This window comes from Erpetoichthys calabaricus, chromosome 8, assembly GCF_900747795.2.
Source record: "Erpetoichthys calabaricus chromosome 8, fErpCal1.3, whole genome shotgun sequence".
Classification (NCBI taxonomy): Eukaryota; Metazoa; Chordata; class Cladistia; order Polypteriformes; family Polypteridae; genus Erpetoichthys; species Erpetoichthys calabaricus.
Window position 1 is genome coordinate 101393721 of NC_041401.2, and position 144179 is coordinate 101537899.

The 144179-nt window shown below is 39.5% G+C and overlaps 3 protein-coding genes across 6 annotated transcripts in view; all 3 read right to left on the reverse strand.

Moving 5' to 3' along the window:
• Nucleotides 1–2029, reverse strand: part of LOC114655887 (high affinity immunoglobulin gamma Fc receptor I-like) — a 23626-nt gene extending 21597 nt beyond the window's left edge. The window contains exon 1 of the mRNA XM_028807175.2: nucleotides 1862–2029. Coding sequence (XP_028663008.2) covers nucleotides 1862–1898 — 37 coding nt within the window. The 5' untranslated portion in view covers nucleotides 1899–2029. The remainder of the gene's footprint in view (nucleotides 1–1861) is intronic.
• Nucleotides 2030–11733: 9704 nt separating this feature from the next.
• Nucleotides 11734–97241, reverse strand: rabgef1 (RAB guanine nucleotide exchange factor (GEF) 1). 4 transcript variants are annotated; one of them, XM_028807178.2, is made up of 9 exons: nucleotides 97140–97241; nucleotides 69417–69602; nucleotides 61761–61930; nucleotides 38076–38242; nucleotides 35165–35246; nucleotides 29908–30040; nucleotides 25522–25613; nucleotides 24658–24914; nucleotides 11734–13897 (listed from the first exon to the last, which is right to left on the reverse strand). In XM_028807178.2, the coding sequence occupies exons 2-9, from the start codon at nucleotides 69593–69595 to the stop codon at nucleotides 13502–13504; spliced, it is 1476 nt and encodes a 491-aa protein (XP_028663011.1). In that variant the 5' UTR covers nucleotides 69596–69602; nucleotides 97140–97241; the 3' UTR covers nucleotides 11734–13501. The 4 variants fall into 4 exon arrangements, with proteins under 4 accessions (XP_028663011.1, XP_051787287.1, XP_028663010.1 ...); XM_051931327.1 differs by having other exon boundaries at nucleotides 69417–69599; nucleotides 97140–97219; XM_028807177.2 differs by lacking the exon at nucleotides 97140–97241 and adding an exon at nucleotides 81641–82000 and having other exon boundaries at nucleotides 69417–69599.
• Nucleotides 97242–99910: 2669 nt separating this feature from the next.
• kctd7 (potassium channel tetramerization domain containing 7) lies at nucleotides 99911–139650 on the reverse strand. The gene is made up of 4 exons (XM_028807180.2): nucleotides 139179–139650; nucleotides 132511–132680; nucleotides 108147–108325; nucleotides 99911–102024 (listed from the first exon to the last, which is right to left on the reverse strand). Exons 1-4 carry the CDS (start codon nucleotides 139329–139331, stop codon nucleotides 101648–101650), a joined length of 879 nt encoding a protein of 292 aa, XP_028663013.1. The 5' UTR covers nucleotides 139332–139650; the 3' UTR covers nucleotides 99911–101647.
• Nucleotides 139651–144179: the final 4529 nt, after the last annotated feature.

Here is a 144179-nt window from a genome sequence, read left to right on the forward strand (position 1 = left end):
CTTCACTTCATCTAGTGCTGCGAAGCAACAGCGCCAAATCCGCGCCGTCAGGCGCCTTGCTGTGTGGATTTGGATGGTCACTTTCAGCCATCAGCCACAGTTTTCCCATCTAACACACAGCTGGTCATTTGTTAGCTTGTTCTGCCGTTCATTATTTTTTGACTTGTAGTTAACAAATAAAAGAAACCATTAAGGGGGTTGAGTCTTAAATAGCAAGTCAATTAAAATTACAAGAAAAGTAATTAATTAGCAGCAAAAACAGGTCACTAAGAAAATTGTTAGAATGAAAACCTGCAGCCACAGCGGCCGTCCAGGACTGGAGATGGACACCCCCGCCATAGGGGAACCAATTTTGGTTCCAAAATGACATGAAAGTTCCACAAGGAACCTTAATTTATTCAGATCCATAACAAGAAATAACCATGAATTGATGGTAACAGATTTGTAAAATGCCAATGGCGCACGATTTAAAAAAAATGACTCTTGAAGCACACAATACCACAGGCTAAGTCCAGGTGTTCTTAAACTGTTAATGTCCTGCTAGATAGCCTACTGTGCATTAAAGATTTCAGCTCTTTTCCCTACATATTAGAAAGATTTTCAAAGCAGGAAGAACCAACTTCATATGCAAAGAACCCTTCCCAGAATGAAATTGTGCTTTGCTAAGCAATAATTACTGAAGGAACCACACAGCCCAGTAAAGATCTATAAAATGCCATTAAAGAACCAATGGCGCCCGCCTGTATCGACTAACGGACTGACCGGCTCGGACTCCACATACGCCTCTTCTTATTATTATTATTTGGCTGACGCCTTTATCCAGGGAGGCTTTCAACATGTGACATTCAACGGGTTACCTTTCTTTAGTTTTTCCAATTGGAGCACAGCAGAGTGAAGTGACTTGCTCAGGGTCACAAAGTGTCAGCGGGGAAATTTGAGTCCGCAGCCTCAGGGTTTAGAGTGCTTATTAGGAAAGCCGTGTTCGCCTTTCGTCTGTTTCGTGTAGCTAGCTTGTCAGCTTATTCTCTACGTGGATATCAAGCTCGTATTGGTTTGAGATGCCAGTGTCTGCTTTAGTCGTAAAACATCACTAGTAGCAAAAAACGAAGTCGGTGCTGCCTACCATCTGATTTTGTTTTCTTAAATGAATAGCTTTTGTCATTATTATTATTATTATTATTATTATTGAGTAGTAGTAGCAGCAGCAGCAGTATTTAACTAAGCCATGGGGGCTCTCTGACAAACTACTATTAATTCAGTCACAGTAGATACGATTAAGTGAACCAACTGTTAAAGTGAACACCAGCAGAGGGCAGCAGACAGAGTTCGTTTGATTCGAGATGCAGAAGGTTGCGTTTTGAAAAGATCTATAAACTGATTTGTGTAAAATTCAGGGAAAATACGGAAATTGATGCTTCATTCTGCGTTTATTCACTATTTTTCAGATTTACTGAAAGCTGTAGATTTCATTTACTGAAAAGATATACTGTACGTTTTTAAAATGTTGAGAGTCAACAGCACTCTTACTGACTCCGTACATTTAACCCGCTTTAAATGAAAACATTACTTATATAGTTTTTAATCCGATACTTTATATCTTTACACAAGCTCATTTTTGGTCGACTACGTTTACTATAATTATTTATTTATATTTTTTGAGCATTGATTTGGGCTACATCTCCTAACACTGCCATCCGCTCTTCCCAAACCGACGACACAAACACGCGATGAGAACAGTTACGTTAGCTCACAATTCCGCGTCCCATCCGTTTAATTAAAAAGCCTCACCACTCAGCCGAGACGGACAGACGAACCGACTTTGATCAGGTGGGCTTCTCGCCCTGCTAGTACGCATACTTACGCAGCACCAGGCTGCCGCAGAATCCGGGTGCCCTCATTCCGAAATTCAGCTGCAGAAGGTGCCGCTTAATACCCTCAAACTGCAAAATAAAACGAATAAAAGGGAAACGACCACTTTCTGTTTCGATTCAGGAGAAGAAGCTGTGACTGGGGTCGGTGTTGTAATGGAGTGGCGTGCAGCAAATGCAAATTGTGAAATAATAACACCCGTGGCACGTGATGGAAAATGTGGTGCTAGTATGGTGGGTGCGCGCAGAGCTTGTCCTGCCGCTAGCTTTATCTAATTATCTGTGTGTTGTTTGCTCATTTGAATAATCGGCTTAACCCAATAAGTAAGAGGTTGACGTGCATTCAGCATTCGGAGCTAGAAAACATAATAATAATAATAATAATAATAATAATAATAATAATAATAATAATTGTAATAATAATATACCATTTCGGTGGGTTGGCACCCTGCCCAGGATTGGTTCCTGCCTTGTGCCCTGTGTTGGCTGGGATTGGCTCCAACAGACCCCCGTGACCCTGTGTTCAGATTCAGAGGGTTAGAAAATGGATGGATGGATGGATATACCATTCACAAACCTCATTAGCCCGCTGAAGTGTCACGGTGAACCAAAGCCTATTCTGTCAGTGCTGGGCGCCAGACAGATGACAACCCTGGAGGAGCACCAGACCACCACAGTTTCACTCACCGACACACCCACATTGACAAAAAGCCAGTTTGGGAAGCCCATTGAACCTAACTAGCATATCACTAGGGACGCCTGGAAAATCTGGAGTACCTGGTGGAAACCCACAAGTAGATGAGAAATATGCAAACTCCATACAGAGAGTGTGTGCAGCAAGCAGGGACCATTGACTCCACAGATGGATGAGGATGACTGCTGATAAATGCACTGAGGAAAGGTCCTCACTCACACAGTACCACATCAAAGCCATAATGGTACAACAAGAACAAAAACCAACCATGAAACGAATGGTCACTTCTCAATGATCCTGTATTAAGGAATCTTTCAGAATACAACTCGTTGTAAGGGTCTGCTAAAGGTCGACAGAGATGAATGAAGCAGTTAGCAAAGTTCTGCCTAATACTCCAGCTGTAATCAGCTCCAGATACTGCTGAAGGGTGCAGAAGTTTGGAGAGTGGCAGGTCAAGGAGGGCTGAGCAGGTTAGCACCAATGGAGCTCTAGCATATCTGAGGTTCATGACATCTCAACTGCCAGAGTGTGCAAACTCTTTCAGCATAATAATTTTTGGTGCAATAAACCAGTCAGTGTCTAACTAGGAGGTTAACCACCTCTTTTGCTGTAAATCTATACAAGCAAAGTACCTTCTTGGCATTTGTTTCCTGCAGTTTTTGACTGACTTTATATAGCAGAATGCAAAAAACAAAAAAGCTGTTCATGTACTACAAAAAGGCCCCTCGATGATGGAGACATGCCTCCCAAAGGCCCCCTCAGCTTTTATAAATATACTGTGGGGTTCCTCCTGACAGGCTGCATGGTGTGCTGGAGGGTGGTGAAAACAGCACAGATCATCAGTGGCACACAGATACCACCCCTGCAGGACATACTGGGAAAGGCAAAATTAATCACAAAGGACCCCAGCCAGCCTGGATGGACGTTTTCTCCCTCTTATTATGAGGAAGAACTGTTAACACCAGAGCTACGAAACATAAGGACAGTTTGTACCTGCAAGTTATGAGGACGTTCAACTGTCATACGGGATAAACTGTCCATAATCAGCTGAGCAAATGGAGTGCCACTTCATCTGTGGTTCTAGTGTGTGTAATGTGGTGCTTAGCATTATTTACTGCAATAATTATTAATATTAGATTTAAATTTGAGCTTTCTCTTTTGCTGATGGTTTACGCTTGATTATTGCCTCTGCAAGGAACATTATGCAAGTAAGAATTTTGCTGTCCATTGTACTAGCGACAATAAAAAAGATCTGGACCTTGAGTTATTATAATAATAATAGAAATTCAACATATACAGTATTTTTGAATCGATAACATTTAATAAAAATGCTATTTTTATGAGTGCAAAGCCTAAATACACATATCACAATGAATGTTATTGATCTTCACTGCTTTCTGCCTGAATCTGCCCCTGTGTGCATTCACAAGGGTCTGACGTGAAGATCAGTTTAGCTTCCTGACAGCACAAAGGTAAATACTTAATAGCCTTGAGGGAAATGCAAGTGTACAAAATTCACACTGCAACTGGGCCAATAATGGACAAATGTAGGAGGTATAAGATGAGAGCAACAGAAGGACATGAAGAATGAGACGCAAACAAAATTAGAGTTTATTGGCGAGTTTTGAGGGTTTGGATTCTTTCCAATTGTAAAGTCCGAACTGTGCTGGGCTTCACTGTCAAATGGTTTAACATTAATGTTTATCCAATATATAACAAAACCGGGAGAAATAATCCTCAATCAAAATGTGTAGGTTAGGTTAGGCCAGTGCGAGTGTGGCCTGTGATGGAGTAACTCCATATTAAAATCTGGTTCCCACTTTAGGTTATGATGGCCTCTTTTCTGACCACTGCCCATATTTGTCTAGTGTGTCATAATAAGAATGCAGTGCTGACTCCAAAATCTCAGAGTGATGCACATTTGGTCCTATTTGTACGAGTAGGAGTTAAAGCATTTTATCAATTTCCCTAATTGTGCAAACAGCTCTAAACTTTTCCAGGATTTAATAGAGCTTGTGAGCTTTCCTTATTCTCTAGGAGCTTTCAGAAGATGGCCTACAGGCAGAGATCGGCACACACATCATCTCAGGAAAGTCTAAATGTTTTGGGATCACTGGATAACAATGAACTTATAAAAAGATATCGATGTGACAGAGATGAACATTCTTAATAAATCTTGTATGTTATACAGTCGATCCATGCACTGTCAGACAATATGAAAGCATTGCTAATGTTATTTTTTGGGCCACAGGGAAAAAGTAGCTGTGCAACAGCGATGATTTGAGTATGTCATATCCAACCATTTCTTGAATTTTGCACTAAACTTTGAATGTAGTTACAATGCATGAGGTAATAATTTCCTCATGACTCCATGTGAGGTACGGTTAAAGCACACACACAAAGGTCATTGCTGCAAGCGTGGATGAGCACACGTATGTGAAGCGATATCACAGTATCCACACACAGGTGGTCATGGGTAAAAACTGTACTTTAGTATCCAGCATCATACCCTGAAGATGAGCGGGGCTCGATGGGTGCTTGATAGTGAAATGTCACACAGGTATGCTGAGGGCTGTTCCATGCACCCCTTTAACATTCGTGCTTCACTTCCCAAACTCAGAAAGGTTCAATAAGGCAGGCAGAGGGCATTGGATAAAGAGAGAAGATGAGAGAGGGATTACAGAGAATGACACAGCACAGAGATCGGGAACACTGCAAGAGTGAACGCAACTTCAGAAACAGTGCAAGAACAGCCATGGCCAGTTTCAGCAACTTAAGTTACAAGGCATTTCCTGTGGCCATAACAGCAGGAAGGTGATCATCCATCCATCCATTTTCCAACCCGCTGAATCCAAACAGGGTCACGGGGGTCTGCTGGAGCCAATCCCAGCCAACACAGGGCACAAGGCCCTAAAAAACATCATCATAAGTGCCAATTTGTGGCTTGGCGGGTATCAGAAAATCATGACATCATTTATTCTTCAAAGTGGCCTCTCACTCCTTAATAGGAGTGGGATTAGGGTGCTGCGTTACTACTCCTCATGTCCCGGTCTGGGGTAGGACAAATTCTTATCCTAGACAGACTCTTAGTGCAGTTTCTAGGAGTAATTCTGAGACATCTGATAAATACAGGCACTGGTCACTATTTTTGTGGGGTTCATGGTAATTGTCATGATCTTGCAGTGAGTATGCAAGTGTCAGTAGGTAGGAAAAACGTGATGAGGAGACAAGCGTCACACTAAAGGAACAGGCCAAGGTAAAAAAATACAGGGTCAAAAACACCGATTATCAAACTACAAAAGACAATTTAAAAAACTTATTTTCACTAATTCTTCTATGCACAGGGATTTTAATTTTTTTTTTTAGAGAGTAAGCCCAAAAGTAGAACGTCAGACCTATCACGCAGCCATCTTAAATACCTTCTATCTGGTGGTGTAACATGTAAAAGACATTGATCATGAGACTAACAAAAGACACCATTGCTATAAACAAGATGACTGTGCCAATTATCCACACCATAAAATGGTATCACCCATGATTAAAAAAAAAAAAAAGAACCACATAATTCAGGTTTGGTAACATCACTATTAAGCACGTGAAAAATAAATAAGAAGAAGAAAAGCACATGCAGCAGTTGGCAAAACCATAAATATTTTCAGACGCACACAACTGAAACAAATTAGTTTCCTTACCCCAAAGACTTTGTTAGCTCAATTGGCAACTCTGCTTTCAAATGGTGCGTACATGTCCGGTGTCTTGTTACCGCAGGTATGGAAAATCAGAAGATAGACAGGTAAACATTAGGACATTAGGAAGATTCAGATGAGAACCGGCCATTCAGCCCAACAAAGCTTGCCAGTCCTATCCACTTAACATCTCCAAAATAATGTCAAGTCTTCTTTTGCAAGTCCCTAAAGTCCTGCCGTCTACTACACTACTTGATAGCTTACTCAGTGTGTTTATGGTTCTGTGTGTGGAGAAAAACCTTTTAATGTTTCTGTGAAGTTTACCCTTAACAAGTTTCCAACTGTGTCCCCGTGTTCTTGATGAACTCATTTTAAAATAAAAGTCTCGATCCACTGTACTGATTCCCTTCATAATTTTAAACACTTCTATCATGTCACCTCTTAATCTTCTTTTGCTTAAACTGTATAGGCTCAGCTCTTTTAATCTCTCCTCATAAATAAACCCCTGTAGCCCTGGAATCAGCCTAGTCGCTCTTCTCTGGATCTTTTTGTAGCCTGAAGACCAAAACTGCACACAGTACTCCAGATGAGGCCTCACCAGTGCATAACCTCCTTGGACTTGTACTCCACACATCGTGGTACAGTTAGGTCCATAAATATTTGGACAGAGACAACTTTTTTCTAATTTTGGTTCTGTACATTACCACAATGAATTTTAAATAAAACAGCTCATATACAATTGAAGTGCAGACTTTTAGCTTTAATTCAGTGGGGTGAACAAAACGATTGCATACAAATGTGAGGCAACTGAAGCATTTTTTTTAACACAATCCCTTCATTTCAGGGGCTCAAAAGTAATTGGACAAATTAAATAACTGGAAATAAAATGTTCATTTCTAATACTTGGTTGAAAACCCTTTGCTGGCAATGACAGCCTGAAGTCTTGAACTCATGGACATCACCAGATGCTGGGTTTCCTCCTTTTTAATGCTCTGCCAGGCCTTTACGGCAGCAGCTTTCAGTTGTGGTTTGTTTGAGGGCCTTTCTGTCTGAAGTTTAGTCTTCAACAAGTGAAATGCCTGCTCAGTTGGGTTAAGATCAGGTGACTTACTTGGCCATTCAAGAATTTTCACTTCTTTGCTTTAATAAACTCCTGGGTTTCTTTGGCTGTATGTTTCTGGTCATTGTCCATCTGTATTATGAAACGCCGCTCAATCAATTTGACTGCATTTAGCTGGATTTGAGCAGACAGTATGTCTCTGAACACCTCAGAATTAATTTGGCTGCTTCTACACACTAGTGTCCCAGTTCCACTGGCAGCCATGCACGCCCAAGCCATCACACTGCCTCCACCGTGTTTTACAGATGATGTGGTATGCTTTGGATAATGAGCTGTTCCACGCTTTCTCCATACTTTTTTCTTGCCATCATTCTGGTAGAGGTTGATCTTGGTTTCATCTGTCCAAAGAATGTTTCCAGAACTGTGCTGGCTTTTTTAGATGTTCTTTAGCAAAGTCCAATCTAGTCTTTCTATTTTTGAGGCTTATGAGTGGCTTGCACCTTGCAGTGCACCCTCTGTATTTACTTTCATGCAGTCTTCTCTTGATGGTAGACTTGGATATCGATACGCCTACCCCCTGGAGAGTGTTGTTCACTTGGTTGGCTGTTGTGAAGGGGTTTCTCTTCACCATGGAAATGATTCTGCGATCATCCACCACTGTTGTCTTCCGTGGACGTCCAGGTCTTTTTGCGTTGCTGAGTTCACCAGTGCTTGCTTTCTTTCTCAGGATGTACCAAACTGTAGATTTTGCCACACATAATATTGTAGCAATTTCTCGGATGGATTTTTTCTGTTTTCGCAGCTTAAGGATGGCTTCTTTCACCTGCATGGAGAGCTCCTTTGACCGCATGTTGACTGTTCAAAGCAAAATCTTCCACATGCAAGCACCACACCTCAAATTAACTCCAGGCCTTTTATCTGCTTAATTGATAATGACATGACGATGGACTTGCCCACACCTGCCCATGAAATAGCCTTTGAGTCAATTGTCCAATTACTTTTGAGCTCCTGAAATGAAGGGATTGTGTTAAAAAAAATGCTTTAGTTGCCTCACATTTTTATGCAATCGTTTTGTTCACCCCACTGAATTAAAGCTGAAAGTCTGCACTTCAACTGCATCGGAGTTGTTTCATTTAAAATTCATTGTGGTAATGTACAGAACCAAAATTAGAAAAAAGTTGAATCTGTCCAAATATTTATGGACCTCACTGTATATAGCATACAGTATATCCATCTTTTTCAAGTTCCTAACCTGTTCTTCCATGGTAGCGTTGCATCATCCTGAACTGACAGCACACAATGTTTCTGACCCACAATATCTGTTGCTCATGGTTTGATGAGCTTTGTTATGTGATATGCAATCTCCAGAACCAACAATTCCTTTAGGCTGGAGTTCGAGTCAGAGAGCACATTTAACATTTACAGCTGGCGGATCTCAGAAGATTCTCCAAATAAGAATTGCAGGGGATGATGAACTCTGTCATGGCCTCTCAGCACAATTTCACATTTCCTATTGTGCCTCCAAAGTATTGTAAGATTGACAGTTTTTGTCAGCCTATCAGTATGGAGTATTCTTTTCTCAGCTCTGTTGTGATATGGTAAAGGCGTGATGTTGAACAAAAATTTGTGCTGGACCCAAAGTTCCATAAGCTTCTGTTAGTACTGTCCATAATGCTCGGATTTGTTCCTTTCCCAAAGTTGCCATTACTCTACTCTGTTCTTCTAAATATGGCTGAACTCTTCTCTGTTTGTGGACATTGTATGCATTGTACTTCTGGCTTTGTGCTCACTGGTTGTTAATTCTTGCACACAGAGTATAAACCAAAAACCAAACGTGCATGATTCAATTATGGCTCATTGTATAGTGGTGTTTCTGAGTTGCTGGGGATGCCATGGGGTGTACCATTACTGCCCACAACTTACTAAGATTATGCAAATGAAGGCTACAAATGAAAAAATCACTGGGAAAGATATGTAGTATGACAAGGGCTTTAGAGGGCAGGCGAAATGGCAGTAAATACAAAGCATGTCTCACATTGACCTTGTGGTGAAGCATTACTATCCTGATGGTAGTGGAATCTTCTAGGATGACAATGCCACAAGTGACTAATGAAGAGCGTGTAACCCATATGCCACAGCCACCCAAGTCACTGGAAAATTTTATACTTCAGTAGAAATATTCTGAAAACATAAAGTAGTATGAGTGTGTTCAGTATTTCCAATTTGTTGTAATGGTAACACTTTAGTTGAGGTACAGCAAAAATGCACCTATTACTCATTTGTTCTTATGTAACAAGAACTTAACAAAGGCTTCTTCTGGTCTTCATGACACTTATAAATCATCAGTAGACGGGTCATTCATCGCTGTGCAGTGTGGCGTATTGGCATGATGGTAAAATGACTTGTTAATATGAAGGTCTTATACCAAATGTGTAATATCAAGTGAAATGCTGATTAAGTCAGCTCAGACCACCAGTCTTGTTAGTTGGAGAGATGAATAAACACTTTACTGATGCCTTGTAAGCGTTATGAAGACCCAAAGAAGTGTTTGTTAAGGTCTTGTTACCTAAGAGTACATGAGTAATAGGTACCTAAACTGAAGTGTTACCATTACAATACAACACTGATGGCAATTTGCAACTTTAAGTTTATGTACTTATGGGGCGATGTTAGGAGGAACATTAAAAATCTGATGTTTGGATTTTGCTGGCCCATCTTGTGATCGTATGTGCCATGCAGTATTGACAGCCATGTGACAGGAAGAGTAAGGAGTTACAGTAAATGTTGGTGTTTGACTGGCTGCCTCTACCAAAGCCTTTAGTCAGACTTCCTAGTGAGATTTGTGTTTAGATTTTTCATGTTTTATTGTAATTTAGAGTAGTTTTGTCTGCACAATATTTTTTCATACTTTTGCTTGGTCTTGTTTTGCTCTTTTTGAATATCTATCTGTCTGCTTCAGTAAGCATTGCTACTTTATTTTATTACACCACACATAGTTTGAAACAGCTGGCATCCCATCTGAATGCTATTTAAGTGTGAAGAACCGCGAGGGCTTTTATCTCCAGATTTTTTAAAGATTCTTAGCTGCCATTTTTATATGTAAATGACACAGATTATGAACATATTTATTATGTATTGTGGTAGACACCTGGACCCTTACCTGACCAGGATGCCATCACAATGGGAGGACTCGGGGTGAAAGCATGCACAGGGCATTATCTCCCTTGGGTCACTAGGTGGCAGCTGCACTGGGGTGCTGCAGCCCCACTGATTCCCACAGGGCACACTGGGAATTGCAGTTTGTTGGCTCAGCCCTGTTGGTTTCCGGGGGTGCCACAGGTACTGGGGAGCCCTACTTTTTTGGGCTCCCGCCTCACCCAGAAGTGCTACCATTTACGGGACACCAGAAATACTCTCGGGTGTTACAATAAAAGAAGCCCACTGCTACAACTTGAGAAGCCAGAGTCGGGAGGAGGAAGAAGATGAAGCCTGCTGGGAGAAGCATGGAAGGCAGCGAGAAAGAAAAGAAAGGCAAAGAATATTGCTTGAGCTTTGTACTTGTGTTTATGGTGTGGGAAACACTTACCTGGGAAGCATTTCCCATGAAAAGTCATAAAAAACTTTGTTTGTGGCACGTCCAAGTGTGCCTGTGTCAGGTGTTTGGAGAGCTGCATCGTCCCCTGGTGGCCACAATGTGTATTATTCGTTATATTATAAAATAGTGAATTTTTTGTAGTTTATTTAAACAATTGCAATTTGCCCAAGGAAAGTATTAATATATTGTTGTGCTCTAAAAAATTAAATGCACAAAGTAGTTTAGAGTGCCACAGCCTGACTTGTTAGATTGTTGTAATACAAGTAACAGAAATTATTCACATGTCAACAAAACAAAAATCTTTTTCTTTCTAACAGATGGCAAACATCTTGTGAGTCTGCTTCAAAATCGAGCCGAGCAATGACAGGGTTAGCCTGTCAGGCTACGGTTAAGTAGCACCAGGATCGGCGCACGTCGAGGTGCTCTTTAGGATAGCCAGAGAATATAAGGTTTTTAGCCCGCTGGGTCACCTTCCACTGTGTACCCCCATGGTCGGACCTCAGAAGAAGACAGTTTTTTTTAGTATTAGGTGTGTACCCATCTTTCTAATTTCCAGATCAATAATTAAACTAAAAATTGGTAAACCGAGTAAGGATAAAGATTCCCATTTCCAGAGAGTTTTCTTACGTTTTCACTGAAATCCTCAACAGAGATCTCAACAGGTGAATGAAACTTGTTGTGCATCTTCGAGGGAGATTTCCATAACACCATTTTTATAAGTCTTGACTAAGTTTACACCATTAGTGTTGTGGGAACCTAATATTCTTGACAGTCAAAGGTTAAAACAATGTGGAAACCAAATGAACGAAATGGGTCACTCACAAGTAAGATGGAAGTCCAGGCTTTTCTTTATTGAAGGAAAAATTAAATAAAACAAATTCACCCACTTTAAAACATCAACTTATAAATAGTGTAGTTGATTATAAACCATACAGGTAAAGATATACCGGTAATGGGAAAACAATATACATTTTTACAGAGCCGTTGGCTCAGCTGGATTTAGTGTGGGTTATCTGTACCTTCACTTAACATTCCCCATAAATGTTCCACAAGTCAGACTTCACAGGTCAGTGTTTGCGTGGGCCAGTTCCATTCACCAGATACGACAGGTCCTGCACTAAAAAAGCTTCATCTCCTATTAGGATAGCATAAAAATGGATTGCTGCATTGCTTTTAAAGGTTTGATATCCAATAAAAAATTATATGCATGGTATTTTTTAGTTTTGCTGCTTTTCTACAATGTAACCTACAGTTCTAAAAAAGTTCCATGAAACTAAAATGTGTTTGGTCAGGCAATTATACCTACAGGAATACTGTATCAAGAAGCAGTGATGCCAGCTTGGAAAAACCTGATTTTAAGTTGGTAGGTTTTGGAATAACTGGAGTAGACTGTTACTGATTAAACTCAACAATGTGACAAGAATCGTCTCTGGGTTTCTGTTTCACTTATTTAAAGTTGGGGTTCACTCTTTGTATGTCAGCGTGAAGCGTATACAGGATTCTTTGGTTGCTGGTGACCGAGCACCACACCTTATGTGACCAGCCTGGTTGTAGGACACCTATGGCACAAAGAGGGGGCTGATTGTACCCTAAGAATGCCACACTGCAATGCTGTTGTACACGTGGGGCTGCACATCTACTGCTTTAACTAATGCCAAGGTGTAGGTTCTGATGCCAGGTACTCTAATTTAAAATAGTGCAGCACTGCTGGACACCAGAGGTCAGTGATATTGTCAGAACTTATGTTACAGCCTCCAGGACAACTAAATTTAAACATACACTGGGAAATGTTCAACTGCCTTCATTTTGCATAGATTACAAGTCTCACTTTAACAATCAAGTATTCCAAAGAGCTAAAAACTAATTTGCCATCTTTGTTTCCATGATAAACTTTCAAGACTTCAAACTTATTTTGAAATCCTATCTATTGGACCTGAAGGCCTGGACTCACTGATGAGACCTTCAGGCAGATCCTAAACACATAAACTGACTGATATTTTTTAACATAAGGCTGCACACACACGCACACACACCCACCCACACACACATATATATAGGAGCCTTCCACTTGTTTCAATAATTCATTTCCCCAAAGACCACTAAACATAAACAGCAAGACACATGTAATCTTTTACAGACTGCTTCAGTAGAGTGCAGAAGTGAAATTGCTGATTTCAGACATTTAAAGTGCAGTCAGCCACATGCGCCGCTTCTCATTACTGTACCGTTTTCAAAATGACCAGTAAGTCGTGTTTAAACCAGCTTTTGCCATTTCTCTGTCTCTCCTTGGTCTGCATTGTGGAAGAGTACGACATTATTAGTGCAGACATTCACCAACTGTTTCTTTTCAAGATAATTAATGCATTAAATAACTTAGCATTTCTTCCTATAAAGTAACAGAGTCTTTAAGAAAAAAAAAATAAACCAATTGCAGCACCATAATAATGAGTCTCTTGGTAGAAGTGTTCTCAACTAAGACAGAGGGGGCTGTGACCTGTCAGAGTCACAGGCAAGCTTCGTCAGCTAAAGTCTTTTAAGGACTGTCCAGACAAGGAGGGCTGGAAAAGACCAAATGAATATGCCGGTGGGTGGCAGATCCTAGCCAGCGAAGACCTGAGGTTGGAGGGGGGGTGGCAATCGATCATTCTCCACATTATCAGAGTCAATGGCTGATGCTGGGGGACAGATTTCCAGAGGGTACTTGTCCAGAATGTCTTGCACTTCCCTAGCCACTCCATCACTCCATTCGATAAGGTCCCTTTCAAGCCGGCGTGCCCCCTCTAGCACTCGCTCTTGTCGTTCGCCCAACCCAGACAGCTGCTCAAGGTTCTGGTAAGCCTGGCCCAAACTTGGACTGTTGTTCACATGACTCAGGTAGCCATCTTGGTCCTGCCTGCGTGGTGATGCCTGTCCAGACATGTAGCGTTCAAAATCCTCAGGGCTCAGATTGAGGGACTGTGCATCCAGTTTCTCGATGAAGGCAACAGCACAACACTGAGAAGAAGAAAGAATGGTTGCTGTAAGAGCGATTTGTTACTTACGTTATGTTAAATTGATAAGAAATATTTTCTTAGTTATGTTAAAATGTTTGCCTATACATTAAAGCATAGTCGATGAGAGATTCCATTATAACCTCTACAACAACATCATTTATTTCTATAGCACATTTTCATATAAATAATGTAGCTCAAAGTGCTTTACAGGATGAAGAAAGGGAGAAAAGACAGAATAAATAAGAATTAAAATAAGGGAACACTAATTAACATACAATAAAAGTAAGGTCCGATGGCCAGGGAGGACAGAAAAAACAAAGAAAAAAAACTCCAGACAGCTGGAGAAAAAAAAAATCTGCAGGGGTTCCAAGGCCACAAGACCACCAAGCCCCCTCTAGGCATTCTACCTAACATAAATGACCTCAATCAGTCCTCATTGCATTCAGGGTTCACATGGAAGAACTTGATGATGATGGTCACATGGACTTCTGGCCTTTAATCCATCAATGTACGGACATCACGGTGCTTTTCTTACCATTCTGACTAGAGAAAAGTTCAGTTTATGATCTGCTGTGCAGTCGGTAAGGGCAAACAGTTTTAAACCGTACCACACGTACAGAACATACTGAATGTACTGAAGTGACGCCAATGGAGGTTTGCCACAAAAAAATAACACAACTTAAGTATAAACATCGGGAGTGCTCTCCCCTCGACTTTCTTGTATAGTCAGATATGGGGATGAATATTTGAAGAGTAAACAACAAGACAATGATTATATTTTTATATTATGTACATTAAAGAACCATCAACAACAAATCAAGTTAATATTGAACAATTATTATAAAAGTAAAGTTGAATAAATCAGACTGTGCAGCAGATTGAATAAAAGGTAAAGTACCACTTCATGTTAGCGGAAATAGCTCAAAAGTTGATAGAAATCTACTTTTTGTACCTGAACTTGTGTGCAAAATTTGGTTGACCTAAGTGAAAGCGTTCTCAAGTTATCGTGTTTCCATACAGACACACACAGACATCATTCCAAAAATGGGATTTTCGGACTCAGGAGGTCTAAAACATCGAGATTCATCAAAATCTCAAAATGGAATTTTTGGAGAATTCCAATACTTTCCCCATACTCTGTATATGAGAAAGTAAAAAGTAACTGAAGTTTAACAAGAGAAAGCTAAAATTGTAACAAAACAGAGAAGAAACTTTTTTTTTTGCCTCTTATTCTGTGTGTGTAATAACTTTTTTCTCATTTTTTGTTCCTTTTTTTAAAAGTTTCACTAAATCTTTTTAAAACAAACTTTATTGTACCGAGAAACATCTTTTGTCATGCGTTTGACTCATGCTGGATCCTACATGACCAAATGAGTAGTTGCTCGATTTTTTGAACCTAGAAAAGACACAGCTACAGTTACAATTTAATTAATTCAATAAGAAAGTAGTAAAGACAACACTATGATGCCCTTCAGGATCTGTTTAGCCAGTTCAATATTGAAAAAGTCAACATTAAGGCATTAAAAATAAGATTTTCGGATAGTAGTTTGAGGTGTCACACTGGCTCATTGACTAGCACTGCCTACTTCTGGCTCCTGCATTCTAAATCCAAACCCCCGGCTGCTGCTGCATGTGCTGAATTTGCACGTTGTCTCCATTTTTCCGTTTTTGTTTTTCCTTTGGGAGAGTTGGTCGTGTGTGAGCGAGAGTGTGGAGTGTGCCGGACTGGTATCCCATTCAGGGTTGGCTCCTGCCCGATGCTGCTGGCATTAAGAACTTTCTTAATGAACTCTGAATTTGAATTGATGTAGAAAGATATCAAAATGGGTAGCAAGCTACTGTAGGAATATCAAATAAAAGAACACCGCCCAATGGGCAATGATGTTCAAAATCTATTTGCTTTGAAAAATTGAACAGATATGAATAAAATGACTCTGAAAAGAACTTGGATTATTTATAAAGCTTACATAATTTAATAAAAATGTTATGTTAGAAATCTAAAAATATTCAGTATTACATTCTTTACATGACTGATAATACTTTTCTTAACACACTACTACTTTGACTGTTTTGATTTGTAGTAGAGGTTAATCATCCATTGCTTTAATCATAGCATACATCCGTCTTCTTGTATAACTATACATTGAGGTAGGACCCCTAGGCAGATTCCAACCAGATTTGAGAGCAAGGTGGGCCTACTGTATATGCCAGAATGCATAGAACATACATGAGAATAGCCAAATAATTCCATATACACTATACACTTTATTAATATATATTTGTCTTTTTGTTTGCAGGAAAGTATCATAAATTTGAACACTTTATCAAACTGCTTTTCTTGTGTTGCTTAGGCACTGGTGCAGTGGGGTTTTGCAGAGGAGTTGGAAGGATGCGGTTAAGAAACCACACAACCAACTGAAAGCAGATTTGAATCATCAGCTTTACTTAGCCCACTACTCGAACTATCTAGATATACATGCTAAAAATAAGTACTTTAACCCAACATGGTGTGGAACAACAGTCTGAACGTTTGCTACAGTCACATCTTTGTGCACCTTAAAATCAGAGACAGCAAATGTACCCACCAGTAGGACTATATAACACAGGCGAAACATCAAATGGCAATAAGAATATGACATGTCAAATTATTTAAAAAAATAAATAATCTGACTGTGTAACATATTCATTTGATATGTTTGAAAAGAACTAGTTTTAGAAGACAGGATTATGTGCACTTGTAAATAAACTTTCTCATACCAGCTCAGGGTTGTTGGGGACAGCAGTAGGTACAAGGCGGAAACAAACCCTGGTTGGAGAACTAATTCAAAACAGGCCACACTCAAGTACAGGGCCAGTTTACAATGTAACCAAAATAAGATATATTCTACCAAACACAGCAAAAATGATGCCAGTGTATTAAAATATTACCATTTTTTTTGGTGACACCAAAATGAACATGGATACGTCAAAACTCCATGGACCTGGTTTCCATTTTTGACTTTGCCCCATCTGTGTTGACTTTGCAACTTTTTCAACTAAAGTGTGGGGTTGTGGCTTCATTTCACAATAAATTTTATGAAAGCCGATTGAATCTGTAGATAAAGCGTTCAGAGCTAGCTGTGTGCACTTCAAAAAACACTCTCCAGTTGAGAGACGGCGAGTCTTCACACTAATTACTTAACCAGATATTAGAGCTTAAAATAGACACTCTATAATGCTTGTCAGCAAATTTTCAATCGGTATTTGCTATGTGTTACCTTTAACGGTTGTTTGATTAATTGAAAAGAAGATTACAAAATACTTGTTTGTACATTCAAAGAACCTGTTCCATATACTCTTAATAAACTCGTCTTTAGCCTGTCCAGCTCTCTTTCGGTGGGATGCCACCAACCTCACTGACACTGCTCCAGCAGGGACAAGCAATTTCATACTATACAGAGATAAAAGCAAGCTTGGAAAACAGAAGCTCATGTGAAAGGGGCTGCACATACACATGACCAGTTAGCATTTCCTGCAGCATGTATTCTAAATTCTTATGAAATTAAGGAAGAGTGAAAATATATTCATGAATTATGGATATTGTATTTGTAAAATTGCATGCAGTATGTTCAGCCTGTGAAGGGGGGATAATTCTTATTTTTTATGCTTTATTCTAACAAGTTCTAAACTAAATTACAAAAAAAATTACAATATATGTATTCTTTGTGGGACCCGGCTAACACCTCTTTACAGTACATGCTCACATCTGCATTTCTCTGTGCAAATGCATTTTTCATGACTTTCAGATCCAAGTCATGGGCTCACTGGCTCTCACAGCTCAAGAGTCCATCCAAACAGTCTTTTGTGATATCACTGCACAACAATTTTTTTGAAAAGTCTTACGGATTGTGACAGGTACCTACTGGTTTTGGTTTTACTGCATCACGTAGGAACTCTGAGAAATAGACATTTATATGTTTACTGACAATAACGTATTTAGTCACGTTTATGTTTCGCATAAGCTTTTAAATTCAACAGAAATTTTGCTCCTGATTTTCTTTTGTATTCAATGTCTGGTGCATCACGTTGCAATGTCCAACAATAGTCAGCAAGCATTGACGGATTCCAGTTGCTCTGGTAACGTTTCTCCATTGTAGAAATGTCCTGGTGAAACCTTTCACTGTGTTCATCACTGACAGCACCAAGATTTGCGGGGAAGAAGTCCAAGTGTGAGTGGAGGAAATGAATCTTGAGTGACATGTTGCACTTCATTGTCTTGTATGCTTTGAGAAGTTTGAATGTCGTTTGAGGCTCTGTAATTGCCCAGAAAATTGTCAACGGCTTTGAAGGCTTGCTAGGCAATTTTTTCCAGCCCAATTAACAGATCTTCAAACTGCTTGTCACTCATAACATGTCTGATCTGGGGGCCAACAAAAATGCCCTCTTTGATCTTGGCATCAGTTATTCTTGGGAACATCTGTCTTAAATAATGAAAACCTTCGCCTTCCTTGTTCAGTGCTTTCACGAAAGTCTTCATGAGTCCCAGTTTTATGTGAAGAGGAGGCAAAAATATCTCTGCTGGGTTGACAAGCGATTCTTGTGCCATATTTTTCTGTCCTAGAACTAACTTTTTACGGAGTGGCAAGTTCTGTTGAGAATAGTGTGACTCTTTGGCACGGCTGTCCGATTCACAGATGAAACAACAGTACTTTGTATATCCGAGCTGCAGTCCTAGTAACAGAGCAGTGACTTTAAGATCTCCACAGATATTCCACTTGTACCTGCTATACTGGATGTGCTTCAGCAACAGTTCCATATTCTCGTACGTTTCTTTCATGTGTGCTGCATAGCCAACAGGTACTGAAGAATAAACGTTGCCATTGTGTAGCAGAACAGCTTTCTGGTTTAACATTGACGAATCAATGAAGAGACGCCACTCTTCCGGGTTGTGATCACAACCCAAGGCCGAGAATAATCCTTCAATGTCACAACAGAAACAGAGACTGTCGACTTGTGCAAAAAATTTGGTTATATCATGATGTCGGCCTCGAAACACAGAAAGTTTTGTACCTGGTGACAGCAAACACCATTCCTGCAGTCTCAAACCCAGCAGCTCGACTTTTGCTCTTGACAGACTCAAATCTCTGACCAAATCGTTCAATTCAGACTGTGTTATCAGATGTGGATCGCCTGATGAGCACGGTTCAAAATCCAGGTCAATTTCACAGTCAGTACCCTGCATTGCAGTTTCTTCATCTGGTTCGTCTAAGGTCCAATCCTCTGGTGGTTTTGGAATTGGAAGACTGTCGTCATGTGGCACGGGTCTCATTGCTGAAGGCAGATTAGGACATTCAATTGACTTCTTGTTTTTGGCACAGAAATCAGACACATTAGTCAAACATTAAGTAACAGACTGTCACATAGTCTTTCTGTTCTTGCCATATCATTGGAACAGCAAACGGCATCGTCTTTCGAGTGCCTCTGAGCCAGGCTCTCAGACTGACAGCACATGTCGCACAGCAAATGTGAGGCGCCCATTCCTTATCTTGATCACCAATTTTGCAGCTGAAATACAGATGATAAGCTTTCTTCACAAGAGCAGTCATCCAACTTCTTGAGGCGCAAGTGTATATTCGCCACAGATATAGCAAAATGTATCGCGGCTGTTACGACATTGATGATACATATCGCCCAACACCAAAACGTCTATAGCATCAAGCTTACTTACTGTTATATTGCTACAGATACTATACTGATACTATACATACACACTGACTATCTATATTAACCAAATGAACAGGATCGGTGTATGCAAGCCACTTTTATAGCATGTTGAGACAGCGTCAAGCTCGTTCAGACCTGCCCAGGATGTCAACTTCCGCAGAACAGTTTGCAATCTGGCCTGATTCCATGCCTGGACATGTCCAGGCTGCACAAACCGTTGCTGATAAGTCACTTACGGGAGCGAAAATGTTTGGATACAAATATAAGAAAAAAATCATAACAAAACTGAAGATGTCTCTGAAACGGTACGTGATGGGTAAATTTTGATGTGATATTCATGATCAGCACCCAAAAATCTATAAGAAACACCCAACAGTGTTCAAGAAGCAAAAACTTTGTTGTGCAGTGTTAGGCACTATTTTAGAAAGCTCTTGATGAGCACCCATGTAGAAAAAACGTCTTGTGCTAGTAGAAATCAGCAATTATATTAACAGGAGTATAAGGCAACATCGGTAAAGAATGAAGAGCTTAGGTGTGATTAAAAAAGAAAAAGGTTTAAATGGCTATTTCACAAAAGAAAAAGTGATAATAGCAAGTTATCAGACAAAAAATTACATATGCCCTTTCTCCAAATAAATAGTTCTTTCATTCACTTCCAAACCGGATATTTTCATTACAGTAATCCCTCGCTATATCGCGCTTCGACTTACGCGGCTTCACTCTATTGCGGATTTTATATGTAAGCATATTTAAATATATATTGCGGATTTTTTGCTGGTTCGTGGATTTCTGCGGACAATGGGTCTTTTAATTTCTGGTACATGCTTCCTCAGTTGGTTTGCCCAGTTGATTTCATACAAGGGACGCGATTGGCAGATGGCTGAGTAGCTACCCAACCAGAGCGTGTATTATGTATTAAATAAAACTCCTGAAATATATTGTGAGCACGGGGGCTGTTTGCATCCCTAGAGGATACGGCTGCTCCTCAAAAAACGCTGAAAGACTACCTTCACATTGCTACCATCCTTGCTGGGCTTACATGTGGCTGCTTTGTCAAGTGATATGCTTCCTGCACGGTACTTCGCATACTTAAAAGATCAAACAGCACGTATTGATTTTTGATTGTTTACTTTTCTCTCTCTCTTGCTCTGACATTCTCTGCTCCTGACGGAGGGGGTGTGAGCAGGGGGGCTGTTCGCACCCCTAGACGATACGGATGCTCGTCTAAAAATGCTAAAAGATTATCTTCACATTGCTCCCTTCCGGCTTTGTCAAGCGACATGCTTCCCGCACGGTGCTTCGCATACTTAAAAGCTTGAACGGCGCGTATTGATTTTTGATTGTTTGTTTTTCTCTGTCTCTCTCACTCTCTCTGACATTCTCTGCTCCTGACGGAGGGGGTGTGAGCAGAGGGGCTGTTCGCATACTGGCCTAGAGGATACGGACGCTCCTCTAAAAAATGCTGAAAGACTACCTTCACTTTGTTCTCTTCCTTGCAGCTGCTTTATACGGCGGTGCTTCGCATACTTAAAAGCCAAACAGCCCTATTGATTTTTGTTGGCTTTTTTCTCTCTCTCTCTCTGACATTCTCTTCTCCTGACGCGCACTCCTTTGAAGAGGAAGATATGTTTGCATTCTTTTAATTGTGAGACGGAACTGTCATCTCTGTCTTGTCATGGAGCACAGTTTAAACTTTTGAAAAAGAGACAAATGTTTGTTTGCAGTGTTTGAATAACGTTCCTGTCTCTCTACAACCTCCTGTGTTTCTGTGCAAATCTGTGACCCAAGCATGACAATATAAAAGTAACCATATAAACATATGGTTTCTACTTCACGGATTTTCATCTTTCGCGGGGGGTTCTGGAACACAACCCCTGCGATTGAGGAGAGATTACTGTAAAGGGTGTTGCAGAGGTAGAGTCAATATGGACAGCGTTCAGCACAAGACAGAAGCCACATTTTGACAGAATGCCAGTCCATCACAGGGCACACTTCCCTATTAAGATCACTCTACAGCTATTCACTTTATATGCATGGTTCTGGGATGTTGGTGTAAATCACAGCTCTGTTGCAAATTTTGCTTAAGGCTAATATCAGCTGCTGTCCATACAAACAACATAAAAAACATAAACCTTCAGTTGAAAAGTGGATAAATTATAGCACTTGGACAAAAGTAGACCAGTTTTATGCTCTTGGGTCCCTTACTGTTTTTTTTTATTGTAGGGTTACATGTGCTTAGCAAAATGATGTATTAGCTGCAGTAAATCTATGCTAGAAAATGTATCTGTTAGGTAATTGGCAACTCAAAACTTTTCCAGTATGAGTGAGTGTGGGGATGTAAAAGTATTCCAAGATGGACTGGAGCTCTGTGCAGGGATGGTTCCTTTTGTGGGCCCAATACTGCATGGCTGAGTATAACCACCTGTGAACCTGACCTGGATTAAGCAGGTCTGATAACAAACAGAAAGATAAAAGCTTAACAGAGGCAGAAAGCTTGTATTACCCAAAGGAAAATTAAAAAAAAAAAAAAATGTTTTTATATATATATATATATATATATATATTTTGTGGCGGGGAGCAGTACCCAGCCGGGATGCCTGGAAGGACCGGGAGAGGGACTACGCCTCTTCCGGACCACGAGAGGGCAGCCGCCCTGGTTTGTATGGGGGCCACGGAGCATAGAAGCTCAACCCTATAGGGGCCCGTGGTTACTGCTAGGGGGCGCCCAGACGCCTGTGAAGCCCTGGACGTCGGCACTTACGCCACACCTGGAGGTGCTGGTGGAAAGAATACCAGGGACACCCGGAGTGCTTCCGGGTGCTTGTGCGGCACTTTTGCCACACTAGGAAGTGCTGCAGGAAGCTCGTCAGGAGGTACCTGGAGCACATCCGGGTGGACTTAAAAGGGTCCGCCTCCCTCCATTTGTCAGCTGCAGTCAGGAGGAAGAGGACAGAGCTCGGTGGAGAGGAGTGGAGGTGGTGAAGGACCTTTGGAAGGACTTGAAAGAGGGTGATTAGTACAGGGACACTGTGTGCTGTGAACTGTAATATGAATAAATGTGTGCCTTTTATAGACGTCCCAGTGTGTCCGGGGCTGGCTTCCACAATATAATATAATATAATAATTCATTAATAATAATAATTCATTACATTTATATAGCGCTTTTCTCAGTACTCAAAGCGTTCTCCACACAGGGAGGAACCGGGAAGTGAACCCACAATCTTCCACAGTCTCCTTACTGCAAAGCAGCAGCACTACCACTGCGCCACCTGTGAATATAATACATATAGCTACAGGGCTACATGGGAGATGGAGTTCTCCAAAGCCCTGTTGGGATCCGGGATGGTCACCAGGAGGCGCTGCAGGGGTTCCTGGGCCCATCTGGGCTGTAGCTCAGCCACACCCGGAGGCAGGTGGTCAAGCACCTGAAGCACTTCAGGTTGAACTATAAAAGGGCCCCACAGGTGAAGAAACATAAAAGTTAATTTGCTTTTATATATGTCTCCAGTATCAGTCTGTGTCGGGTCGGCACCTATATAGCACCTTTGTTACAAATATATATATATATATATATATATATATATATATATATATATATATATATATATATATATATATAAATAAATACACATACAAATTTAGCTGATGGACCTGTTACTCAGCACATTAAACTGATTTTTGTAAAGGTGTGTCCAAGAAGTACCATAATAACAGTCCTTAGGTTTTATTCGTCAGAAGTGATGTAACAGATACTGTTCAGCAGTTAGTTTTTCCTAATTGGTATTAATAACTTTAGTGGCATTAAAATTATGCAACCATTTTCATCTCTAACATATAGCACACCAGGTCAGGTTTCTCTGGGTACATAAAAAATGATGGTCAAAGATAACAAATGTCATCACACACTGTTATCAAACCATTCAAGGAAAAATGCTGGGTTTTAGAAAAAGAGAAGAAACCTGGATTCAGTGTTAATATTGCCCCACTGTATTATCCACCAGCAGACTTTGCATGCTTTACAGCATAATCGTGAAGTCTGAGTACTAACGGAACATGTAAACTTTATATGAGTAACACAAATTGACCATGAAATGTCTTTAAGGAGTCTGTCTGTTGCTGATCATGAAAACTAATTTTGGGAAATGTATTTTAGTGAGCATAAAAAGCAATCATAATTCTGTCTTTTTTGTAACCGTCTGAATAAGTTGATTTCTACAATTGGAAGACCTAGCACACAAGTACTTTTCAAAAGAAAGGATGTGCATAAACAATATTCTAACACAAAGACAATTATCCTTTGATTTTTAAAGCAATTATTATGAATAAATCCTTTATTCATTTTATTAAACTGGCAACACTAAAACAGGTCTCTTGGTAAGCTTTAGCATTGACGTGCACAGGGAATTTCCCCATTGATTTTCTCATTTTGAAAGTTCACTGGAGATGCTAGTGTGCTTTTCCTTATTCAATTATGGGAGTGAAATACAGGAACTGTCGGTGAAATTTATTGATCTGCAATACAGCTCTGTCCTAAAGGAACAAGTATTCTGCTGAGTTGCCTGAATTTTATATCCAAATGAACAAAAGAAAATGTCTATAAAGTAAACAGACAAAACAAAAGAAGCTTTTGTTATTTGCTGTAAACCCTGATCACAGGATATATGATCTCCATTCTGATGTTTGATCTCCATTATGAACTACACTTTATCTATTAATTAAGCAGTGAACAGTGTCCTACAAATGGTGAGGCATTAGTGACATTTAGTTTTTAAAAAGACCATGTGATGCTTCAGCCAAAACATTTTCCCCACTTATGTTCCGACAGAACGAACTTTTTTTCAGCATTCGATTTTCAAGGTTGTGTTTATATCCTGAGGCCAGTGGCTTCTAAGATGTCTGCTGTCTACTGTAGTTTGTCAGAGAGCCTCCATGGCTTGGTAAAGAGGCTGGGGCCCTCTGGCAAAAACTGGTTTCTCATTGTCTGCAGAGGAGAGCACATTTTTATCTTTTGAATGACTTTAAATGGCCATTCTGCCACTACAGGTCACAAGTGCTTACCAGATTTGTGAAGTAATAACCATCTTCTCCTGTCATGAGTCGACTTGGGTTGCAAAATCTTGTGATATATTGAATGTTGGACTGCAGGCGAGGCGGGTTTGCCTTCAGCACTATATAGATGAGGGTTGGTAGAAAGTCATCGGCTGAGGCGGGTTCCTTCTTCGTGATCTTGATGGCATTGAAGATGTGCTTGCTGCACTTTGTGATGCAGGCCAGCTTGTCTCTGGGCACACGCTTCGAGTCCATCTCAATTATATCTGTAATGCACCAATAAAAAGGCACTTCAAACATGTACAGTTATTTAAGAGATGTTAATTCTAAATTTGAGATGACAGAGGCAAAATACTGTTTTAAACAAAAAAGGAGATGATTATCACAATGTAAACTTTCACAGAGTTATTTACAAAAGATATAAAAACTACATGGTATTTTAAATGCAAGGAAACACACCAAATAGCTATGGACAATAACTGAAAAGAAATATAGTCCCTCTAATAGCAAATAATTAAGATCCACGACAGATTTAGACAAATGTAAAAAAAAAATTAAAACTCAATTTTTTTTTCCTGCAAATAAAAAGTAAGTGTAATTTGACAATGATACTTTATGAATAAAGCAAAGTGTCTTCAGTATGTGAATATTTTAGAAAAAAGGCCTCATTGACAAAAGCAGGAATATTTCATAAGAAATGATAGATCAGTCAATATAAAAATTCTCATCAAGTACATTGTGCTACATGGCTCTCTCTTTGTCTGAAAGGTACAATACATAAAAGGTTCCTTTAAAACCTTGAATGTATATATAAATCCTGATCGCGGACAAAGCTTGTTTGTGAAGGTAAAACTCAAATTTAAGTTTATTTACCTGTAATAGCCTTCACCAAAATATCTGATACTTCAGGAATATCTTCATTGACTGGCACACACAACATCAGCAGGGTAACCCAGTGCAGAGCCCTGTTTGAAAGTGGGGTATGGGGCAGGTATACAAATTGAAACATTCATTTAAAAAAGTTCCTCTTTCTGCTGTTTAGAAAAGACAGTAATCTGATACACTGTGTGTCAAACTGATTATAAAAGGAGGACAGGAATAAACCTCTCCAAATGAAATAACAGTGCTAAAAATATTATTTGCAAATGGAATAACCATAACAAGAAAAAAATGTAGAGTGGGTGAGCAGCTCCTTCTAACAACTGAGAAAATCTGAAAATATTCTTCAAACATATAATCAGTCTAACCAAACCACTTACAGCAATAACAACATTTATTTCTACAGCACATTTTCACACAAAGGATGAAGTTTAAAGTACTTTAGAAGATGTCAAGAGTTATAAGCACAGAAAATCAAATTAAAATTTAATTACAATAATAATGAATAAATAGTACACAAAAATAAATAATGCACACTTATATAAGATATATTTAAGGACTATACTTTTAATTATATAACTAGAATTGTTTTCTTCCCCACTCACTGCCTAGATCGATGTAGTATAAAAATACAACATTATTGTTATTAAGTTAAATATCAGCATAACTTCTTACATACTAAAGCTAAAAAGCTAAATATATACATATATAAACCTGCCCATATACAATATATTGACAAATAACATGTGTTCTGTAAATATGAACTGCATTCATCATTCTGCTATTACAAAAATAGCCTGCTTGCTAATAGAAAACAATTCTACAATTCACACTTAAATGAATATATAAATTACCAGCCATAGCCCCACTAAAGGAGCATCAGCACACTGCTTCACTGGATTTGCCATTTGATATCAGTAGGAGTCCATGCCACATTGCATAACCATTTGCATTAGGAAACACTGGGGTGGAGATGATTATTAACAACCACTACACTTAGCAACATTCTCTCCCATATTACTAGTTCTGTATGCTGATTTCCAGCATACCTGTATTTTAGGGTACAACTATTAATTTGTTAGAATGTACTTTGGGTATATTTAAATTCATTGCCTGTATGGAACACATATTCAGTTGTTTCTGAACATGTTTAAAAGTCACCTATATTTAAATAATTAATACGGATTGTTGTATATACTGTATTGAAATGCTGTATTGTCCTGATAGGTGCAGAAAAAATGTTGTACATGGACAAAACTCAGAGATATGAGGAGAACGAGTATACCTTTCAAAGACTGGCTGGGAGGCAGAAATGCTACTCTACTGTGCCATTGTCCCACTACATATACTTATTAGAATGTATTGATTTATATTATTTTTGAAACCACTATAGTCACCTGAGCTTATTTTGCTGTTAATGAGTTTGGTTTTAACTGGTTATTTCAGTATTTAAATTGATTAGTTACAGATTCTGATACATACAACTAATAATAGGATACAAGAGCATACCAATTTTACATTGTGTTTTCATGGATTAAGATTTCACACTGATTATCTCTTTATTAGCTATTTATTTCCATTAGTTTTGAGAATTAACTTGTTTTTTTTGTGATCAAATCTTTATTATCATTCAAATATCAAATCCAAAATAGATTTAGGTTTCCATAATCATTTAAGGAATGAATTAAAACTAGCAAAAAAAAAAAACTGCCCTATACCCACCCCAGCCCTGTAAGAATATATCAAAATGGTTTGGCTAAAGCACCCACAGAGACACAGTGAGTGAGACATTACCTGCATGCAGACTGAGAAGGAGAGAAATGAAGGAATAAGTTTAGAATGGATTAGCTTCAATATGATCTATTGTAGATGTCTAATCAAAAGTTTATATATTACAATGTATTAAGGTGAGAGTTAGAAAAATCTACTCAATTTTTGTCACACTGCAAAAAGACTGATAATGGTAAGCGATTATATCAGGGTTTAATTTGGAGGAAGAGACAGAGGAGTTCATCATTTGTAAGCGTGGTGGTATCAACTGTTTCCAAATAGCTCAGGGGCAAACTGTTCACACCACTGGACTTCTTTGGGCACATTGAATCAACAGGTTCTTTTAGCTCTGGCAATTCTATCAGGAAATCTAGTATGACAGAATCTACCATTGTTAACCAAAAAAAAGAAATTAAGCTCAATATGGAAGTATTAGAATTTTATGAAAAAAGTCCAGTGATGAACTCCAAAAAATTATTATTAATCAGAAGAGCATTATTAGTAAGAATGTCCATTATATTTTTAATAGCTGGGATGGACATGCACACTTCACATCTTCGCAACTTTTAATGCTAATAGTTAACTGGAGACATGCTATGGAATCCTCATGAAGTGGATCTCAATTTCAGTGTTTTTTTTAAAAGCAGCTGCATTTAACTTAGACCTTGCGTTAGATAGCATCAATTAATGCTCTAGGGAAACCACACAATGGTACACTTTTTCCAAAGACACAAGATGGGACTCTAGGTTCTTATATTTTGCCTGCATTTACCCATTAAGCCAGTTGCTTATCTAGCTAGAAAATCACATGATTCCTTTCACAGCCACCCTTATCTAAATCCAAAGAGATTCCAACAGATTTTGAATTTATGGTTATAAACTCCTTAAACACAGTAAACAGCGTTATGCAGAATGCTTTAACTTAAAGTTAGAAGGAATTAAATTCTCAGCAGGAAGGCACCTATCGGTAAATTAAGCAGGGGCAGGTTAAAGCAACATATAGCACAGTGGTGATTAGAGAGTGATGTCTGTTTCTGACTTCAATTAGAGAGATTCGTAACCGGTGAATGAAAATATAGTCAGCCCCAGAATATGCGCAATGACAAGGCAAAATGGAAAAAAAAAAAACTTGGTAAAGGTGTTAAACAATTGGAAGGAATCAACCAAATTCAGATTAGAGGAAAATCTGCATAGCGAGTGATTCAAATGAGGAATATGATCACAGAGGGAAGAGTGTTGTTACTTATGTTAGAAAGCTTGATGAAATAATGTATTGGGCAACATCACATATCTTGGTTAACACGTTAACAGAAACTATCTAGTTGATCAGACTACGCAACCAGTATTTTAGCTTGTAACATGTGGGGTGTAAGAAGTAATATTCCTCTCTTCTTAGAGCTGCACATTTAGAAGAATAAAAAAAAAACAAAAAAAAACTTAACATAGACTTCATCATAGGCTATCTCTGGATTTTTACAGGCTTCAGCTAACATACATATCCACATATCTTTAGAATTGGAAATGAGAATGCAGTGCTTGACCGAGTATGCACATGCTGAGAAGATTCTACTAGGTCTTTCAGTTTCAAAAGTAGTTCCACTTAAAGCTGGAAACCATCTTGGTTAGGGAAAAGTAATTACAACACCTTTGTCTGTATTTCTAGGCAGTTTTACAATTTCTTAATTCTTATGGTGCCTGTGATCTTCATAGTATGTTAGTTTAAAGTATAGCAATCTTCCTCTGGTGGCGTTCCAACTTTATCATCATGTAAAGAGACACTGGAGTGAAGAGTGCACCTCTGTTTTCCTCTGGGTTTGCTTGGACTTCATACTGGATGTTATGGGTCACGGGTCTGTAAAGTCAGTCAGTCTGTCAGTCATATTCTAACCCATTTATTCCTGAACAGGGTTTCAAGGAGCCCATCCTAGCTAGCATTGGGTTCAAGACAGGAACAAACCTTGGACAGGACGAACAAGTGAACACACACACACACACACACACACACACACACACACACACACACGCACGCACACGGGCCAATTTAGGATTGCCAATTCACCTAAACCCACACAGACATGGGGAGAACATGCTTACTCCACACAGGGAAGACCCAGAACACCCTGGTATCCTTACTGTGAGGCAACAGCAGTACCACTGTGCCACCGTGCCTCCCTGGTCTGTAAATTGAGCTTGCATATTGGTGTTAAGCAGATTCTTCATCATCTCCCAGAGAGAGATGTCTGACTCTCTGTCATCCAAGGCTTTGAGGACTTCTTTGGTGGAGTCAAAGGCTTCAGAATGGCTTCTATGAGCCAAGTGTGACATTTTACACTGTGGTCAGGTAAGTAAGGTATTCCAAGCAGCTAATCAAGTAATTACTGATGAGGGTTGAGATAATGAATGGGTTGAAAAGCATTGGAGGATGACTGCAAAAACACTATGCTGTCAGCAATGACAATATGTCAAAAGATTGCTCTCTTGACTTATTCTTTGTTTACTGTGATTTCCAGTATCACAAGTAAGTCCTGTTTCATCTGCAGTACCCATGAATAAAAAGTTATTTTCATACCCTTAATTTGTACCCAGTTACTCTCTCACAAAAAACGTTACCTGATGCGCTTCTGCACAGCCAGATCTTTCTTTTCATCATCTGTGGTTTCAGGGCAGAACACACTTTTGTACAGACGTGTCATGATGTATTTTTCAACTTGATCCATAACCCGTTCCACACGATCTGAAGAACCTGGAACAACGTTTTTTTAAAAAAATGTTACAAAAAGTGTTCCAAAAGACGCTTAGTACTCACAAGGCAATTTGTTTCTTTTTTAAAGGTAAGAAGAGTCACACCAGAAATTAGGAAGCAATGCTAATGTTCTTGATTGATTATAAATTAGTCACACAAAAATTAAATTTATATTTCACTTAAATACCACAAAGTTTCCCCAGAGTCTGCAGAAATAACAATTACTAGAAGTATGATAATAGGTATATCAGCATCTCACGACTGCCACAAAAATTAAGCTTGACGTTCTTCACAAATAACATTAAAGAAAATTTTTAGACTAGTCAACACAGATAAATTAATTTGTTGAGCTAGATGATTCATCTGTTGGAAAAAAAATTCTGGTAAAAATTCTGACAATGTAAAAAACAAAAAAAAAAAATCTCTATGAATAGATGACAGTTCAAGTAGGAAATTTAGACATAAGCTAATGGTAATAAAAGCTTGTAACTATTAGAATCTCTTGATGTCCACTTCTCCTGTACATGTTATTTTGAATAAAGACTCCATCTCTGCTCAACACTGGGCTAGTTATTTGCCTCCACAAGGGCATGCTGTAAGGTTACAGTAATTATTTTCTGACTAAATGGCATTTTGGTAATAATAAGCACCAATGAATGGCAAATTATCCCATCAGTAAATTAATATATTGTCTACACATGAAATATCTTACAAACCAACTTAATACATCAGAATAGAAAAATGTTATGATACCTTTTTTATATCCATTAACAACTGGATACCTTTGTATTCATTTCAATTTCAATAACAAATTCACGATGGTTAAAGGTGGAAGATCCCTTGAAAGTAAAACATTTTTCAATAATACTCAACCAACTGTGTTGGGGTGTGTCTTTGCAGGATATGTTTGTGGTTTAGTTAGTTTGATTAATTTTTTTTCTATACTTACCGTGCTAGTACACCGGTGCCGATGCACATATGCACTCACTTTAATGAGCCGATTGCCATTTAGCAGCGTGGCGAATGCACAGCATAAGCTGGGTTTGTCAGTACTAGTAAAAAGGAGATGGGCAGGTATGAAATTAGAAAAAGAAATTGGCAAAAGGAAATTGAGAAGTGAGTGAGAGCTTGAGAAAGGCCAGAGCCGAGAAGGATGGCTAGAACACCTTGAGGGTTTCCATTAGTACAGAGAGAGATAGAGAGAGCGAGAGCAAGCACTGTGCAAACTAACTAGGAGATGCCTGGATCTGCAGAATAACTAACAGAGCAGTGAAGGTTGAAGGCAGCTGGAGTAGATTCGACAGTGCAATTTTATCAAAAATTAACTTTTAAAACCATACCATTTTCTAAGCCTGCTTAATCCCGATCTGGGTTTGGAGGAGCTGGAGCCTAACCCAGCAAACATAGGGCAAAAAGCAGGAACAATCCCTGGACAGGATGGTAGCCCATTGCAGGGTGAAGTCACACACACAAACACACACACCATGGTTAATTTAGCATCATCAGTCCACCCAATCTGCATGTTTTTGAACTGTGGAAGGAAACTGGAGCACCCGGAGCAAACCCACACAGACACAGGAAGGACATGCAATTTTCACACAGGAAACACTTAGGATGTGAACCCCAGTCTCAATACTTTGCGGTAGCAGCACTACCACTGTGCCACTGTGCAGCACAAATAAATTAAATTAACGATATGGCATGCACCTATACTAATGAATACTATTAAATAAGTAATATTTTGATTGGACAATGATTTTACATGATATAAATATTTTTCACCATTATTTATATATTTGTGGTTTACATACCATCTGAAAGTTTCTGCAATCTTTCATTAAGTTCTAAAAATATTCCCATTTAATTGTTCATTGTCAACTCACAAATAACAGAAACCCCAAATATCAAATTCACAAATCTGAAGGGGCAATTGTAATCAATTACAAGATTTAAGATCTTGAGTGGAATACATCCATCCCAAAAGGTTACGGCTTGAAAAAGAGGAAGAGTCATCCAACCCTGCTACCTCAAAGATGAGGAATCCTTTCTTGTTGAAATTTACCATTGATTCAATACTAATTGAAGAAACAAGTAAACTGCACAAAAACATCCACTCTATTATCCATTTCTTTAAAATGCATAATGTTGGTCCAATTAAAAGATGCATTTACATAGCAACAGATTAGCCAATGGCTGCCAAATAATAACCTAACATCTTTTGGTTGGAGAAGGAATCCAAAGAAGTCAGGAAACAAAAAACCTGTATAGCAATGGGGATAGCAGACCTAATCTACAAAGGAACAAAATCAGGGTCAGTGTGAGGACTGCAATCAAGTATGTGTCATTACAGGTATCAGGTAAGAATTAAATGCTTTCCTCCAAGGGGGCAGCATTAACAGCAGGGAATTTGCAAGGAATGCTAAGAATATACGGTGCTGTATACTTTAACAAGATCCCAAAACAAAATAGTAAAATAAATTAAGAGCTTACAACTTTCACAAAAACTTAAAAAGAAGTTAACTGAATGATGAATGCACTCAGATATTTGGGGGGGAAATCTCTATTATTTTGCCATCTTAAAGCGCTGTTCTTTATATAGACATAGGCAACTCATATTACTTCAGAAAATGAATAACACATACAGCAGACCACTCATTTTTATGTAATTTGTTTTCAGATTATTGTACACCATTTTCTGTTAGAGAAAATCTTTATTATACGCTTATCAATTATTTGTGAGGCAAGAAATATTAAAAATGATATAAAATATGTTACTTGAACTTTTTCTGCTAAATAATTGCATATACTCTTTAACTATGGTAATTTTCTAGAACACCTCTGTCACAGAATCTGAGGAACATAAAGTGGGAAATATTCAAATTTTCCTGTATTCACCAAGTAGCACTGTGGTCCCTGCTGCCTAAGGAGCTCTGTTACACCCTATTGGAGACGCTGCTCTTCCGAAGACAAGGAGTTCATCAACTTGAGAAAATATCAAAGTTACAAACTCATCTGGGGAAAGAAGAGGCAAAGATCCAGAGCAGGGATACAAGTGGGGTGAAAAGGATTTAGACCTGGCCTAACTCCATATAAGGAGAAATGTTTGATTGCTTTTATATAATTTCTATGAACTGTTACATCTCATAGCGAGTTACGGTGAGTTGAGGTATTATGACATTTTGGGTACTGTGGAAAACAGGCTTATACCTCTTATTTCAGATGCTGGATGGGTTTTATCAGGCTGAACTAAAGAGGCTCAATGGGGACTGGAGATTTATGTGAATGAACAATGGTGAAAAAGGAAGCACAGTACAATTTAAACTAAATGTTTCATCTAGACATTCAATGTGGTCTGAACGAGGAGATGAGTTACATCATCTTAGCCAAGTCAGCAACGGAAATGGTTAACTCAGTTACCATTATCTTAATCAGAAATCATTATGAATGCTGGCAACATGGAAAGAAACATCTATCAGCATGTTCCATTCATGGACACTACAAGTTGGGCCTGCTCTATTCAAATTTTAACGACTTTAAATATAAACCTACAATCTGAGCAGGGCTGACCTCATCATACTTCCACCTACAGCCATGTTATTGACAGCAGCAATTCCTTAATATCCAAGCCAGAATAGACAGTGAATTATACAATTCCTCTTTAAATGTACATGTACAGCATAAGAGTTAATAAATGTGTTTACAAATCTTTTCTCATGCACAAAATTATGATGACTTTCAAGAATACTTTTGCATGCTGCTCTATATATTTAAAAAAAAAAAAAAAAAAATATATATATATATATATATATATATATACATATATATATATATACATATATATATATATATATATATATATACATATATATATATACATATATATATATATATATATATATATATATATATATATATATATATATATATATATATATATATATATATATATATATATATATATATATATATATATATATATATATATATATATATATATATATATGTATGCATTTTTGAGCTTTTGTAAATTTCTGTTTCTCACTGGGTACAAATATATCTATTTTCACCTCAAAAATTTTCCAATTTTGCAAACAGCACCACTTAAGGATTAGAGATCAAGAAAGTCTTGTATCTGTTTGCCTTGAAAAGCTAACAGGATTTATCTGCCTCAATGCAATAATTCTGAGTGAATTATTGATTGACTGTTTTTATTATTATTAAAATGCACATTTGCTGCTCAAGGGGAAAATGCTATCTGATGATGATTAGCTAACTGAAGCTCATAATGAAATAGAAGTGGACAGCTAAAAATAAAAATAGTAAAGATAAATGCCCTAGAGATTTTTGAACAGCCATTTGATTTCTAGCAATGTCATTCTATCTAATAAACCTCATTAAACAAGTAGAGATTAGTACATAAAAGATCTCAATGCATGTTTGAAAGCTGTAGGCAAAAGCTCTGTTTTTGAAATCAGAGAACTTTATACTTATAAAATTAGTTTTTCAATTATCAATTTTTGGAAATGTTAACATCTCTGGGGATTAAAATAATGTTAGAACACAACATTATGTTTTAATGCAAAATGGCATGGGTTCCACCATGGCTTAACTGTAACAAGGTTATACTACACATTTTATTCTTGGCTATGTGTCTTAATTTGCTTTAGCAGTATATGAGGTAAGGGGGCAGGAGAGACACAGATATTTAATGAATATATTTTGCAAGTGACAATGCTCATAATAAATTCATGTTCCCGGAATTCCCAGCCATAAAATGAGATAATTTCTGTCATCTGCTCCTTTCTCAGTAATGCATAAGAAGGATAAGAACAATGTAATGAACAACAGAGGAATAGTAAGAGGAAAGATTGAAGAGTATGAAAGAGATTCAGAAAAAAAAAAAGAAAAGCAGCTCCACCCTGCTACACAAAACAGCTTTATTTTGTCCTGTGAAGAAACCTAAAATGGTATGTGCAGGAGAGTCATTGCATCTTACATTACAATCTAGATATGAACAACATTTTCACTGCATTTTGTCTTGTATATATTATTACTTGAATGTTTTCCACCAACAAAACCAATGCATCCATTCACTCATGTATATTTTGGTTTGATCCATTTTACCTTTAAAATGCACCTGAAGCTTCTCTGCCACATTCTGATAGAAATCTTGTACATACTCAGATTGCTCTTCTGCGCTCACTTCCTGGAAACAGTAAAATAATGGTTAGAGGAAGTGAATATATATATAACATATTATGGTCGATAGAGAGCACTATAACCCGACACACACAGACGCAGGAGGCACAAGTCCAAGCACACAGGATTTATTTATAATTTCATTGTCCCAACAAGCACAAACACCCTATTTACAGTAATCCCTCGTTGTATCACGTTTTGACTTTCGCGGCTTCACTCTAACGCGGATTTTATATGTAAGCATATTTAAATGTATATCGCGGATTTTTTGCTGGTTCGCGGATTTCTGCGGACAATGGGTCTTTTAATTTCTGGTACACGCTTCCTCAGTTGGTTTGCCCAGTTGATTTCATACAAGGGACGCTATTGGCAGATGGCTGAGAAGCTACCCAACCACAGTGCGTATTATGTATTAAATAAAACTCCTCAAATATATTGTGAGCACGGGTGCTGTTCGCACCCCTAGAGGACACGGCCGCTCCTCAAAAAACGCTGAAAGATTACCTTCACATTGCTCTCTTCCTTGCTGGGCTTATATGTGGCTGCTTTGCAAGCGATATGCTTCCCGCATGGTGCTTCGCATACTTAAAGGATCAAACAGCACGTATTGATTTTTGATTGTTTGCTCTCTCTCTCTCTCTCCCTCTGTGCTCCTGATGGAGGGGGTGTGAGCAGATGGGCAGTTCGCATACTGCCCTAGAGGATAAGGACGCTCCTCTAAAAAATGCTGAAAAATGCTTGCTCCCTTCCTTGCAGCTACTTTGTCCAGCGGTGCTACGCATACTTAAAAGCCAAACAGCCCTATTGATTTCTGATTGTTTGCTTTTATCTCTCTCTCTCTCTGACATCCTCTGCTCCTGATGCGCACTCCTTTGAAGAGGAAGATATGTTTGCATTCTTTTAATTGTGAGATGGAACTGTCATCTCTGTCTTGTCATGGAGCACAGTTTAAACTTTTGAAAAAGAGACAAATGTTTGTTTGCAGTGTTTGAATAAAGTTCCTGTCTCTCTACAACCTCCTGTGTTTCTGTGCAAATCTGTGACCCAAGCATGACAATATAAAAATAACCATATAAACATCTGGTATCTACTTCGCGGATTTTCACCTTTCGCGGGGAGGGTCTGGAACGCAACCCCCGCGATGGAGGAGGGATTACTGTACTTTGTTTTCTTTCTTCTTCCTTTTCTCTCTTTTCCTCCACTACTCCTCCTCAGCAAGCTTTGTCTACCTCTTCCCGACTCTGGCTCACCAAGTAGTGCCTGCCGGCCCCTTATATAAGGCACCCAGAAGTGCTCCAGGTGTTTGATGACCTATTTCTGGCAGCACTTCCGGGTGTCGCGGAAAAGCTGCTCTCCAGGGCTCAGCAGCAGCTGCAGCACCCCTGGCGGCACCCCCGGATCCGATGCAACCCAGGGGGGCTGCCATCTAGTGTTCCGGGGGAGATAATGCTCTGACCGTGCAAGGATCCCAGATGTCCACAACAATATATAAAATAATATAATTTTTCAGAGTATGAATATGAAATTCTAGCAGCTTGACTACTGCAGTAATAGGCTCCACTGTAATATATCACTTAGACAATAGCATTGTTGGAAACTATTTAACTAGGCAATGTTGGTATTTCTTGAGCATTTTATAACAAACACTTAGTACAGATAAAACATGATTAAGAATTATTGCATAAACAGCACCTTGTGCCACTTTATTCAAGGTTTATGCCTTCTCTTTAAATCTTTACTAAAATAGTAATTCATTTGTTAAATATATTTTATCATTAAAGGGTAAGAAGAAGCTATATTTTATGTTTTGTTGATGCTCTATAAAAGGATTCTTTGAAAAAATCAGCGCTTATACTAACTGTAAACAAAATAAATAACTTATGCCCAACAGTTAAAATAATTTTAGATACATGACCAGCAGGGTTAAAACAGATTTAAGTAAATAGGCTCTGGCTGCTATCCAAATGTCCACAGTTATCACAGCAGCTAAAGGTACATTTTGCCTGTGACCAGAATTCAACTAATAAAGAGAACCTATCTGCATGACATGCCACTTGGACATACTGTATAATTGTAGTGTCTTTATGACGAATCTTACATTAAAATACAAAAAAGCGTCTTTAACATAGGAAAGGTGCTATATAAATAAAATATATTATTATAAAAAGGTCCCAATACTGGAAATGGATGAATTAACAGGTTTTTTTTGAATAGATTAAACATTCACAGCCTAAAAATACTATACAGTTATGACTCCATAAGTGAAAACTGTGTTCCCTTTATGCATTTAAGATTTATGAAAATGCTTTCAAGAAAATAATTTACTCATTATTGCTGATAGGGCTTGAGTTAACACATTTAATGGCACTGTAATGATCACACAGATCCCTCAATGTCAAAAGCTCTATAGTTCACTGTATCTTTCTAAGGCTAGCACTTTATCAGATGTTTTTTTATAGGACATCCTTGAATTTGCCTATTTGAGAATATCAGTAATACACAGACAGACAGACAGACAGACAAAGCACTTCTGACGTATGCCTGATGCTGATGAAACTGGTCTTAGCCCCTGTGACCCTGAACTGAACTAAGTGGATTTGTTATAACTTAAATATTTTCTCAAAGCCATTTCTCTAAATAATGCTATTATACTGTCTGTATACTCTTGATAAAAGAAGCAGAATGAAAATAAATGATAAAGAATGTCAAATTTGTAAATCTTCAAACACGAGATCCACCAGGCAGATAAACAATCCTTACAAATATAAGGCTGTCCATCCTAAAAACATAGCTATAGCCAAACAGAAACTTGCAAAAACAATATTATAATAGTCACCTTTTTATTAGCCATTGTGTCAAGGAAAACACGACACTGCTTATGTATGTCCCGGCCAGGCTTTTGCAGGTTTTTCAGGAAGTCAATAAAGTCACGAGAAACCTTATCTGTTTCTACGCTGGACTGTCGACTGATAGATGGACTTGGTGCTTTTGCCTCCTGGGTCTCTAAACACACAAAGAAAAAAAAATTAAGCATCACTAAAAGCAAGCTATCATTGTTAAACATTGTCTCATACATGAAAGGTAACAGAAAGTCAAATTAACCAGTAGTTTAATTAACACTTTCTGTTTTTACATAAGAATAAACTGAGATTTTGAAGAGATCGTAAGGCATCAGTTTCTTTTTATTGGCAATTTCTCATACACTTAAAAATGTATAGAATTTAAAAACATCACAATTTTAAGTATAACATTTGCCTCCTCAGAAAATTCTATTGGTAGTTTTCCATTAAAACCTTCAATATAAATATCTCAAACACATAATTCTTACATGTCTGTATACAAACTTACATTACGTTTGCAATATAGCAAATGGCTACATGTCACTGCCTATAAAGATAAAGGAACATACCTTTCACAATGCCACTTATTACAATCCTGGCATTGGCTACAAGACATAAAACTGCTTTGGACAAAGCAACAGCATGACCCATTTAAAGATTGATAATAGCATGAACCATTCAGACACACACCTACAACCAGGACAATTTAGAATCAAGAGTAAAAACAGAGAATCGAGATAGAAAACCCACAGACACGGGGAGAACATGTATACTCCACACACTGGTTCAAATCCAGAAAGTAGAATTTGTAAGCCAGCAATGGTAACTCCTGCACCACTGTGCCTCTCTGTAAGGATAACCAACAAAATTCATTCTCCTAGCATATTTAACATCTCACAATATTCAATGTTGTTTATTCAAGTTGAAATTCTAGCTTTACATCTAGTGAATGCATAGGCACTGGCGCTTAATATGCGATATTTTTGGGCTATGCTTACATAATATTGTTTAAGATATTTTTGCAATCATCACTGTTTACACATATGGTAGAATGGTGGCACAACAGTAAGCACAGCTTCATCAAAGTCCCAGGGACCTAAGTTTGATCCCTGGCATGGTTGACGTCTGTGTGGAGTTCCTAAATTGTGGATTTTTCTCTGGGTGCTCCATTTTCGTCCCCCATCAATATGTACATTAGGTTAAGTGACATAATAAAAGCAAACTAGAATTAGTGAGTGAGTGTTTGTCCTTGATAATGGGCGAGGATCCCATTACTGGACAGATTATACCACGCACCTGGTGTTAGCTAGTTAGGTTTGTCTTTTAAACAACTATATAATGGAAACTGCAATATCAGAAAATGGACATGTATTTTGCTATGATAGCAATAAAAAAAATCAAACTGATTTAATTCTTTCTGTTGTATAAAAACAGTGGGAATTCTCCCCCATAAAATAATAATGAATCCAACATTAATTCTTGCTGGAACTTCCAGCACTTCTTGCTGGACTGCTGGCTTTCCTAACAACTTTTGCCCAAAGTTTCCAGAATAAGTGCTAACTTCCTGACAACGAGTCTGTTTACAGGCACTTTAATAACCTGGTTATTCACAGAAACCCAGTCTGAAAAAACGCTATGTACTGTATATCCTTATTCCGGCTAGAGAAGACAAGTTAACACATATAGGTTTCTCCACAAGTAACCCAGTTAAGTATCCATGTAAACCGGGTTACACTTAAGGATTTTGAAGTTTTTGCCTGTCTGTTCCACTCTGTTAGGAGTGTGCATGTGTTAGATAATGGTGTAAGTGTTCACAAAGCTAAATGTATGTTGATGATGTGAATGTACAGTGCTAAGCTCAGCAGCACAATCTTGGTTAGCCGTGTTGGGGGTAAAGTATTAAAAGTAATGTGTGTTAAGTAGTTAGATTACTTTTTAAAGTAACAAGTAACCTAACGTAATATGTATTTTATTGAACTAAAAATACCTGCGTTATTGTCATACCAGCAGCACTGGGTATACGGCAAGAAACAAAAACAATACGCTACTCCTTTGTGGGCTCAGTATCACAACCATGCAGAAAGGAGTGGGCTGTGTGCAATCCAGTAACAGAAACATATTAATAAAGTGTCAATTTAGCTTTTAACTAGCTATAAGCTATAGATATGTTAAAACAGTCTGATTGGGTGATCACACTGTAAATTATCAATGGCTCAGGTTGCGGATGTAAAAAAGGGCACGAATGTTCTTTACTTCACAGGACATGATTGACTAAATGCATTTATAAAACACAAAAAATGATAATGTTTGGCTCTGTTTCTTGCCAGCTTCATGAATGTTCATATATGAGCTTAGGATTTAATAAGAAATGCTGGCCAGTCAAATGTATAATCTCTCTATTAGAATAAAAAAATCTTGGGTCGAGACGTGATCTTCTCAGACACTTTAACGTCCCGTGAGACAAGAGGACAGCTGCTGTACAGGGTTTTAAATGACGACCCGCAGTGCGACAAGCAGAACACGCAGCTCGGCAGCAGCAAGCCAGCAGCTGATCCGACCGCATCCCCTTAGTGTGCTTTCAGCCCCCCCCTCTTCACAACACGAGCGGCAGAGACGCAAAGTGGCTGGCGCTTTGCGTGCCCTGGAGGAGGGGGTGGGCAAGCAAAGCGAGCAGAGGGCAAAGCCCCCTAGTTTTCCTTATAAAAGAAGAAAAAGTAAAACATACCCATTAACCCATTGCATTTTCCAATAATTAACTATATAACATTTAGTTACTTTTTTTTTTTAAATAATGATTAAATGTAACCAAACTACTTTTGAAATTAACTTTCCCCATACTTCTCAATAGATATTGATTCCATGCTTGTTTTTGTTTTTTTTGGATTCACTGCAGCCATTGAGGGTGTTTAATTCTCTTCTGTACAGTATGGGACATGGAATTATACAATTTGTATTACATTTTATTTTTTATTAAATATTTCCCACTACAATACTTCATTTTTAAAATATCAAGGGCAACAGTAACACTTTGCAAATTAGATTGAAGCCAAAAGTTAATGCATTTCTTTGGCTCGACCTGCAGTGTATGTGTAAATCAGCCATAAATACCTGATTATTAGTAAAAGTACTAAATTTTAGTTTACAGATCAGTTATTGGGTATCATTAAAATCTTGGGAAAAGCAAAGGTGAGCTCATTGGCTCATCCTCATTTTAAAACTTGACCTGTAACGGACTTTAAATGTAAGTTTAAAATTAAAAAATGTTGTAGTTAAAAGGAGTCGCAAACTAGACATATTGTAATACTAGACATTTAGCCCGTTACAATAATGGGCGCTAGAACAGTAGTGCATAAACATTAGTAGGAACAGTCTATATTAAATGGTAAGGGACCTTGAACTCATTCTGTTTCTTGTCTTAATTTTTTTTTGTCAAAAATATTTTTGCAAGAAGTCTAAAGTAAAATAATAATAAAAATAAAATAGAAACGTATATGACAATACAGTAAGTATAATTAATATTATATTTATCCTCTCCTCTGTGGCTGTTGATTGATGTGTCTGTTTGAAGATCTCCTATCCTGCCTCTCTTTATTTTAGATTGCTGTGGCATCTCTCCAGCAAGTACTGTGCAGTTCCCCAGCAAGTATTTTAATCTGTGCTGGCGTGCAGCTGATTATTGTACAGTATGTGTGGCGTCTCCCCAGCAACGGATTTTATGTGCGCGAAAATAAATCTACTTTTAAAAGTCATCCTATTGTAATATCATGAAAATTCGTATATTTAGGAAAACCCCTTCCACGACTGACACTTTACACTTTACCGGGCCCAGCTTCTTAATCGCAAATCTGACATCCTCAGAGTGAACACTTGCACAACAACAAACACTAATCCCAACTCTTTGGGGAAGCTGGTCTCCGCGTCTCAGTACCCGATTGGATTTTTCGTGCGTTATGTTTTAGGTCTTACCTCATTTACCGAAATCCGATTAGATCGTCCGTGTGATATTTTATAGGTCCCGCCCTCTCTGTCTTGTGTGACACGTCAGGCGGCCTTTGAAGCATCTGCTTTGAAGCATTGCACCATACCCCTCGCATGCGCACTTCACCAGAAGACACAAACACACACACGAACACTGGACGCACACAGGGGTTTTATTAAAGAGGAATCTGTATTCCGTGGACAACCACATTAAAGCATCCTCAAAACAGCAGCTAGACAGAAAGAGAGAGACAGTACCCACCTGGAGAGTACCCACCTTTTAGCCTGGCTGCCAGTGCTTGGAAAAATAAGTGGAATTATCCAGAATGGATGGGGAGTGAAAGTTAAAACCAAACAATGTAAATTATCTTTAGAATAAATCCAATAAATTCAGCACAGCACTAAAGAAAAAGAATCACACAAACAACCCACCCATCTTGCCATCACTGCAGATCCATGCACAAAAAAGCACTTCTGAAACTAACCTCACTGCACACTATAACAGCAGGATTTAGTCACATCTTTGCAAGGAAGGAATCTCAGCTTGCTACAGCAAATAGCAATAGAAACAGATCAACTGTGATCATTTAGACAAGGGTAGCAGTTAAGCATGCCTTGGTGACCAAAGGAGCTGGACTACTTCAAGCTAAAAAGAAGCTATACAACTTAAAGTCCATTAGAAACTAAAAATATGTAATTCTGTAGGTGGAGTATGAGCTGAAAGCAGTGTCTGATCACTTATAAGTAGTCAACTGAGCAAGAACATATAAGACAGAGAGACATGTCAAATCTTAAAATGCAACAGCAAAGTAACCTGGAATTAATTATATAATTTGAGTATCTAAATATATCAAAAGTATCACTTTATGCTCGTTGTTTGGCAAAATTTGTAAATATAGTCACATTTCAACTCATACCCTACAGACAGTAATTGCATGAAAAAGGGGTGTTTAAAAGTTTATGTATTTGTAGTCTCTACACATTCAAAATAATTTTATTTAAAAACCCTGATCTTTATATTCACCACTGCAAAAAACAAATACATCGTTGTGGCTTTCATTATAGGGCACACTGACAATATTGCAAGTAATCAGTGTTATGCATTTCCACCATCTTGGGAGCAAGGTAAGTTTTGTTTAAAAGAAAATGTCAAACTATTTGCACTTTAGAATTGGCATAAGTATTTTAGATCTGAAAAATCCACACTGGAACAGAGGAAAAAGTTGAAACTCCACAGAATCAGCTGGCGTGGGATTCAAATCCAGGACACAGGATACTTAAGTCTGCACTGTTTAGAAGCAGCACAATGGTGCAGTAGTTAATGAAGAAATACAAAATTAGCAAGTACCCCATTTGACATTGTAACTAAATATATGTAGTCATCCACAACATTAAACACATATTTGAATATATTCAAACAAATTAATACTTTACTTTAAAAAAAAAAAAAAAAAAACAGTTCCAGTCTCATTTACTGGTTGACAGAAAAGCTCATGTTACAAGGCATCGCCATGAGCCAAATTTACACAACACAATGATGTCTAGGTTGTGTACTATAAAGGAGTATTCTTATGATGTGCAATAGACTGAATTTTTTCCCCAGAGGAATATTAGATCAACTTTAATTATGGTTAAAAAAAAAAAAAAAAAAAAAAGGAATAATAAATTGCATTTCATATTGAAAGTGGTTACTATATTTAAAATTCAAAGTAAATCTGAAATTACTATGGATGAAACTACATTATGTGTTAATAAATTACACTATTAGTGAATGCATAAACTGTTTAGCTTTTTGACTCTAAGATCACAATGTAATTAAAATTAAAAGTCCGTCCCATTCCACTTTCACCTCTATTAATACAGTACATACCTATACATTTCTTTGAGTTTTGTTGTTTTATTATACTCCATGCACATAGAGTTAAATGCCGTTTTGATATTTATAATTAATTGCTACCCACTGTTTTTTGTTATGGTTGACTATTCAGATGTCTTAGGTCACCCTACTTTTGGCTACAAATAATAGCATTCTCTTTGATTAATTTTCACAAGTTCAGAAGCATCAAGTTCCATTACTTTAGAATTAATTTATGGGCGGCACGGTGGCGCAGTGGGTAGCGCTGCTGCCTCGCAGTTGGGAGACCTGGGGACCTGGGTTCGCTTCCCGGGTCCTCCCTGCGTGGAGTTTGCATGTTCTCCCCGTGTCTGCGTGGGTTTCCTCCGGGCGTTCCGGTTTCCTCCCACAGTCCAAAGACATGCAGGTTAGGTGGATTGGCGATTCTAAATTGGCCCTAGTGTGTGCTTGGTGTGTGGGTGTGTTTGAGTGTGTCCTGCGGTGGGTTGGCACCCTGCCCGGGATTGGTTCCTGCCTTGTGCCCTGTGTTGGCTGGGATTGGCTCCAGCAGACCCCCGTGGCCCTGTGTTCGGATTCAGCGGGTTGGAAAATGGATGGATGGAGATCCAAATCTATAGTAACCATGGGAATCTTTTGTCACAGGTTCTTTTCAATTTCAGGCTTTTCCAGTTCTCCTGTTACATTGATGTTTATTTTCAGAGCCTATCTACACATCTATGAGACAGGTGATGTCTTCTATCTGTACTAGTATCAATGCTATTAGAATGTTGGAATGTATGAATCAGGGTACTTTTACTCCCAAAAGGGACAATCTGTACCATAGCATACCATTTTCAAACCTGGTTAATCCTGAGCAAAGTTGTGGGAAACCGGAGCCAATCCCAGCAAGCATAAGGTGCAAGGCAGGAACAATCCCCTGGACAGGGCCCCAGTCCATCACAGGAGAATACACACACATTAGGGCCAATTTAGCATTGCCAATCAACCTAACTCACATGTCTTTGGGCTGGGGGAGGAAACAGGAGCACCCACAGGAAGAGACCATCACTCTTCTACTATATTATGCATGGAAAGTAGAGAATACTTTCACAGTAAACAGAACATGCAAGTATTGCAACCTTGATCTACTGTTTTAAGCAAATGTAGTAGAAACCACATGTCCTTTAGCAGTAAAAATATTTTCTTTTGCTTAAAAAATCACTTTACCCTTTAAACAACAGTGCTTATATAAAATATATTGGCCACTAAACCTGTAAAAAAATGATTTTAATAGAAAAAGGATTCCAGTCTTTCCATGCCATGTACAGTGCAGTGTAGGGATGGGAATTGGTAAGATTTTCACGATTCCGATTCCATTTTCGATTCTGTTTAACAATTCGATTCTTTATCGATTCTCCTATCGATTCTTATTTTTAAAAAAGGAGAACACACAGGTCGATTAACTTAGAACTTTGTTTTATATCTTATCTTTGAACAAGATAGAAATTTAGGAGTAGCATGACCTTATAAACCCAACAGTGAGATCTTAAGAGATCCACAGCCTACGGCTCCTCGATGGGGTGCCATGGGGTCCCCAGAAAAAAATGTGTAAATGTAAAATAATAATAAAATAAACATTCTTCTGTAGCAATAACAAAGTATAACATAAATTATTCTGTGGCAATTACACAAGAATGTCCAGTAACATTTACACTCTCCTTTTTAAAAGTATATATGAGCTGAGCACTCAAAAATAAAACTACATCAGCCAGCAACAAATACAATCAACTCAAGTCCAATGGAACTGTGCACAGTGCAATTCTGCAACCATCAACTATTTTGACAGCTACATCCATGTTGGCCGAATTATCAACAGTGGCTGCCACAACCTTGTCTTTGATACCATACTCCTCCAAGATCTCATCAGTCTCCTCTGCTACAGCTGTCCCTGTCTGTGCTTGGTACACTGGTTTGGTTTTGAGGACTTTTTCTTGAGCCTGGCCATTCCTGACATAATGCAGCGTTACTGTGAGGTAATGATTTTGACTAAAACTTGCCCATCCATCTGCAGTGACGGCTGCGTTCAACACGTTTCAGCTCAGAAATGGAAAAGGATGAAACATCTGGTAAGAGGAGAACACGCAAATTTGACATTCCCTGACTTAGCATACAATTAAACACATTCACTTACCGAAAATCGGGGGCATCTACTGTGGCAAATGGGTGCAAGCCTTTTACCACAAACTTAGTCACTGCTCGGTGACATTCGTCTATCCTGGCCTGTGTCATTTTACTTTTCCCCGCCTCTGTGAAAGGAGAAGCTACCGGTAGACTGCAGCAAGAACTGCCAGCATCTAAGCCAGCCAGACTCTGTCTGTCTCTCTCGTCATGGTCATCTAAATGCAATGTACAATAATAGCAGGTTTTGCAATAAGGCAAATCGCGCTAACATAATATGCAATGTTAGTTGATTAGTTACCTGCCGTATTAACGGGAGAGGACCTGCAAACGTTACCGCTGCTGCTGGGTTGAGATTCACTAGTCCGGAGCGGATCAAAAACACAACATTCATTTAAGGTTATCGCGTGTTTTGTGTGCAAATGCTTTTGCATATTCATAGTGTTTCCTCCCTTTGATTAAATATCTACTTTGCAAGTATTGCAAGTTGCCCTGTTGTCATCCTTTCTCGTAAAGTATAACCAAACTTTTGAGCATTTGTGCCGCTTAGGCGCCATGTTTCCTGCTGGGTAAATGACGCTACGCAACGCGGTGACGTCATTCGAGGCGACTGGAATCGATAGGGGAATCGTTTGCAAAAATGGCAAGCAATTCCAAGGAATTGAAACAGTGGGAACCGGTTCTCAACAAGAACCGGTTTTCGATGCCCATCCCTAGTGCAGTGAGAGTTTACGGAAAAGACAAATAATTTCCATCACTCAGGCAAATCTGTGGTGAAGAAAATACTGGCTCCTGTTATTTACCAAAAGGGATTTTGAAATTTGGATGAGAAATTTTAATCATTTAAGGTGTGCATGCTTTTAATAATTGCTTAGATGTTTTGTCTATGTATTAACTGCTCAAAAAAGAAACAAGTGGTCAACATACCACAACCATGATACAAGCTTCCCTGATATGCAGTATACACACATTACTTTTATTTCAATAATGTAAATATGACAAGAATGTCCAAGAAGGCTAAAGACATTTGTCTGGTGGCTACATGAGGTAGTCAGAAACCATGCTACACTCTAAGGAGCAGCAGTTGCTGTAGATGCAATAAAACTGTTTTTGTGCTAAATGTGTTTTAAATTCATATTTTTAAATAAATTTAAGTGCAGCATCAAACACGGAAAGCTGACATTATTTATGGCAAAGAATAAAACATGTGTCACACACATGCGAGTAGGAGTCAACTAAAGGGCGTGAATAATGGCAATTCCATGTTCGACAAGGGGGGCCGGGTTCGCTCTCTTTCTCGATCCCTTGCAGACCATTCTCGGAAATCCTGCAGGGTTCCGGCACCTCTGGTCTCCACCTATGAAGAATTCACTTCTGGCCCCTACACTTCCTACACTGGCCTTTAAAGCGGTCATCTTGTTTCTGTACCGGCAGTTCAGTTGTGGACTCCGATCTGGAAACATCCGTAATTCCATTCTCAATTTCATTTTTGCAGCCAGGACATATACGGGTGGCTGCCCCAAACCACCTTTATGTCTCATTATGGTTTTTGTGACACACGATACCAAATGCAAAGCAATTTGCCAACATTGTTACAAATAATTGAATATCTGATTCATCATATCAATATCTTATCCTAAAAATTTCACTTGCTTACTGTTCTTCAAAATAAGGTCAAGTCCTAACGCAGATATTAATGATTACAAAAAAAGATGCAGAGGTGCACACCTTTTGGGCTGTTTGTGCTGTGCACATGATCTTGTAGAACTTTAATAAAGTATACAAAAACATTCAAAAACAGAACAAAATTAACAAATAGATGACACTTTGCATCACCTACCCAGGGAAATCTATAATAAACAATGAGCTATCTCCACTTGGGCAAACCCTCTCCTCATCTGTTTCTTGGACCTGTAGATGATGTTTATGGGCACAAGAACATAAGAAATTTGACAAATAAGAGGAGACCATTTAGTCCATCAAATCCATTTGTTTAGCTAATGGCTAAGCTGTTCTAATATCTCATCCAGATTCTTCTTAAAGGTTGTCAAGGTTTCTGTTTCAATTACATTTCTTGGTAATTTGCTCCAGAGTCCCACATCTCTCTGCTTAAAGATTTGCATATCACGATTTCGAATTGAAATATGTTTTCTTCCAACACAGAAGTTTACAGAACATGATATTGCTTTATCAATAATTTCTTCTTCAATTAGAGAGTGGAAGTAGCTACTGATGATGCATTTAGCCAAGATTTACCCAAGCTTTAAACCACATAGCTGAGTCAGGAAGGATTCAGTTTCACTCAGCACCAGAACAGTTTCAAGGACGTGGAACATTAATACATGAGCAATGGTAACCTAAATGCTGAGGTGGACAGTGTCTAAATTGCATACAGATATGGGTATCAGCTAGAAACAAAACAAAAAAAAACAACATAGAAGCTTTACTTTGTAGAATAATAAGTAGTTCAAATATTTGTTTCCAGTTATTCAGCCATTCTTAGACCAATGCTCAAAACATAATACTAAATTTACAGTACTTAAAAGTTTTTGTAGTGAAACATGGATTAAGTACAGTAGAAATATAAAATGGAAACTAAATAGAAATAATAAATAATTGTTAAAAAACACGATTATAAAAAGAATGAAAATTAGTCTCCACTATCAAAGAGACACAGAAGTACATTTCAAGTCTTTGACCAACTCTGCATCACCAACATTTTAGCCCCATTTAAATTACATAAATTAAACAGATTAATCTAAGATCTGGAATTTGAGCCCAGAAGACAAAGCTTTACTCTAGAGTTACTGATGCTTTTCTGTTTATGGCCTAAAGGTCCTTATAACACAACACCAAGAAACAAGAATACAGAGTATATTCTTGTAAAACTGTTACTGTTATCAGTGTTAACTGCAAGTGCTTCATACTGTTGTTTGACCACTTTCCCACTAGATTCATAGGTGGCAGCTGATGAGTTGTGATCTTGAAATGACTTTTCATCATTATGATCTGTTGGTTTCCTTTGTGCTTGTCTCATCTCACACACACATGCAAAGGTGGTGTCAGGTAACTGAAGATCCACCACAAGCTACTAAGATTACACCAAAGTTGTACAGCAGGTGCAACTAGAGCTTTAAAATGAGAATATGGCATTTCCTTTAAGAATGCAAAAATGGTGACATAGTAAGCAGGAAGCTAAATAAAGTTTATGTAAAGAAGGAACTTGTTGGAATCATCTGAAATGGAAACTTTTACAAACAATGCAACCTGCCAAAGCTTCCTACATCCTGAGAAGACAAATGAGGTAAGATAAAAACCAAAAATCAAACAACAGTTTACGTGCAGCAAACAGAAGTAACAGTGTACTAGACCAACAGAAAAACAATCTCAATACACTTAATAAAAATAAAGTACATTTTCAAATTTTCCCACAGGTCCCAAAGTCCTTTTTGTTTGGAACAGCTTGTAGGAGAGTTTGAACTTTGACTAAAGCACTGCTGAATTACTGGTCTGGGCACCAGTTTAAGACCTATGTGGCAAAGGAGCTATGCACTTCTTTATTTTCACAGGTCAGCTAAACTGTAAATTGGTAGAAAAAGAATGGCTGAATAGCTCTCTTTTTAACACTAGAACATTTAACATAACTGATTTAAATAGGGTTCAACTCCACAGGTCTTGTAGCTCATCTGGCCAGCTTCCTTGGCAAACCAAAATACCTTCAGCGGGAGATGCCAGTTCCCAGGGTGGAGTAAAAATCTCCTTCAGGTCCCTGAGAAGGGTATCAGCATGGCGTTCTCTCCCACTTGGAGCTGACTGTTCGTTTTTTTCAGGAGAAGCTGGAATTAATCCAGTGGAAGGCAAAAATGCAAATAAAAGGTTGGAGTGATCAGCACATGATGAATCAAAATAGAAAAGTAACAAAGAGTAAAACAAATGCAAAAGTGACAAAATGGTAGGACAATTTACGGCAAGGAAATAAACAAACAAAAAAAAAGAAACAACTGAATAGGCTATAATGGGTTCAAGACATAGAAAACATAGACACATGACTCTAGGCTATGAACAACAACGCCTTTTGACGGGAGGATTGCAGCAAATGACCATGATTTGTAAATCAATCAGTGAAGTTAGTTTTTCTGACAGAAGAAAGGTAGCAGAAATATATTTATTGAGGCAAGCCAACTACAGCAGCCCATGAGGACATGATGGACCAGCAAGTTCAATGAACAGATGAGAACATCTATTGCAGCATAAAAACCAGAGCATTTAAAATGAAAGTTTGAGAATAACTAATGGAATGCATTCTAAAACAAAGCATATCCAGTTAGAAAAGCCATCATGACCAATGGATGAAGGTATGACAAAGTGGATTTTCCCCAAAGCAAGAGATTTTTGGCAAATTGAATAAGTTAACATTTATTTTATGACAACTATCTGAGGAGGAATACTGAAACCAATAGAATATCAGTTTCAGTTCTGTAATTTGTTAAATTTGCATTTCTAGGCAAGTTTGCTTCAATAAAATTGACTTGAGAAAACTTTCTGTTTAGAGTATAAATGAAACTTATTTTTGGGTTGTAGATAAAATTGGAGTAAACAAAAAGGACAAGATCAAAAAAATAAACATCTTCTGTAACATTAGATTATACACTGGCATTCAATGGCATCAGTGGACAAATGGTAAACATGAACTATACATTGTTGCAGGTGCTATATGTGCTTTCTTTGTTCAGTGTTGCAAAAAATAGTGTAGGAGTCAATGTAAGCTTGAGAGAGCTGGCATGTATATTCATAAAAATATGAACTGCAAAATATGCTTTTGAAATGAATAGTGTGTTACACCCCATCTAAAGGACTTCTGTTAATGATGAGCCACAGGAGATGCAGACCTCAGTACTGAAACACTCGAATCAACAAATCTGCCTAATGACACCAGCACATACACAGATGAGGCAGTGCAGCACCCACCTTCTGATTACACATCTAAATGAATAACTAAAGAAATTTAACATCACTGTCTAGTTGGAAATGCAAATATGCAAAGGTGAAACAGCCGCGGCGTTTTAACATGTTGTATATCAATAGACCACAATGCTTATCTAAACTTTATTTGCTGTTGTCTTGTCAAATAGTAATGCAATAATTAAAATGACGAGAGAGATGCCACAGCAGACAGAGGCACTTCTCAAACATGTGGAGCCCAGTAGAAGCAGTGATCTATGTGTGTGTGTTGTGTGTGTGTGTATGTGTGTGTTTTGTTGGTCTGTCTCCACTGTTGTTGCACCACTCATTATCACATACAAATTAATCATTAAGCTTCAGTTGCCTTGTTCTACTGAACTCCTGAATGTATAACAACAATTTTAGCTTTTATTTTCTTAATGTCAATCTGTGGGTTCACTGAAACGCGTATTTGTCATTTATTTAAAATGTTTATGGTGAGCTGGCTGCCTTTAAACATTAATGTGAAACATAAATTCAATGACACAAACAAATAATAAATAATATTCAAGGATGTGGGAATGGGAGTGCTACAGCATCCTTTTTGGTTGGGTTAATAATGGAGATAATGCAGTAAGTAGTATCACTATGGCCAGACTGTTACACAAGCTAATGCCCAGGGCTCCACGGACTACAAGGGACGCAAAATGTGTTAAACTATTTGTTCTTTGGCTAGTCTTGAGATAGGCTCTGTAAAACAATCATATTGTTTCCACATGTCATTCCAAGTTTGGTATATGTGCAGTCTGCAGCACCCACCCTTGAGCTCCAGGTAAGTACAGCTGATGTAATAGACACTGTAATGCATTATTTGCTAACCCTTCCACAATCCTAATCTTAACTGTAGTGTACCTAGGCAGAACTGTGGGGGTCTGCGACTAGATACTACTGGTGCCCATTGGAGTCAACTTCATGTACTTGGACCACTCACTAGAGTGAACTTCACCTACTTGGAGCTCCAGGGTGGAGGCCCCAGGGTGAAAAAGATATATACTTGGGTTATTCCTGAAATAGCTTGTCCAATGTTAGTCCCACACACAGTGCCTCCTAACCTAGGTTTACTCGTCTCCTGTAAGCAGTGGCTCATTTCTTTTTTTAACTTTAGGTATTTCAGTGCTTCACCTAATGTCAGTTGTATTTACGCTATTCATGGTAATATTTTAAATTAACTATACTTTGATCTCAAAACTGTGTTTAGGAAACTTCTGAAACTGTCTTACACCCAATGCAAGCCTCAGGGCTTGAATCATGTGATATGCGGCACTGCACTCAATGTGCTGTAGAAGGAATCCTTTCAAAACTTTGCATGCACACAGCACTGGAGATGTGGTTACACATAAACTCAGTAAGTAAATCCTGCACATGACTGACTTAGAGCAGACAAAGTCAAGTGTGAAATTCACAGCAAAAAAGAAAGGAAACCCATACAAGCTCAAAATGCTGCAATTAATCTGCTTTTAAAATGTGGTAAAAAAGTATGCATCTGTGTAACAAGAAGTGCACCCAAAGACAGGCTACTGACATGCTTCATTTTACTGCACTTATTTCAGATATCACAACTGGCTTTCCACTCTGCTGTGTTAAAATACAATCAATCACATTTTAACAGTTTACAAAAGGAATATATCATCTACAGGTTTTCTGTCTCTATTTAAATGTAGAACTAAATAGAAAAATGTTGTAAGCTGTGTTTTTAAGCATAAGAATAATTAAAACTGTGTTAATGTGTTCATTTTTAGCAGTCTGCAGTTTTTTTCCCCCAAAATATAAAATAAAAATTCCATCCAATAAACGAGTATTCAGTTAGTTTGATCAAAACCTTTTGCATAGGAGATCATGTTGTGCCACGGAGCAGTTCTTCACCAAACTTAGTTAAAAGTGAGTTCCAAATTATTGTAACAGACAAACCATTTTTATAACTATGTTGGGTAAGCTTGCCAAATTTAAATGATAATTAACCATACTGTTTTCCATTAATAAAGAACTACAGAAAAATACAAAATGAAATATACAATAAGAAATCCTGCAAACCTAGACTGGGACAATAGATACAATATCATGTAAGTGCAGCTGATGTACCAAGACTGCTACAATAACTCACAAGAGCACGTTATGTTATACTGTGTTGTTATTTTAGAATATTACCAAATCAAAATTAGCTAATTCCATACTATAGGTGATAATATGTAAAACTGAATGTATCAATGTGGATAGAATTAAAGCAGTAATACCCAGTTTGAGATTAATATCATCTTCAGGCGATATTGTGGTAGGCTTTCTTACAGAAACAATTAACCCATGTCAATTATAATGTACCATGTCTGATCTAACACCAAAATTTGAAGCCACAACACTGTAGCTTAAAATACTACTAATGGCTTACTGTGTGACCCTCAGGAAGTTCCATAACCAGTCTGATTTAAAGGTATATGAAAAGAATTTTCTTGGTTTAATTTTCTTCTTAAATTACACACTGTTCACAGTTCTCATCAAAGCATATAATCACATTAAACAGATCCAGAGTAAAGAATTACCAATTCTGATATTTACTTCACTTGTTATACAACACCCAGTGACATGTGCAGAAAGGCGATTGCCTACTTACACTTCACAAATGGTTATTCTAGTTTGAGCAGCAATAACTACAATACACATTTCCAGTTGCTACTGAGCAGTCTCTAACCATGATATGGAAGAATTCTGAGATACTACCTCCTTGCAGAACTGGTTCAACTCTGTGACATTTGTGGACTATCAAACATAAACTGCTCATTTTTTGTCATGCAACAACATCTAAAGATTTCAAGATATAAAAAGACTGGTGTCTTCATGCAGTTGGCAGTACAATCTATATACAGTCATATGAAAAAGTTTGGGAACCCCTCTTAATTCTTTGGATTTTTGTTTATTATTGATTGAGCTTTCAAAGTAGCAACTTCCTTTTAGTATATGACATGCCTTATGGAAACAGTAGTATTTCAGCAGTGACATTAAGTTTATTAGATTAACAGAAAATATGCAATATGCATCATAACAAAATTAGACAGGTGCATAAATTTGGGCACCCCGACAGAGATATTACATCAATACTTAGTTGAGCCTACTTTTGCAAATATAACAGCCTCTAGACGCCTCCTATAGCCTTTGACGAGTGTCTGGATTCTGGAGGGAGGTATTTTTGACCATTCTTCCATACAAAATCTCTCCAGTTCAGTTAAGTTTGAATGCTGCCAAGCATAGACAGCCTGTTTCAAATCATCCCATAGATTTTCGATGATATTCAAGTCAGGGGACTGTGGCGGCCATTCCAGAACATTGTACTTCTCCCTCTGCATGAATGCCTTTGTAGATTTCAAACTGTGTTTTGGGTCATTGTCTTGTTGGAATATCCAACCCCTGTGTAACTTCAACTTTGTGACTGATGCTTGAACATTATCCTGAAGAATTTGTTGATATTGGGTTGAATTCATCTGACCCTCGACTTTAACAAGGGCCCCAGTCCCTGAACTAACCACATAGCCCCACAGCATGATGGAACCTCCACCAAATTTGACAGTAGGTAGCAGGCGTTTTTCGTGGAATGCGGTGTTCTTCTTCCGCCATGCAAAGCGCTTTTTGTTATGACCAAATAACTCAATTTTTGTCTCATCAGTCCAAAGCACTTTGTTCCAAAATGAATCTGACTTGTATGCAAATGCTCATTTAGACAACAAGCGACTCCGTTTGTGGCGTGAGTGCAGAAAGGGCTTCTTTCTCATCACCCTGCCATACAGATGTTCTTTGTGCAAATTGCACTGAATTGTAGAACGATGTACAGATACACCATCTGCAGCAAGATGTTCTTGCAGGTCTTTGGAGGTGATCTGTTGGTTGTCTGTAACCATTCTCAGTCTTGCACATATGTCGCTCCTGTATTTTTCTTGGCCTGCCAGACCTGGGTTTAACAGCAACTGTGCCTGTGGTCTTCCATTTCCTGATTACATTCCTTACAGTTGAAACTGACAGTTTAAACCTCTGAGATAGTTTTTTGTAGCCTTCCCCTAAACATGATTGTGAACAATCTTTGTTTTCAGATCTTTTGAGAGTTACTTTGAGGATTCCATGCTGTTACTCTTCAGAGGAGAGTCAAAAGGAAGCACAACTTGCAATTGACCACCTTAAATACCTTTTCTCATGATTGGACACACCTGTCTATGAAGTTCAAGGCTTAATGAGCTAATCCAACCAATTTGGTGTTGCAAGTAATCAGTATTGAGCATTCAAATCAGCAAAATTACAAGGGGACCCAAATTTTTGCACAGCCAGTTTTTCAGATTTGATTTAATTTCATACAACTAAATACTGCTTCACTAAAAATCTTTGTTCAGAAAACACCCCAGTACTCAGATGTTCCTAGGAAATGAAAGACATACCACTGTTATCTTTTTGTTGAAAGTTGAGTAAAAATTATTATGCAGGCTGAGAGGGGTTCCCAAACTTTTTCATATGACTGTATATATCAGTATAAAAGCCAAATACCACTGACTCACTCATCACGAAATGTCCTGAACCATGAGGACTTGGGACTTGAAATTTGGAATGTAGGTTTACCCTTGGCTCATAGGTGCTTGCTAAGAAACGGTTTTAAAAATTTTGTGGTCCAAGCACGAAGTTTCTCTTAGTTTTTTAGACCCATTTGTATGTCTGTCCACTTTTCACGAGAGAACTACTTAACGGATTTAGATCAGGTTTTTTTCTATAATTTGCTTGAATGTGCCTTTGCAACATGCGAGCAGGAACACACAGGTGGCCGGCTGCTGTGTGCTATAACACACTTGACTTGGCGGTGATCAACGCACATGTACTGTACAAGGCATGCACGGGGGACACTGAGAAAAGAAGAGTGTTCTTTGCTCACATTGCAGAGGAACTTCATCGTCGCTTCTTACAAGAAAAGGCGATGGATAAAGCAAAAGAGGATGCAACATTGGCAAGCGTCTGTTCCAAGACCGCCGCTCCCCCCAGCTTCTTCAGTGTAATAGGAACCACAGCACAGAGAGAAGTGTATATATTACAACAGGTACACATGTTGTAAACATAGAAAGAATGGTCCTTGGGTGTGTGGGAACTGTTAACATTTCAATCTGATGATTGCATATAGCGCGGAACTGACCTCTCTGTACTATTCTTTCCTCTGCATGTCCTGGAGTGCAAACGAAATTGCACCATACAGCAACGTGGAGACTGGCAAGATCGAGAAAAAAAAAAAAAAAAAAAACACGGTCACTGATTACAAGCACAAGAAGTCATGCGAATGAATATGAATAATGTTGCATCAGTGCCACAATGTTTTCCGAAATGTTCTATACAGGCCATAAAATGAGTTTTTCCAAATGTCATATATACCTATGTCTCTGCTTTTTTTTCAGTGCGGCTTTGACATCATGGACCACAAGGTGCATACTAATTCAGCGCAAGCAAAAACACTCAATAAAACCGAATAAAAAAAAAAATTCAACTGTCGATGAGGTACGAAGAAGGCAGATTCACCAGCTTTTGTGTGTCAGCTTTTATCCGTCCAGATCGGAGAATTTCCAGTTCCATTGTCTTAAAACACCACTCACATATACAGTTATTTCCAGTTTCAGATAAAAAGTAACCACTTCAGATCTGGGGTGGGGGTATCGTGATCATGACTGAGAGAATAAAAGTGAAAAGAAAAAAAAAAAAAAAAACTAACTTTCACAAGTACTATAAATTTACACCGGCTGTTACAGATGCAAATCAAATGTATGTTTTTATTGTATAATATTAACAATGAGAGAAGCTCACTACTCAAAACACTAAATTTGCCAGGGAGCTGGTTTTAACTCACGACCTCCGGATTACAAGTCAGCGGATCTTACCGCTGCACCACGGAAGCTGTCGTATTGTACTTGCAGCTTTTGTGAAAGTGTTTATTTGATATTTGGTCATCAGCCTTCACACATTATACAGTTCATGTCTACATTTTGTTATTTATTACTAAAACATGAAAAACATTTCTGTTTTAACAATGTGTTTACATACATTGTTGTAGACACAAAACACATATCAAATTATTTCCCCTTAAAATACTGGGTAGCTCACTCCTAGACAATCAATCAAGGCAGGAACTGGGAGAACTTCTTACCCGTTCTGAGACGGTGGGGGGATGATATAGCAGACTGCTTGCTGCTTGGGCTTATTGACACATTTAGAAGACAAAAGACGCAGACGGAGAGATGTGCGAAGGGATTTAAGGTGGGCCGGATTTATGAGTTTCTTCGTTGGCTCTGGTAATTCTAGTGTTAATAATCCTCTGTAAATATTTGGGGACTGAGGGGACCATTTCCTATAGTTTTGAAAAGTGAAATGTCCCAGCTGATCTAGGATTTCAGCTACTCAACAATTTGGGGTCTCCTTTGTCGTAATGTTAGTTTCATAATATACCAAATGTTTTCAATGGGTGACAGTTTAGCACTGCAGGCAGGCCAGTTTAGCACCTGAACTCTTTTTCTATAGAGCTATGCTGTTGTAATATAGCAATCTTTTAGTGAAATAAGTAAGGATTTTCCTGAAAAAGATGTCATCTGGATGACAGCATATGTTGCTCCAAAACTGAATTAATCGTTCAGAATTAATGGTGCCTTCCCAGATATATAAGCTACCCATGCCATGTTTTCCAGTTTGCCTCAGTGCATCTCAAAAGAGCTTGGGCACAGGGAAGGCGACTGTGTTTCTACATCTTGTTTATTTATGGTATTTTCTTTGGGAGGTAGACTTTTAACTTGCATTTATGGATGCACTGTGTTCATATACCATGGTTTTTGGAAGTGATCATGTGCCCATACAGTGATTTTCACTACAGAATCATGTTGGTTTTTAATGTAGTGTTGCCTGAGGGCCCGAAGATTACAGTCATCCAATATTGGTTTTTGGCCTTATCCACTGTGTACAGAGATTTCTCCAAATTCTCTGAATCTTTTAATGACAATATGTACTGTAATTGATGACGAAATCCCCAAATTCTTTGTAATTTTACGTTGAGAAAAGTTATTCTTAGATGTGCAATATTTGCCTGCACAGTCTTCCCTATCTTTAATTCTGTCAGACTCTGTGTATCTATTACACAACTTTTCCAGTATTTTGTTGTCCATATTCCAACTTTTTGGAATGTGTTGTTGGCATTTTATTCAAAATGAGCATACATTTTTCAAAAGGTAAATTTTCCACAGTTGTAACATTTGATATGTTGTCTTTATACTATTTTCAAATAAATATAGGGTTAACATGATTTGCAAATCTTCACATTCTATTTTTATCTGCATTTTACACAGCGTTCTAAGTTTCTTAGAAGTGGGGTTAAATATATGTATACTCAGAAAATAGTTTATTTTGACTTGTTACATGTAAAATGTATTGTTACAGTGTAAGAGTTCATATTAAAATACTGAATGTGTACAAATCTTTTGTCATGCAGAAAATTATAACTATTTTCAAGGGGACTGAATAATTTTGCATGCCACTGTATATTCCACCAGCCTCACCCAACCTGTGATAAATTGTTTTTTTTTTTTCATCTTATTAGCTCTTCCACAGTCTACAGGATGATTTACTGCCTTCTTGCTGTCCTTTAAATTTTATTGGATCTCTCCCAATGGATATGTTGAATAAATAAAGAAACAAACATGTATATGCATGCACACACACACACACACACACACACACACACACTCCCCGAACTCTTAACAACTTCAAAACAATTATTACAAATAAGTCCTCAACAGATTTATTGATGCATTGGTCAGGAAGTGATTATACATTCACACTCAAACAACTAGACTTGGAACCACCATGTGAGGCATTCTCCCCTGTTTGGCATAGCCACCTGGGAACGTTTTTTTCATGGTCTATCCTGGATAAAAGTGCTAAGTGGCACTTTTCTATATACAGGACGTCATCTTTGGACAGAGCTGGCTCCTTGAGTACTTTATTTAACACTATTCTCTCTGTAGATTTCCTCACAGAACTTCTCAGTCTGAAACCAGCTGCATGGTTTGGTAGTTGTACGTCTTGATAAGATAAAGATAACAGGAAAGAAGTGAATAAAACAGACGGTCAAACCAACCACGAAGACAGTGAAAAAGATGTAATGAGTACTCAAAAAGAAATACATGAGAAATAAGGCAACTGTGCCTTTTAAAGAGAAATAAAAGAAAAGTTGGACTTTTCCTGTGAAGATAAACATCAGAATTAAAATGTCTGGGGAAAAATACCCACTAACAGATTGCTACAGGTTTTTAAAATGCTGTATGACACTCAGTCCATGGCACATGCTTTACTGACAATGAGTCGATTAAAAATTCTCCTTAATATTATTCACAGAAACAAAGAGGATGAAACTGTGAGGTTTTTGTATCTCTGTCTTTCTACATTACTCTGATGTGGTCGAGTTTTCTCCTTCAGCTGACAGTCAGAGAGCCCAATATTCTAGTAAAAAACCCTACAACATACTATACATAATTTAACAATAACTTATTGTCCAGGCCCTAGACAAATAAAAGATACTTATAGAATTGTTTAATATTTACACAAATTGGTAGACAGTACTAACTCATTCCTATCTATGTTTTGACAAGCTTTGGTGCTGGCTGCATTTAAAGTAACTTATTGACTCTTCAGAGTGTACCTGTCCAGAGGCCTCATTTACTAAGCTTGCATACAAACAAAAAAGAAGTTTGAAATATGCATATGCAATTTCCCCCCACGAAAGTTGGGTTTTATTAAAGACAGCTTAATGGAGAACACAAATTTACAGCAACTCTGACCCATGTGTACGCAACATTTCAGAGGAACTGTGAAATGCCGACACTCTTGACCAAGCAGGTAAATGCAACCAAACCAGCTAAATGACAACTAACAAACTATTACACCTCAAAAACAATTAATATAATATTCAAACTGTATTTTAGTTCCTTTTTAGGAGGGCAAATGCTATGTATTTGCATTGAAGAATTTTTTTGTTTATTTGTCAGTTGATATCAGCTGCTTGTTGTCACTTCTCAGGGTACTGGGTGACAGTTCAGGAATATCTCATCCAGGCTCCACTCCATCCTGCCTGCTGTGCTGGAAGCCATTAACCGACTGGCAGGGCATACATCCAGTTTTTGTATGCCGCAGGTGCACATACATAAAACATGTTATTGCCAACAAAAAAGGCAACTGGCAGCAGTGTCTTTTTCTCCTAGCAAAATTGGAGCAACTGCATTCATATTACAATAACAGCACCTAACGAAAACAAAGCTTCTTTTATTAACCAGCCCATGATTCATTTACTCTGAGGCAAAGTAGTATTGGCAAATGTGACAGTACTGTGTGTGGTGAACAGCTTGTTGGTAAGGTAATTGGTTGAAACCTCAGTGTTTCAAATGGCTTGTACTAGTCATTGTACCAGCAATCATGTCGTTACATGTGCCAGGTAAAAGTGGCGAACCACTCAATACGCTGGCACCTCTTGCCTTTCTCAGAGTCATAGAGCACAACAGAAAGGAGCTATTAGGCTGCTTATGATCTTGATATTTTAATTGCAGAGCACAGCCAGATACTCTTGAATACAGGTGTCAGGGTATCAATACGTCAGGAGGGAGGCCGCTCTAATAGGCAATGAAGTTCTGCAGCATCGAGACTGTACATGCATGAGGTTGATTAGCATGCACCATATTATATGGATGTTTCATGGCAGCATTCAAGATGCATTCCCATACACATTTGTACAAGGTGATAATTGCATAGAAATATGTGTGCGACTGATTTTTGTTTGGCATACGCCTTTTACTGAGTTTTTTTGGTGTGCGCATATTTTCATGCTCAAATCCACACAAAGTTTTATAAATGACACCCCAGTTCCTTACATGAAGTTTTTTTTAACACTTAAAGGGCTGGATGTTGATTCTAAGCCCAGGACACAGGTTAGCATTATTCATATGTCTTCACTAGTCATACACTATGTTTAATAAGCTGCTTGAAAAAGCTGAATTAAAAAAAGTCAGATGTTTTGTTCTTTGGATCTGTAGAGACAAGTGGATTGATAAAACATAATCATAGAATAAAATTAATTACAAAAATTAATTACTTTATTGAAAAAAAGTTTGCAAGATATAGGATATGAGTAGGGAAGGTAAAACAGCAAGATTATATTCTGAAAAACTGCCAAGAAAAATATTGCTGGCAAAATCTACAAAAACCGTGCAAAATAAACATGAGACTCATCAAATTAGGAAGAAATTAATAATGATTATTTGCTTCAAAGTATAGCTTCAAATGTCATTTTAGACACTGCCTAGAACTTTCCACAATTTTGCTCCTTGCTAACTTCCCAAACATGAAAGTGTCCATGAACAAATGAAAGAATTCATGCTTTCATAACCAGAGGGGCGGATACACCCAGAAATACTGAAGCTGCACAAGTCACTACAGGAACTGAAGAGTTACATGGAAAAAATTGGGTGGGGTACAATCACAAGTGATCTCACTGCAAATATATTCACATGGTAGAAGAATTTCTTTTGTTTATGTCATAGGTAAAAATCAAATGAAGTAACAGCATGGGTAAATAATACTTAAATTTTTAAATATGTATCATTTTATACAGTATGTGAACTAGTATCAACAACAAATAAGAATCACAGACCTTTTTTGGGGGCAGCTCGTGATGAGGGGCTGAAAAACTTCTTGACTGTAGTCACTTTGCGAGTTGTTACATTAGTCTTCTTGTCTTCAAATTTTGAAAAAGGGGCAAGGGTTGGTTGAGTCTGTGCTCCCTGACTGCTGGCATAGGCCGCTTCCTCCTCTCTTTGCAACCTAGCAGAGTAAAAAAAAATCAACTGGAATCTTTCCAAAACGTTTTAAAAACATTAATAAATCACCTGAAAGGCAAGAAGTCAATACATCCATTTACCCACTTTCCAAGATTTACTTTTCCATTAATGAATCTGCGGAGAGCCATGGCCTATCCCAGCAGCACAGAATGCAAGTCAGATAATAGACCTAGATAGGGACAAAACTCAGTGGATGGCAAAGTCATGCACATACTCATTCCACGGCAGCTTACGGTTGCTAGAAGATTTGACATGTATATTTTTAATACAAGGGAGAGAATTCATTAACTGTGGAAATGTGTGAAGTCTACACAGACAGGAAGGAGTTCAAAACCAAGACACTGTGCAAATTTTGCATAACTGACATACTATATTTATTAAAGTGCTAGTGGAAAGGGTGTTAGTACCTTGCAGGGTAGTATAATTTATTCATTTCAATTGTTGCTAACAATCCATCCGTACACTTTTTAAATAGCTTTACTTTTAAGAGACATTATGTTTATTACAACTAAAATGCCAAAATAAAGTTTTTACTATACCATAAGACACTGTTCAACCAATTATAAACAATTACCACTCTCTGCAAGGCTACTTCTGTATTCTTCCAAGTAAAGAATTAAGATATTATACATAAAGAATATGCAGCTCTTAATAATCTTGTCGTGACTTGAGGAAAAAAAAACTAGTTAGAACATCAACATCAACCTGTTTAGACATAAAGGCATCATTTATTCATTTCTTTATGGCTCTTCTCTTTTTTAGACTTCAAATCCCAAAGTTGGTGGTTAATTCTTCATTTATGTCTCTGGAGTTTGCACAATGGTAGCATTTAGACAGTAGCATTTGCTTAAGATGGAACAAATGACAAAAGTTGCATTGGACGATAACTTGCACCATTCACTTCAGCATATGCACACTGTTGCACAATTCTATAATACTCTGTTTTTCAGGACAGATGTAAAATGGAATACAGTGATCCCTCGCTATATCGCGCTTCGCCTTTCGCGGCTTCACTCTATCGCGGATTTTATATGTAAGCATATTTAAATATATATCGCGGATTTTTTGCTGGTTCGCGGATTTCTGAGGACAATGGGTCTTTTAATTTCTGGTACATGCTTCCTCAGTTGGTTTGCCCAGTTGGTTTCATAAAAGGGACGCTATTGGCAGATGGCTGAGAAGCTACCCAACTTACTTTTCTTTTTCTCTCTCTTGCGCTGACTATCTGTGATCCTGACGTAGGGGGTGTGAGCAGGGGGGCTGTTCGCACACCTAGACGATACGGACGCTCGACTAAAAATGCTGAAAGATTATCTTCACGTTGCTACCTTCTGTGTGCAGCTTTTAAGTATGCTGCACGATGCTTCGCATACTTAAAAGCTCAAAGGGCACGTATTGATTTTTGACTGTTTCTCTCTCTCTCTCTCCCTGCTCCTGATGGAGGGGGTGTGAGCTGCCGCCTTCAACAGCTTTGTACCGGCAGTGCTTCGCATACTTAAAAACCAAACAGCCCTATTGATTTGTTTGCTTTGCTCTCTGTTTCCTTTGAAGAGGAAGATATGTTTGCATTCTTTTAATTGTGAGACAGAACTGTCATCTCTGTCTTGTCATGGAGCACAGTTTAAACTTTTGAAAAAGAGACAAATGTTTGTTTGCAGTGTTTGAATAACGTTCCTGTCTCTCTACAACCTCCTGTGTTTCTGCGCAAATCTGTGACGCAAGCATGACAATATAAAAATAACCATATAAACATATGGTTTCTACTTCGCGGATTTTCTTATTTTGCGGGTGGCTCTGGAACGCAACCCCCGCGATGGAGGAGGGATTACTGTATTGATTAAAACATTGTTCCTATTTTGGTCCACCCAAAATATTATTTAAATCAACTTGTACAACATAAGATCCTAATATGGAAAATCAGCTTGATGAGCTCCAGATGATTTTAAACTGCTTATTAATAATATATATATTTAGCAATCATGAGCAGTTATATATCAAAATATATAATGATACATTTAATATATTGTGCACCAGGAGGATCCCAGGACCCACTGCACCAGCATAGGGTCAGAAAATGGGTCCAAGGATTTTATCCCACTACCTAATGGCAGTCATGGTGCCATTGTCTAGCCTGTAGAGGTCTGTGTGTCCCTCCATGGATATGCCTCCCCAGACCATCACTGACCCACCACCAAATTGGTCATGCTGAACGATGTTACAGGCAGCATAATGTTCTCCACGGCTTCTCCAGACCCTTTCAAGTCTGTCACATGCTCAGGGTGAACCTGCTCTCATCTGTGAAAATCACAGGACGGTTTTGTTTCACTGACTTACACGCCTTGCTTGTGTATTAGCAGCTAAGTGAGTTTCTCTTTTGTCAGCGGTTTCACTTTTGTGACAGAGTTGCTTTCTTTAAGCGTCATGCTCTAGCTTTGCACACATGGGCCGGACAGACAGACAGACACACACATACAATATATATATATATATATAATTAGTATATAAATACTATATAAATACTATATAAATAGTGGAAGGTAGCAAAGCAGAGAATTCACTCGAGCTCCATATGCACAAAGCATAGAATTATTCAACTAAAAATTATATATCGAGCTCTCGCTTAAAACTGTCCAAAATGTTTCCAGGGCAAGATCCATCCTGCGAACGCTACAACCAAGCTCCTGCCTCACTGGGTCACATGTTCTGGGCCTGCACCAAACTAACATCATTTTGGACCAAAATTTTTTAAGTGCCTTTCAGACAGCCTTGGTATCACAATTCCTCCTAACCCATTAACAGCTGTGTTCGGTGTTCTTCCAGACGGACTTGAAGTGGCGAAGGACAAGCAAACGGTGATTGCATTCACTACACTTTTGGCATGCAGACTTATTTTGTTAAATTGGAAGAATCCTAACTCTCCTCTGATAAGTCAGTGGGAAACCGATGTTTTATATTATTTGAAATTGGAAAAAATCAAATTCTCAGTTAGAGGATCTGTACAGAATTTTTTCAAAACCTGGCAGGATCTAATCAATATTATTTTAGAATAAGAGAAATAACTATTACCGCATTTATTTCCCTTCTCCATTTTTTATTTACCTATATATATTTCTTCCTTTCTTTTGTTTATTGTTGCCTTATTAAAAAGCCCTAAGCAATTCTCCTTTGGCTAAGCTCTCCTTCTCAGGGGTGGGGTTTGATTTGTGTTCATTTTTTTTTTGTTATAAATTGATCTATTTGTATGGAATGATTACAATAAAATTAATAAATAAAATTAAAAAAAAAAAAATTATATATACAGTGGTGTGAAAAACTATTTGCCCCCTTCCTGATTTCTTATTCTTTTGCATGTTTGTCACACAAAATGTTTCTGATCATCAAACACATTTAACCATTAGTCAAATATAACACAAGTAAACACAAAATGCAGTTTTTAAATGATGGTTTTTATTATTTAGGGAGAAAAAAAATCCAAACCTACATGGCCCTGTGTGAAAAAGTAATTGCCCCCTTGTTAAAAAATAACCTAACTGTGGTGCATCACACCTGAGTTCAATTTCCGTAGCCACCCCCAGGCCTGATTACTGCCACACCTGTTTCAATCAAGAAATCACTTAAATAGGAGCTGCCTGACACAGAGAAGTAGACCAAAAGCACCTCAAAAGCTAGACATCATGCCAAGATCCAAAGAAATTCAGGAACAAATGAGAACAGAAGTAATTGAGATCTATCAGTCTGGTAAAGGTTATAAAGCCATTTCTAAAGCTTTGGGACTCCAGCGAACCACAGTGAGAGCCATTATCCACAAATGGCAAAAACATGGAACAGTGGTGAACCTTCCCAGGAGTGGCCGGCCGACCAAAATTACCCCAAGAGCGCAGAGACGACTCATCCGAGAGGTCACAAAAGACCCCAGGACAACGTCTAAAGAACTGCAGGCCTCACTTGCCTCAATTAAGGTCAGTGTTCACGACTCCACCATAAGAAAGAGACTGGGCAAAAACGGCCTGCATGGCAGATTTCCAAGATGCAAACCACTGTTAAGCAAAAAGAACATTAGGGCTCGTCTCAATTTTGCTAAGAAACATCTCAATGATTGCCAAGACTTTTGGGAAAATACCTTGTGGACTGATGAGACAAAAGTTGAACTTTTTGGAAGGCAAATGTCCCGTTACGTCTGGCGTAAAAGGAACACAGCATTTCAGAAAAAGAACATCATACCAACAGTAAAATATGGTGGTGGTAGTCTGCTTCAGGACCTGGAAGGCTTGCTGTGATAGATGGAACCATGAATTCTACTGTTTACCAAAAAATCCTGAAGGAGAATGTCCGGCCATCTGTTCGTCAACTCAAGCTGAAGCGATCTTGGGTGCTGCAACAGGACAATGACCCAAAACACACCAGCAAATCCACCTCTGAATGGCTGAAGAAAAACAAAATGAAGACTTTGGAGTGGCCTAGTCAAAGTCCTGACCTGAATCCAATTGAGATGCTATGGCATGACCTTAAAAAGGCGGTTCATGCTAGAAAACCCTCAAATAAAGCTGAATTACAACAATTTTGCAAAGATGAGTGGGCCAAAATTCCTCCAGAGCGCTGTAATAGACTCATTGCAAGTTATCGCAAACGCTTGATTGCAGTTATTGCTGCTAAGGGTGGCCCAACCAGTTATTAGGTTCAGGGGGGCAATTACTTTTTCACACAGGGCCATGTAGGTTTGGATTTTTTTTTCTCCCTAAATAATAAAAACCACCATTTACAAACTGCATTTTGTGTTTACTTGTGTTATATTTGACTAATGGTTAAATGTGTTTGATGATCAGAAACATTTTGTGTGACAAACATGCAAAAGAATAAGAAATCAGGAAGGGGGCAAATAGTTTTTCACACCACTGTATATATATATATATATATATATATATATATATATATATATATATATATATATATATATATATAATCTGCCGACAGGCCGACCAACCACATGTGTTACGTGATAGGTAACCATTTAAACATCAGATTGTAATCAGACCTATGCATGTAACACTCCAATCTATACCCTGTTAAATAAAAAAACCAGTCACAATGGTGCAACGTTCAAGGTTTGATCCCCCCAAGGGAGAGCAAAAGTGTGTATACCGGATGAGCCCCAAACAGGGCGTAACACTTGTTGTGTAGTCTTTGTATTATTTGGCAGGTACTGTATCTATATTATATATATAAAAAACTAAACTATATATAAAAAAAAATAATATTTTTTTTGCATTTATATAGCGCTTTTCTCACTACTCAAAGCGCTCAGCAATTGCAGGTAAAGGGCCTTGCTGAAGGGCCCAACAGAGCAGAGTCTCTTTTGGCATTTACAGGATATAAAACTAAACTAGGGTACATTGTGCTCATCTGCCATATATGCCTCTCTATATATTATTTTATTTATATATGTATATATTATTGATTTTAATTAGAAACAGATAAATTTTGACTTGACTGCATGGAATGTTAACAAATCAAAGCAAAACAAAATTCAACCCCTACCAAAGAGAAAGAGAGGAGCCAGCATCCGAACCTACTCTATAAAAGCTGCAATAAAAGAAGAGTATCCTTTTCCCTGAAATGGAAGCATATTCTAAAATGTTATTGATTAAATCCTGTCATATTTTAAAAAAGTTCTGAGCAGATCTTGTAAGTGAGAATTTGATTTTTACAACTTCAAATAGTATAGAACAATGGCTACCCACTGACTTAGGAGTGGGGGGGTGGGATTCTTCCAGTTGAGCAAGATAAGTTTATGCGTTAGTAGTGTAGTAAATGCAATTACAGTTTATTCGTCCTTCTCCACTTTAAGACCATCTGGGAGTCCACCAAACACAGCTGTTAATGGGTTAGGAGTGATTGTGACACCAAGGCTGTCTGATAGGCATACAAAGACTTTTGTCCAAAATGTTATTAATTTGGTACAAGCCCAGAACATGTGGCCAGACTGCAATGTTCACAGGTTGGATCTTGCCCCGGAAACATTTTAGACAATTTTAAACGAGATAGATACACACGATAAAAGATTTTAACTTGAATGACTGAATGCTTTACACATACGGAGCTCGAGTGAATTCTGTGCATGGCTGCCTTCCACTCCTTTTCTGAAATATTGAGTGACAGATCCTTTTCCCAATGTACTCTGGGGTCTTTGAAAGGAAGAGATTTTAAAATATTTTTAGAATTTGTAGAGATACTATCTGAGTCTTCAAGAATGATCGATAATTCTTCCGGAATAGAACAAGGTGGAAGGGGAGGAAAATTGAGCAGGTTCTGTTTAGCAGAGCTTCTAGCTTGAAAGCAGGAATTGTGTTGATGAGAAGTTGTATTTGAAGTGTAATTGTTCGTAGGATGCAAAGACATTATCTATGTACAAGTCTCTAAATGTTTTAATCTTGGACATATTCCAGACATTGAACAGTGTATATGTTTGAGAAGATGGAAAAAGGTGCTTGTTATGTAGATGCCACATATGCCTTAAGTTGCTTCATCTTAAATATTTAAATGCAGGCTTGCCCTGTTCCTGGAATACAAGAAGTGAGATGTCATCCAGTGAAATGTTTTTTTTTTATTTTGTGTATAATATACAGTATAGTATACTCTTGCTTATGTTCCATGTTTACATCTATACCATGCTCACAGAAAACTCATTAAAATGAAAACACACATATAGAGACAGGAAAACCAGGGAATAAATCAGTTGCCACAGATGTGGAAATCAGCAAATAAATTTTACAAACTTATAAGAAGAAGAAACACATTGTAAGAAATGTCACTGTGTTATCCATTATGTGCAGATCCATGCAAAATGAGTATACAATACATGGTTCAGTAGAACAATTACACTGTGATCAGCTGCATGATACCAATTCAGCTGCACAGTATCTTAATCAAGAATTTTGATCCATGTCACAAGTCTTTAAGCCAAGATCCTGCCTGGGTCAAATGTTTGCAGCAGCATTTAATTCGCCAAAGGGCCTTGGGATGTTGTACTTATAGTACTATATACATGTTCTACATAAGCTCTATATAAAATAAAATAAAAGTTGTTGCTAAAAAATACACTGAAGGACTGAATGGGAGGTTTTAAAAATGAAAGCTGATGAAAATAACAAATGTTTATATAGACATCCAAGTATACGTGTGAGGATTTGGGAAATATTTATGTTAAAAAAAAAAGAAACAAACAGAAGATAATAATGAGACTACAGAGGTCTACCGGGTCTGAATGGGGTTGATATTGAGACAGCAGTCAGAAAGAAACAAGTAAACTTCACTTATTTTGTGAGTTAGTAGGCCAAGTAGTAGCATCTTGGATACAATAAACATCAACTAATATTCTTAAATTATGCACAGGTTGCTTCAAACATCAAAATATTTTATCCCCCCCTTTAGCACAACAATCCATGATGAACAGTCCATATATACAGTATTACCTTTCGGCAAGAGCCCAGTCCTCCTGAATCTGCTTCTGCCGAGCACGCTGGTACTCTTCACGCCAACATTTGGAACAGAAACCTTGCCAGGCAGGATTCCCGTAGTACCCACATCCTTTCTTGCAAAGCAGTTCAGACTGGTCCACATGAATCCCCCTGCGCTCTGATTTCTGGCTCATGTTTCTACTGGGAGACAAAAAAAAACAAAAAAAAAAAAACAACACTTTAGAACAAGATCAGAAGTAAGATTCAGCTCATTTCAATCTCTACAAACATTTAAGGCTGTCCTAACATAAAACATGTGATCTTCAATAAATATCACAGTTGACAAAAAATAGGAATTTAAATTCATTTCCATATATACAGATGTAATCATCTCAAACAATATGGTAAAATGCAATATAGGTTTTGCTGGCGTACAATTGCTTGCATTTTTCAAAACATTATGAATGTAGCTATTTAGCCAAGGTTTAGCTCTGTAGCTAAGCGGAGTATCTACATTACAAGGCATTCCTCTCTTATTTCCCCACCACAGCTTAGCTGACCACAGCTTGCTAAGATGCAGGGAGGAGTTGCTCCCATCAAAGCACTGCCTCACAATAGTCTTGTCAAGAATAAAATTACAATGTTAAAACTGTTTAACAATCCATTTAATAAAGCTCACAATTTTTTCTGATATATCACAATACAAATTAGACTACCACTCACAGATAAAATGATGACTTTAAACACTGGATTTAGCTTCACCTCAGACAGCTCACGACAACCTGGATCAAAACTGCACCATATCTCTTCACCAATTCCTGTCCGAGAACAATATTTCTGTGTGTTCCTTTTAACCAGCTGAAAGCATGTTTGTTCAGCATATCAGGCCAAGAAAGGCTTTAGTTCCTCACAACCTTGTTATGAAAAAAGTGAGCACTGAAAATGAACTAAAAGACATAGTTCAAATACTGTAACAATCAGAAAATTTTATAAAATTTCCCCATTGGATTAATAAAGTTTATCTAATCTAAAGTCAAATGGATGCTTTAATGCAGCATCGCTGGTCAATTATTTTTAAACCGACTTAACCTAGAGTGGGATCACTGCAGCTGGAGACTGCCCTGGCAGCACTAGGCACAGGGCAGGGAAAAAGACATTGGCGTCCGTTACCAGGTTCACACACAGACTCACAGCCAAACACACACACACACTGGGGACAATTTGGAACTGCCAATCAAGCTAACCTAAATGACTTTGGGGATATGGAAGGACAATTAGGGTACCCATAGGGAAACCCACTTAGACAAGGGGAGAATGTGCAAACTCCATATAGAAAACATCTGAATTGTGCTGCGCTACCATGTCACCTTTAGTACTAGCAAGCTTCAAACACAGTCTCTTGCAGCAGTGACTCAGCAACACTAACCACCACATCAATGTGCTACCCTTAGAGATAATAACAATAATTAAAATGTATACACTGTGTGTATGGCTAGCGACAGAGTGGCTAGCTCATGCAGTAGCCTCATGGACCTCATGAAGCCTCAATACTGGCCTTGGCACCAGTTCATTCAGTCATTGTCTAAATGGAGCTTGAAAATTCATCTTGTGTCTCCATGGATTTTCGTGAGAGAGTGGTTTGGTTTCCCACCCTCACTGCTAAAGAGGAACATCCATCCATCCATCCATCCATTTTCCAACCCGCTGAATCCGAACACAGGGTCACGGGGGTCTGCTGGAGCCAATCCCAGCCAACACAGGGCACAAGGCAGGAAACAATCCTGGGCAGGGTGCCAACCCACCGCAGGACACATACAAACACACCCACACACCAAGCACACACTAGGGCCAATGTAGAATCGCCAATCCACCTAACCTGCATGTCTTTGGACTGTGGGAGGAAACCGGAGCGCCCAGAGGAAACCCATGCAGACACGGGGAGAACATGCAAACTCCACGCAAGGAGGACCCGGGAAGCGAACCCGGGTCCCCAGGTCTCCCAACTGCGAGGCAGCAGCGCTACCCACTGCGCCACCCTAAAGAAGAACATGTTAGGTTAATTAAAGATTGCATCCTGTCTTGTGTTCAGTGCTGCTAGGATGGGCTCCAGCACCACTAAACCCAAACCTTTACCACCCACTCTACCAACAATCCTCCCTGTGTCTGAAGCTAGAAACCAATAAAAAGAAAATGAAAAACAGAGTGTGTTTCTACTGCAAGCTAGATGTTTGATGAAGCAATGGGCAAAAGAGTTATCATTTAAAAGATTACTGAAGTCATCTGTTAAGGCCCAAAGAGCTGGGTAGGAGCTGACAGCCTGTTATCAAGTCAGAAGGCATAGATGACAAAAGCCTGCTTTAAAACCAGCAAAGGAGCCAAAACATTTTTCTAATCTGCAATTTTGGGGAAGTTAAAGTTACAATATATTTGTGACAAAACTGTAGAGGACTTCTTTAAAAAGATATTGGTGCATATAATATACCATTCTCAAACTTCCGAGAAGCCATGGATGCAAGAAAAGAACAGCCTAGGACAGAATACCTGTTCACTGCAGAAAACACTTTCAAACTGATGTCCACTTATACCTGACAATCAAGCTGACAAGCATGTCTTTGTTGGTGCAGCAGGAAAGCACAAAGTACACATGAATGAAAAAACCCATACAGACAGAGGCAGAATGTACTCCATCCACATAGACAACATGCAGATTTGAACCCAGGATGATAAAAACTGTACCACCCTAAGTATAATATTTTAAGTAAAAGTACAAATGTTTTATTGCCAACAGGGAAAAAGAGAAAAAAGTGGCAACACCCAATAAAAACATACTCTCAGGTATTCAAACCTTTCTTCATTTGATAATGATTGTCATCAACTGCAAAACAGTCTACTTATTTTCATTTTAACATAAACGTTTTAAAACAATTATAAAAACAGCATAACCTATATGGATTATGAAAGTAACGGTGATATTGTTTTAATAAAGGAAAATGTAAACAGTTTTACTTCTTTTTTTTGTTCCATAGCAAAACCAAACACTGCTTTCAAATACGCAAGGGGTGGTTAATATCAACATAATGTTTGTCCTTCACAGTTTTATCTCAAATATCATTCAGCTTCCCCCATTAGTGATCTGCTGACAAAGTCAAAAAAACCCTACACAATAACAAGCTTATCATGTTGTATCTAGCAGCAAAGGTGACTTTTTAAACCAAGTACCAGCAATTATGGCAAGTAGTCTTAAACCATGCAACTCATTCTGGGAGACATTTCTTTGCTACTCAAAAAAAGAAAAACATGGCAATCCACTGTACATTCTTAAGAAGCATGTATTATTTATATCGTGAATCAAAACATCAAAGCACAACAACCATATTTCTTCTTATTTAATTGCAAGGTGAACTACTGCATCTTCTGGAATGATGAATGCTTCATTGGAAGTGACTGGGGCACAGAAACAGTAGGTCTATTTTGAACCAGTATGCTTTGTGTACACAACAATCTTTCCTCAAGTGCCTTCAACCCTTCTCTCCTGCAACAATACCATAATTTAATTTTGCTATAATACTTTTTTTTTATCTGTGATTCTAATTTAGCTTGTCTTTGTTTCAAATTTTTGTGTAAATAAGTACGGTAAATTGAGCAGCTGGTCATACATTTTAAAAATATTTCAGTTAGATTACATTTAAATGTTTGGGGGGGGGGGGGGGCGCCAGGAAGAAAGCATTTTCTAAGAATTAAGAAAACAATGACCCATTTTCTGAATCTGCTATTTCCTTTCTATAGTTAAGGGGAGGTTTATCCTAAAAACAAGAACCAATACTGGAGAGGTTTCCCAGTATATAGTAGAACATCCACACTTATTTATACTATACCAATTCCAAGTACCCAGTTAATATAATTTGCAGGTTTAGAAAGTTGGTAATAAACCAATGTATATAGAGAAAGGCCATGTGTACTTGAAGAGGGCATGGAAACTTTGCACAAACAGCAACCGCCTGAGGAAATGAACCTAGATTGCTGAAGCTCTGAGTTGCCAATGACATTACATAAAAGGTTCAATTGTAGCGGTCTAGAAAATCTGAATTTTGCAAGGATGACTTCAGCATCAGGTTTCTGTAATCACGACTGATCACATTAGGTATTCTTCTCAAGGTTAATGCTGCAAAAACTAAGAGAGACAACAAACTGTTCTGCTGGCAGTCAAGAATTAGGTCTGGGAGAATCAGAAGAAACATTTGGCCATATTGAAACACTTCAGTAGGCTAGTATTCCACTAAGTGAAGTCATTGGAATGATTTACAGGTTGGTATTAGCATTAAAACTATTTTAATTATTGACATAAAACCAATTACCTGTTCTTTAGACTCTGTTCCAACAAAGGTAGTGAAAAAGTGAATAACCTGTTCTTTCAGCACTCATTGTTAACAGAATAATATGGACTGACAGAATTTCTAATGCACCAAATGTATCTGTTTTCAGACAGTTGTTGGAGGTAAACTATAGACCTATTATAAATTTACCTTTTGTTCCTAAAGTATTTGAAAGGTCAGTCTCACACATTACAATGTACATGTGAAGATCCAGGCTACTTTTTCTACTGGTCACAGTGCAGAAACAGCAGTAACATACATTGTAAATGAAACTGTAATACAGTACACCCCCAAAATTCACGGGGGTTACTTTCCTAGAGCACCCGTGAAAAAATGCGACTTTTGGACGTGGTTAAAAAATACCTTTTAAATGCCTATTTTTATAGTTTCAACCCTAAACACAGTATGCCCCCAAAGCACTTTAATTTCGTTGCAAACTCAGCTTAATACATTACCTAAAAACAGAATGTAAAGGTAAACCCGTATATTGTACAGTATTGTACTGCTATGTCTCCCGCGGTGCTAGAATGTAAAATACCGATGTTACCGCTATACGTATTGTAATTCATGCAAGCACATTTTCTTTGGTATGCGCGGTAGTTTTCTTTGTTATAAGTAGAGTAAATACATAATCATTTCATTTAATTAAAATACAGTAAAATGTACGGGTATTCACCAATGATGAATGATATTGATGATGATGATGATGAAGTAGCTGTGCAGTACGATGCACAGGATTTAAAACTCCTCAGGTGGCGCCTCTTCTTCGGGGGCTTAAGGAAGAGTTGTATCTTTGTACGGGTCTTCTGCTGGTGAGGTTTCGTGCTGGCTTTTCTTTATAGGTTTCAGGAACATTGTGATAGGAAGTTGCTACATTGTCTCCTGTAGCGAACTGCTGGTACAATTTCCGTGCTTTCTCACGGATGATGTTACCGTCCAAGGGGATGTTTCTTCCTGCAGTTGGCGATCCACAGTGCCAAGGCAGATTCCATCCTGATGATATTTTTATTCCTTACGGTTGTTACCTTTTTGGCCCTATCACAGAAACTTACAGATACGGTACTCCAGATCGCTGCTTCGTTCTTCTTTATGTAGCATATGGTGCTTTCATTAATGCCATAGTGGTGCGCTACTGCAGCATAACTTTTTAGTCCCCGGAGCAAATCCAGTAGTTCAACCTTCTCCTGGTGCTTAGGCTCAGTTCCAAAAGCCTTAGAAGGTACAGGGCGATTAGAAGACATTGTGTGCATTTAAGAGTAACAAAACAATAACAAAATGGAAAACAGGAGGACACTCAGCTGGAGATGCGTCACAAAGCAGCAGTCAATCATCAGCAAGGAGAAATGAATAACACTCTCGGATTGGCTACTTTCACCATCCCAAACCATGTTTCCCTCAGCGGTGGTAAACCCATTCACCTGGAGACGCGTCACATGGCAGCAGTCAATCAGCAGCAAGGAGAAATGAATAACACTCTCGGATTGGCTACTTTCACCATCCCAAACCGTGTTTCCCTCAGCGGTTGCTTCCTGTTCTCTCTACAGCACAGTATTGCCACGAAAAAAGCCATAAAAAATTGCGGAGGATATTTGCGCTTTTCGCTAACAATTAATAATTAGGTTCCAAGAAAAAATCCGCGAACGACACAGTCTGCGAACCCTGAACCTCGACTTCACAGGGGTCTACTGTATATTCGATGAAGGAAATACTACGGTAATTATGTTGTTAGATTTAAGTGCACCCTTCAACACCACTGACCACTCAATTCTGTTACATAGGCTACAAGATTATATTTGGCTCTTGGGCATCATTTTTGTGTGGTTTGCTTCATATTACCAAATCAATATTATCACGTACAGAAATGTGTTGATAGTGGTCCATTATCCAGAAGTTTAACATGGTGTCCCACAGGATTCAGTCTGCAGCCTTTACTGTTTTACAGTTAACTCGATTCCCCTGAGAAATATCATTAAAAACATAACATTCATTTTCACTTGAAAAACACTTATACCTTTCATTCAGACAAAACAATGTTTCTGCTATCCATCCATCCATCCTCTTCCGCTTATCCGAGGTCAGGTCGTGGGGGCAGCAGCTTGAGCAGAGATGCCCAGACTTCCCTCTCCCCGGCCACTTCTTCTAGCTCTTCCGGGAGAATCCCAAGGCGTACCCAGGCCAGCCGAGAGACATAGTCCCTCCAGCGTGTCCTAGGTCTTCCCCGGGGCCTACTCCCGGTTAGACGTGTCCGGAACACCTCACCAGGTAGGCGTCCAGGAGGCATCCTGATCAGATGCCCGAGCCACCTCATCTGACTCCTCTCGATGCAGAGGAGCAGCGGCTCTACTCTGAGCTCCTCCCGGATGACTGAGCTTCTCACCCTATCTTTAAGGGAAAGCCCAGACACCCTACGGAGGAAACTCATTTCAGCCGCTTGTATTCGCGATCTCGTTCTTTCGGCCACTACCCATAGCTCATGACCATAGGTGAGGTGTTTCTGCTATAGTATCCTCAATTGTGTCAGTGAATTAGGAGGGTTTTTGAATATAGAAAAACATAGTTTGGAGGAAAAGATACAGACTGCAGCAATCTTCAGTCAACTTGTTAACTCAGCAGGCCAATTAAGTTGTTCTCTTAGCAAAAAGTATGTTTTCTAAAAACAGACATTATAACATTTCCTAAAACCTGCTGTTCCCAGCATATTATGGCAAGATCCACATATTCGATTTTTAATGGAATTGACTACTGCAATGTGTTATTCACATGCTTTTCAAATGATTCTAAAAGCAGCCCTCATTCAAATAAAATGCTGCTAGAAGAATCACCTCAAGCAATAATATATGACCACATAACTCCAGTTCTTAAGTCTTTGCCCTGGCTTCCAGGTAGCATCCTTAGCATTATGTTTACCCTGAGAAAAAACGTGCCAAAAACATTGAGTTTACTCTTCAACAAGAAGTAATGTTATTATGTGTAATAGAAAAATGCAAATACTAAAACATCATTATAAATGCAGTAGGAAAGGTATGTTGAGAGTCCACTGCTGTACTGATGCAGATTTAGTCCTTTATGCGATATGTTTTGAAATTGTTACCAACGCACAATCCCAAGTCACATTCGGAATAGCAGAAGCATGTTTTTTTTTTTTTTTTATAATATTTTTTCTATTGCTTGCACATGAGAGGGTAGAATGTCAGTGCCTGAACAGCATGATCAACGTGCCCCTTGTACAAAGATCAGTAACTTCTACATTTCCCCTGACACAAACATTGACATTTGCTGTATTGTGAACAGTGATTACAGGTTAACATCTTTCTAGTCCTTCCACTTGATTCATTCATTTTGCCTTTTTTTTTGCCATGAAGCAACTTTTACCATGGTGATGCTTCATGGGACCAGATTCATCAACAGTTTGGGAGTATGCATCAGTTTCATTATCTGTGTCAACATTTGATGACCAGTTCACATTGTCATCACTAACACTTTGTTCAACTAATAGTCCACTTTCAGTATGTTTTAAAGTGGACATTATAGCTTCTCGTTTACACAACAATTGTGTTTTGGTCGAAGGCTCCACACCATTAATGAATATTAATGTGTTACCTTAAAGTGACTAAACACATAGAAATATTCATGACTTTTTGCAGCATAATGATACTTTATCCAATAGATGGCAGCAGGATACTGTCCCAAGAGTTATTAAACATGACCCAAAGTCTGACTCAAGGTTAACCATAATAACATAGAATTCCGAGCCCAAGTCACAGATGGGTAGAATGCCAAGGAAGTTTAGAGTTGATTTCAATGTCCACCTTCTTACATATACAGCCTTAAATGACCTAGGGCCTATTCACCTATCTAAACTGTCTGCCATGAAAAGATATGCCCGCGTGTATAAGAGATGAAACTTCATTTCACCTATTGAAATCAGGCTGAAGATTCACTAATTTAGACTAGTATACCCTGACTAGCTGTCCTTATTGCATTCCTATTTGTTGGCAATTCAGACCAAAATACAAGTATTATAACAATTATGAACCATTACTAAACCTCTCCAATTTTATTTCTCTTCTCTGTACCCTATTATGGCACTTGTTGCTACTGCTCTACTTCAAAGCTGTTTTATTGCTCACAGGAAAGACACCACAAATACCGTAAGCCTTAGAATAAAATGATGGAAAGATTATGTCATCTTCTCAGACTATCAAGAACACATTTATACTGTTGAATGTCTTAGGTCTCTAGAACTGTGACCAGATTTAACTTTGGCTATGACTTTACGTTATAACCGGCCATGGAAGCTTCAGAAGTTTATATGCCCAAAGTAGCTCTAGATGCTGGCTGGAGTTTCTGTTTTCCCCTCTTCCATTGTCAACTGGCCCAAACTCAATAATAATATGAATGGGCATATACTGTTAGGATTATTAAATGTTAATCAGTTTGAAATGGTTTTGTTTATTGAATATTTAAGCGAATCTGTTGTGAGGGACGGACAGGAGTCTGACAAGGCCAGAACACCCTCAGACAGCAAGGACAGGGGGAGACGGAATGCACAGGACATTGTCTCTCCCAAAATACTGGATGGCAGCCCCCCTAGGTTACAGCAGCACCACAGATTCCCACAGGGCATCATGGGACTTGGAGTTCTGTAACTCAGGCCTGTTGGATGCCATGGGTGCCACCAGGGGGTGCTGTGGGGATTAGGGAAGTGCTCCCAGGCAAACCATCGAACACTGGAAGTACTTCTGGGGATCACTTAAAAGGAGACGCGACGCCTTGCCTTCATTCTGGGAGCCAGTGTCAGGAGGAAAAGGACAAAGTTTCCCAGAGGAGGAGTGAAGGCGGAAGGAAAGCAAGAAGAGAAGTGCTGTACTATATGTGCTATACTCTGGTTCTTTATACTGTGTTGGGCTGGAGGAAACAATTTGGGAAACATTTCCTCTGTAAATAAAATGTGTGTGTTGCTGCACTTGTGTCTGGGTCTGTTGTGTTGGGTTGGGTTTTTGGGTAGCTGGCACACCCCCTGGTGGTCATACTGTATTTCACCCGTGAGTATTTTGTAATTTGTAAATTTTTCCAATTGTATTGTACTTGTGAAGTTGTTCAAGAAATCTGGGCTTACTCTAAAGTGAGGAATGAAATACACACAAAAAAATCTAATTTAATAAAAAAAAAATTGAATTGAGGAGAACATTCTAATCTGCGGTGGGCTGGCACCCTGCCCGGGGTTTGTTTCCTGCCTTGCGCCCTGTGTTGGCTGGGATTGGCTCCAGCAGACCCCCGTGACCCTGTAGTTAGGATGTAGCGGGTTGGATAATGGATGGAGAACATTCTAATTTAGCAATGTTAAACTTTGTCAAAACTAAAATTCCTAAATTTAACATCATTAGAAATGATGCAGTCCAAGATTAATAAATAACAGTAATCAATGAATATGGGCTGAAACAGGCTGAAAACAAAAAAAACATCGAAGCAAGAAAACTGACCAATTCCTGACACACAGATGGAATGCCCAGTCCTTAGCAAGGTGCCTTCTTTCCAGGCCAACACACAATCAGCAATCAACCACTCAGTATGCCTTTGGACTGTAAAAGAAACCCACAACAAACTTATGAAGAACTTGCAGAGTCAAGAAAGGAATTGTCCCTGGTAAAATGCCTATCACTATCCATTTACTTTTAATCTATAAACTATTATTTTTAACCTAAGTGCCTTACAATATTTTGAAAGCACTGTAATAATACAGACAAGTATCTTTACCATAATTACTGTAATTCCCCACGCAGCAACTCCTGACCACTGAAACCAAATAAATTGCAGGTTACCATCACAGGTAATTTTTATCACTGTGTACAGTATTCAAAAAAAAAAAAAAATTTCTAGACAAAACATATTACTTAAGAAGTCCATTCAGCTTTTCAGGAGCAACCCACCAGTTTCTCATTAAGTTTTTTTTTTTTTTTTAAATGCAGAAGCTCCATCAGGTAATATGCACAAAACTGAGACAAACTTGCATATGATAAATCGGCTATGGCTCTAGCTCACTTTAACCCAGAAATGGAAAAGGCAGTTTCAAGAAACAAACAAAACAGAAAGCTACTCCTAAATAAATAAATAACATAGAAGAATACAACACATACATCAAAGAAAAGCACTGAATAGGGAAAGGGCCCAAAGACAATGGAGTTGTGTTACATGCACAACCCACGCCAAAAATTTTGCTTGAGACAGCAACAGTTGCACTTGTTAAGCAATCCCTCTTGAAGCCAGTATGTGCTATGATGAGTAACATGGACCTGGAATGCGAGTTCAGAGGAAGAACACAACTTTGAAAAGCTCAACAGTCACAGTGTCTCATCTAGTTCTCTGGCATTCTGGACACAACAAGGACAAACCAGGTTGGATACACCAGCATACTGCAGTGAACACAATGACGACGGTATGTTGGTCTGGCATGCAAGACAAAAGTTCACCGTAGTCTGTACATGTGGTGATAAATTTGAACTTGAAAAGGTCTCAACACAGATCTTAAAATAATATGGCACAATGACATAGCAGACATAGCACTATTGCAGCCAAATGAACTTTGATACACTCAAAAGAAGGAAATGAAAACAAAGGCATCTCTCGATAAACTGAAGGTTAGTACATTGCTTGAGTTTCCCCCCCCCCCCCAATTTCTCTTTGCATATTTGTTCCAGCTCAATTATGTTGCCTGGGTGTTCCTTCGAAATTTCAAATTGTGTTGTAGGATCTCAATAAAGCTGAAGTCAGGGGCCTTAGCTGGGCATTTCAGCATTTATGTTTTTATTTCTTGAACCAATGCAACACTGCTATAAAAAGTTCACTCTTAAGATTATAAACAGTACTCACACAAGGATAAATAGCAAAAGGATGGCTGGATGAAAAGACAGTAACATAATTTTTACACACTGCAGCAATAGTAGACCTATCTTGGCACATGGTTAAAAAAGCATGCAAACCAGGGATGTACAGATTGGGTTCACACAAAAAGTCAACCTTTATGAATGAAGTGATGAAAATATTCTCTGACTCACTTCTTGCGTACTGTACACAATTCATAACCAAGATCGCATCATTTACCTGAAAACACCATTTATAAATCTGAATTTCTAACGGTTAAGCTGCCTTTACTTTATCATAGCAGTCAACATAAAAACTTCAGTACTTTTCAGATTGAAGCCAAGTGACGGTCATAATGCTGCCCAAAACTGCATTAATGGAATATTACCTCTTTAATCCTGGCTCACTTGTATTTCACATCGCTTCCCCTTCAACCTGACAGTTATGCACATCGCATACACTCTGAAAGTGCAGATTAAGTCAAGATAGTTAATAGTCTGGCGTATCACTCCAGCTCTAGACCAAATACTGCGGAGCTTAGGAGAACTGCTGCAGATCACCTAGCCCCTCTTTAACGTATTGATCTCGCTGCGTGAGCTTACTCAGATAGCACGTGCTCAGGACAGACAGGCGGCTTTAAGCAGTTTAGGTTCGCTTCTGAGGAGAGATAGGTAGATAGCAGGCAGCCGCCCTGCGCAAATGAACATTATGCTGCTCTACCCCAACTGCTGACAGCTCAGACCAACCTACAGCTGCTGCCGCCGCGGTCTGACCCAGAGGATAGCCCTCAGTCTGAATCCAATATACGGATCTCCCAGATCAAGAACAACAAAAGGCATTTGCAACCGGGTCCAACCAGTTGCCTCAAAGAGCACGGGACACGCCGGTACCAGCTTGGCCTGGACCCAGGCGGGAAAACTACCATTAACCTTTAAGAACCCCCACATAGATACAACTTAAGAGTCAATGCAGGTGGTCAAGATAAAGCATTCAAAAGGCACTTACTCAGAATGGGTGAACTTGAAGCCTATCGGGAACCAGCGACTAAAACCAGAACGATGTCAGACGGTGGGCGCTCCCTGGGCTGCTCAGTCTCTTCTTCTCTGGCATCTACAACACTGCCCTGCCGCTACACGCATGGGGTCCCACAAGGCCACATAATCGAGCGACGAGCGAATGACGAGCAGTTTATCGGCGAGTCCCTTCAAATTCACTTCCAGCATATTACGATGCAAACTGGAATATCATAGTGTATCTCCTGTTCTTTCGTTGGAAGATTTTTAACGTTTAACACAGCTACAATATCCGTTTCGCCCCTACCCCTATTCCGCATTCGTCTTCAAGAACAGTTCAATATAGGGTGCTTTCTCGAAGCAAAAAAGAAACGTTTGGTGGGCGGAGTTAATATTGACCGTGGTGACGTCACGCAGCTGTCAAACGCCGGAGTATAGACAGTATGTTGGTGTGTTACACAAATAGTTTAGACAAAGATAAAAAAAACCTGAAACTCGACTTAAAAACACTGAATGTCGTAATAAAGGAAGCATTTGTCGGACTGCCGAAATCAAACGGAATGCTTTGGAACAGCGCTCAAAACACGAAATGTTATTGCCAGCTTAGGCTATGAGTTCTATACGTCTACTATACATAATCACACAAGTTCGGATCACTTTAACTGTAATAAGTAGTATCCTCTGCTTTATCAGTAAATACTATCTAAAATAGCACGAATTAGTTATGTGGTTTCTAGTAGAACGTTTCCAAACACTGAGCTTTCATGTACTGACCACATAGATGATTGCCCATTCATCAATTTTCTATTCTACTTACAAAGACTACAAGCAAAACCAACGCAAATTCATTAAATTCATGTAAACTCAGCACAGACAGAACAAGAGTCCATGATTCACACCGAGGATTTGGGAGATTTAAGGTAACAACACCAACGACTGCGCTGCCGATTTTAAGAAGGTATGGATTATACAATGTTGATCAACATCATGTAGCTTGTGTAAATGTAAATTGTGTTTACAATGTCTACTAAAGTGTACTTCTTTGTTTACGACAATTGTATTTTACCTTGAATTAAACCTAATAGCAAGTAAATGAACATCTGTGTTAGTATGTACAGTACATTTATTTACATATATTTAAGTTTATAGGAGCCACATGTATTTTTAGACCTTACTGTAACCTACTGTACTTATGTTGCTGGATCCACAAATCCTAATCAGATATCTTGCACTCTATTCAGAAATAAACATTAAGGCCGCTATGTATTTGTATTATATTTACATTATATTACTGGTATTTCAACTGTTTAACAAGGAGGTGAGATTATTTATTTAATATATTTTCATTTTTCAGATCGCATTAATAGTAATTGTAGAATAGAGAAAACATTTAAACAAGTAGAAATTTTAACTGTTTTACAGGGATATTCATGTTTGATAAATATATTCCAATGTACTGAGAAATGCTCAAAGTATAGTTTGCTTTTTTGCTTGTAATATTATTACTTTTGCAGTCTACAATTAAGTGTGAAAAGTGGCTGCATTCTGTCCTCCCAGCACTGGATTTAAGACAGGAAACATCCTCAGACAGGGTGTGAGTTCATTGCCGGGCTGCATGTTCATAACTAGTTTGACATTAGGTGGGGGAAAATCAGAATACCCACACAAACATTAGTAGAATGTGGCAAAATGTGCTAGGCCAGTGAATGCATTAAATAAAAAAGTAAAACAGATGATCACAAAAAAGAAAAACTGAAGAAAAAGTCTCTTATTACTTCTCTAAAGGTTTGTTTTTAGCCAGACATGGATACAGTCCTCATCTTTATTCACGCTAGTGGATTCCACTTCAGTAAATTTCCTGGAAATTGACACTGGAAGCAAACTTTCATTGTAAAACAGGTAGACAGGGTGACATAGTGGTTAAAGCTTTGGACTTCAGACCCTGAGGTTGTGGGTTTAAATTCCTTTATTGACCTTGTAACCATGAGCAAGTCACTTCACTTGCTTGTGTTCCAACTGGAAAAACAAATGCGGTCACTTGTATCTCATGTTGTTAGGTGTCTTGGATGAAGGCGTCAGACAAATATAAGTAACTAGCAAAATACCCGCGCTTCGCAGCGGAGAAGTAGTGTGTTAAAGAGGTTATGAAAAAAAAAGGAAACATTTTAAAAATAACGTAACATGATTGTCAATGTAATTGTGTTGTCATTGTTATAACTGTTGCTGTCTTTTATATATATATATATATATATATATATAATATACACACACACATAAACATTTATATACATATACATATATATACATATCTACATATACACATCTACATATACCGGTATATACACACATACATAAACACACACATAAGACTTACTGACTGAAACGGGCTTTCATTGACAATCATGTTACGTTATTTTTAAAATGTTTCCTTTTTTTTTCATAACCTCTTTAACACAGTACTTCTCCGCTGCGAAGCGCGGGTATTTTGCTAGTATATATATATATATATATATATACATATACACACATACATGCAGTTTTAATAACACAGAAATCAATATAAACATTAACATCATTATCATATGAGAATATGAAGTAATATATAAGAAGCACATTTCATATAAATATAAATTATTAAACAGTAAAATCTTCTTCTGTAATTTGCTACCGTGGCAATTTGTGTGTCTGTCCAGGATTTTAAATGACCTGTAGCTCGCAAACCGTTTCACCTATACACTTGAAATGTGGTACACATATAGTACGTCACGTCTACTATCCGCTTTATGGGTGATGATCGTTTTACTCTTTTTATCTTTATTTTATTTTATTGTAGAATCAACTCCTATCTGCGCACAGCAGGGCAGCCGTGGGCGGATGCGTATGGTGTATTCACTCCATGTTATCGTGCATTGCGCTGTCAGTGGTATTTTGATAAAAGAATTTGAACAACATATAAGAAGCGTATAAATTATTAAACAGTAAAACATTAACATTTAAGAAGTAAAGTTACATGAAGTACTACTGCAGTGCCTTCGGGTATACAGTACCTCATTTTTTGTTTGCCCATTACATGCTTAAATGTATAAATTTTTTGGTGTACCTACCCGAGAACACGCGACATATAACCGAGCGTGGGAGAAGCATGGATTTTAAACACGCGTTGAGTTGATCTGCTGGTCTCCCTCGTGGAATAACTGGTAATGTTTGACTAAAATCTACAGCGAGTAAAACGACATTACCTCCTATTTTTTTTTTTACGATCTCTGAGATCTTGCTTTTTTCGGTTCAAGGCTTCATAAGCTCTTTTATGTTGTATGGTGTACTTATCCCAAACCATCATCTTTGAATGTTGCAAGACTTTCGCCTTGTATGTAGATCGGGGTAATTACATTCATTGCATTCCTAGTCTGAATCACAATGTGATTGTATGGGTGGTTACCTGGCACTGTACGGTTGCCACCCGTCCTTTAAAATACGGAATCGTGCCGCGTTTGAGAATGAAATTGCGCGTCCCGTTTTGAATCAATACTGGACGGGATTTATCCCGTATTTTTTTTATCATTTTTTTTTTAAAGCAGCGTCTCATGCAAATCATCCCACACGCATTTTATGAAGATGCCTCCTTTCCTACTTTTGATTGGGTAATACTTGATGTCATCGTTAGTTTGATTGGTGTTTTTAACTGTCCAGTGAGGAGGGCGTGTCGTTTAAGTACAGTCTGCAAAGTGTTGGCACTGAGATGTGGCGTCAGCGCCATAGTTGAAGCCCCTAACGTTGCGGTCAGCAAGTCGGCTAACATCCGCCATGTGCCGTCTTTCAGTTGCGAGAAGCAGATCATAGAATGGTTGAAACTGTTGCCCCTAACGTTGCGCCACGGCGTGTGGTTCGTTTATACCTCGTGTCTTCTCATTAAACTTTTATCTTGCGAATATGTTATTGCAATCCGCAGCGGGAGCGTTTCTATAAACTTAATTTAAACTTACGTTTTACACCGTGCTTTGTTTCCCTTATGAACATGCTTGTATGCTTAACTCGCTCCGTTCTCAATTGTTTAATTAATTTTTTGCTCTTCGCTGTTTGCGGCTCTTCCTCCATTTCCCCCTACTTCGTTCTTTTATCTCGCGAATATGTTATTGCAATCCTTAACGGGAGCGTTTCAATAAACTGATTGAAAATAGTTTTGCATTTACCTTTTTAGTAAAAGGCGAGCTTTTAAGCCTGAGAAATCACCCCGTAAATGCACACGTTTAATTGCACATGTGTTAATATGTATGGTTACACAGTATTAAAAGACAGTGAACAACGTCAGTTACCTTTGTTCCCGCGTTTGATAAAAGGTGAGCTTTTAAGCCTGAGAAATCACCCCGTAAATGCACACGTTTAATAGCACGTGTTAATATGTATGCTTACACAGTATTAAAAGACAGTCAAAAATTAACGTCATTTACCTTCGTTCCCGCGTGTGACTCGTGCTGTAAATCTCTTCCTTGTTTTTAGTTCACGTGATTACGTAGGAGGCGTGATGACGCAATACGTGACTCCGCCTCCTCCATTACAGTGTATGGACAAAAAATATGTTCCAGTTATGACCATTACGCTTTGAATTTCGAAATGAAACCTGCCTAACTTTTGTAAGTAAGCTGTAAGGAATGAGCCTGCCAAATTTCAGCCTTCCACCTACACGGGAAGTTGGAGAATTAGTGATGAGTGAGTCAGTCAGTGAGTGAGTGAGTCAGTGAGGGCTTTGCCTTTTATTAGTATAGATAAAACAGCTCCCACTTTTTGACAAATCATTTCTCACAAAATCCTCCAAGTTACAAAAAACAGATCTGTGCAGTGTGCCCTACTTATCAGTCATCTACAGTGTCAGGTACAGATATTTCCTGTAACGTTAAATTTATTTAAGGAACTATATTACTCCTGCATTATCCTGCAGTATCTCACCCATAGTTTTTTTCCAGCCTTGTATCCAAAGTTTCCAGTTTCCAAAGGCCTGTAATGGAAAAAAATATTTCAGAAAACGACTGAATGTTTTTTTTTCTCCTCACTGATTACTCAGGGTTGGTACGGTAGCACAGTGGTAGTCTTGCTGCCTTGCAGTATGGAGACTAGGGTTTACGTCCCAGGTCCTCCCTGCATGGAGTTTGCATGTTCACCCCGTGTCTGTGGGGGTTTCCTCCCAGAGACCAAAGGCAGGTTAGGTGAACTGGTGTAACTAAATTGGCCCTAGTGGATAGTTGGGGTGTGTGTGTGTGTTTGCCCTGTGATGAACTGTTGCCCAGTCCAGAGTTTGTTACTGCCTTGTGCCCTGTGCTGGCTGGGATAGGCTCCAGCACCTCCAAAGCCCTGTTCTGGGTGATGTGGTGTAGAAAATGATGGATTACTCAGATTCAGACATTGTGCTCATTGTTGCTTTAGGCTGTGACACGTTTCACGCATCAGGTGATCTGAGGCTGAATGTGTCGTTGCTCATTCAATCATTTTGTTCATTCAGCACCCTGTGAAGGAACTGAGGGTGTGCTGCTATACATGTCAGAGGGTTGTATTATTGAACCCATTAACACCTTGAAGTGGGTTTGCAGTTTAGGCTAGGTTATGAAAAATGTAAACGGTTTTTATATAATGCCATTCAGTCAACAAAGTGTAGTGTCCATCGAATACCTATTCCCCATGGCAGAGGAACTTGTAACTGTTTTCCAAAGGTCAATGATGTCTACAAAGCTCAGTGTGCATCATAGCTATTGGAATGAGTTCCTTTATCTGAACTGCATGAATTGAATCACTTTTAGGCTGGGGGCATATTTTTGGTATGCATGCATTTTGGACTTAAGCTTACCTCAGTTTGTTTTCAGAGGATAATTTAGACAATAATTATATCACCAGGCTCCCTAGAATAGTTGGGTTAGAGTGGATTATGGCCCAGATAGTGCTTCTAACAAAAAATGTCTTGTCCAAGATTTTGATGTACTCTTAAGATTGTTGAAATGTGTCCTTTTACTGCATCTGAAATTGAGTTTGTTGTGTCTCACTGCTTCCACTTGTCTCTCCATTCTAATGTTGATGTTACTCATATAAACGTTCTAAAGCTACTGAGCTTGCAACTAACTACCCTGTGATAAACCTGTGTTTTGGCCATCTTAGGTTTTGTTTACTCATTTTTGGACCTCCCTTACGTTTCATTGTTCATAATTTGTAATGTTATTATGTCAACTTAAGCACATATTTTCTGGTGGCTGTTAGTCATGTATGCCTGCATTTTGCATTTGTCTTCATACCCACAACCATATTGTTAATGGCAACAACATACTTAGCAAGGCTTGAGCTTGAAGAGAATCGTAATACTTTGGATTTGCATTGGACTGGCAACAAAGAACCTATTCTTTTATAGTTTTATTTAAGGGCAATAAAATACAATTTAGTGTAAGTAACTCCTGGCTTCCTTTTCTTGACTTGACTTTTCTGTGGTTTAGTGATAATTGCTTTGATGCTCAGTTCAGTCTGTCCATCTCAGTGTTCTGACTTCTACTCATTTTTAGACTTCAGATCTGACCTGCCACCTTTACTTCACCAATTTACCAGTCATTCTCTCTAAACCCCTTTTCTCTCACTGGACACCATCCTGGCAAAGATGTTCATAACACAGGCTGCTGTAACCACTGCTTGATATGGAAACATCTTACTCCTGTTATGGGATATTTACATGCAAGCCAAAGCTACATTCTGCCTTGTTTTTATTCATTTTGTTCTTACTATTTTGAATTTTGCTGATTGTGCTGCTTGATTAACCATAATAGGGGCCTTTTTGTCACAGTTTTTGTTCGCAGCAAAATCTTCCACATGCAAGCACCACATCTCAAATCAACTCCAGGCCTTTTATCTGCTTAATTGATAATGACATATGACGGACTTGCCCACACCTGCCCATGAAATAGCCTTTGAGTCAATTGTCCAATTACTTTTGAGCCCCTGAAATGAAGGGATTGTGTTAAAAAATGCTTTAGTTGCCTCACATTTTTATGCAATCATTTTGTTCACCCCACTGAATTAAAGCTGAAAGTCTGCACTTCAACTGCATCTGAGTTGTTTCATTTAAAATTCATTGTGGTAATGTACAGAACCAAAATTAGAAAAAAATTGTCTCTGTCCAAATATTTATGGACCGAACTGTACTTGGTATAAGTTTACTTTGAAAGGTTATGGGGAGAGATATAATGTTGGGATGCCTGCTGCAGTAGTCAAGGGGATCAGCAATTCACAAGCCTAACGGTTAGATTCAGTGCACAGCAAATGAGTGACAGATCAAGAGGCATTGTTAATGGCAAAGGTGCATTTGCACAATGGTGTTTTTATTGCATATTGTCATAATGTCAATACTCCAGACATGAAAAGGTTGCCATCAGTATTTGAGTCAGAATTACAATTTAGGAATATCTGAGATATTTTATTAACTTTTCTTTTACAGTAATCGGTGTACAAATTGCATTAAATTAGATAATCCTGATATCCATTATGAAATGCATTTAATACAGACTAGGGTTAGGTCTGGAGGCAGTATAAAATCCTAGGCAAGATTAATTTCTGCATCAGCACCAGTCCATCATATGGCACACTCACACTCAGTGCTAATGAACTTAATACTGAAATAAGTCACATCCAGACAGAGAGAGGAAGCAGAGGTCTATACAGAAGCTGTGTGAAACCATTAACTACTGCACATCTACATGCCCTTTTTAAAGTCAGAGCTGAATCCTGTTCTGGCAGCATTGAGCAAAGGGCAGAAACCAAATCCAGACACATTCCAACACCATACAAGGCACACTACCTTATGAGAAGTTCATCTGAAGCTGCCAAATAACCTAATAAACATGTCTTTGGGATGTGGGTGATAAATAGGAATACGCAGAGGAAACCCCACATAGACATGTGGAGAGTGCGCAGTTCTGGAAGGCTGCTCTGGCTGCAAGTCTTCAGTCCAGTTTCTTAATTAGAAGCAATTAATTCTCCAGACACATTTTACTGCTTCATTTTTCTTGAGTTGCTTGTTAAGATTCCTTATGCTTAATTGTTTTTCAGAAATCTCTTAAAACAGCTGCATTCTGTTTTTAATTGCTTCTTGTTTTTTTGCCAATCAGCAATGACATGCAAATGACAAAGAAACGTGGTTCAAATTACACCTGTGTGCTCATTATGAAATACCTGTATTAATAAAATATTTGGAAAGAAATTGTAAAAACAAAAGTGGAGGAATGATAATTACTAATCTGCTCCATTTAACAAATCAATTGGATGATATTCTGGGAATTGAAAAATCTACAATGACCTGATGTGTCACAGGCAAACACCACAGAAGTAAATATGTTCTCTATCAGGAAGGATTGGCTTCTGATTAGGAGACTGTTGAAACAAAAACAGGACCAAACCTGAACAGCCCTAATGTGAACAATGCCCAGCAAAGGATTCAACGGAATTGTAAAGTTGCAGCACTAACCACTGCATCACCATGCTAGTTGTAAGCAAGTAATTACAGTGCATCACTTTTTCCACATTTTTTTTATGTTACAGCCTTATTCCAAAATGGATTAAATTCATTTTTTTCCCTCAGAATTCTGCACACAACACCCCATAATGACAATGTGAAAAAAGTTTACTTGAGGTTTTTGCAAATTTATTAAAAATAAAAAAACTGAGAAAGCACATGTATATAAGTATTCACAGCCTTTGCCATGAAGCTCAAAATTGAGCTCAGGTGCATCCTGCTTCCCCTGACCTCAGACTGGGGTGACGGTTCATCTTTCAGCAGGACAACGACCCTACACACACAGCTAAGATATCAAAGGACAATTCCTTTGACTTCATGCTTGGTTTGTGCTCTGACATGAACTGTCAACTGTGGGACCTTATATAGACAGGTATGTGCCTTTCCAAATCATGTCCTATCAACTGAATTTACCACAGGTGGACTCCATTTAAGCTGCAGAAACATCTCAAGGATGATCAGGGGAAGCAGGATGCACCTGAGCTCAATTTTGAGCTTCATGGCAAAGGCTGTGAATACTGTGTTGTGTGTAGAATTCTGAGGAAAAAGATGAATTTAATCCATTTTGGAATAAGGCTGTAACATAACAAAATGTGGAAAAAGTGATGCGCTGTGAATACTTTCCGGATGCATTGTATTTATTTGAAAGACAGTTCATGCTTAATTCTGACTTTCTAAACAGAGTTTTGGTGATTTGATTTAATAATATATTTTGTTAATCACCAAGGGGAAATTGTCTTTTTGCATGACCTTTGGGGATCAGATCACAGGGTCAGCCATTGTACCGCACACTGAAGCAATTTTTAGGTTAAGGGCCTTGCTCAATGCCCCAATGGAATATGATCTCTTCTGGCATTAATGGGATTTAAACCGGCAACCTTCCAGATACCAGTGCAGAGCCTTAGCCACCACTATACTATATCTGAGAAAAGGTCAGACAAGCCACTCAGGAGTAGGCGATTCAATTGCAGCTTCAGTTTTTAACTGATAGACACAAGCTCCTGCCACTATGCGATGGATAAACTGGATTCAGAAAAAAAGGTGCATAGACTAAGTAAGAATGCAGTATCATATGAGCAGTTAGGGGAGTCCGACTTACTTTCAAAGACTTTTTCAATCTTTTTTGCTACTGGAGGCTGAACATAAACACAGCATGAATATGTCTGCAGCTGAGCAGAACACAGAATTAAAACCAAGAAAAATGGCCAACGAACGACTTAATGAGACCAAATAAATGTAGGAATGACTCCCTGACTGTAAAACTGATTGGAAAAAAACTACAGCCAACAGGAACCCTCAGAATCAAAGCTTTTCTGATTGGCAAATTTATCTTTCACAAGGAGGGATTCTCTGGAAATAATGTCCTAAGTATTACATTATTCAAGCTTGTAAATATGTCTTAAGAATGAAATGCTTATATACCTAACCATAAGAATACCTAGTCAAAATATAAAATACTACCAAATCTACTTATCATTTATACTGGACACATGTTAATAAAGCATGGAAAATATATAATAATCCATACATTAATTCCTAAACCCATTTAATCCATTTAAGGGTCACGAGGAGCTGGAATCTATCCCGTATCATTAGGTATGTTTGGTGAAAATAAACTAGGGGTTAAAGAAAACTGATGTAGTCCTAAATAGACACAATGGTTCAGTTGCAGTGCACCAGAGATAGTTCCATACTGGCTGCGGAAACCAGATTACGTACTATGGTAGTGAGAGGAGACGAAGCTCCAGTTTAAGTGGTGTCTCAAACTGCAGAACAAAATCACTCAAATGTTTCACTCTGCCGCAACTAGTTTTGTTGTGGCCTTGTGTTTCCTCACAGTTTGCTTATCTGGTTGTCTGATTGCCAATTAATGGCAATTTGCCTCTCTAAATTAACAATGTGCAGCTACACAGTTTTCTTAATTTAAAGGGACAGAGCAGAAGGTAAAAGTACATGTTAAGCTACATTAAATCAATGTATGTTGCTGTAAGATAAATGCACTTTGAGCATATGGAAAGGCTCTGAAATCTATGGAAAGTATTTAGAAATTAATGATGAGAGGTCCACGTTAGATGAATTATGTCTGAATCATAATTGTTTCATTGTTACTCATTTCCCAATTACATAAAATCACAGTTTCTTCAACTATGGATTGTGATTCCCTGTTTCTTAAAGTACCTACAGTGATCCTCCTTGGCGGACCCCCCCTGTTTTGATGGTCATCGTGGAGTGGGTCTCAAAGACATTAGGAAGGGCTGGATTAGATGGCGAGAAAAAAAAAGTTTAAGAAACCCTGAGAGGTAGATGATACAGTAACAGAAGGGTGGGCACATGTCATTCATTTTGCACCCAGCTTCTCCTAATAACCGAATGAATCCAACAGTCACTGATGCATATGAAATACCTAGTCAGAGGCTGGATAGCACTCATAAAGAATGTCTCATCACAGCACAAACTTCACAGCAGAGCACAAGCTCTATATTATACATACTGTGAGAGAGATCGCTTCTCATATTAGATCCAAAGGGCACCCAGAATTTATAATGTGTTTTTGGAGAGGGTGTTTTTTTTTTTTTTTATAATACTGTAATTCCAGACTGAGCACCGGAACGGATTCTTTCCTGTTTACATGGCTCTTTTAAAAGGCCTGCTCGCCTTTGCCGCACTAGCTACTGTGCTGTTTGCGACATTGCAGGTATGCCGTTCCTATAGACTCGTACAATGGGTAACTCATCCCTGGCAGATGCATATTGTCAGCACCATTACAATATTTATATTTTCTTATGATTCTGTAACTAAACATTTCACTACAATTTGCACAATTTTTAGAATTGTATGCAACCAACACATTTTGATTTGTTACCTCTACAACACTCCAAAGGAATACAGCGTGAAAGAAACTGGCAACATCTTTCAATGTGCATGCACTTTCCCAGCCAAGCGATTTCTTAGTTAAGGACACAGACTTACCGTTTACTTAAGATTATTGGTTAAATGTATGTTGACCCGTATTTTTTTTATTCCGCATTATAAATATTTCCAAGCTTCATCGGTCATTTTCTGACTTACTGAGCTAAGCATATTTGATTCAGTATCACGTTATACTTCATTTCAAATATACATATAAAATATGGTTTCCATAATTTTCAATGGCATAGAAATGATTCTTCGTGTCCATGACAGTCTGGCTGATTTGTGCCGAATTCAGTTTGTAACATTAACCACCGTACCAAGTCTATTAAACCTTCTTACGGGGTGGTCTCAGTTAGTAAGGCAACTTTGTTCATATTCTCCGCCTCCAAGAAGCAGACTGCAAACGCACTCAGTCTTGGTCTTGGTCCGCAGCTCCATTTTACACTGCAACAACGCTAAGTTCCAAAGTTTCTCTCTACACGGAACCATTCCGAGCTGACAGTGCACCGCAACTGACCCAAGTATAACAGAAGATGTAAATACACAATCAAACCTCTAGTACTAGGGTGTTGTACCGTGTTAGCCATTATGCCTGAAGAAGGGGCCTGAGTTGCCTCGAAAGCTTGCATATTGTAATCTTTCTAGTTAGCCAATAAAAGGTATCATTTTGCTTGGCTTTTCTCTACAATCAAACCTCTAAAGTCGAAGCGATCGCTCTGTACTCGGCTCGTTGAGTCTGAAGCAGCACTGCGGCGCTCGCGTCCACGTAGCGCGGAAGTTGTTGAATTCATTTGTTTACTGCCTGGCATAGGGAGAAGCGTGCGACAAGTTTGCTACCATCAGCTGTAGTTCTGGCAAGACGATTTCACGGCTGTCGTTATGGGCGGGGATAAGAGAGTCAATTATAAAGTAGGCTAAGAAAAAATGACACACGAAGCATGGAGCAGAAAGTGTGCAGCTGGCTGGTGGCTCCATGAAGTTGGGTTCTAACACCGGATTGCTATCATACACGCTATTTTCGGTTATGCCCATGTCAGTTTTTGAGCCATATAACTTAACATTTTTAAACACCATTGATCAAATTCAGGTTTCCGTAGCAGCACTGCGAATAAATCAGGAACCAACCCTGGACGGGACGGAAGTCCACCACAGTGGGTAAGACCATTTGCAACTGAATTTAACTGATGGCAAAGTTATATGTTTTGATAAAATTTTAATTAATGAACATATTTTCGTGCTTTAAAAGTGACATTAATAGATAAAAATTCTGAATCAACGTAAGTCGATCAAATTCGGTGTTGTTCATAAGAAATGTAATAGTTTAGTTCATGAAATTGAAGCACATAATAAAAAAATATTTGAAATATTAAAACGTATGCTTCAGGTTAAATGTCTAAGTATTCTCGATTTTAATGGAAAGGTGTCACTTTTCATCCTCAATTGAGGTCCGTAGAATGCTAGATCCCCAGTAAAGGTCAGGGAGGGGAGCATGCACTGGTACGGCGTGTTGCTGCATTTACCACATGATGAGACAGCTCGGGATCCTGGTTGGTAACCCCCCAGGCAGACACACGGTCCTGTCCCACCCTCCAGAAATGACGCTCTATCTGCTGCAGCCATGTGTTATGTGGGCATCACCTTGGCATGGTCCAGCCACTCGGGTCCTCAACAATGAGGATTCTGCAAGCTGGACCACCCTTGGGGAATTGCACCACATGGCCGAAGTGCTGTAACTGACGCTCCATCACAATGCAGGTAATGTGCGTCATTCGGGGCTCCATGAGAAACTGCTCATTTGACACAAAGTCAAGCCAGTGGTACCCAAGGTTTCTCCGAAGAGACACAGTACCGAAGAAGTCCAGTCTTTGTCTCAGGTCACTGGATAGCGTCCATGTCTCGCAGCCATATAGCAAGACAGGAAACATCCTGACTCTAAAGATTTGGACCTTCATCCTTTTGTGTAGATATCAGGAGCGCCACACACCCCTTTCCAGTGACCTCATGACCCCCTATGCTCTCCCAGTCCATCTACTGACTTCATCAGAAAAGTCACCAGAGACATTAATGTCACTGTTGAGGTAAGTAATTCTCTCGACAAGTTTGACACTCTCTCCGCAAACAGACACACTGCTGATGGCTGTGTCCAAGAGGTCATTAAATGCCTGGAGCTTGGTTTTTATCAGGACACTCACAAGCCCAGACACTCAGACTCCTCACACAGTCTCTTGAGAGCCCCAGTCAGAGCCTCCATTGAAGGATCAAAAATATTCCCAAATTCCTTATCAACTGACATTGAAATGATCTAAAATGACACCACTCATGGTTTTGTTTGAAAATTGCTTTTTAATCTTCCGTGAGCAGATCTTAGAGGGCTAGGCCTACTGTTAATTAAAGAATCAAATATCAAAAATATCTTCCTATTTTGAGGTTGCTGATCACGAATAGCATTAAACGACATGCCTATATTCCCAAACCCCGTTTTTTATTTTTCAAAGTTTTGTGAAAAGAAGTAACTTTGACCCCACATATCCAATTTGGGAATGGACTCCTGATGTCGGTGGATGTGACCTGCACAACTTCAAGTTACTGACGACACCAATTGGTTTACTCTTTTATCATAATGATGTAATTTCCTGCACAAAGTAAAATGGCCGAAAAATGAGTTTTTCGGGATGAGAGGGCCAAAAATAGGAAAGAACCCCAAAAAGTGATTTTAACATGTCCATAAGTAATTCTTATGAACAAAATTGTTTAAATGTTGGCTTTGACATGCTGTGTCTAAATGTTTGGATTTTATTGAGTATCCCTTAACTGTGTTCCACTAGACTGTTAGTTTTGATCCTGTGTGTGAAAGAAGGCAGATCTGTGAGGGTGAAGTCTCGAGGTTTAGCCTATCTGGGTGACAAGTAATGAAAAGTGACATTTATTCTTATCACTTTTAGTAGTAATAATAATAACACTACATTTTATTTATATGGCACTTTTGCTCAATGCCACAAAATGAATGTTGATCTTTTATACAGTATGCCCAGTCTTTTGAGAACATTGCAGATTCCTCTGAAGAGTATTACATCATATCAACTATAGAAAGCATTCCATATAATTTATATCTAAAGTATAGGATGATGCAAACCACAAATCTCTAGATTTTAGTTCTTCTGTTGAAGTTATTGAGAATTAATAATATTAATAATAATACATTAATTGAGAGAGATGCATGTGTCCTGTGATGTTATTGTCTCTTTTGTGTAGGACAACACCTTTCATTTATCTACTATATTACTAAAAAAACCCAAATTGCTGCTGTATATACACATTTTAATTGTGGCATAGTGTATGTATACTGGTATTTGTTAGTCATCCAGTGTTAAGGTATCTGCTAAATAAAGAATATTTACAATAATAATAATAAAAGAGCCAGTCAAGACAGAGGTGCAGTGGTTAGAGTGATGCCTCATGGGTAATCCTGAGTTTGAATCCCATGCCTGGTTGTTGTCAGTGTGCAGTGCACCTGTTTTCCACCATGTCTGCAGGAGTTAGATTCATTGCTTTTCTAAATTGGGGTGTGTGTGGCTGTGTGTCCTGCAATGGTGGCTTCTCAGCTTTACACACAGTGCTGCTGGCCCTCTGCAGCCTTAAATCAGATTAGGTGAGCATGATAATACATGCATATATGTATACCTTAACAGCTACTGCTTTGAGAAATATTTCACGTTAGTACCGGAAATTAGTGTATAGACTTCCTTTTAAGGTAACTTTTAAAAATCACTTACTTGGGCTCCCAAATGTTTCTGGTTCTTTAACCCTGGCATGTTTAACTAAATAAAATGTTAGAAGTCCAAGTAAACCTTCTCATAACATTGCTGACCTTTTCAGTGATAAAATGGGAGGTCTTAACTTCTATTCGTAAGGGGGGGAGGAGACCCGTGACAGACAACACCTAAGTACACTTATTTTAGATGAAGTACAAAGTAAAGAGAAATGTCTTAAATTATTAAAATGCAGGCATACTTATTGCAAAGCAAAGAAAATGTAGGAGTACCTGTGCAGTGCCAACGCTGTGGATGTGAAAGAAGTCTAGAAAGTCCAAAACAAGAAGAGACTGATCTGGTCGTTCCCTTTCTCAAGTGACGGTGAGTGATCTGACAGACTTTATTATGAGAGTCAAAACCAGTTCTGCAGCTTTAAGTGTGCAAATGAGGTGGCATGAATATTATAAGCTTCCCACCCATTCTTAGCCCACACTCCTTTCTATTATTGTGTTAGTGAGACATGCATTTGTAGGTGTATATCGAAGTGTTCATCTTTCTGCATTAAACAGTGTCTGATTCAAGAAAGTTGAAAGCCCAAATTACATCAGATGAAAGTGTTGCAAGTTATAGTTTTAATTCATACAACATACCTGGTGCAATGTTAGCATAGGCAGGGTTTGTCTCAGAGCAAAGCAGGATAAAGCCATTGGAAAAAAATGTAATTCTTGTGATGTGTGTGCTAGTTTACATTCTTTTTTTGGTGATTGGTGGGTTTGCTTGAGTGCTCTGTGAAATGGACAGGAGGTTGTGTTGATTTCTTATGTCCATTGCTGCCTAGATAGGTTTCAGCTCCCTGCAGTTCTCTAATGAATGAAGAATGAAGATGTCTCAGACAGTGTAAGCATGTTTGATTTCAGATTTTTGTATATCAACATAAAGACCTCACGATTACAGTTCAGTGCTGTACAATTGCTTACTGAACTGCTGGTAAAAAGGACAGACATTATCGCTCTGTTATTTGAGTCATATAAAAGTTATGAAATTTCACATAAAATGCATCCCCTTTACGCTAAAGTCTGAGCTGTCATTTCAGATTTAGACAGAAACTGGGAGAGAAGTGCAAGCTTCCTCCAGCACTGCTCAGTTAAAACTTGCTCAGTACAACATCTCTCTATTATAAAAAAAAAAAAACTTGCGATGAGACGAGACTTTTTCCCGGGGACTAGACATGATCTTTTGAAGAGAGACAGAGACATTTTCACTTCCCGCGAGACGGACAAGTCATGTCATACTTCCAACCTTCAGACACAAGTCCCGTGATACACATGCAGAGCAGGTTAGAGATAATGGAAGTAGGAAAATTCGAAAATCTCAAAAAATGAGAGTAGAGATCGCATTAGCGCAAACAATCTGAAAATATTACTTGGGGAAATAACGGAACTGCAAAAAGAGATTGAATATTCAGGTGCTATACAGGCTTTTAAACGTTTGAAGCTCCGCACGAAATTGCAGATCACACGACACGCAGCAGCAGCACGCCAACAGCTTCTCGAGTAAAGAGGAGGTGAAAAAATGTATTTGTTTCCCATTGTATCACCGTTTAAATGGGGTTTCAGAGAGGCAGTTGCTGGCAGGGGCCCATGCCCCCTAGTTAGACAAATTTTCACAATAACACGCCATTCAGCCCAACAAAGCTTACAAATCCTAACCATGTTATTTTGGGGGAATCCAGTGAAGTCCAGTTTTGAAAGTCCTCAATGTTCAGCTCTCTTCACATGCTATATATTTAGTAACTTGCTCCATGTGTCTGCAGTTCTGCGTTGAATAAAAACTTTCTAACATTTGTGCAAAGTTTATCTTTAAGTTTCCTACTCTGTCCCAGTATTCTTCTAGGACTCATTTTAAAGTAATAGTTTCAATCCACTGTGCTACTTTCGTTCATAATTTTAAAAACCTCAGCTTGTTAAGCTTTGTGCTTAAATTGAAAACGTTCAACACTGTCTGTTGTTCCTCTTAACTCATACCCTACTGTACTGGAATCAGCCTAGTCGCTCTTCTCTCTAGACATTTTTCTAGTGCTTCTGTGTCTTTTTTTATAGCCCTGAGACCAAAACTGTACACAGTGCTTAAGCATAACCTCCTTAGACTTGTACTATCTGTTAGCTTTCTTTATTGCTTCTGTACACTTGTCATAAAGTAGACATTAATGAGTCCACTATGACTCCTAGGTCAACTCTCAATTATGAGAATGCAGAAAAGGTAAAAATGAAACACATGCCTTTGAATCCATGACCAAAAAATCACTTGGCTGATGAGGAGTCCAGCTTCTTCTTGCAAGGTGCATCACATTCATTTTCGAAAACACGTACCTCCAGAATATTCCTCGGGGTCAGCCTGTAAAAAAAAATTCTACTCTTAACATTTCTAAACTTTGCCCGCGTTTAACTGCAGGTACAGACATGGTTCAGTTCCCTGATAGGTCACCCATTTGTGTGCATGTTGTGTTCATATGTTTGTGGTTTTCCTCCCATATCCCATAGACCTGCATTATGGTAAACCAGTGAGTCAGTAAGGGTAATTGTCGGTGTATGCATGAGCATGCCTCGCATTAGCTGGCTTGCCATCCAGTGCCACAAGGGTATGATGTAGCTCTCTCAATAGCAGGAGAAGAATCGACATTGATATGATCAGCAATTTTCTTGTAAGTATTATAAAATACAAATATAATGGAATCACTAGTATATGCATTATAGCTAATTTTTTTATTTCAGTAGTTATCATTTACAAAAGCAAGTAGGCCGGGGCTCAGTGAGCTATTAGGTTTAATAAATTAAAATACTCTATAGACAGTGGGGTAGCAATTTCAAAATACAGAGCTTGAGCCCCAGGGTGGATTTTGGGCTGTTTTTCTATGTAATGTTTGTACATGCTATTTTAAATATGCACTAAAAATAAACAATGCTGGGTAATCCAGGGAATGTTGCTGTTGGTCTGAACTCCCCATTGGGGACAAAAAGATATGGATTGAAGAAAACCTAGAAAGAAACAAAGTGACACACCATGCCAGGCAGAAATAAATACAGAACATTTATTAAAATAAATAGTACCTTATTTTAAATAAAAAATATATATACAGTCATTGATAAACATATTAAACAAATTAGAGGGCTGCTTCCATATAACAACTAACTGAAATGGAAAGAGAAAAAGTGTTTGGATCCTGGGGAGGCCCGTGTGGATCTGAGCACAAATATCAGTCAAATGTTAACTAATCAGAAATAAAATGTCTTTGGGTATTATGGGGCCACTTCATTTCATTAAAGCTGATTATTAAACTGGTGTCACCATTGCTAATTTGTATCCAGTTTTTCCATGTTAACTGATTTTGGTTAGAAATGTCCCAGTTCTGTGGCATGTCTTAACTCTCAGATGATGGCAACTGTTTCTTTTCATTATGAGTAAAAGGAGTATTGGAGTAGGAAACATACAGCATACATTAATGCATAAAATAGCAGTGCGTAAAATCAGAGTTCTGGGCAGGCAGCCGGGCAATGACTGTGTGTCTACTGTAGGCAGACATCACCAGGAGAGCTATCATTGTCTGTCAACAACTATTAGGTGAGGAGTATCTGAACATATACATAACACATATCATGACCTCTAACTCACTTATACACCACTGTGTAACATTACAAAAGGTATATGTAACACTACACAATATTATAAATACTGGTACTTTTTCAAAGTGGAAACAGGGCAGCTTTAGCTAGGTTCATTGAATCCATCATATAAAATAACTCACGTATAAGTGTAGTAGCTTTGAAGACAACTAAAGAAATTCCACAGTTCATTCACATTTCACAATGACAAAAAAAAACAATTGGTGCAAAGTTCAGCAGAAGCACTGACACATCTTTCGGAAAAAAAGGAAAAGCCCTGCAAACATTTGTTTAGGTCCTGCATAGAAAACTGTACCATATTGATCCTAGTCTGGTTTAATCATTTAAAAAGCAATGGTAAACCATCTGCCTTTGTGATAAGGCCGTCTCACTTTTCGCTGGTTTATGGCTTCATGTTAGCTCCAGAATTGTATTATTAGAAACACAAAGGGAAATCTCAAATCTGCTTGCCTGTTCAAAACTCTTGTTAGGTTAGCAAGATCTCCAGTTGTCTGAGAGGGCTAAAGATGGACAAAACTAAACCAGCTGTTTAACAGATTCAAATGTAGTCCCATTTTACATCATGGTGTGTACCGAAATAATAAAAAGATACATGCTCACTAAAGTAGGGATATTTAAGGCTCTTAATTAGATCATCTCCAGTCTACAACCTGGCTAATTTAATCATATTTGTATGGGAAGAATAATCCTGTTACATTGGTTTTTAAAATAAGAAAAGGAATTAACTACATACAAGTTATAACTCTGTCATCAGTACTCTAACTGCCTGTCATAGTAGTAGTAACTATTCTTTAGCACACCATGAGTCAGTTTCAATCCAGTATTTCATAGGATAGCAAGAAAATGCTTTTCTGAGAAATTGGAGTGAACGAATGGGTATAGCTAACATGGCTTTTAGTTAGAGGTTGTCCTGGTTTAAGAAAAATAAGCCATATCTTTTACCAGACAGAATTCCACAGCTAAAATTCAAATTCCATACAAAAGAGAATGAGATGGGAAAATAATGCAATCAAAACCAGTTGCAAGTTATCTGTGCTACAATAACGCATTTCTTGGCGGACAAACCAAAAACTTTGTAAGTCTGTGCATCCTAGGACACAATGCTACAATGGCTAACCTTACCACCAGGTAATCTTAAACTCATAAATGGGCCTCTTGCAGTAGTAGTGATTGATGAGATGCTTGTCACAGATGCCAATGCACTGGTGGTCAGCTGTAATGCCCCGTTTGGCTAGATCAGTGACAATGCAGTGGAGTAGGTCGTAAACATCAGCCACTGCTTCCCAGGGCCCAAAGGAAACGTCAACTTCGCAATGATGTTCAAAGATCTTGGCTTCACTTTCGCTTCGCTCAAACCGAAGAGAGTTGAACAGGGGCCTCTCATATGGAGTTATGGGCATTTCCTCTTTATACACACAGATCTTCAGCTTGGCAAAGCGGGCCTTCCGCTGCATAGCACGTAGTTTGGCAATTGCAACTATACGTTCCAAATTCTCTAAAAGAGGACACAAAGAAAACAAAAACAGTAAAATAAGATGAATTGATAAATCAGAACACAATTCAAAAGGGATACTTTAAAGCAAGAGCACAAGTTTTCACTGTTCAATTTAGCAGCAAAAAGCACAAGGGTTGTGCCAAAAGTAATGTGCTTATTAATATTGCCAATCTAAAATATGCCACTTTGAAATATGACAGGAAAAGAGCAGTGTCTTACAGTTCTAGAAATCAAATATCAAAACAGGTAAAATATACGAGTGAAGGATGCGTAAAATTTACTTGAAATAATGAAGACACAATTATAACCCGAAAGTGAGGAGAGTAGTTCATTCTTTCCTTCCATACATGAAGTTTTACTAGGCAATTTATATGAATGTATCTGTGCAAAGATCCCTCAACAAATATTGCTGATCCTCAGAAGTACTATAAAATCATAATTTAGAGGACAGATTTTTTTCTTAACAGAATGGGGGGCTCAACTACATGAAGCATTCAGAATATTTTTAATAAGCATTTTTGATCAAATCAATTTGTCAGTGCTTGGTTAACATACTACCAATATCTCAAACTATGGGATTTTGAACAACAGAGTCTTCATGAAGAATACAATATACAGACACATTTCTCAAAACACATAGTTTAAGTTATGGAGGCAAAAATATCAGCAATTGTGGCCCAAAGTTTGAAACTTTTAGCTAAACTTAAGAATTATCCAAAGATGTCAATAGTGCATATTCTAAAGTGTTTAAACTATTTGTTTAACTAAATGTTTAGAAATATCCTTAGTCAATGGGCGGGCCTCTCTGGCAGTGTCTTAAATTGCTTTGAGTCCTACCTGGCACATAGAAAACTGTTTGTTAGTTGTGGTAATTATACTTCAAAGACACATGATATTCTATATGGTGTTCCACAAGGCTCTATCTTGGGTCTGCTGCTCTTTTCGATTTACATGCTTCTGTTAGGTCAGATTATCTCGGGGCATAACGTGAGCTACCACAGCTATGCTGATGACACACAACTGTATTTATCAATAGTGTCTGATGACCCCGACTATCTTGATTCACTGGTACAATGTCTTACTTGTGTTTCTGAATGGATGAGTAGTAATTTTCTCAAACTAAATAAGGAGAAAACAGAAATTTTACTGATTGCAAAAACGGATATAATGAGGGTATTAGAAATAAACTTGATGCATTAGCATTAAAAGTCAAGACGGAGGTAAAGAATTTAGGGGTAACTTAAGAAATATACCACAAGTCAGACCTCTTACAACTTTGCAAGATGCTGAGAAATTAGTTCATGCCTTTGTTTTCAGTCGACTAGATTACTGTAATGCACTCCTCTCAGGACTACCAAAAAAAGACATCGATCGATTACAACTAGTGCAGAAGTCAGCTATTAGAATCTTAACTAGGAAAAGAAAATCCGAGCACATCACCCCCGTCTTGATGTCACTACACTGGTTACCGTTACCATTTAGAATTGATTTTAAAATACTGCTTATGGTTTACAAAGCCTTAAATAATCTCACTCCATCTATATTTCAGAATGTCTTTCATCTTACACTCCAAATTGTAACCTTAGACCTTCAAATGAGTGTCTGCTTATTATTCTGCTTATTATTCCAAGAGCTAAACTTAAAAGAAGTGGTGAGGCGCCTCCTGCTGTTATGTACCAAAAATCTGGAATAGCTTGCCAATAGGAATTCGCCAGGCTAATACAGTGGAGCACTTTAAAACACTGCTGAAAACACATTACTTTAACATGGCTTTCTCATAGCTTCATCTTAGTTTAATTCTGATGCTCTGTGTATTCAATTAATTATCATTATTGTTCATGGTGGCTCAAAAATTCGTACTAATCCCTACTTTCTCTTCTGTTCTTTTTCCGGTTTTCCAGCAGATCGCCTCCACCACCTAATCAAAGCACCGTGATGTCCCTACATTGATGTATTAAAGGCCAGAAGTCCACATGACCATCATCATCAAGTTCTTCCATGTGAACCCTGAATACCATGAGAACTGATTGAGGTCATTTATGTTAGGTAGAATGCCTAGAGGGGGCTGGGTGGTCTTGTGGCCTCGGAACCCCTGAAGATTTTTTTTTCTCCAGCCGTCTGGAGTTTTTTGTTTTTTTTTCTGTCCTCCTTGGCCATTGGACCTTAGTTTTATTCTATGTTAATTAGTATTGCCTAATTTTATTTTCTGATACATTTTGTCTTTTTTGTCTTTCTTCATTCTGTAAAGCACTTTGAGCTAGATAATTTGTATGAAAATATGCTATATAAATAAATGTTGTTGTTGTTAACCTTAATTTTCTAGCCAAACCTGCAAAGGTACTATGCACCAAACACTATGTGATTAATTCTAGTAGATTCCAATAAAATCACATAAATATTCAATTTAGGGTAGCATGGTTTAATAGTTCTTAGCACTTCTCTTTCACAGCTCCATGGATCTTGGTTTGATTCCAGGCTAGCTATGGAATGGGGTTTTCCTCACATTTCAAAGTCATGCATTTTAGGTTAACATCTCACTCTGTAGTGGACTTGCCCTATCCAGGGAATGTTGGGATAGGCTACTCCTCTACACAACCTTGAATTGGATTAAGTGGGTTCAGAAATAGATGGATCTGTATTGGACTGAGGAGTATAGCTATGGGCAACGGTGGCCCTTTTTCATTGACTAGTGACCTTGTCCATAGTTGGTAGGTGCCTTGTACCCTTAGCTGCCAGGTTAGGCTCTGGTTCTGCATGATCCTACAATTGGATTAAATTGGTTCAGAAATGGATAAACTGATCTGTATGGCCCAGTGAATATGTGTTTAAGTAAGTGTGTGCACTTCAATGGACATGTTTGTTCCTGCCTTGTACCTGATGCTGATGAGACTGGCTCTAGCTCTCTGTGATGACAAAACTGGAATTCGGTTGCTTCAATAAACAAATTTAAGAATGGGTGACCCTATCTTGACCTGATGACTATGATTGTATGCATGAGTGTGCACTTTAATGGATTAGTGTCTCACTCATTTCTTTCTTGCAGATATGATGGGCTACTGTGTTTTGCTACCCTGTATTGGAAAAAAAGATTTTGGTTAAATGAGTGGATGATTCAGAAGTTTAGCCACAAACCTGCCATGGAATGGGGTTTTACATCTGAGCTTTTTATTTTGAAATGAATCAACATACTTATAACGTAAACTCAGATGGAAATACATGCTGTGTTCCCCCTACCACTGAAATTAGTGGGTGGGCCACCCAATAATCCATTGGTGATGACCGAGGGCATGGTTGGTTATGTCATTGTGGCATCTAGTGTTGAAGCTAACTGAATTAAATTGAGGAAGGGAGCACACAACAACCGAGTTGTCTATGGTGTTTGTCTACTTTCATGCAATGCTCCTTTTCTTAAGCCTGCTCCCTTTACATTAATTGGCTGCCAAAATGTCTTTTGTCTTACACTACATGCACAATGCAATACATGACTTGGAATCAGTGTGGAAATTCAGAAACAGTCTTGTAATTAATCAAACACTGTGATTCATTTACATTTACAGCTTCATAAACTGAGTAGTGACAAGATTTTAGTAATTGTAGTCCAAAAATGCAACATGCCTTTCCATCTAAAACTCACTGTAAGCTGTTTCAAAATGTTAATGTAAGGTACAACCTCACTGTGAGGGAACTGTCAACAACCAATTCCACCCACTAATTAAAGTATAGAGTAAAATGAAAGAGTATATGTACCATTCTAGATATTTTTTTGGAAATACAGTTAAAGTCAGAAATTTATATTTACTTAGAGTGAATTCTTTAAAACTCACTTTACAACCCGTCCACAGATTTTACACTAATAAGCTATACATTGGTCATATTGTTTAAGACATCTACTTTGTGCAGGGCAAAGGTATTTTTTTCCAACAATGTTTTCAGACAGATTATTTCACTTTTTACTGACTATATCACCATTCCAGTGGATCACAACTTTATATACGCTTTGTTAACTGTGCCTTTAAACAGCTTGGAAAAGTCCAGAAAATGATTTTAAGTCTTTGGGCAGTTAGACAATTACCTTTTCATAACCAATTAGCCTAATTGGAATCAATATGCGGATGTATGTTAAGGCCTACCATCACACTCACTGCCTCTTTGCTTGACATGATGGGAAAATCAAAAGAAATCAGCCAACACCTTGTGGACCTCCACAAATCCGATTCAGCCTCGGGAACAATTTCTAAATGCCTGAAGGTTCCACGTTCACCTGTACAAACAATAATATGCAAGAATAAATACTATGGGACCACACAGCCATCTTACCGCTCAGGAAGGAGACACATTTTGTCTCTTAGAGAAGAACGTACTTTGTCAATCCCAGAACAACAGAGAAGGATCTTTTGAAGATGCTGGAGCTATATCCACAGTAAAATGAGTCCTATATCAACATAACCTGAAAGGCTGCTCAGCAAGAAAGAAGCCATTGCTCCAAAGTCACCATAAAAATTCAGACTGCAGTTTGCACTGGACCATGGGACAAAGATCTTATTTTCTGGAGAAATGTCCTCTGGTTGGATGAATCCAAGATTGAATTGTTTGGCCATAAGGACCATTGTTATGTTTGGAGGAAAAAGAGTGAGACATGCCGAAAAACACCATGCCAGCCGTCAGTCATGCGAATGGGAGCATCATATGGTTGGGGGTGCTTTGCTGCATTAGGGACTAGTGTGTTTCACAAAATTAATGACACCATGAAGAAGGAAAATTACGTACAGTAGCTACACTCCAGCAACATCTCAAGAGTTCAGCAAGGAAGCTGAAGCTCAGTCACAAATGGGTCTTCCAAATGGACAATGACCCCAAGCATACCTCCAAAACTGGCAAAATGGCTTAAGGATAACAAGGTCAAGGTATTGGATTGGCCATCGCAAAGCCCTGACCTCAATTCGATTGAAAACTTATGGGCAGAACTGAAAAAGCGTGTGCAACCAAGAAGGCCTATGAAACTGTTCCAGTTACACCAGTTCTGTATGGAGGAATGGGCCAAAATTCCAGCAACTTATTCTAAGAAGCTTGTGGAATGGCAGTGCTACCAAATATTAACAGAGTATGTAAACTTGTGACCTACTGGAATTTTGATATAGTCAATAAAAAGTGAAGTAATCTGTTTGTGAACATTGTTGGAAAAATTACTTTTGCCCTGCACAAAGTAGATGTCTTAAATGACATGCAAAATTTATAGTCAGTTTAAAATCTGTGAAGGGATTATAAAGGAAGTTTTAAAGAATTCACCCTAAGCATATGTAAACTTCTGACTTTAACTGTAAGAAATATGCGGCTAACTTCTGACATGACTTGTGTTATATGTACATAACTGAAAAACAAGTCACCCGAAACAAATCCAAAGTTGATTGGCATATCCTCTCCACATAGCCTAAGACTTCTTTTTACATCGCCATGGTTCTCCTCACCTCTCTGCTGGTGTGCAAGTCATGTTTGTGGGTGCTTAGTGTGACTGGGTGAATTTTAACTTTTATAACCATCACCCCATTGTTATTATTATGTATACTGGGGACCATGTGCACATTGTCATTGTGAGGGCTGTTTGTGGATGTGCTTCTGTACAATTGCATGCTATACTGTGCTGCTAATACAGCAAAGCTCCAGGGAATCGTAGGAAACCATAAATAATGTAAAGAATAATCTGCTTTGAATGTCTTTTAACCATTACCTATATAATGTAAACGGCTAACTTCATGAAATATTTATAACACAGCCTCTTAAGGATATACTGTACAGTATAGAAGGCTTGACAACAAATGTGAAACTTGGTAGGGCTTTTACTCTAGTCAAGGAGTGGATACATGCTGTTTTGTCACTTCATTCATTCATGCGTTATCTTGAATCTTTTGCTTGTTTTAGTCAGCCTACTTTTCCAATGAATCCTGCTGAAACTGTACTTCTGTCTTGCAGACCCAAGGCCAAAATAAATTTAAAAAAGATTATAGTTGGAAACAGTGAGTATAAAATACAAGTATTCAGTAGGAAGTGTACAAACCTAAAACACAAAGCCACCAGACATTATTTCAACAGGGAGTAGTAAGGCTGACAGCACTGGCTTCACTTACCTTTGTAGTAAGGCATGAGGTCTAGAAAGGCTTGTCGCACTTTCTCTCCAGTAAGGGGCTGTATCTCCTCCAGACTCTCCAGGAGCGGTCCAATAGAATAGAACTGGGCCTCTCGGTAGACTGCTCGAACACGATCTCTTTGTGGCAGCTCTCCTGCACGCAGGAAATTTAAGACATCCCTGCAAAACAGTTCACATCACTTAGTTGACTCAAGACATTAATCAAAAAATAAATAAATAAATGAAGGAATAGGATAAAAAATTTCAGCAAACACCATTCCCTTAAACAGAAGATTAATCTTAGACCGCTTTTCCACATATTCTAGCTTAACACAATGATAAGACTCATTCTATGGCAGTTACTTTTGATTGTAGGGGAGCAGCTTTCCCACATCATCTACTAGGTTTTCTCTGGATACCTCTAACTTACAAGTCAGGTTGGATGTGCCACTCTATCTGCCACATAGTATTGCATGCGCTTCGCAAACTGTGGTGTAACCCCAACCTGCACCTACTGGTTTCAAGTACCATTGTACAATTTTCCTGTACAACACAAAAGCATTTGTAAATTACAAGCATGGATTAAGAGTTGAACAGTGTTGCAGTGATTATGTATCTGTGTTTAATTCCCTGCCAGTTACCAACTGAGTCACATCATTATACAGTAATCCCTCCTCCATCGTGGGGGTTGCGTTCCAGAGCCACCCGCGAAATAAGAAAATCCGCGAAGTAGAAACCATATGTTTATATGGTTATTTTTATATTGTCATGTTTGGGTCACAGATTTGCGCAGAAACACAGGAGGTTGTAGAGAGACAGGAACGTTATTCAAACACTGCAAACAAACATTTGTCTCTTTTTCAAAAGTTTAAACTGTGCTTCATGACAAGACAGAGATGACAGTTCTGTCTCACAATTAAAAGAATGGAAACATATCTTCCTTTTCAAAGGAGTGCGTGTCAGGAGCACAGAATGTCACATAGATAGAGAAAACAATCTCTAGCAAACAAATCAATAGGGCTGTTTGGCTTTTAAGTATGCGAAGCACTGCGGCACAAAGCTGTTGAAGGCGGCAGCTCACACCCCCTCCGTCAGGGAGCAGGGAGAGAGAGATAGAGAGAGACAGAGTTTGTTTTTCAGTCAAAAATCAATACGTGCCCTTCGAGCTTTTAAGTATGCGAAGCACCGTGCAGCATGTCGTTTCAGGAAGCAGCTGCACAAAAGATAGCAACGTGAAGATAATCTTTCAGCATTTTTAGACGAGCGTCCGTATCGTCTAGGTGTGCGAACAGCCCCCCTGCTCAATCCCCATACGTCAGGATCAGAGAAAGTCAGCGCAAGAGAGAGAGAAAAGTAAGCAATCTAGCTTCTCAGCCATCTGCCAATAGCGTCCCTTTTATGAAATCAACTGGGCAAACCAACTGAGGAAGCATGTACCAGAAATTAAAAGACCCATTGTCCGCAGAAATCCGCGAACCAGCAAAAAATCCGCGATATATATTTAAATATGCTTACATATAAAATCCGCGATGGAGTGAAGCCGCAAAAGGCGAAGCGCGATATAGCGAGGGACCACTGTATTCTCTGCACATCTGCATGGGTTTCCTAAAGGTCTTCCAATTTGTTCCTATATCTTTACGTTCAACATGAAATTTTTGATTGCCTTATGACGTTGATTAATTGTGAGTGAGTGAATGGGCCATAAGATGGATCTGCACTCTATCCTGGTTTAATTCCTGCCTTGTTTTCATAGCTGCCAAGATGGGTCTTAGTATATGGACAGACTAATGTCTGTCTGTAGTTACTTATATCCTTAATCATATTTAGCCTTAAGGTTTTCATTTTCCACTGTGGCCAATTAAAAAAAAAAAACAATGGTTGAACTTCTACTAAAAACTTTGTCTGAAAAACTGTGGAATCTCAAAGACATTTTGAGATCCCAGTTGAAGACTTTCATTCATTTTAAATGGATCAGTAAGACTTCAGTAATGCCACAGTGGACCTCATACTACAGATGAGGAAAACCCCCTAGCGCAAGGGTGGGCACAGTCGATCCTAGAGGGCCGCAGTGGATGCAGGTTTTTGTTCCAACCCAATTGCTTAATAAGAAGCACTTATTGCTCAAGTAACACTTCTGCTTTATCTTAGTTATCTCGCTTGTTAAGATTTTGAACCCTTATTGCTTATTTTAGTCTCAAACAGCTGTAGTCTCAGTTTTTAATTGTTCCTTATTAGCAATAAGATGCAAATGACAAAAGAAACTAGCAGTTCCCCATTTAGCTTGTTTCCATTTACACCTGTGTGTATTTATCATGCCCTAATTGGTTTAATTAAATACTTGGAAGGAAAGTGAAGAAAAAAAGTGAAAGACTGAGAATAACTCATTCATTTAAGGCCACAGGTCATTTAGTGGAAATCTTTAGAAAGGAAAAAAATCCAGGTTATGAGAATGACATGAGATGGCAGATTTAAAGCACTAACTAAGCAATTAAAGTAAATTATTGGCAAGGATCATTTTCTAATTATGCAACTTGGTTGGAACAAAAACCTGCAGCCACTGCGGCCCTCCAGGACTGACTTTGCCCACCCCTGCCCTAGAGTAAAACATAAACGTTAAATGTAGAACACTCCATAGCAGACAGTTCTTTTAGTTTAATTTCCTAGATTCAGCTTAATCTCATTAATACCACTAATGTTTTTGTCTGCACTCCAAAACTTTTACTGGATTTAAATTTTTTTTGTAGAATTACTTACTACAGTTAGGTCCATAAGTATTTGGACATTTGGATATTTTTTACAGAGTCCCTCCATTTTCAGAGGCTCAAAAGTGATTGGACGTGTTACTGTATTTGGTTGACAACTTTATCCAAGGTGGCTTACATTATATGAGATACAATTGGTTACATTTTTTTGTTTTTCCTATTGGAGCAGGCAGGTGAAGTGACTTGCTCATGTTCATATAGTATGACTAGAAGGATTTGAACCCACAAAGTCTAAAGTTTAAAGCCTGTCACATACATGCGATTGGGAGGCAGCTAGAGGGCCTGAATAGTAGTAATACCACACTAGACCGGGGTAAGCTGCACTAACTCTCTCTCTCAGTCTTCTGCAGACCATCAACGGGAAATCCTGCTAGGTTCCAGCGCCACTGATGATGTCACTTCCGGTTCTGAAGACGTCTGTTCCGGGTCCGGCGACATTAAAGATGTCACTTCCACTTCCGGTCCCGATGATGTCACTTCTTGTACTGACCTTTTAAAGCCGCCATGTTCTCACTATCAAATCAGTTCTGTTTTGGACTTTGTACCATTCACAACTCATCAAAATTACCCATTTTACAGCCAGGGATATTATACGGGTGGCTGCCCCAAACCTTTCATGTTTCCTGTGTCTTATTGTGGCAAGTCAAAAGCCTTGGCTTGTAGTAAATGAATGACTACAAAGAATAGTCTGTATTTAAAATGTTTAAAAATTAATTTAAAGTCTTCATTCAGTTCATCTTTACAGAGCAGAGCCTGATGGATCTGTAACCTATTTTATTACAAGTGGTACAAGGTTAGATACCAGTTCTCTGTAGGGTACACTCACCCTGGATACAAATACATCTACCAGCATGCCTTTGGATTGCATAATGAGACCCACACAAACATGGACAGAAAACAACCAGTTCAATGGCAGGTAAATGAAGCTGGGTAAATAAACACCATGAGGCAGCAATACACCCCACTTTGCCACTGTGCTGGATGGAATTCCAAAAAGAGTGAAAAATGACTAAATGAGTGAAAAGTTCACAGTGCTGGGAGACATTTGCACGGTTCAGATTGCAAATTTGAATTAAGTGGTTCACTGCCTCTAACATTTTGGGTTTTGTTATCCTGGCATGCTATACAAAGACATCAGCACCTTTATTCTATCATGCTCAATTGGCTGGTACATTGATCACACATGGACTGGGTGGGAGTACCTGCCTGAAGTGACAATGATCCTTCCAGATGGACAGTGACACCATCTTGGCCATTCAGGGATCAGGCAACGATTTAATTAGGTGTGCTACAGGAAGAAGACAGTGGAGTCTGCCATGACCAAGGAGAGTCTGAGTGTTGGAGGAGAGATTATGACAAATCAGTTATGCACAAGATGTATGTGTAATCAAGGCAAAGACAGTCATGACCTTCAGTGGTGCAAAGGATGTTGTTTTGTGTTCTTGGACCCAACTGTGTAGAAGTTTACTTTTTTGCTCTAGGTGAAACAATCATCTGCTTTGGTTAAATAATAAACATTTTTGTTCACTTAACAATTTACTTGCCAATCTTCTGTGTGATATTCCTGTACCTCACCTTGCTGATCTTTACAATACTATAAATAACAGATTGTTTTTATTTGACTTGAGACAGAAAATATTCCAAGTTGCAGTTTCAAAGTGCCTCAGGGCCTCAAATTAGACTGCAGAGCATCACAACCAGTTCCTGTAGTATGTCAAGATCTGAATATTTTATTTCCAAATGAGCTTTTATTGAGCAATAGGTTCATTCCTAATGTTAATTAAAATCCTTGCTTAATGTCTGTTCTGGTTTATTTTTTTAACTTGATCATTGAATAAATTTAGTCAGCAGTACCTTGCATTCATTGTATATCATTTATATGCATTCATATAATTGTGTGACCTCTAATGATTTCTTCCAATGATTCTGTATAAATAGTTTGTTTATAAAATTTACATTTTTTGTATACAGAAATATGTGCAAATGACAAAACGTCATCATTAACATCCTATAGACAGCCAAAATGCAGAGGCAAATGACTCAATAACTATTTTGGCAGTTACCTTCTAATAAAACAAAATGCTGGATTTTATGTTGCCAGAAGCAGGCTCAAGGCAGGAACCAGTCTTGATAACACTGCAGCCTGCACTGACCCAATTTACAGTCACCAGCCAGCCCAGATAAAATAAAAAAAAAATCTAGACACAGAGAAAACATGTAACCTTCACACAGACAGTAGCCAGGCTGGGTATGAAACTATTAGCCGTTAGGTGATACTTCTCACCACTATGCCAGCATTCATCCTTATTTAAAGACATATGATAAGGAATCATTACGGTTTTAATGAAGCACTATGGGTCTTTGCCTTTTGCTCGCCAAACCCTGGGGCTGCGCTACGTGCTACCCTGTTTGCGGTTCTGCCGCTCACGTATGGAGATGCGGATGCACAATTTAAACAGATTTTTATTTTCATGGGAATTGTTGCATATGCATTACGGAACTAACTATCTCACATTACTGCGAATAATTAACCATATTAAAAAATAGTAAAACATAATAATTTGAAAGTAAATTATGTTTCATGTTGTGTTAAGAGTTATTCATTTCGTTCTGTTTGGCTTTGAAATTAACACACAAATGACATTTTCGAATGTTTAGCTCTGAGATTTGTAAATTTTCTTTGCAAAAAGCTATTCTAATGTGAAACTGTTAACGTTTTAATATGAATGGCATATCAAGATCTCCTTTGTTGTCTAATGTTATCTGTGGAAGATTTACTACATTACCTTTCTTGGATACATACTTCTTTCTACAGTAATTCGTGCAATGGAAGACCGGACGGTGTTAACGGTTGTAGATATTTTTTGGGATATTGTAAGTTGATATTTTCATTTTCCGCACGATCACAACCAACTGTTTCAGCATAGTCTATTTATACACGTTTAACCAATTTGCCGTGTAACCAATCGACATTTTTGCCATTAATTTGTTTGACTTCATCATTTCTCAGTGCTAGGATTGCCCGTGTACTCATTTTTTCTGTTGATAACCCTTTGTGATGAAATTCTTCAATAAGATTTGGACATAATACATCTTCTTTAATTGAGAACATAAAGTGAGGAAAACATTAAAACTTATAAGAGCTGAGAGAGCAAGAACTGTGTCTGTCAAAAGCATTCACACGAATGAGAGGTGAGGGGACCATGTGTCTGGTTAAATATGGTTGAGAGGTGGGCGGGACTTCAAATCTCATGGCCAAAGAGTCTCGTCTCGCAGGACTTGAAAAAATCTCTTGAAAAAGGTCTCGTCTTGTCCGAGGATTTTTTTATATAATAGAGAGATATATTCATTCATATTAAACAAAAACTAGAAGACGTTCATTAGGAGGTTTTCTAATCCCTGTTCCATTGTTGCAGGATTATTTATGCTGAGTTACAGCTCCTTGTCCTCTGTTCGGTACAGATTAACATCTGATAGATTGATAGGCATATTGTGTATTGTGATAATATATCTCATGATATTTTTTTTACCATTCTGTAATATTTTCTTGACTCTTTTTCTATTGCAGGGTTTCTTAAACTATTGGTTGCCACAACTGGGTCACGAGTTACTGTAATATTTAATATTAATGGGCCGTGGATGGTTTGTGTTTTGGGTCGCTGTGAACTGATTAAGCCAGCGACATTGCTCAAACGATTACCCCTCCAATGATCATCTGAGATTCTCCAAGGGGAACCCCCAGCTGTACTTATGATATGATCAGGCATTCAATAAGGAATGGGTTTTGAAGGCAATAAAAAGGGCAAAATGGGGTCACAACAAAACAAAAAAAACTTAAGAAACCCTGTTCTATTTCAAGAACCAATGCCTTTAAACAATGCTAAGATTTTGTGAATACATACAGTTGTGCTCATAAGTTTACATACCCTGGCAGAATTTGTGAAATATTGGCCATTGTTTGCAAAATATAAATACTCATGCAGAAAGTTTTCCTTTTAATTAGGGAGTGTGCTCAGGTGGGGCAATTTATTGTCACATAATTGTGTGTGCCCTTTTTAAATCATAAAGATAACTGAAATCACCCAAATGGGCCTGACCAAAAGTTTACTTACCCTTGAATGCTGGGGCTGATAATAAACACATAAGTTGACACATACGGGTTCATATTAAGGGTAATTAAGGAGTGTGTCTGCACCAGTAACCTCTTTGATTGTAATCAGTGTCTGTTTATAGTCAATTTAAATTCATGCAGAGCTGCACTGACTTTGCTGCATACCAAGCCATGGGGTATGAAAAAGAACTGTCAAAGGACCTGCGAGAAAAGGTGGATCTCTGACGTTCTGGGGTTGTGTGAACTACAGCAGCACAGGTAACAGTGAAAATTCTTGGCAAGATCAATGCAGAATGTTAACTGAAAATATTGGGGCAACACTTGTATTCATCAGTCTTGAAGCTGAACATGGGATGCACTTGGATCATCCAACATGACAACGATCCAAAACACAAGGCCTTTGGTGGCTACAGCAGAAAAACAAGTGAAGGTGCTGGAGTGGCCATCATAGTCCCCTGACCTCAATTTCATTGAGCCACCTTGGGGAGATCTGAAACGTGCAGTTCATGCAAGACAACTCAAGAATTTACCGGATCTGGAGGCTTTTCCCCAAGAAGAATGGGCAACTCTACCAACCTGAGAAAATCAAGGACCTCATCCCCAACTATCACAAAAGACTGCCTGCTGTCATTGATGCTAAATGGGGCAATAAACAGCAGTAAGAACTAAGGGGTATGCAAACTTTTGAACAGGAACCATCTCATTATTTTCCTTATTACTATATTTTGTTTTTAATGGTTGTGCTGTTCTGTGATGCTTTATAGATTCACTTGGACTTCATTAAAAGTAAATGAAATTTCTTGTGCCTGATCAGTTATCTTTTCTTTAAACTGTGGTACACATTTTGCAAATTCTGCCAGGGTATGTAAACTTATGACAACTGTGTACCCTTTCTTTTTGAAATTCAATAATTAGCTTTGATTAAACACTGATTTCATAGTGAAAGCTGACATTTAAAGTATTACAGCTCAGCAATTTTCAAATAATGCTCCCCATAACTAATATTGCGTATTTGCAAGTTTTCTTCAGATTCCTGATAGAACAGTACATTAGTTTAGGCACTCAGTGTGATGATTAGTTCTAACTTAAAAGCTAAGATCTTCATATTTCAGCCATTGCACAGCACCCCTGGGGCAATTTTGAGGTTAAGAGTCTTGCTCAAGGGCTCAGCTGAGTAGGATCCCTTCTGGCAGTGATGGGATTTGAACCGGCAACCTTCCAAATACCAAAATATATTCAGAGTGGACATTCAACTTAAACAGCTAATAGGTATAATACCAGTAACGGCGTACTGCAAATAAACTTGACTTGAGCATTCATAGTTTTCATGCCCTTTCTATGAACATTTAGCATTTGTTTGCTCAGAGGTGGATCCGCTTCCTGAGCAGCTCTTCTTTTCTCCACCCTAGCGGCCCACTTCTTCTCTTCTTTCGTCGGCATCTTTTCACATTAAAACTGATTACTGTAAGTCAGTGTTTGTGTTGCAATTACTTAGTATGTTTTTCTTAATTTTTCACTTAAGCTGTCACTTAATTCTTCAATCTGCCTCAAGTCAAGAATGATTTAAGATATAAAGAGATAGAGGAAGTGACGGCGAAGGTGGTAGGGATGAGAACGGCGCCCGTACACATGCGCCACACAGCTGCCCTGCTGGCTGCTGCCAAGAGTTGATTCTACAATAAAATAAAATAAAAATAACAGGAGGAATAAAAATCATCACCCTGAAAGCGGACAGTAGAGGTCACGTAGTATATGTGTACCAAATTTCAGGTCAATAGGTCAAACGGTCTGTGAGCTACAGGTGATTTAAAATCCTGGACAGACAAACAGACAGCCACGGTAGCGTATTATAGAAGAAGATTATTGTCCTTAATCTGTTTGTTTGTAAAGGAAAAATATGTTCTGTGATTTTTGAGGCAAGGAAGACAGGAGTTTTAAGGTAAGGTAGTAATTTCCAGTAAGGATGTTGGACATTTCAAAGTAAGGTAGTTGTACTCACTAATCATGGTCCACTGAGTGGCACTGTGTTGCACATGTATTGACACATGCAAGTAACAATTTGTCTGGACTCTCTACACATGACAATAATGGCCCTAATAAATTCTTGTCATCCCTGCCACTGCATCAACAATCAGTTCCCTTTCTCAAAGAATGAGCTGCATGTTGGTGTGGGCTGAATAAAACTGCATAATACTTTCCAGCAGGTAATCTGGTTACCAGTTCTAGGAGGCATGGATTGGATGACAGACAGCAGTGCACCCATAAGATCATGCAGTGAACACCAGTACCATTCTTCGAATCTGCCTACAAGTTGACAGGGAGACGAAATTGTGCCGGGACATAAAGAAATGTAAAGTACAAAAGTCAGCTATGAATCTTTAAATCCAATTTTTTTTAAATATTCTTTAATGGTACAGTCACACTTTATAACCTGTATGTGGATTTACAAACAGAGGTTCTTTAATGCCCATATCTTAATAAAATAAAATCGAGGAATTATTTAAAAAAAAAAAAACTGGTTGCTTCCTATCTTGTTGGTGGAATAAGCTCCAGCTTTGTGTGACCATGAACTGGATAAAACATATATGTAAACTGACAGAATGTATGGACTTTTAAAATATTATGGTCATTTTTAACAATTGTGAGGGATTGCCGGTCGTATATCCCGGCCAACACCCCCAAGCTGCCAGATGGAGCCATCCCTGCAACATGGAAGGGCCCCGACTTCCAGCAGGGCATCATGGAACTTGGAGTCTTTCGTCACAGCCTTGCTGGATACCATGGGGGCCACCGGAGGACGCTGCAGGGAGGCCCAGGGACTTATACTTTCCATGTAGCCCGGAAGTAATTCACAATCGCGGAGACGGAAGAAATGATATACTTCTGGGCTGAAGAAAAGAGGAGTTTTGATCTGACCCGGAAGTGCAAGGAATCACATGGACTGGGGGGATCAGAAGCATTTCCGGGTCAAAGACTTTAAAAGGACTCTGGGAAATCCCAGCAGTGAGCCGAGTTGGGAGGAAGGGTGACTGAGCTGCTGGGAGTGGAGGATTGTGATTTGAGTGTTGTTTATTTGACTATTGATTGTTTATTGAAGAGTATAGTGGGGTGGTGGTGCTTTGTGCACATAATAATAATAATAAAGTCAACATTTGGACTTTTACCTGGTGTCTAGCATATTGTTCGAGGGTTCAAGGGAGCGAGAGCGCCCCTATCTGTCACACAATGCAGTGTAGGGACCGTGAGTCATGATCAAAAGTAATAATGAGTAGCTCAGTCCTAAAACCTAGACTCTGGTTATGATACTAATTTCTAGAATTATACAATACTAGCAAAATACCCGCGCTTCGCAGCGGAGAAGTAGTGTGTTAAAGAGGTTATGAAAAAGTAAAGGAAACATTTTAAAAATAACGTAACATGATTGTCAATGTAATTGTGTTGTCATTGTTATGAGTGTTGCTGTCATATATATATACATATACACACACATATACACACATATACAGATATATATACATATACACATATATTTTTTATATATATATATATATATATATATATATATATATATATATATATATACACACATACATACATACATATACACACATAGATGCACTTACAATAACATAGAAATCAATATAAACAACATTAACATCATTATCATATGAGAATATGAAGTAATATATAAGAAGCACATTTCATATAAATATAAATTATTAAACAGTAAAATCTTCTTCAATAATTTGCTACCGTGGCTTTTCGTTGGTCTGTCCAGGATTTTAAATCACATGTAGCTTGCAAACCGTTTCACGTATTGACTTGAAATGTGGTACACATATAATACGTCACGTCTGCTATCCGCTTTATGGGTGATGAATGTATTACTCTTTTTATGTTTATTTTATTTTAGAATCAACTCCTATCTGCGCACACCAGGGCGGCCGTGGGCAGATGCGTATGGTGTATTCACTCCATGTTATCGTGCATTGCGCTGTCACTGGTATTTTCATAAAAGAATTTGAACAATATATAAGAAGCGTATAAATTATTAAACAGTAAAACATTAACATTTAAGAAGTAAAGTTACATTGAGTACTACTGCAGTGCCTTCGGGTATACCTCATTTTTTCTTTGCCCATTACATGCTTAAATGTATACATTTTTTGGTGTACCTACCCGAGAACACGCGACATATAACCGAGCGTGGGAGAAGCATGGATTTTAAACACGCGTTGAGTTCATCTGCTGGTCTCCCTCGTGGAATAACTGGTAATGTTTGAGTAAAATCTACAGCGAGTAAAACGACATTACCTCCTTTTTTTTTTTTTACGATCTCTGAGATCTTGCTTTTTTCGGTTCAAGGCTTCATAAGCTCTTTTATGTTCAATGTTGTACTTAATAAGTACAAATTATCCCAAACCATCATCTTTGAATGTTGCAAGACTTTCGCCTTGTATGTAGATCGGGGTAATTACATTCATTGCATTCCTAGTCTGAATCACAATCTGATTGTATGGGTGGTTACCTGGCACTGTAGGGTTGCCACCCGTCCTTTAAAATACGGAATCGTGCCGCGTTTGAGAATGAAATTGCGCGTCCCGTTTTGAATCAATACTGGACGGGATTTATCCCGTATTTTTTTTATAATTTTTTTTTTAAAGCAGCGTCTCATGCAAATCATCCCACACGCATTTTATGAAGATGCCTCCTTTCCTACTTTTGATTGGGTAATACTTGATGTCATCGTTAGTTTGATTGGTGTTTTTAACTGTCCAGTGAGGAGGGCGTGTCTTTTAAGTACAGTCTGCAAAGTGTTGGCACTGAGATATGGCGTCAGCGCCATAGTTGAAGCCCCTAACGTTGCGGTCAGCAAGTCGGCTAACATCCGCCATGTGCCGTCTTTCAGTTGCGAGAAGCAGATCATAGAATGGTTGAAACTGTTGCCCCTAACGTTGCGCCACGGCGTGTGCTTCGTTTATACCTCGTGTCTTCTCATTAAACTTTTATCTCGCGAATATGTTATTGCAATCCGCAGCGGGAGCGTTTCTATTAACTTAATTTAAACTTACGTTTTACACCGTGCTTTGTTTCCCTTATGAACATGCTTGTATGCTTAACTCGCTCCGTTCTCAATTGTTTAATTAATTTTTTGCTCTTCACTGTTTGCGGCTGTTCCTCCATTTCCCCCTACTTTGTTCTTTTATCTCACGAATATGTTATTGCAATCCTTAACGGGAGCGTTTCAATAAACTGATTGAAAATAGTTTTGCATTTACCTTTTTAGTAAAAGGCGAGCTTTTAAGCCTGAGAAATCACCCCGTAAATGCACACGTTTAATTGGACATGTGTTAATATGTATGGTTACACAGTATTAAAAGACAGTGAACAACGTCAGTTACCTTTCTTCCCGCGTTTGATAAAAGGTGAGCTTTTAAGCCTGAGAAATCACCCCGTAAATGCACACGTTTAATTGCACATGTGTTAATATGTATGCTCACACAGTATTAAAAGACAGTCAAAAATTAACGTAATTTACCTTCGTTCCCGCGTGTGACTCGTGCTGTAAATGTCTTCCTTGTTTTTAGTTCACGTGATTACGTAGGAGGCGTGATGACGCGATACGTGACTCCGCCTCCTCCATTACAGTGTATGGACAAAAAATATGTTCCAGTTATGACCATTACGCTTTGAATTTCGAAATGAAACCTGCCTAACTTTTGTAAGTAAGCTGTAAGGAATGAGCCTGCCAAATTTCAGCCTTCCACCTACACGGGAAGTTGGAGAATTAGTGATGAGTCAGTCAGTGAGTGAGTGAGTGAGTCAGTCAGTGAGGACTTTGCCTTTTATTATTATAGATTTAAACCATCTAAACATTTTGTTATTTTTATGAGTTTATTTAATATGTGTGACAAAGAATAGATACTGCCTGTACATGACATTAACTAAGATCGATTAATTAAGAAAGTAGAAGAATGAATAACTGGAGAGAGAAAACACAGATATTCTACTCATTTACAAGGCAGTCACATATGGAGTGCACAGTTCATACTGATGGCTCCCTCTGCTTACAGGGTTAAGGGTCACTGCGGTAGTCATGGCAACCATACTCTCTAATAATATAAGGCTGTAACTGAGTTGGTATGCAAGCTCACTGTGTTTACCTCCCGCAAACCGCATACTCTACGTCTTTAAATAAATGTCACGTACACAGTTCTGGAAAAATGGCATTTTTCTTTTCTTTAACGTCAGTCTTTGACTGCGCTACTCTCATCTCTCCAGATGAGGATATTGTAATGTACCATCTTCATTAACTCCATGAAGTTTAATCTGGGCAATAACATCCATCCATTTTCCAACCCGCTGAATCCGAACATAGGGTCACGGGGGTCTGCTGGAGCCAATCTCAGCCAACACAGGGCACAAGGCAGGAACCAATCCCGGACAGGGTGCCAACCCACCGCAGCTGGGCAATAACACCTCAGAAAAATCATACTAAGTGGTCCAATAAAATAAAAGCCTAAAACAGGACTGCACCTAGACTGAGAAGGGTGGGAAGCATGCTACAGCGAGAAAAGAGGAGAAAATGTAGACACGGGGAGTTAAATTATTAAATACAGGCGGTAATAGCTCTGCTGTTTGCTAACTCCTTTAGGAACTGGCCATTACTGAGATGGCTTCCTTATTCACTCACTCCCTTTTGTGTATATTTCACCTTGCGGATGGCCTCAAGAGCCAATTGTCAGTGCTGTTAATAGAGAAAAGTACTCTTATACAAATGTTAAATACATTTATTATTATATTGTTATTACTCATTTCAGCTGAGTTATCTGACTGCCTTGGTCAGAAAGTGGAAAGGTAAAAATGAAGTAATTACAAATTATACATTACCAAACTTTATTATCCTCAAACTTGTTGTATTTAGCATTTTACTTGGTGGAGGAGTGATAAGCAGAATTATCAGGATATTCACGACTCCTCCTGAAAGAAAGAAAAAAAAAACTTCTTGTGGAGCTTTGTCAGTACGTAAAGGGGATAGCGCCGATGTAACGTTCCTGTTCTTAAATGTGTCCTACTGCAAGACGGTTCTGTCCTTTCTGGGTGTCAATTTCACATTTCTATGGCAAACGTTGCATAGCTAGACACTGTCATAAATAAGTAGTCACACAAATGCCTTTCAGGCAAATCATTTTTGCAGGTATCCCTTATGAATAGTACTTTAATTAGAAGCTACTTTTTGTTTAACTAAGATTTCCAAATTTAAAAAAATTCCAACAGTTGAACTGCCAAGAGCATTTCTTATATTGAAATATCAAATTATAGTAATAACATGTAAAGATCTCTACAACTGAAATTAAGAATTCATTTTTAAGTCACTTCCTTAAAAAAAAGAGCTACCCTTTATCTAGTTTGTGGCTAAAATACAACAAAAAGCTTCAAAACTTTATTGTCTCATGATCTACAATAATATAAATAATAGCTATGTTCCCAGACAATCTAAATGTTGCAATAAATTTTACTTTACATTTGACTAAACAAATGATGTTCAGTAGTGAGGCCGTTTGTATAAACACTTAACACTGGCAGCAGCCCCTAAGGAGACCCTATTTTTATATGATTTCAAGACATATCTGCAGAATTGCACATAAAAGTGATGACATACACCAACGAGCCACAACATTAACGTAACTGAAATGAATAACGTGGATTATCTTGGCAGCACGGTGGCGCAGTGGGTAGCGCTGCTGCCTCGCAGTTAGGAGACCTGGTTCGCTTCCCGGGTCTTCCCTGCGTGGAGTTTGCATGTTCTCCCCGTGTCTGCGTCGGTTTCCTCTGGGTGCTCCGGTTTCCTCCCACAGTCCAAAGACATGCAGGTTAGGTGCATTGGTGATTCTAAATTGTCCCTAGTGTGTGGGTGTGTGTGTGCCCTGAGGTGGGCTGGCGCCCTGCCCAGGGTTTCTTTCCTGCCTTGCACCCTGTGTTGACTTGGATTGGCTCCAGCAGACCCCCGTGACCCTGTAGTTAGGATATAGCGGGTTGGATAATGGATGGATGGATGGATGGTCTTGCTTCATCTGCTCCTGTCACAGGGTGGTACATGTGCTTTCTCAATTTTTTTTATTTTTAATAAATTTGCAAAAATCTCAGGTAAACTTTTTTCACGTTGTCATTATGGGGTGTTGTGTGTAGAATTCTGAGGAAAAAAATGAATTTAATCCATTTTGGAATAAGGCTGTAACATAACAAAATGTGGAAAAAGTGATGCGCTATGAATACTTTCCGGATGCACTGTATTAAGCAGCAAGTGAGCACTCAGTTCTTCAAGGAAGCAGGAAATATGGGAAAGTGTAATGATGTGAGTGACTTTTGACATCAGCCAAACTATGCCAGCTAGACGATTGGGTCAAGGCATCTCCAAAGAGGCAGGTCTTGTGGGATGTTCCTGGCATACTCGTTAATAACTACCAAAAGTGGTCCAAGGAAGGACAACTGGGCACGCAAGGCTTACTGATGCATGTGAGAAGTGAACGTCAGCCCATCTGGTCTGATCCCACTGAAGTACAAATTGCTGAAAAATGTAATGTTTGACATGGCAAAAAGGAGTCAGAACACAGAGTGCATCACAGCTTGCTGCGTGGCCGCAGACCAGTCAGAGTGCCCATGGCAAAAGTGCCTACAATGGGCACATAAGCGTCAGAAGTGGACCATGGACTAATGGAAGAAGGTGGCCTGGTCTGATGAATCACATTTTCTTTTAGACCATGTAGACAGCGGTGTACATGTACATTATTTACCTGGGGAAGAGATGGCAGCAGGGTGTGCTATGGGAAGAAAGCAAACTGGCAGAGGCAGTGTGATACTCTGAGTAATATGGGAATTTGGGAAACCCCTTAGGTCCTGGTATTTTAACACGTACCATCTACTTAAAGATTGAAAAATGTGAAATATTCTCAAAAGGAGAAATCTCAGTGACAAAGGGAACACTGATTACCTGTTAGGGACCTTCCTTTAAAACAGACTAAAATGAGACTATTTAAATAAAATTCAGTGGTAATGCATCTTGCCCATATTTTAGAACTTTATACTATTCACATGCTGAAAATAAGGAAAACCTCATGTGCTGGTCACATCAAACATTTTCATCATACAACTTCAAAGGCTGACAGTTTAATCAGTAAACCATAACTTGTCAGTCTTTGTCCATTTAGGGTCCCCATATTGTTGAAAAATGCTTGTTGATTTTTGACACTTAACCTGTTTGGAAAAAACAAGAATGTACTTTTTCTTTCATCTTATAATTTCCTCTCCGAAATCTTTCCCTGAACCAAACTTTGAGAAGTACAGAAGTACTTGTTTAGTGCCAAGGGGAGTCTTGGACATTTGTCCCCGTCAGCAGCATAAAGATTTTAAATCAGCAGCATATACACCAAACAGCCATGATGGTTCACTGTTCACACCCCTGATTCTGGCTGTACCCAGGATTAAAGATATTAATCTTGCACAATTTAAGCATCTAATGATTTTATTGTTTTTGTAGCCTTGTAATCACTTGGTCATGGCACTACAGTAAATAACAGGTTAGCAAGGATCTTTTTTTTGGTTGTGTTTGCCTGTCCTGTCACACTGCATCACTGTCACAGAAGGCTCACTGCCTAATCTCCATCATGCTTTTCTTCATGTGATTATGGCAGATATTTTTTTCTGAGAAGCAGTGTGCCTAAAGCCTGCATGCCTTGTTTGACTTGAGGCGAATGTCATGAATTGTGTATAGATATCTCTCTATTATAAAAAAAAATCTTGGAAGGTTGGAAGGAGATGAGATTTCTGAGAGAGACACTTTCACATCCCACGAGATGAGTCTTTGTGCCAAGAGATTTAACCACGCCAGGGGAAATAAAAGACAAAGAGTAGATGACAAAGTAGAACGTCGTAAAGAATTCAAAAACGATGGCACGGCGCACATGCAGAGCAGGTTAGAGATAATGGAAGTATGAAAATTCAAAAGTCTCAAAAAAAGGATAGTAAAGATCACATTACGGCAAACAAACAGAAATTATTACTCGGTGAAATAACGGAACAGTGAAAAGAGATTCGAATATATTGTTCGTATTTAATTTAAGTCGGAGACTTGTAGATTGTATAATTCGTGTTGCCATCATGGAAAAAAAAAAGTAGTGGTTCTTCCCAATGAAGAGGTGTATCCGCGAGAATTAAAAGATTTGTTGTTTGGTGAAAATTAAATCCCGCGTGAGAAATCATTTCTCATTTGTGTGAATGCTATTATCAGACACATTTCTTGTAGAAAGAAAGAAACGATATTCACTCACAGGCAGTTATATGTTGCGTAGTCATGATGTAATTCCAAACACGGAATCAAAATTCAATGCGATATTGATGAAAAGGTAAAAGCGAAAAGAGATCGAATCTATGGACATAGGTGATATGACAGAAGTGTACCACATGTGATGAGAGGAGAGCAAAGTGAGTAGGGGGTGAAGCCCCCTAGTAACTGCAGAAGAAAAACTCTAGTGAAATTTCCCAGTTTTGATTAATTAAACATACGGAGTTTGATTGGTTCCACCTCATGCTCACGATTTTAACCAAATATTTGCTTATTCTTTCAAACATATAAAGCTGAATTTGTGCTTGTCTGGTATACAGATCCAGACTATTGAACATATCTGAGCCAACTTTTGTGCAGATCCCCATATCCTATATTTTGTTACGAAATGATTCCCCATTGAAAGATTTAATTAGTGACTGCGCCTGCACTTTATTAAGGCAATGTCACATTATGCGACTTTTCCATCAGTTTCTGTTATAGTCTTCATTTACATAATCTTAGCAAATCGTAGGCAGTTGGTAGCGAACTCCCATGAAGCTGGCCACCTAATGTGACAAACCCTGCAACAACTCACTCCAACTAGTCTGCGATTCACTCCGATAAATTCAAAGAGGTTTGATTTGGTCTTCAGTCTGAGGGGCAGGACATGTGTGCAGGGGAGCGGACAACCAATGAATGCTCATTTGCAATGTGCAATGTGCAATGCATAGCAGGCAACAATCAGAAAAAAGGAATGTTAGTGTTTTGGACCTCACAAACAGAACAGAAGGTAATCTGTCAGATGGGTTGTGTTTTATATACCGTGACAAAATGTAACAAAGGGACAAAGGGAACTTGCCATACCTGTTAACCCTCCGTACAGCGCCAGATCTGTCAAGTAGCATGCTATTTGCTGTCAGAAAGAAGGGTGAGCGTGACTGTGCTAGAAGGTGGGGACGTGGTTGCTAAAGGTAACATGCCCAGAAAAATTGAGATGGTCTGGCATCAAAATCAGCAACTTGGGTCGACAAGCCCGACATACCCAACAACCAGGTGCATGGTTGGAAGCAGCCTTTGAATCAGAACGTGGCCGCACCCACCACACAATGAACCACCTGGATTAGGATCTGACAGCAGCTATGCAACAGATGACTGTGATATAGCGGGTTCGTGACTCAGAAGGAAAGGCCAGTTTTTACATAATCCATTTCGCCATGTCAGTCTCCGTGGATGCAATCATGGAGCCGCAGGGAGTTGATGATAATTGGTAATCGGGGTGAGTCGCACCTGCATGTGAGGGTGTGATCATTCTCAATTGCTTAATCGGCTTCCTATGGTGTGTGATTGAGGTTCTGCGCCCACAGAGCCATATAAGAACGGGCTGGCACAGAGAAATGGGGAGGAGAGAGATGTATAAGAAACAAAAGAAAGGAAGGCCTGGAGAGCAAGAGTGCGGTATTGGGGGCAGTGAATGTGAGTGGATGAGCCAGCTAGCTGATGAGAGAGGTCAGCGTGGTCAGGGGTCCCATGTGGAGCAAAGGATCGACACTCGAGGGACGGATCGTGTCCACTGATGATGTGGAAGAGTGGGTTCGATCGTGGAGAAGTCCGCCCAAGGCATCTGAGGGATGAGTGTGAGAAGGAAGACAGGAGGATAACCGACCCTGAGCGGTCTGGCAGATGCCACCAAGATGGGGGTCAGTAGTGTGAGGACCGCGGCGGCTGAACTCTCCCCAGCTGAGCAAGCCTTGGGTGAGCTGGAGAGACTGGGAAGGAGCTGTGCTTGGCTTGTGTGACCCCAATGTCTGCTGCAGGATTTTAGTCTCATTTTAGCCTTGTTTTTACTGTTTGAGATTTGATCATTTTATGGATTATTTATTTATGGACATTTGAGCACTGCATTTTATTTTGAACACTTTTTGGTTTTGACTGTTTTTAATAAAAGCACTTGCACCTTTTTGTACCATCTCCTTGCTTCATTTGGTGTCCTCATTGTCCAGCTTATCTGGTTACATTACCGATGGTGTCAGTAGGCTCCCAAAAGAGTGATGAGAGCATGGAGCAGAACCCGCATCGTCACAGTGACACCTCAGCACCACACTGGAAAAGTGTGAGTTTTTTTTTACAGTGGCTGGAGTGCCAATCCTGCCACCAACCACAGAGTTTTCCTTGAAAGTTGCAGGACCTGCTTGCAAGGCTGGATGCAGGTTAATTTAATGTCATACTAAGGGCGAAGTCACTGCAGGTTAAGGACCTTGCTCAAGGGCCCAATGGAGTAGAATCACTCCTGGCGTTTATGGGATTCGAACTGGCAACCTTCCGACTGCCAGCGCAGATCCATAGCCTCAGAGCCACCACTAGAACAACTAGAAGTCGAATAATGTGACATCGGCTTAAGGGAAGTGCCCCTAGGAGTAGTGATGAGTGAAACAATTCACGCAAAATTGAGTTTGCAGTGAAATTCATGCCATTGACTCTACAAGAAACATGTTTAGTACATGTCTGGAAGCCTTTACATCAATTTATTCTGCATACTTCTGCTTGTCATGAAGTATATAAGAGAAAATCTCAAGTGGAGGAAAAAAAATAGCACTGGACTCATTTCCTGTCATGTATAGACATTTTTTTTGAGCTGCCAGCCATGTTCTAGTACTACGATCCCCACTTTGTCAATTATGGTGGCAATATTGGTGATTTCAATTGGAGACGGAAGAGAAACTTGATGCTCCATGGTGCTTGGAGAACACATATCTTCACCTTCTTCTGCAGGAATCGAGGAACAGGAAGGGACAATAAAGGTAATGACAGGGGTTTAGCGTGTAATGAGATTTTCCTGTGACGAAAACACAGTAATGTGCACAATGGTGTGTTTTAGTGTGCAGTAGGTCACAGTTTCAGAAAACACACTGCAGTCCTCTGGAGTCACGTGAAAGAGAGGCAAAAACAGAATTGATTTTACTGGTTGCTACAGATTATATGCATTTTGTAGCTGTAGGAAAGGACAAGGGTAAACACAGAAGTGAGAATAATGCTTTAGGGTGAAATATTTCTTGTTTTGCACTCCAAAACTACTTTTAGTGAGTTTTTTGTTTTGCAATGAGAAAATTCACCTGCAAAAAAAAAATAAAAAATTCGAGTGCAAGATTTGCAAAACAGAATGCAACCTGTTTTGTGTTTCAGTAACACTTTTGGAACTTGCCTAAGGTATGTAAAGTTGCTGCCCATGGTGTGTTTAGTCAGTGAAATTTTGATATGGGGTCAAAAATATTGCAGTTTTTAATGTGTGGAAAACATCTGGGATTAAATCACTTAGAGATCTGTACATAGGTCAGCGTTTCTCAACCTTTAAGTATTTGCAACCCGAGTTTTCATAACAGTTTTAATCGCACCCCCCCTAATGTTTTTTTGAAAGGAGCCCACTAATACCAATTTGCTCTTTTTTAATTAATGATATATCATAGATACATATTTTATTATACCTACTTAACGTTTATCGACATTTATCTAACTCTATTTTATTTATTTATTGAACTCTATTTTTCTAGTATCAGAATGTAGTTTAAGTTAATTTGTTTTGGTTTCAATAGATGTATTTTTCATATTTTCAATTCTTGTTTTCTTTTTTTCACATCTTCGCGCCCCCCTTTTTGTTACTTTGCGCCCCCCTAGGGGGGTCCGCCCCACAGGTTGAGAACCACTGACATAGATGTCTTTGTATCCTATGAACAATTACACTCCAAATTTAACTTTCCAGCAATACATTTCTTTCACTACCTTCAAATTAGGAACTTTGTCAAACAAAACCTGCCCAATTTTCCTCACCTCCCACCTACCTTGAGGACTCAGACAGCATTTCTGTAATATATACAACCATTTTACAGTCCCTCCCATTCAAAGACCCAAGAGGACAGTGGGAAAAGGATCTCTCACTCAACATCTCAGAAAAGGAGTGGAAAGTAGCAATGCAGAGAATTCACTCGAGCTCCATATGCGCAAAGCATACAATTACTCAACTCAAAGTTATATATCGAGCACATCTGTCTCGTTTAAAAATGTTTCCAGGGCAAGATCCAACCTGCGAACGCTGCAATCAAGTCCCAGCCTCACTGGGTCACATGTTTTGGGCCTGCACCAAATTAACATCATTCTGGACCAAAATCTTTAATGCCTATCGGACAGCCTATGAGTCACAATCCCTCCTAATCTGTGTTTGGTGTTCTTCCAGATGGGCTTAAAGTGGAGAAGGACAAACAAACTGTGATTGCCTTTACTACACTATTGGCACGCAGACTTATTTTGCTAAACTGGAAGAATCCTAACTCTCCCCTTTTAAGTCAGTGGGTAACTGATGTTATATACTATTTGAAATTGGAAAAAATAAAATTCTCACTTAGAGGATCTGTGCAGAACTTTTCAAAACCTGGCAGGACCTAATCAATAACATTTTAGAATATGCATTATAATTGAAGAAGTGGATTCTCTCCCCTCTTTCTCTATTCTATGTACAGTGCATCTGGAAAGTATTCATAGCGCATCACTTTTTCAACATTTTTTTATGTTACAGCCTTATTCCAAAATGGATTAAATTAATTTTTTTCCTCAGAATTCTACACACAACACCCCATAATGACAACGTGAAAAAAGTTTACTTGAGATTTTTGCAAATTTATTAAAAATAAAAAAATAGAGAAAGCACATGTACATAAGTATTCGCAGCCTTTGCCATGAAGCTCGAAATTGAGCTCAGGTGCATCCTGTTTCCCCTGATCATCCTTGAGATGTTTCTGCAGCTTAATTGGAGTCCACCTGTGGTAAATTCAGTTGATTGGACATGATTTGGAAAGGCACACACCTGTATATATAAGGTCCCACAGTTGACAGTTTATGTCAGAGCACAAACCAAGCATGAAGTCAAAGGAATTGTCTGTAGACCTCTGAGATAGGATTGTTTCAAGGCACAAATCTGGGGAAGGTTACAGAAAAATTTCTGCTGATTTGAAGGTCCCAATGAGCACAGTGGCCTCCATCATCCGTAAGTGGAAGAAGTTTGAAACCACCAGGACTCTTTCTAGAGCTGGCCGGCCATCTAAACTGAGCGATCGGGGGAGAAGGGCCTTAGTCAGGCAGGTGACCAAGAACCCGATGGTCACTCTGTCAGAGCTCCAGAGGTGCTCTGTGGAGAGAGGAGAACCTTGCAGAAGGACAACCATCTCTGCAGCAATCCACCAATCAGGTCTGTATGGTAGAGTGGCCAGACAGAAGCCACTCCTTAGTAAAAAGCACATGGCAGCCTGCCTGGAGTTTGCCAAAAGGCACCTGAAGGACTCTCAGACCATGAGAAAGAAAATTCTCTGGTCTCATGAGACAAAGATTGAACTCTTTGGTGTGAATGTCAGGTGTCACGTTTGGAGGAAACCTGGCACCATCCCTACAGTGAAGCATGGTGGTGGCAGCATCATACTGTGGGGATGTTTTTCAGCGGCAGGAACTGGGAGACTAGTCCGGATAAAGGGAAAGATGACTAAAGCAATGTACAGAGATATCCTGGATGAAAACCTGCTCCAGCGTGCTCTTGACCTCAGACTGGGGCGACGGTTCATCTTTCAGCAGGACAACAACCCTAAGCACACAGCCACGATATCAAAGGAGTGGCTTCAGGACAACTCTGTGAATGTCCTTGAGTGGCCCAGCCAGAGCCCAGACTTGAATTCGATTGAACATCTCTGGAGAGATCTTAAAATGGCTGTGCACCGACGCTTCCCATCCAACCTGATGGAGCTTGAGAGGTGCTGCAAAGAGGAATGGGCGAAACTGGCCAAGGATAGGTGTGCCAAGCTTGTGGCATCATATTCAAAAAGACTTGAGGCTGTAATTGCTGCCAAAGGTGCATCGACAAAGTATTGAGCAAAGGCTGTGAATACTTATGTACATGGGATTTCTCAGTTTTTTTATTTTTAATAAATTTGCAAAAACCTCAAGTAAACTTTTTTCACGTTGTCATTATGGGGTGTTGTGTGCAGAATTCTGAGGAAAAAAATGAATTTAATCCATTTTGGAATAAGGCTGTAACATAACATAATGTGGAAAAAGTGATGCGCTGTGAATACTTTCCAGATGCACTGTATCTTTATTTATTTATTTACATATTTCTACTTTTATTAAAATGCTACTCTGCTGACTTAGCTCTCTCTCTCATGGGTGAGGGTCGATTTGTTTCAAACCAGTTTTGTTAAACTTGACTTGCATGCATGGAATGTTTTTTGATTTTAATAAAAAAATAAAATAAAAAATATATATGTATATGTATGTATATATATATATATGTATATAATATATATATATATATATATATATATATATATATTCATGGCATTCATAGTCTGAATCACAATCTGATTGTATGGGTGGTTACCTACCAGGTAACGCTTGTGGTTGGTCAACAAGTTGGCTAACATCCGCCACGGTGCCCTCTTTCAGTTGCGAGAAGCAGATCATAGAATGGTTGAAATAGTTTTACTGTCAAATAATGCAAAGAGTACGCGACACGTGTTTCGCCCTAATTCTGGGCTCATCAGGCGTACACACTCACTGCATCCCCTCTCGGGAATCGAACCTCGAACGTCAGCAGCGAAGCCCCTAATGCTGCGCTACGGCGTGTGGTTCGTGTGGTCATACAATCAGATTGTGATTCAGACTACGAATGCCATGAACGTAATTACCCCGATCTACATGCTGTCAAATAAACGAACCACATGCCGTAGCGCAGCATTAGGGGCTTCGCCTCTGGTGCTGACGTTCGAGGTTCGATTCCCGAGAGGGGATGCAGTGAGTGTGTACGCCTGATGAGCCCAGAATTAGGGCGAAACACGTGTCGCGTACTCTTTGCATTATTTGACAGTAAAACTATTTCAACCATATATATATATATATATATATATATATATATATATATATATATATTATATTCCCCCGTAGAATTTACTTAATGAAAGCACCTTCACTTTATTCCATCCAGGGTAGCACTGGGTACCCTGCTAGTTAAAAATACATTTATGAACATTTACATTTGTAGTTTCATCACTTCTTGATCCGACAGGTCATGGCTGTTGTCTTGGTAAGGCCCATGGGGATTAGAGCATAAAGAAAATGAATAAAGAACAGCACTCACCCAAAATAGGCACCATCACGGTCAATGAAGAAACGGCCATCAACATCTTGTGGGACGTGGTGCCGCCCACTAAACATGGCAGCCAGCATAGTATCATCATATCGCCGCAATGTAGACAGACAAGTGGTGAAGTACATTCCGCCCACATTCAGAGGAACCACCTCAGGAAACTGGCAAGGGAAAGGGAGAGGGTGTGAGAGGAAACAAAGATGGATCAAAAGAAAGCATTTGTAAAAGGCTAAAACTAACTGGAACAAACAGTACAAACATGCCAACAGGAGGCAGAAATTACAGTCATAGGGTAGAACAGACCTGATGCCATACCTGCTCGAACCTGTGTCACCACAAGTAGATTTTGCTGGTCTTGTGTGTACAACACGTCTCTCTTGTAATCTCTGCTATGCTCTAGTCTGGTTGTTACAGTGAATTTAATCTTTCTGGTATTTACGTGTGGAGTGTACATATTCAGTTAAAAAGATAGATACAACTTTCACTTGGCGTGAACGAGAAATAAAACAGGAAGGAAAAAATCTGAAGGTGATTTCTTTTCGTTTACTTAACCACCCCAACAAAGTCAATTTTGCCAACACTACTTTCATGTTTTTGGGTGTGACTTGGGCCTTTTTGTTGTTGAGTATGGAAAATCACAACCTTAAAATTCTATAACAGGAAAGGAAAAACCCATCTATTCATTCACTTCCTTAATTTATTTTTTTCCATTATACAATCAAGGAAGCTGGGCACAGTCACAAATATAGCCACATCATTCAAATTTTATTAAAAAGTGTGTGTGTGGTGTGGCAGGTTGCCAGGGCCCATGCCCAGCCGGATGCTCCTGCCACTTATCTTCCAAGGGAGCAAGGATGGGAAACCCAGTATCTCCCCCTGGACACTAGATGGCAGCTTCCCTGGGTTGCAGTGGTGCCTCAGATTCCCCCAGGGCTTCATGGGGGTTGGAGTTCGGTGCAGCCCTGTTGGGTTCCGCAAGCGCCGCCAGGGGGTAATGCACCAGGAGCTGCTGGACCCTCCTGGGCATTAGTTTTGCCACACCCAGAAGTGCAGCCAGGTGCCCAATAAAAGGGGCCAGCAACCACCACTCAGCAGCCAGAGTCGGGAGGAGGAGAACAAAGCTTGTGGAGGAGTGGTGCCAGAAGGGAGTCTTGTGTTGGAGAGTGTATGCTTGGGACTGTGTTGTGGCTGGGGGACATGGGGAAGATGTGCCCTCCCGCTGAAGAAAATAAACAGTTTATTTATTTTTATACGTGCATCCTGTGTCGGGTCGGGCGCTTATATAACGCCTTGTTACAGTGGGGGCGGAAAAAGTTTTAAGTTATACTTTATTGAAAAAAGACTTGTTAAACACAAGTAAAAATGCGAACTGGACATTGGGCGGTACAGCATTCTGTGCACAATACTAAGTTTTGCATTATCTGTGTAACTCATATTTGGCATACTGTGCGCAATTCAATCCCCATATTTTAGTATTTTAAGAAGGGTATAACAACAATAGGGCAAGTCAGGAAATGAGCTATTTGGACTGAAAAGTATGAGTTATAAGAAATGAATAAATGAGTCAAGCCTTCAGTGTGAGTTACGAAGAGTGATTAAAAGATTCAAACCATTTCAGTGTAAGGAAACGGACACGCATTGAGTAACCAACTTCATGGAAAATATTAAAGAACCACGCAATACTTATGCCAGGTTTCACTTGAAAGTAAAGCAAAGGGTCTCAAAGAGATGCTGGTTAAGGGTAAATTTCACTCAACTGCTAAAATCAGGGGGGCCAGATGGCACTTTGTTTCGGGTTGCTCAGGCGCAGCTGCCTATGTGTGTAGTTTGTACATGCTGTAAGCAGGTTATCATAGAAGGTCTGTTGAACAAAGGGTGGAGTGCCCTCTCAGAGTGGGGAGCGAGACCCTGGCTCAAGTGGAGGAGTTCAAGTATTCAACAGACTTTCTATGATGAATAAAAAATTTGGACCGCGTTTTCCCTTGCCCGGACGTGGGTCACCGGGGCCCCCCTCTGGAGCCAGGCCTGGAGGTGGGGCTCGATGGTGAGCGCCTGGTGGCCAGGCATGCACCCATGGGGCTCGGCCGGGCACAGCCCGAAGAGGCAACGTGGGTCCCCCTTCCCATGGGCTCACCACCTATGGGAGGAGCCAAGGAGGTCGGGTGCAGTGTGAGTTGAGTCATGGCCGAAGGCAGGGACCTTGGCGATCCAATCCTCGGCTACAGAAGTTGGCTCTTGGGACGTGGAATGTCACCTCTCTGAAGGGGAAGGAGCCTGAGCTTGTGCGCGAGGTTGAGAGGTTCCGGCTAGATATAGTCGGGCTCACCTCGACGCACAGCTTGGACTCTGGAACCAATCTCCTTGAGAGGGGCTGGACTCTCTACCACTGTGGAGTTGCCCCAAGGTGAGAGGCTCTGAGCGGGTGTGGGCATACTTATTGCCCCCCCGACTTGGAGCCTGTACATTGGAGTTTACCCCGGTGGACGAGAGAGTAGCCTCCCTCCGCCTTCGGGTGGGGGGACGGATCCTAACTGTTGTTTGTGCGTATGCACTGAACAGCAGTTCGGAGTACTCACCCTTTTTGAAGTCCCTGGACGGGGGGGCTAGAGGGCATACTTTCTGGGGACTCCCTCGTTCTGCTGGGAGACTTCAATGCTTATGTGGGCAATGACAGTGAGACCTGGAAATGTGTGATTGGGAGGAATGGCCCCCCCCCCGATCTGAACCCGAGTGGTGTTTTGTTACTGGACTTCTGGGCTCGTCACGGACTGTCCATAACAAACACCATGTTCAAGCATAGGGGTGTTCATATGTGCACTTGGCACCAGGACACCCTAGGCCTCATGTCTTGGACACTCGGGTGAAGAGAGGGTCGGAGCTGTCAACTGATCACCATCTGGTGGTGAGCTGGCTTCGATGGTGGGGGAGGATGCCGGTCAGGCCTGGTAGGCCTAAACGTGTTGTGAGGGTCTGCTGGGAACATCTGGCAGAGCCCCCTGTCAGAAGTAGCTTCAACTCCTACCTCCAGCAGAATTTCGACCACGTCCCGAGGGAGGTGGGGGACATTGAGTCCGAATGGGCCATGTTCCATGCCTCTATTGTTGAGGCAGCTGACCGGAGCTGTGGCCATAAGGTGGTCGGTGCCTGTCGAGGCGGCAATCCCCGAACCCATTGGTGGACACCGGCGGTGAGGGATGCTGTCAAGCTGAAGAAGGAGTCCTACCGGTCCCTTTTGTCCTGTGGGACTCTGGAGGCAGCTAATACGTACCGGCAGGCCAAGTGGAATGTGGCTTCGGTGGTTGCTGAGGCAAAAACTCGGGCATGGGAGGAGCTGGGAAGGCCATGGAGAACAACTTTCGGACGGCTTTGAGGAGATTCTGGTCCACCGTCCGGCGTCTCAGGAGGGGGAAGCAGTGCAGTGTCAACACTATATATGGTGGGGATGGTGCACTGCTGACCTCGACTCGGGACGTTGTGGGTCGGCGGGGGCAGTACTTCGAAGACCTCCTCAATCCCACTAACATGCCTTCCAATGAGGAAGCAGAGTTTGGGGACTTGGAGGTGGACTCCCCCATCTCTGGGACTGAGGTCACCGAGGTGGTCAAAAAACTCCTTGGTGGCAGGGCCCCGGGGGTGGATGAGATACGCCCGGAGTTCCTCAAGGCTCTGGATGTTGTAGGGCTGTCTTGGTTGACACGTCTCTGCAACATTGCATGGACATCAGGGACAGTGCCTCTGGATTGGCAGACCGGGGTGGTGGCCCCCCTCTTTAAGAAGGGGGACCGGAGGGTGTGTTCCAACTACAGAGGGATCACACTCCTCAGCCTCCCTGGAAAAGTCTATTCGGGGGTTCTGGAGAGGAGGGTCTGTCGGATAGTCGAACCTCGGATTCAGGAGGAACAGTGTGGTTTTTGTCCTGGTCGCGGAACAGTGGACCAGCTCTACACCCTTTGCAGAGTCCTGGAGGGTGCATGGGAGTTCGCCCAACCAGTCTACATGTGTTTTGTGGACTTGGAAAAGGCGTTCGACCGTGTCCCTCGGGGAATCCTGTGGGGGGTGCTCTGGGAGTATGAGGTACTGAACCCCCTGATAGGGGCGGTTCAGTCCCTGTACAACCATTGTCAGAGCTTGCTCCGCATTGCCGGTAGTAAGTCAAACCCGTTTCCAGTGAGAGTTGGACTCTGCCAGGGCTGCCCTTTGTCACCGATTCTGTTCATAACTTTTATGGACAGAATTTCTAGGCGCAGCCAGGGTGTTGAGGGGGTCCGGTTTGGTGGACTCAGGATTGGGTCACTGCTTTTTGCAGATGATGTTGTCCTGTTTGCTTCATCAGGCCATGATCTTCAGCTCTCTCTGGATCGGTTCTCAGCTGAGTGTGAAGCAGCTAGGATGGGAATCAGCACCTCCAAATCCGAGACCATGGTCCTCAGCCGGAAAAGGATGGAGTGCCCTCTCATGGTTGGGAGCGAGATCCAGCCTCAAGTGGAGGAGTTAAAGTATCTCGGGGTCTTGTTCACGAGTGAGGGAAGGATGGAGCGTGAGATTGATAGGCGGACCGGTGCGGTGTCCACAGTGATGCGGGCTCTGCATCGGTCTGTCGTGGTGAAAAAGGAGCTGAGCTGTAAGGCAAAGCTCTCAATTTACCAGTCGATCTATGTTCCTACCCTCACCTATGGTCATGAGCTATGGGTAGTGACCGAAAGAACGAGATCGCGAATACAAGCGGCTGAAATGAGTTTACTCCGCAGGGTGTCTGGGCTCTCCCTTAAAGATAGGGTGAGAAGCTCAGTCATCCGGGAGGGGCTCAGAGTAGAGCCGCTGCTCCTCCGCATCGAGAGGAGTCAAATGAGGTGGCTCGGGCATCTGATCAGGATGCCTCCTGGACACCTCCCTGGTGAGGTGTTCTGGGCACGTCCAACCGGGAGGAGGTCCCGGGGAAGACCCAGGACATGCTGGAGGGACTATGTCTCTCGGCTGGCCTGGGAACGCCTTGGGATTCTCCCAGAACAGCTAGAAGAAGTGGCTGGAGAGAGGGAAGTCTGGGCATCTCTGCTCAAGCTGCTGCCCCCGCGACCCGACCTCGGATAAGCGGAAGAAGATGGATGGATGGATGGATGTAAGCAGGTTATTTTAATCTGTGTTTCTAAATTAGGCTGGTAGGTGGAGGTATCTTGTGGTGGACTGGCACCTTTACTCCTGCTTGTCAGGTCTACTGCTAGAGGGATGCTCAAAAAATTTATATAAATTATGTATACCAGTCAAAAAATTAGTCACCGTCTGTAAGAGGTGATAAATACTTCAGACACCAAATGATCACACACAGTAACTTCTGTTGTTTTGAAATGTGCTCTATAAATACATCAAATTGACAGTGTGAATACCGTCCTACAGACAGCTGTGTCGTGTGCTATGGGTTTCGTCGAGCAGTGGTGAGATATGTGTGTTTGGTTCGCGCCATGAAAAATAAGCTGCACGATACACATTAATGATTGGCAAAAAGGGGTTATTGCATTTGGCCATGCAAAAGGGCATAGTCTACAGGAAGTTACTGACTTGGCAGGTGTGTCAAAGCATAGAATTGAAATCAAAAGATCGTGTTGACAGATATAGACCATCACTGTGTGGCATGCAGTGTGAACAGCAAACAATTCCTATAGGTGTCCCTTTCATTACTGGCAAACCCTCTGCTTGCATAAAAGCAGACTGTAATAAGTGTCACTGCACTGCTGAGGACAGGCACTCATACTGGGCCAGTCTAACATAACATACACACACAGGTCGAGGCCTGGCCAGGTCTGTGAGACAGCAGCTCTAATCACTGCATCACTATACTGCCATAAATACCACAGAAATACTTGACTTACTTTCTGAGGTCTTGTTCCATTAACAGTCTACATCCTGTAACCCTACAACGTGTCATGGTAAGGCTGCTTGAGTGCTGTACCACATTAGAAAAATAACCACTTCTCTTTGACATTGTCATGCCGTGCCTTTAGTACACAAGTACCGAAAAGGTAAGTACCGAAAAATCATCAATGCACTTCAAGAATAATGAACTGATACATTTCACAAGTCAACATACATTACATTATCAGTCCTGTGTTCAAGTTCGCCAGCATTACCGATATTCCGAAGTTCCTGACCCTTAACAGCTTGTGGTCAAATGACCCTTCCTGTCATTTTTTTTCTCCCAGGCTATTCCGTGACCCAGCACTTCCGCTGTTTTGCCTCGTGATCATCTAATTGGTTAAACGTTGTTGCCATAGCAACCTGCACTTGAAGTCGGGATGTAAACAAGCTTTAGATTAACCGTTATGTTCTGTCCTGGGGTGTGACACGCTGTTTAAAGTTCTATAGTGCAGGACTAGCTTTCCACAGTAAAAGCGGTAGAAGGAGACGTTCAAATAATGGAATCCCCTGTGGATGCGGTACTTCTTCAACTGACACTGGCCCGATTCTAAGAAGCCCGGTTTCATCTAATAAGGTCATCAGTCCATCACACTTGTGCTGCGCTAACCAATCAGCACGCGTACACGGATTTTCGGGCGCACGCGGCACCAATGAACTTTCAGCAAAACGAGACGGTAGCCGCAAACTAGTAGAGGGTACCCAAAAGAACTGGCACGACCCCCACCCCCAAGTATTAACGCAAACCTCACCTCCTGCAGCGTGGCCCCTGCCAGCATTGCCTTTTCCAGACCGACACGGGGGACTGCAGCCGAGGTTTTCCTGAAGTCCTCTTCAGCGGAGTCTGTGCTCGACATTGCATCATCCAGGTTGGCAGACGCTCCGTGACCCGAGATCACCACCATACCTTTGGGCTGCTACTGGGCAACCTGATGAAGCTTTGCAATGGAGCCGCGACTCGAGCGGTGATGCCGAGGCTGGAGAAGGGCTACGCTGCATGCGACTCCGGGCTGCGCTGCCCTGCCTCGGCCCGTCTTGCGCTCTCCGCTTCACAAGGATGGAGAATACCAACTCAGGGATCTCCCAGACAAGACGTGAGACTGACCAAGCACCCCAAGGGTGTGATTTGGCCTAAAATCAATTGGCAGCGCATCGTTCGCTGCAGCTTACAGTCATCCCCAGCGAGCAAGGTAGAGCTGCCGCTCGCAGACCGCATCGAACATGACTCCCCCGGCACCACCCCAAGGAAGGCAAATACTGGCCTCGGAGGTTTAAGCACCAGAAATCAAGAATTCAAACGCAAACGCGTCGGCTTTAGGTGTAAGGACAGTCTAAATAGTCCAGGGTCCAAAAGAAAACAGGCGCTCAATAGAATTGACTCGCACAATATGCAGAAACTGGTCAGTGTGTAAAATAAGTGGACACCGAAAACAGAATTTAAGAATAAGCAAATACTAAAAATAGCCTAAATAATAATTAGATACTCATATAATTAGTACTTAAGATAACCAGAAACAATTAAAAACCCTTATATGGATAAATCAAAGCAAAAAACATAAGATGTATATTGAATGACAGCTGAGACTGGAAACAACATCTAAACAAAGAAACTAAACTCATTTCGTGATCGCACCTGAGTGCCATGGGCACTGCTGCCTCTGCAAAGTCTGTATGCTCTTGCAAGGCTTGTATGGGGTTTTCCCCACATGCCACAAACACATTTTTGACTATTTGGCGACTCAAAGTGAGTGTGTCCTGCGCCTCATTGGGAGGAGATCCGTTGTGCCAGGTGCTGCCAGCACAGCCTTGGGTCCCCTCTGATGAGTCTAGTTTACTTGTGGATCAATATGTGGACCTTCTTATACAGTATAGTTAACCCCATCCAAAGTAAAATACAAGCAGGCTATGGCATGATTGTAATACAGAAAGGTGGCATAGTAACACAGTATTTAGCACTATCACCTCACAGCTCAGAGGACCTTGGTTCAAAATCGTGGCCTGTTTGTATGGAGACGGCAAAGAAACATGGGTTCTCCCAGGCACTCTCAGAAGGTGTAAATGAGAGGGTATGTGATTGTACCCTTTTATGGACTGGCACCCAGTCCTGACTTGGTCTCTGGCTTGCAGCTGACACTAGCAGGGCCCTCAGGTGACTTCAGACAGGAGATGTAGTCACACAGTGAGTAACAGGACCGAACTGTCCACATTTGAGTCCAGTGCCTTGGCCACTGTATCATTTGGTCTCCCTAAAAACCACAGTAAATAAGCATTTAAAAAACAAATGAATGCTGAAGGATATTTAAACCTATATATGACATAAATCATGGAAGCAGTAGCTTAACATTTTCTTAAAAAATACAGGAAGCTCCCTAAACATTTCTATACTGTATACTCAAACCAGTGTGGGTATCTTAAATAAATAGATAACAAAAATACCAACTATTATTTAATATAGTGTCATTCTGTAGTGAATTTTAACTCAAAGTGCTCTACACATATAAAACATCTTTTCTATTTATAGTAATATAATACCATTTTTTTACAGTAATACAAGCAGGCCAGTTGCTCAGTATCACACAGAGTGAGTCAAGACAGGAAATTAACTGCAAATCTTGTGATTTAAAATAGCATGTTAGCCACTCAGCCATATTTCCTTCCCCAAATAGTGCTCACCCAATTAAGCCAAAGAACTATAAAAATAAATGAACAGTAGAAACTGTGTAAATACTGCTAGAAACATACATTTAAACATTGTCTATAATACTGCGCACTAGAAGCTGCTAATTCCAAATGGGCCATATTCCGTGCCTCTATTGTTGAGGCAGCTGACTGGAGCTGTGGCCGTAAGGTGGTCGGTGCCTGTCGTGGCGGCAATCCCCGAACCCATTGGTGGACGCCGGCGGTGAAGGATGCCGTCAAGCTGAAGAAGGAGTCCTACAGGACCCTTTTGTCCTGTGGGACCCTGGAGGCAGCTGATAGGTACCGTCAGGCCAAGCGGAATGCGGTTTTGGTGGTTGCTGAGGCAAAAACTTGGGCGTGGGAGGAGTTTGGGGAGGCCATGGAGAATGACTTTTGGACAGCTTCGAGGAGATTCTGGTCCACCATCCGGCGTCTCAGGAAGGGGAAGCAGTGCAGTGTCAACACTGTATATGTTGGGGATGGTGCACTGCTGACCTCGACTCGGGACGTTGTGGGTTGGTGGGGGGAGTACTTCGAAGACCTCCTCAATCCCATTAACATGCCTTCCAATGAGGAAGCAGAGCCTGGGGACTCAGAGGTGGGCTCCCCCATCTCTGGGACTGAGGTCACCTAGGTGGTCAAAAAACTCCTTGGTGGTAGGGCCCCCGGGGTGGATGAGATACGCCCGGAGTTCTTCAAGGCTCTGGATGTTGTAGGACTGTCTTGGTTGACACGCCTCTGCAACATCGCATGGACATCAGGGACAGTGCCTCTAGATTGGCAGACCAGGGTGGTGGTCCCCCTCTTTAAGAAGGGGGATCGGAGGGTGTGTTCCAACTACAGAGGGATCACACTCCTCAGCCTCCCTGGAAAAGTCTATTCAGGGGTCCTGGAGAGGAGGGTCCGTCGGATAGTCGAGCCTCGGATTCAGGAGGAACAGTGTGGTTTTCGTCCTGGTCGCGGAACAGTGGACCAGCTCTATACCCTTAGCAGGGTCCTGGAGGGTGCATGGGAGTTTGCCCAACCAGTCTACATGTGTTTTGTGGACTTAGAAAAGGCATTCGACCGTGTCCCTCGGGGAATCCTGTGGGGGGTACTCCGAGAGTATGGGGTACCGGCCCCCCTGATAAGGGCTGTTTAGTCCCTGTACGATCGGTGCCAGAGCTTGGTCCGCATTGCCGGCAGTAAGTCGAACCCGTTTCCAGTGAGAGTTGGACTCCGCCAGGGCTGCCCTTTGTCACCGATTCTGTTCATAACTTTTATGGACAGAATTTCTAGGCGCAGCCAGGGCGTTGAGGGGGTCCGGTTTGGTGGGCTCAGGATTGGGTCACTGCTTTTTGCAGATGATGTTGTCCTGTTTGCTTCATCAGGCCGTGATCTTCAGCTCTCTCTGGATCGGTTCGCAGCCGAGTGTGAAGCGGCTGGGATGAGAATCAGCACCTCCAAATCCGAGACCATGGTCCTCAGCCGGAAAAGGGTGGAGTGCCCTCTCAGGGTTGGTAGCGAGATCCTGCCCCAAGTAGAGGAGTTCAAGTATCTCGGGGTCTTGTTCACGAGTGAGGGAAAAATGGAGCGTGAGATCGACAGGCGGATCGGTGCGGCATCCGCAGTAATGCGGGCGCTGCATTGGTCTGTCGTGGTGAAAAAGGAGCTGAGCCGCAAGGCGAAGCTCTCAATTTACCAGTCGATCTATGTTCCTACCCTCACCTATGGTCATGAACTATGGGTAGTGACCGAAAGAACGAGATCACGAATACAAGCGGTTGAAATGAGTTTCCTCCGCAGGGTGTCTGGGCTTTCCCTTAAAGATAGGGTGAGAAGCTCAGTCATCCGGGAGGGGCTCAGAGTAGAGCCGCTGCTCCTCCGCATCGAGAGGAGTCAGATGAGGTGGCTCGCGCATCTGATCAGGATGCCTCCTGCACGCCTCCCTGGTGAGATGTTCCGGGCATGTCTAACTGGGAGTAGGCCCCGGGGAAGACCCAGGACATGCTGGAGGGACTATGTCTCTCGGCTGGCCTGAGAACGCCTTGGGATTCCCCCGGAAGAGCTAGAAGAAGTGGCCGGGGAGAGGGAAGTCTGGGCATCTCTGCTCAAGCTGCTGCCCCCGCGACCCAACCTCGGATAAGCGGGAGACAATGGATGGATGGACTAGAAGCTGCATACACTGTAACTAGAACCAAAGCATGCATTGGAAACATTAGTGTCTAAAAAGTGGCAGATACAAGGACACGGTAACTGTTTTAAGTATCAAAATTAGCTTCTATCAATACATAGACACTAAAACATTTGTTATAGCCACCATTAAAAAGGGGAACACAAAAACCTGTAATTGGAAATAATTTCTACCATGATGTAGGCACTAAAAAATATTTTTTTAGTCACCATTATTAGGCTGGACATCAACTCCTGTAAAACTATAGAATTAAAATTAGAATTTACTTTAAAACCGTGGAAACATGCTAATGTACCAAAGCCCAAAAATACATCTGCCCATCCACTTTATGACACCACTTAATCCAGTACAGGTTGGCGAAGCAGCACTGGGCACAGAGTAGGAGCTAGTTTTGGATGGGGCATCAACCGGGGCAGAATCGTGAAAACAAACCAACACGTGGCCAAAACACAGAAACAGACGTGTTTGGAATGTGGAAGGAAAGACAAGAGGAACTGGAATAAAAGAAATGCTTTGCCTTTTATATGCTGCCATCTAATGTCGAGAATGTCTAGTTGTTCTTACAGCAAAGCTACACTACATTCTTACAAATCAAGGTGCCAGAGTGGTTCTTCAGAGTGATGCCATAGGGGAGCCATTGTTGGTTCCCAAAAGACCCACCCATATGAAAGTTCCAGAAAGAACCCTTTATTTATCTAGATCCATCCAGTAAAGAACCATAAACAGATGGTAATAGATTTGTGAAATACCAGTGGCTCATAATTGTAAAATTACTCTCACTGCATACAATAACACTGGTTTTCTTAATCTGTTGGTGTCCTGCTAAGTACTCTATTATACAGTATATTTAAGATTTCATTTTTTTCTTTTCTACATATTAGGATGTTTTTCAAAGCACAAA

Excerpts from the sequence above, each read along its gene's own strand:
- rabgef1 (XM_028807178.2), bottom strand. The coding sequence starts at position 69,595 with ATGAGCCAGAAATCAGAGCGCAGGGGGATTCATGTGGACCAGTCTGAA. Across the intron at positions 25,614-29,907 it reads GCTGTGCAGAAGCGCATCAG|GGCTCTGCACTGGGTTACCC; the intron begins GTAACGTTTTTT and ends ACTTTCAAACAG. Across the intron at positions 24,915-25,521 it reads TTTGGTGAAGGCTATTACAG|ATATAATTGAGATGGACTCG; the intron begins GTAAATAAACTT and ends GGTGCATTACAG.
- kctd7 (XM_028807180.2), bottom strand. The coding sequence starts at position 139,331 with ATGGTGGTGATCTCGGGTCACGGAGCGTCTGCCAACCTGGATGATGCA. Across the intron at positions 132,681-139,178 it reads CAGGGGCCACGCTGCAGGAG|TTTCCTGAGGTGGTTCCTCT; the intron begins GTGAGGTTTGCG and ends TTCCCTTGCCAG. Across the intron at positions 102,025-108,146 it reads CCTCATGCCTTACTACAAAG|AGAATTTGGAACGTATAGTT; the intron begins GTAAGTGAAGCC and ends GTCCTCTTTTAG.